The sequence below is a fragment of the Drosophila bipectinata genome, chromosome XL (genome assembly GCF_030179905.1).
Source record: "Drosophila bipectinata strain 14024-0381.07 chromosome XL, DbipHiC1v2, whole genome shotgun sequence".
Taxonomy (NCBI): Eukaryota; Metazoa; Arthropoda; class Insecta; order Diptera; family Drosophilidae; genus Drosophila; species Drosophila bipectinata.
In genome coordinates, this window is record NC_091734.1 from 15,193,856 (window position 1) to 15,338,034 (window position 144,179).

General features: G+C 38.4%; 4 protein-coding genes, 4 long non-coding RNA genes, 1 other non-coding gene and 2 pseudogenes across 14 annotated transcripts; 8 read left to right on the forward strand and 3 right to left on the reverse strand.

Annotated features, from left to right (window-relative positions):
- The first annotated feature begins 467 nt into the window (after nt 1–467).
- Nucleotides 468–2,729, forward strand: LOC108133706 (probable ATP-dependent RNA helicase DDX43). Its single transcript, XM_043209956.2, has one exon. It carries the CDS (start codon nt 597–599, stop codon nt 2,622–2,624), a length of 2,028 nt encoding a protein of 675 aa, XP_043065891.1. The 5' UTR covers nt 468–596; the 3' UTR covers nt 2,625–2,729.
- Nucleotides 2,730–4,909: 2,180 nt separating this feature from the next.
- Nucleotides 4,910–6,920, reverse strand: LOC138926008 (uncharacterized). 2 transcript variants are annotated; one of them, XR_011442295.1, is made up of 3 exons: nt 6,773–6,917; nt 6,058–6,242; nt 4,910–5,576 (listed from the first exon to the last, which is right to left on the reverse strand). It is a non-coding gene; the product is annotated as an uncharacterized lncRNA (long non-coding RNA). The 2 variants fall into 2 exon arrangements; XR_011442294.1 differs by having other exon boundaries at nt 4,915–5,576; nt 6,058–6,700; nt 6,773–6,920.
- A 3,323-nt stretch (nt 6,921–10,243) lies between these two features.
- Nucleotides 10,244–11,059, reverse strand: LOC108131650 (uncharacterized; annotated as a pseudogene).
- A 6,082-nt stretch (nt 11,060–17,141) lies between these two features.
- LOC108131658 (probable ATP-dependent RNA helicase DDX43 pseudogene) lies at nt 17,142–19,444 on the forward strand (annotated as a pseudogene).
- A 12,227-nt stretch (nt 19,445–31,671) lies between these two features.
- Nep3 (Neprilysin 3) lies at nt 31,672–40,550 on the reverse strand. Of its 4 annotated transcripts, none has more exons than XM_043209952.2 (9): nt 40,183–40,550; nt 36,597–36,713; nt 35,860–36,022; nt 35,679–35,799; nt 35,312–35,626; nt 34,757–35,251; nt 33,697–34,526; nt 32,449–32,591; nt 31,672–32,304 (listed from the first exon to the last, which is right to left on the reverse strand). In XM_043209952.2, exons 2-9 carry the CDS (start codon nt 36,711–36,713, stop codon nt 32,128–32,130), a joined length of 2,361 nt encoding a protein of 786 aa, XP_043065887.1. In that variant the 5' UTR covers nt 40,183–40,550; the 3' UTR covers nt 31,672–32,127. The 4 variants fall into 4 exon arrangements, with proteins under 4 accessions (XP_043065887.1, XP_043065886.1, XP_043065885.1 ...); XM_043209951.2 differs by having other exon boundaries at nt 40,088–40,550; XM_043209950.2 differs by lacking the exon at nt 40,183–40,550 and adding an exon at nt 37,063–37,233.
- A 3,388-nt stretch (nt 40,551–43,938) lies between these two features.
- LOC108125591 (collagen alpha-1(XXI) chain) lies at nt 43,939–45,310 on the forward strand. Of its 2 annotated transcripts, none has more exons than XM_017241851.3 (2): nt 43,939–44,059; nt 44,801–45,310. In XM_017241851.3, exons 1-2 carry the CDS (start codon nt 43,990–43,992, stop codon nt 45,187–45,189), a joined length of 459 nt encoding a protein of 152 aa, XP_017097340.1. In that variant the 5' UTR covers nt 43,939–43,989; the 3' UTR covers nt 45,190–45,310. The 2 variants fall into 2 exon arrangements, with proteins under 2 accessions (XP_017097340.1, XP_070133923.1); XM_070277822.1 differs by lacking the exon at nt 43,939–44,059 and adding an exon at nt 44,103–44,268.
- Nucleotides 45,311–48,176: 2,866 nt separating this feature from the next.
- On the forward strand, nt 48,177–52,131 carry LOC108125584 (probable ATP-dependent RNA helicase DDX43). The gene is made up of 2 exons (XM_043209960.2): nt 48,177–49,620; nt 51,257–52,131. Exons 1-2 carry the CDS (start codon nt 48,200–48,202, stop codon nt 52,065–52,067), a joined length of 2,232 nt encoding a protein of 743 aa, XP_043065895.2. The 5' UTR covers nt 48,177–48,199; the 3' UTR covers nt 52,068–52,131.
- Nucleotides 52,132–56,683: 4,552 nt separating this feature from the next.
- LOC138926197 (uncharacterized) lies at nt 56,684–59,950 on the forward strand. Its single transcript, XR_011442588.1, has 4 exons — nt 56,684–56,698; nt 57,953–58,105; nt 58,178–58,820; nt 59,346–59,950. It is a non-coding gene; the product is annotated as an uncharacterized lncRNA (long non-coding RNA).
- An 8,333-nt stretch (nt 59,951–68,283) lies between these two features.
- Nucleotides 68,284–71,772, forward strand: LOC108127913 (uncharacterized). The gene is made up of 4 exons (XR_011442583.1): nt 68,284–68,298; nt 69,698–69,850; nt 69,921–70,563; nt 71,089–71,772. It is a non-coding gene; the product is annotated as an uncharacterized lncRNA (long non-coding RNA).
- A 6,906-nt stretch (nt 71,773–78,678) lies between these two features.
- On the forward strand, nt 78,679–80,699 carry LOC138926706 (uncharacterized). Its single transcript, XR_011443319.1, has 3 exons — nt 78,679–78,829; nt 78,902–79,544; nt 80,068–80,699. It is a non-coding gene; the product is annotated as an uncharacterized lncRNA (long non-coding RNA).
- Nucleotides 80,700–131,813: 51,114 nt separating this feature from the next.
- LOC122321069 (U5 spliceosomal RNA) lies at nt 131,814–131,930 on the forward strand. Its single transcript, XR_006245973.1, has one exon. It is a non-coding gene; the product is annotated as a U5 spliceosomal RNA (small nuclear RNA).
- Nucleotides 131,931–144,179: the final 12,249 nt, after the last annotated feature.

The following is a 144,179-nucleotide window of genomic DNA, read 5'->3' on the forward strand; positions in this document are numbered from 1 at the left end:
TGCCCCGGAATATCCCTACTTAGAACTAGGTGGCATTACTGGGGCCTTCCATCTCCATCAGGTCCGAAGCCCGATTAAGTCTATCGGCTACAACATAAGTTACTTCCTGTTGGTAATGGTGGAAGAATTATTTGGCCTCCCCGTTTGAACGGGCTAACGCCGCAGCCAAAGCATGAAATCTCATTTCGAGGGATCAAAAAGGGGCTAGTTATCAAGAAAAAAATAATTATATGTATATTAATTTTGGCTCGCTTTAAGAACAAAGTTTTCGATACGTAGTTGTCGATTGGTTCATTTGCAAAGAATCGATAAATATCGTTGAACTTTAAAATACTTACAAATAAAAGCTTATCAGTTTGCTGACCTATATCAGATTTATTAGAAAAAACATTAATAGTGATTCATCGAAGAACAACTTGATTGTGCCGATTGTTTGGAAACATCGATAGTATCGATGTGTCACTAAATTTTCCTGCACCCCTGGTCGCAAATAGCGTTGTCAAAGTTGTCAAAGGAACTGCAAACTCAGAATTTCCCACGTGCGTCTTGTTAGTCAAACGAATTTCATTAAAATAATACGTTGCTTTGAATCTGCCATGAGCGACCTCGATTGGGACGATCCGAACTATGTTGAAGGGCCCGTAAAGCCCCGAGATTCTGCCCAGATGAATAAAAAGTATGAAAGAAGCGTGCGGCGTGATGCTGAGCCGCGTAGCTATCAAGATGGAGGCAGAACATATGGGAAGAGCCACCGTGGTGATTACGGCGGAAGTGGAGCACGTCGTAGCAACTTCGAGTTAAATGACTTCAGTGAGACGCTCTCTATTGCCCCTGAAATGATTGGAAAGGTTATCGGACGGGCCGGCGAAAACATCAAACGGATTCAGAATGATTTCAATGTCCGTGTCAAGGTGGACACGGATGACCCAGCGGTTAAAATCAACGGAAGGCTCCAAAGCAATGTAAGCGATGCAATGAATTTTGTACGAAAACAAGTCTCCGATTCCGGAAGGGGTCGTGATCGTGATGATGGCGGTCGTCGCGATGGCGGATCTAGAAAGCCTTTCGGTGGAAATAATTATGATTTTGCACCTCCGCCCAAGGTGGACACACCCCAACCTGGTGATCTTACGGGCCTTATTGACTGGGATGCTCTAAACAAAGCTTCGGAAAAAGCTGCTGCAGCTCGTTGGGCAAAGTATCCTCCTCTTACTAAGGACTTTTACGAGGAATCACCCGAAGTGGCTAATTTAAGCGCATCCAAGGCAGAAAAAATACGGAAGCAGAACAACGGGACTACGGTGTCGCATGTTTTTGGGGCAAAAGATGGGGAAACTTTGGCTCCTATACCCAATCCAGTTTGGAAGTTTGAGCAATGCTTCGCAAAGTACCCGGACCTGCTGGACAAGATCATGAAACAGGGATTCTCCAAACCATCGCCCATTCAGGCTCAAGCATGGCCCATTCTCCTAAAAGGTCACGATATGATTGGGATTGCCCAAACAGGAACTGGCAAGACTTTGGCATTCCTGCTACCCGGGATGATACACACTGAGTATCAAAGTATTCCAAGGGAACAGAGGGGTGGCCCCAACGTCCTTATCCTGGCCCCTACTCGAGAGCTGGCTCTACAGATCGAAATGGAGGTCAAGAAATACCCGTTCCGTGGCATGACATCAGTGTGTATTTACGGCGGAGGCGATCGCCGCAAGCAAATCTCGGTCGTGGAACGCGGAGCTGAGATCATCATCTGCACTCCGGGACGGCTGAATGACCTGGTTCAGGCGAAAGTGATCGATTTAAGCAGCATCACGTACTTGGTGCTGGACGAAGCCGATCGTATGCTGGATATGGGCTTCGAGCCGCAGATCCGTCAGGTACTGCTGGACATCCGGCCGGATCGGCAGACAATCATGACCTCGGCAACATGGCCACCTGGTGTGCGTCGGCTTTCCCAGAGCTACATGAAGAATCCTATCCAGCTGTGTGTCGGTTCATTGGACTTGGCGGCCACCCATTCGGTGAAGCAAATGATTGAACTGCTCGAGGACGATGACGAAAAACTAAAAGCAATCAAGTCCTTTGTGAAGAATATGAGTAAAACGGATAAAATAATCGTTTTCTGCGGGCGGAAGGCTCGCGCCGACGACTTGTCCAGTGATCTGACATTGGATGGCTTTTACACTCAGTGCATTCATGGAAACCGGGACCAAAGCGATCGTGAGCAAGCCATTGCCGACATTAAGTCCGGTGTTGTCCGCATTCTCGTTGCCACCGATGTGGCTTCGCGAGGCTTGGACATTGAGGACATCTCGCACGTTATTAACTATGACTTTCCGCGTAATATTGAGGAGTATGTGCATCGTGTGGGCCGAACTGGACGCGCCGGACGCAAAGGTACCTCCATTAGCTTTATTACCCGCGAAGACTGGGGTATGGCCAAGGAGCTCATCAACATCCTGAAGGAGGCAGAGCAAGAGGTTCCTGAAGAACTTTACAATATGGCCAAGCGCTTCCAGGCAATGAAGAACCGACGAGGTGACGGAGACGGAGGTTGTTCTGCCGGAGGTCGCTTTGGAGGAAATATGAGAGGCGGACGCGACTTTGACCGTTTCCAGTACTAAATACCAAATACGCTCAGGTTAAGAAAATGCTTTGAAAACTATTGGAAAATTCTGAACATTAATACTTGCAAGAGAAAAAAAATATATGAAATAAATGAATATTAATACTATATTAAAGCAAGAGAAAAAAATTAAAAGCATTTATTTTTGATAGATACTTTTAATATAAAACCAGGGCTATTTGGTGATGAAAGGCCAAATGTTTGAGTAGCCTTTATTACGCTCCATAGAGAATACCTTATAATGTCTTTCCCAATCATCTTGAATTCTATTTAATACAGAGTTGATCGCATCATTTTATGTCTATCTAACATATAAAAAGGAGCCGTGTAGGCAAGCATTCTTTGCTTCTCAATCAGCTATTTTGTTTTCCCAAATGTTTGCATGGCTGGGTATGTGCTGAACTACTACTTTTGATAGTCTAGTACAATTTTATATTTTGGTATATATATTCGGTCAATATAATTGTTGGAGCTGTTATTTTTGGTTGATAGCGCCAAGGCTATCCATCAATATGTTTATTTTTAAAGAGCAGTTGGAAATCGCAAAATCAATTGCTCTTTCCAAAGCTTTAGTGGTCATAGACGACAGCTTTTTGTTAGTATAGAAACTATCAACTGTATTTGAAACCAAACCGTTCGTGTAGAAAATTTCCATGTTCATATAATTCATCCATGTTCAATTTTTCATAAGGTAAAGTAAAAATAATGACTTCATTAGCTTGATTTTTGAAAACGGAGATACCTTTAAAAAAAATCGTGTCTAAAGATCATTTTTGATGGAAAGTAAAAATAGGGTTGATAAGAGCAATATGATTAAAAATGTTTTTTTATTTAGTATAGATTCTACTAAAACTTGTGTTAGTTTATGAGTATGAAAGAGGTAAGAGTGAAGCAGTTGGAACTCTGTACGCGAAGGATTTGGCTAACTCTTTAGCTGTGGTAAATTCAATTCTGTAAATGGGTGGGAGTTCAGCAGCGAGATGAAAAATAATTTTAACTCGAGTTGATTTAAAAAGAAAATGGGAAAAATTTGCTTGGGAATTTATGATATACAGGCATACCCAAACCTAGGTCTAATAACGTCTTTATAGGGGAAGGGATTTACTGGGATGACCTCCGAAGAGACAACCATCACGCATTTGGAGAAACATATTTGTTTGGTTTGGTTTCAAAATCGTTTTTTTAATGTGTGGAACAGAAGAGTTTTTAACACTTATAATTCTACCCAAATAGTTGACGTTATTCACATTATTTAAGGTGATATTATTAAACTGAACATTTAAATGTCTTCTTCTAGGGTTGAAATTAATAGTGGCTGATTAGAAGAATAAAGAAATTAACTTTCTGCTCGAAGAATCAGACAACGATAAATTCTTATCATAACAGACTTAAAAAAAATCGTCCGCGTATTGGAAATAAGTACTATAATCGTTTCTTAGATTATGAAGTTCAAGTGTGTAAAGGTTTAACTGAATTGGGTTAAGACAGCTTCCCTGACTAACCTTGCCTTGCCCATAGTAAGAATTCTTTTTTATTTTTTATTCTTTTTTAATGTTATTATACCCTTGTAGAGGGGATTATTTATTTATTATTAATTTATTATTAATTTTATTTTTATTATTTTATTTATTTATTTAATTTATTTATTATTAATTATTAATTTATAAATAAAAAAATTAATAATTAATAATAAATAAATATAATAATAAATTAATAATAAATTAATAATAAATAAATAATCCCCTCTACAAGGGTATAATAACATTTGAGATAGCTTAGGTTGGAGATATGTTGATATTATGTTAATTTTTTTTCCTAGAGGATATTTCAATAATAGAGCGTCAAAATCGTATCCTAAGATGATTTCTTTAAACTCTATTGTTTTGTGTGTTAGAATGGCCACACCACCGTATGACTGTGAGGTGTTGTGTGAAAGCATTGCATAACTTTTAGGGATAGTATAAATATTGCTTTTCATTAGGTGTGTCTCTTAATTATCAGAGTCTAAAGTTCTGAAGTTTATAAAAATTTCCAAAAATCTTCAAAAAAAAAATTTCCTTGACGCTTGTATGAGCACTCCCGGCCATTTCATAGCTTCCAAGGAATGGGACGAAATGATTCAGTTTTTTCCAGGTGGGCTAGGATTTAAGGTAACCTAAAAAGATAATCATTTGTGTATGGAGTGAATTGCTTCCTCGCGAAAACTATTTCGCGACAAAACAAATTAGCCTGTGGATGGTGCCCTAGATTACAGTAGTAAAAAGCCCCGACTTGAGATTGGACTGTATTTACAGATTCTTTATTATATTATTTTAAACATGCAATTATCAAGTATATATTATGTGATTGCTTAATTCAAATTTATGTTTCCAGTCAAAAGTTTTATGTACTGTGATAAGTGCTTGACATTCAACATAGAATGTATCGTTATTTTGCCCAAGCTAGTTTCAATTTGACAATCTTCTTGTTTCTTGGAATCATCATTATCATCTCCACATTCCATGAACTGGTCAAAATCTCTTTCAGACTTCTCTAATATATATAAATAATTTTTAAATTGTTCAAACGATATGTATTGCATGTTGGGGCATTGTTGTCTCATTGATAGGTGATGTTTACATCGAGTATCGAACATCCAACGACGTGGAGCTAGCGACTTGATTTGAGTGTATTCTAAATTTTCTTTAATGTAAGTTGGTTCGTTGTTTGTGGTTATTACTAAGGTGCTACAAAATAATGCATCCTGAATAAGTTGTGTTAGTTTTGGTAGATTAGTAAATTCATTAAAAATTTGGCTAAAGGTGCCTGTATTGTGCCATTCCAATTTTTTAAACTTGTCCAACATTGTTGGAGACATAAAAGCAAATCGAATATTTTGTAGGATTTTAGCTGTGCTGGATCTGCGACATGGCCACAAATGATTAAGCCACATAAAAGCACTGTATAATAACTGAAACGACACAAAATAGAAGGTTTTTTTACGTCAAAGAAAAACAAGAAAGGAAAGCTAACTTCGTGCGTTTCCGAAGTTGATATACCCTTGCAGTAAAGATCGGATATATATAGCAAAAATCGGATAAAGTTGGCCGATACTCATATGAATACGAAGATTTAGTTGGCCGATCCCTATCCCGGTAATTTGTTAGGCTTGATCAGTTGACTTGAAGTACAACCCATAGAAAAGATAATCTCTCTAACTTTAGAAATACCAAAAGTTTTGGCATTTCCGATCAATGAGTTATAGACAAATGGACAGACAGACAGAGAGACGGGCATGCTCAACTCAGATGTTGGTCCTGATCAAGAATATGGGGTCGGAGAAGTCTCTCGCGTTGGACTCTTGACCAGAATTAAAATCCCCTCTGCAAGGATATAAAGTAATATACACTATATATATGAATAGAAAAAAAGAGCTTTCCTTATTAACTCACCTCCATTTCCGAGTTTACTGCCAAAGAGCTGGATGCTAGCAAATGGCACACCTGATTTTCATTAAGGCAAAGAAACTCACGACTGGATAGTATTACCAAAGTTGCTTTGGATATGCGGCTAGCCATCAATTCGTTTATCTCATTCAGTTCATAGGCGTGACGCACTTTAAACATTATATTAAATGCTGAAAAATTAGTATAGATATGACTATTTAGAACGTTCCAGGCATGCTCAAGAAGCTCAGTTATCTCCAAATATGATGCAGCTCTGAGAACTTCGGGCATATTAAGCATGGGTATTTTTCCCATTTCCGAAATCATCCATTGATAAACATTACTAAAGCCATTTGGAGACAATTGACGTGTGGAAATATTCAACATATTTTTTTCCAAATTTTTAAACATTTGTTTTGAGTAAAGTTTTAAAATGATTGCGTGGCACATGAAATAATGATCCCTTATATTTATTATAGTGTCAGTGTGTTTATTGTCTTGAATGTTTTTTACCACAACAGTGGCTGGTGAAACTTTGTGCGTCAGTAAAATTATGTTGTCTTCTTTGTTTCGTTTTACATTGATATCACCTAAACTTTTTTGCACCTTGGAAAGCAACCTACATTCGTTTTCAAATTTTGAATATGTCCTTTAGAGAAAAAAATAATAATAAGAATTTAATATCACATTAAATGAGTAGTTCGATTACTTCATAACTTACATGCGAAAGTGTCCTGGCCGTGGCTCATTGGAGAGTGTAGTTATATATGGACGACTTTTGTTCATTTTGCTGATGTTTAATATATGTTTGTATAACTTTGTTACGATGATTGTTTGAATCAGAAATTGTTTGAATTGGTTACTTTGTTATTACCTAATATATTTTTACACTCACTAAACTAAAAATATCAGGGACTGTTATCCTATTGATATGATGACATCCTTCTTATTTTTGTATGAGAATATCATAATAAAAATAATATATAAAAATAAAAAATTTTAAAAAAAGTCACAAGGTTCTAATTTCAAAAATAACAAAGTTGGTATTTTTACCAAATACCAAATACCATTTCCGATCGTTCATTTATATTGGAGCTATAAGGTTTAGGTGATCCTTATACAATTTTTTATGTATTGGTATTTTTATACCAAAATAGAATCCATAGAAAATCCCAACTTTCAAACTCTTAAAACACCAAAGTTATGGCCCTGCCGATCAACCAGTTATGTGGCAGCTATAGGATACAGTCGGCCGATCCCGGCCGTTCCGACGTGCAAAGGAAAGAAGTCGATAGCTTTTAAATTGAAAGACTAGTTGGCGTAGAAACAGACAGACGGACATGCTTACGCGATATGCTCATATTAACGGGGGTGACCTTGATCAATAAAATATATACTTTATAGGGTCGGAGATCCTCCTTCACTGCGTTGCAGCCTTTTGACCAAAATTATAATACCCTCTTCAAGGGTTTAAAAATAGATAAGCAGTGGCTTGGGGTTTTAAACAGTCGCACGTCTTTACTGGTCGGAGCTCAGAGTGAAACTCTAAATGAGTAAGTAGTCGTCTTTCATTTCTCTATAAAATGCAAAAACTGGAAAGCTGCAACATTCCAGATCTCTATTTTATTCAAGAAATTTTGGCTGTAACAAGGTAAAATTTATGTTTTATTGATGAAAAAATATGGACAAAAACATAATTTTCTGGGAAGATTCAAATTTTTGCATTCTTATGACTTTTTAAATTGTTTCTTATCAACTATTTCTTATAAGGTATAGTATTATAGTATAGTAGTATATATTAATAAACAGACATATTAAGAAACTTTTATCGACTTTGTACATGATCCAGATCAGGAATATATACTTTATAGCGTCGAAGAAGTCTTTTTTAACCTTGCACACTTTTGACCTAAAGTAAAAGGAGACTTTTGGTTCTTCTTTTCTACTACACTTCCTTCATATCCACAAAGGTTCTATTTAATTGAACTAATCTTTCCAAAAATAGATTCCAAATACAAAACTAATTTAACATACTTTGAGATGCTTCTGAGCATGCCCTAAGCTAAACAAGAGGAATGATACATAACTAAAAATGGGCGACCTGTCCGATTTAAAAATAAAATAATTGAAAAACAAGGGATTCTAGTAATTCAGTAAATATTTAAATGTATTTTAAAATTGTCTTCATGCAGTTCACCTACTACAGTAGAATCGGAGCAGCAGGACCACACATGGATCCAGCAGCAAAGCCACAGTGGGAAGCCACTCCGAAACCCCATTATTTCCCAGCCCACCGAAGGAACGTCATAGCACCTAGTTGGCCACCACACCATAACCACTGAAAAGGGATTCCCTGACGCCATGAAAAATGACCATGTTTTATATATCGAGTGGACGAACATATTTTGATTTATCATATCCCAGGCCATTAATGACCCAACTCACAGATCTTAAGAAAACCCTGGAAATAATACATGGATTGTGAATGGCTCGTTCCAGTCTCTTATCTGTAGAAACATAAGTGTTGAAATTGAATAAGTAGGCTCTGGAGTAGGAGTTTGGATATGTTTGGTATAAAAGGAGGTGCTGTCGCTTGGAGAATCAGTGTCTGCCTGCCTTTAAAGCAGTTAGGGCCTCCCTTTATTCCTCTTTCAAATGTATTTTGATTTTTTTTTATTATTATTTTGCAATTGTTATCGTGAGTAATTACCATTCCGTATTTTTTTGAATTATCTAATATCCTGTTTTAATTTTTTTTATTTACAATTTTTTTTTTTTCTTAAGAATTATTAACAAAAGTTTTAAGTCTAAATCATTGTCGGCTGGATTCTTAGTTGTGGTGTTTTTTTGGTCGAGGCTTATTTTATATTTTAATAATTCATGAAGCTTCAAAAGCAAAGATTCTTGGTATTTTCTCGTTTGTTTTGGTTTTAAAATTTAAATTATTTCCATCTGAAATATTAAAGAGAAATTGAACTATTTTATTTTATTTTATTTCTGTTCAACAGTGTACATCATTTAAAAAAAAATTTTTTTTATTACTTTAACAATGTCTTTTAAATAATAACTTTAAACAAAACAAGAAAGAAAAGCTAACTTCGGGCGGAGCCGATGTTTATATACCCTTGCAGTTAAAACCGGATATATATCGCAAACATCGGATATAGTTGGCCGATCCTTATGAGAATATGATAATATAACCCAATTTATTATAATACAAAAACCAAACCTAAAAATGTCCCAAACTTCTATCTTCAAAAACACAAAAGTTGGGTCATTTCCGATCGTTCAGTTATATGGCAGCTATAAGATATAGTCGGCCGATCCTTATGAATTTTGGCACGACGGAATGTGCCAAAAATAGCTCTCATGTCAAATTTGAACTCTCTAACTCTAAAAACACCAAAGTTATACCATTTCCGATCAATCAGTTATATGGCAGCTATAGGATATAGTCGGCCGATCCGGGCCGTTACGACTTATATACTGCGTGCAAGGGAAAGAAGGGTGTGTGCAAAGTTTCAAGACGATAGCTTCAAAACTGAGAGACTAGTTCACGTAGAAACAGACAGACAGACAGACGGACAGACGGACATGCTCATATCAACTCAGGAGGTGATCCTGATCAAGAATATATATACTTTATAGGGTCGGAGACGTCTCTTTCACTGCGTTGCACACTTTTGGACAAAATTATAATACCCTCTGCAAGGGTATAAAAATACAAATTATATGAAAATAAGTATGAACATCTTATTATGTTAGCTAAATGGCATGACTTTGCGTTTTAAGTTAGAAGGTGGGACTTTCTATGGATTATATTTTATCCTGATATTTTATAAGGATCGGCCGACTATATCCTATAGCTGCCATATAAATGAACTTTAGACGGGCGACCAACGAAAAGCCATAACTTTCATGATTGTAAGCTTTTGTAAGCAAGCGATCCGATTTATCGATGTAAATATTCGATCCGATATACATCCTACACTTCCATTTTGCTTTAAGGATTTTATTGCCGTGCCTTCCTTGCTTGAAAATTCTTTCTAAAAGGGTGTTGGTGGTGGCAGTGCTTTCAATTCCAATTGCCCATCATTTTCGATTGTAGCCAGCTTTTTGTAGTTTTTGCAAAGCAGACGCAATCGAAATTTAAGGCGATGTTTTTCAAAACCATTTTTTAATTTCTCGAACAATTAATTTTATTGGTTTGCTAGAGTGTGTACATTGAGCATGCAATGAGTTTTAAGAAACTTAACATATAAAATGTTATTTAATTTAAATGTCGAATGTCGAAGGATTTCTTCAGCATGGCGTAAACATTTGCCTGCCATCCTCAGGTACATTTAAAAAGTCCTCGATACCAATGGTTTCACTGCGTCCAGTCAGGACATCGTCCATCAAGTTACTAGAGGGAAGGAAGGGCCCCCGTCTGACGAGCAGCAAAGCGACCCATACCCATCTTCAGGGGAACGCAGAGTCCCTTGCGGTTGCGTGGTAGATGGTGCTCGTGGTAGATTATCTCCGAGTCCCGTTGACGGTGGACATGGGCCAGTTGGTTCAGGCAGATGTCGCCCGAGGTGGCTCCCACCTTGCCGGTGGCTATTAGCACCTCCGGGGTCTGCACTTCCGATGACTTTTGTTTGTATTGACGACTTCGAAGTGTTTCGAAAAAAAAAAAAAACAATTTGTGAGTTTCGGTTGATAAACGAATATTGGCGACATAGATGAAACGATTGTCTATAGACATAGACATTGGCCCCACGCTAAAGGTACGGTTTGCTGGGAATCGGTCCCTGAGCAGTGTCATAACCCTGGAGTTCATGATTGTCTTTTCCTTGTCATTTAATAACCAATACCAAATAATTAGTAGAGAAAGTATTAAATAATAACACTTTTCATAAAAAAAAACCGTCCTTTTTGGATCTGATAAACATGGAAAGGTGGAAATTAAATTATCATTTCAATTTTGTGATAAGAGAGAACAAAATTTTTCGAAGTTAAAGTTATTGTTTTGAATTAAATCAAGCCCGAAACATAAATGACAAAAAAATATATAGAATCTGAGTTTGGCTTTCCGATGCTTTGGCTATTTTATTGCGGAAAATTATTGCTTTGTCCATCGAAACTTATGTTTGGCGCAACTTTTTGTTCAGACATTAATTGCACAAATTTCTCGCCTAATGGTTTGGAGCAGCATGCGGCACTGGAGCACGGAGGCATGAAGACATGAGGGGATGGTGGCATGGGGCATGTGGCACGGGGGCTCTGGCATTGGCGAAATGAGATTTCAACCGCAAAACAGCAGCACACACAATTTTGGCTTTCGGGTCGCTGTTCTGATGTTTCTCTATGCGGGCAATAAAATAACAATCAACGCAAGCCGCGGTCTCCTTTTCGCGGGCAAGGGGATTGGGTGGGTGGGGGCGGTAGGGTATCAATTGTTGGGCTGTAAGGAGAGGGGGTGAGGAAGTACGGCGGTCAAATAACAGTGGAATACCGCAGCTCAAATTGAAATTTTGAAATTTTAATTCGATATTCCTATACTCTTTTGAAATGCTGCTAGTTTTAAATTGCAAACATTTATTTCTTATTTTAATTTTCAGACATATTTTACGTTCGAGTTTTATAATTAATAATTTTTTTTAAATATAAAGTGGTAAAAGTATATGTATACTACAGGTTTATGCTTTAAATTTAGAGAAAATGTGTACTATGGACAATTAATTAAAGAAATGGGTTTTTTCCTAAAAATAAATGTTTTTGTAAGTGTATAAAAAAAGACCTGCTTCCGCACTATGATCCGTCAACCGATCCTTTCCCGACATTTTCCGCACCAATAATAAGTATTTTCTCCGGAGGCTCTGTACCCTTTGCTGGGCAGGACTTGCAGCTTTTTGGGTTTTGCATTTCGAGCCAAAAGTTGCGCCAAGTCCTGTGCCTGGGCGGGGAACTAATAAAATAAATTAAACCGTTTAATTGAAGTAAATTGCCTATAAAATTGTTTTTCGAAAGTGGCCAAGAAACAAAGGGCCTGGGCCCTTGGCTGGGGCGATGGCTGATGTAGGCCATAATTGAGTAATAAATTCAAATATTTATTGCATCAACAAATGTACAAATTGTGTTGCCGGCTCATGGGGGTTGGAGGACTAGGAGACGGGTCCTAAAAAGTGTTAAGTGTTACCCGGGGCCTGAGGCAATTTCAATTAAGTTGCCGAACAGCAAACAAGTTGGCCAATCCTTTCCCCAAAGGCTGCCAACACAGTTTCGCACTATGCCGGCTCGCCGTAAAATGGAAAAACGCGTGGAAGCAAAAAAGCTGAGTTTTTGGGTGCAAGGGGCGTATGCGTAATATGCATAAATATTGAATGACTTTTTGGTGTGACATCAAGCGATGTGCACTCAACACTTAAGCACATATTGGTGTGTGTAGGTACTTGGCTGAAAGTAAAGTGAAAGCGTATGTAAAATACTTTCTCGCGCACAGTGAATAATTTAAAAGACACCGAACCAGACTGAGAGCGAGCCCCGAAGAAGCCCCAAGCACCCAAGCAGGATGCCAGAAAGCGGGAAAGGCAGGCTGGCAAAGCAGGGAGCCATCAAGTTGGCACCCCATCTCGGTCGACTTCATCATCCAAGCCAGGCCACTCCCCAGGCCGAAAAATGAGTTACTTTACATAACTAAGTAATTGCCAGGCTGGGACGGGCAGACGGGCTGCCTGGGAGCGACACAAACGTAAAATTATTATAAACAAACCATTCGACAGTCGTAAAAAACACGAAGGCGAAAAAAATCCACAGAAAGCAGTATATCGCATAAAAGGCTCTGGCAAATTTTCTTCATTATGCAAACATCGGCCGGCAAGCAGTATAAAATACAAAACATATTTAAATGCAATAAAGCAAAGCAGGCCGGCGGGTGACGGGCTGCCTTTTGTCTCTTTTCGCACAGGACCTTTTGAAGTGCCAACTTGGTGGGTGGTGTTTGCTTCCCTCTCCTAGGTCCTGCCAAATAGAATTAGATTGTTGAAGCAGACACGATTTTTCACTTCTTAAAAGTTAGAGTTTTCATTTTTTTACATTTTTTTGAGTGGCTTAGGTGTTGCAGTTGAGAAACCATTATGATTTGATAATAAGAGTATGACGGGCTTCGGGATCAAACTGGCAATCGATGAATGTATTTAATTAAAATATATTTTAACCTTTCAACAACTCGTGCAAAGTTATTTTCTAAATATTTTTCGCTTTGTTTTATAAAGCTTGAGTAAAATATTAACAAAATATCAACACATAGAACAATAAATTACAAAGAAAAAGAAAAATAACTCAGTAACTTTATAATTATACGAGTTTATAACACTTTGTGGTGCGTAACATATGTAAGTGTACTGCCGTCCATAGGGATTATAACAATGTACAAGCTACATATTTATAAAATTATTTCAATAAGTCAAGACTTTCCCCTTGAAGTAAAAAAATTTAAATGAAACAATGGCTAAATAAATGTGAATAGAAAATAAATAAAAGAAGGGTCTGTTCCACCTAAAACATTATTTTCGTCCCTAAATCGAAACTTTGAACAAAAATATTCAAAGTCAGTATTGAAAATAGTTCTTTCCCAAATTAAAGCCTCTCTAAAGCCTTAAATTTAAAATTAAAAAAAAAAAAAAACACCGTTTAAAATAATAAAATAAATTGAAAGGAAAATGAAAAAGGAATGGAAAATAAAATCAGTACTCTATCAACTTATTGGATTAATTGAGCCTGATCCGCTCTGCAATGCAGGGCCAGTGCCACAATATGTGGAAGCCTTTTTAAGGATCGATTCCTAAGAAGTGGAAATAAAGAAGAGGAGGAACTAAAGGGAGGCCCAAGGTGCTTGTTTGTCCTTCTGGCTGCCCATCAATCAGATTAAATTTGAAATTCCTGCTGCTCAAATAGGCAATAGGGTCCGTTGGTTGGTCGGCCCACTTAATATTTGGTCAACAGCTTCAAGTGATTTACAGAGATTACCAGGAGAGAGATGGAGATAGAGAGCGAGATAGAGATGGAGGAATGGGGGATAGAGCCATGAAAGGACTTTGGATGAAAGGAGCTTTTGTAAGCTGATTTTCCTGCCGGCAGTCCTGGCCCCAGTGCCTTTTGTCTAAATCTTATCCGTTCTCCACGGGGCCATTTCGAAGTCACCTCATTGCCCGCTGCATTATGAGTTAGTTGTGCGGCCAACTAAAACGCTATACAATTTATTATAAACGAAGGACTCGGCCACCCAGCTCTACACTACTGAGAAAATACCAAAGACTCATTAGTTAAGCTATTACATTGATACGTTTGATACTATTACGTTTTATATAAATTTTGCTATGTGGATGTACATAAGTTGTCCATCGAAATAGTTTGGCATCAAATCCTTTAAAGGAAGTTCAAAATTCTATAGCAGTATTTCCTATTTTGTTTGAAATCCATGCTATTATTAAGACCGACGAAACAGCCGACTCATTTTATCAATTTTATAAAAAACCATGAAAAACTTTCCCTTCGTTGAAATTTTTCTCGCAGTGCAACATTGAGAGGCAGGTCAGAGGGGCGTTGGGAAAAATCAGAAAAGGAAGCCAGGAGCCAGCTAAAGCTGGCCAAGTCAAGCCTAAGCTCCTGGAGCATGTCCTTCCAGCGTCTTGCGTGGCTTCCAGCTATGCCACTGCCTTAGAGCCAGTGTGAGACAGTGCCACTCCGCCACTGGTCCATTGCCGCGGCCAATGGTGCCACCTTGAACCGCCTTTCACCTTTCGCCCCAAGCCAAATGCATTCAATGCATTTCAATTGCAGGCAGAGGAACAGCACATTTTAATTTTGCGCTCTAAGTGGCTTAGCCATGACTGAATGCAATGCATTTTCGATCAGGAAATCGGATTTTCCCATTCAATTGGCTGTAATCTGAAGCTTTCCGCGATGAAGCGGCGATTGGCGATGATGCCGTGATTTCAAGCTAATTTCATGGCTAATCACGGGTATTATGATGCTTTCAAATGGACTTCGATTGGCTGGCATTGCTTCGAAGAGGCTTAGGAGTTGCTTTTTATTAATATTAGTTTCAATGAGCTTATGGTATACGTACAAGGTTAAGGAGTACAAGGTTATACTGTATGTACGTATGTAACATTGAGGAGAAATCATCTCCGACCCTATAAAATATACCTATTCTTGATCAGCATCAACAGCCAAGTGCCTATAGCTATTTCCGTCTGTCCTTATAACCGTGTGGATCTCATAGACTTTAAGAGATAGAGCTTTGGCAGTGTCATCTGCAAAAGTTGCCGTTATTAAGTTCTGACAATAAAAAGAGACCTAAACATGCCATCAGTCTGTGAGGAAATAGTAAAAATCAGTAAGAGACACCTGGAGAGGCTTGAAAATCATGACAACCACCTAGCCATCAACATCCTGGACAACAGCACAACGCCATTCAGGCTTAAAAGGCTTCACCCCATTGATCTCCCTTTCAGAGTCCCATAGCGTAATATCTCCCTAATACACCCTGAACCAAAGATAATATATGTACTTTTCCCCCTTCAATGTATCATAAAATTTAATTAATTGCTCTCATGGGCAGATGTAAATACCAAATATTCAATAAAAAAAAAAAAAAAAAAAAAAAAAAATTAAGTTCTGGTTATTTTGACTCGCAGGCATGTCATGTGTTAATAGTGTATATTGACTCTTGCTTTCTTTCTTTAGTATTGGACTCAGTGCCAACTAGAACCACTGTGAACGATCTTTGTTCCAAAAAGCTTCGCACCAAATACCAAAGTTGAGGTGGAAGATGAGTCTTCAGTTTATATAGCAGCCCATCGTGGGAAACTCTATCGCAGTCTTGCTTTATATCAAGGCACGCAGCCACAAATGAAGTGTTATAACCATCTTCGGGTCCTAAGGTACGCCTATCGGCAAGGGTCTGGCTCCGGTTACCTCATCCAGGGTCGTGGCTCCCATTTATCCAACACACACTAAAATCTGTTGGACATTATACAGCACTAAATCTCCCACGACATTCAAATTTAAATTTTCCATTTTCAACAGCCATGTAACACTTATCCTTACCCTATTCAATCACAGATCCTTTTCACTTCAGTTGACATGAAGCCTTGACATGAAGCTCCAATCCTTAGCGGAACGCTGGCCTTTTTGGCGCGTCTTCCCTTCTTTCTGACCAGCTCAATCCTCCACTACTTCCCCATTATTCCTTCATCATGATCCCGCAGTACACATCTACTCGTTACTCAATTTTTTCTCTGTTCAGTTTTATTTAAATTTAACAAATTTCCTCTTACTAAGGATCCATTCCGAAGCTTTGGTTTCGCTTTTAGACTTTTTGGACAAAACGTTAATTTGCGTTTTATACTTATTTCTCATCGGATTTTACGTCAATGGCGGGCCACGTTGAACGCACCAATTTATTGTCACAAAAATAAGGACAACAAATTTGAAAAAATGTCTTATCGCCGATCCTGCTTCCCGACCCGTTTTCCAAGATTTTTTGCCTCCTTTATATTTAATTTTTTTTACTTAAACATATTTGCTTTGGTTGTAATTTGTTTTAAGCCTATGCGCCCGCTCTACTTGACTTTCGCCTTTTGTCAAACTTTCTTGCATAGCCCCGGAACGGTCATTCCTACATAGGATATTCCTGTGCCCCGGAATATCCCTACTTAGAACTAGGTGGCATTACTGGGGCCTTCCATCTCCATCAGGCCCGAAGCCCGATTATTTCTATCGGCTACAACATAAGTTACTTCCTGTTGGTAATGGTGGAAGAATTATTTGGCCTCCCCGTTTGAACGGGCTAACGCCGCAGCCAAAGCATGAAATCTCATTTCGAGGGATCAAAAAGGGGCTAGTTATCAAGAAAAAAATAATTATATGTATATTAATTTTGGCTCGCTTTAAGAACAAAGTTTTCGATACGTAGTTGTCGATTGGTTCATTTGCAAAGAATCGATAAATATCGTTGAACTTTAAAATACTTACAAATAAAAGCTTATCAGTTTGCTGACCTATATCAGATTTATTAGAAAAAACATTAATAGTGATTCATCGAAGAACAACTTGATTGTGCCGATTGTTTGGAAACATCGATAGTATCGATGTGTCACTAAATTTTCCTGCACCCCTGGTCGCAAATAGCGTTGTCAAAGTTGTCAAAGGAACTGCAAACTCAGAATTTCCCACGTGCGTCTTGTTAGTCAAACGAATTTCATTAAAATAATACGTTGCTTTGAATCTGCCATGAGCGACCTCGATTGGGACGATCCGAACTATGTTGAAGGGCCCGTAAAGCCCCGAGATTCTGCCCAGATGAATAAAAAGTATGAAAGAAGCGTGCGGCGTGATGCTGAGCCGCGTAGCTATCAAGATGGAGGCAGAACATATGGGAAGAGCCACCGTGGTGATTACGGCGGAAGTGGAGCACGTCATAGCAACTTCGAGTTAAATGACTTCAGTGAGACGCTCTCTATTGCCCCTGAAATGATTGGAAAGGTTATCGGACGGGCCGGCGAAAACATCAAACGGATTCAGAATGATTTCAATGTCCGTGTCAAGGTGGACACGGATGACCCAGCGGTTAAAATCAACGGAAGGCTCCAAAGCAATGTAAGCGATGCAATGAATTTTGTACGAAAACAAGTCTCCGATTCCGGAAGGGGTCGTGATCGTGATGATGGCGGTCGTCGCGATGGCGGATCTAGAAAGCCTTTCGGTGGAAATAATTATGATTTTGCACCTCCGCCCAAGGTGGACACACCCCAACCTGGTGATCTTACGGGCCTCATTGACTGGGATGCTCTAAACAAAGCTTCGGAAAAAGCTGCTGCAGCTCGTTGGGCAAAGTATCCTCCTCTTACTAAGGACTTTTACGAGGAATCACCCGAAGTGGCTAATTTAAGCGCATCCAAGGCAGAAAAAATACGGAAGCAGAACAACGGGACTACGGTGTCGCATGTTTTTGGGGCAAAAGATGGGGAAACTTTGGCTCCTATACCCAATCCAGTTTGGAAGTTTGAGCAATGCTTCGCAAAGTACCCGGACCTGCTGAACGAGATCATGAAACAGGGATTCTCCAAACCATCGCCCATTCAGGCTCAAGCGTGGCCCATTCTCCTAAAAGGTCACGATATGATTGGGATAGCCCAAACGGGAACTGGCAAGACCTTGGCATTCCTGCTACCCGGGATGATACACACTGAGTATCAAAGTATTCCAAGAGGACAGAGGGGTGGCCCCAACGTCCTTATCCTGGCGCCTACTCGAGAGCTGGCTCTACAGATCGAAATGGAGGTCAAGAAATACCCGTTCCGTGGCATGACATCAGTGTGTATTTACGGCGGAGGCGATCGCCGCAAGCAAATCTCGGTCGTGGAACGCGGAGCTGAGATCATCATCTGCACTCCGGGACGGCTGAATGACCTGGTTCAGGCGAAAGTGATCGATTTAAGCAGCATCACGTACTTGGTGCTGGACGAAGCCGATCGTATGCTGGATATGGGCTTCGAGCCGCAGATCCGTCAGGTACTGCTGGACATCCGTCCGGATCGGCAGACAATCATGACCTCGGCAACATGGCCACCTGGTGTGCGTCGGCTTTCCCAGAGCTACATGAACAACCCTATCCAGCTGTGTGTCGGTTCATTGGACTTGGCGGCCACCCATTCGGTGAAGCAGATAATTAAACTGCTCGAGGACGATGACGAAAAATTAAAAGCAATCAAGTCCTTTGTGAAGAATATGAGTAAAACGGATAAAATAATCGTTTTCTGCGGGCGGAAGGCTCGCGCCGACGACTTGTCCAGTGATCTGACATTGGATGGCTTTTACACTCAGTGCATTCATGGAAACCGTGACCAAAGCGATCGTGAGCAAGCCATTGCCGACATTAGGTCCGGTGTTGTCCGCATTCTCGTTGCCACCGATGTGGCTTCGCGGGGCTTGGACATTGAGGACATCTCGCACGTTATTAACTATGACTTTCCGCGTAATATTGAGGAGTATGTGCATCGTGTGGGCCGAACTGGACGCGCCGGACGCAAAGGAACCTCCATTAGCTTTATTACCCGCGAAGACTGGGGTATGGCCAAAGAACTCATCAACATCCTGAAGGAGGCAGAGCAAGAGGTTCCTGAAGAACTTTACATTATGGCCAAGCGCTTCCAGGCAATGAAGAACCGACGAGGTGACGGGGACGGAGGTTGTTCCGACGGAGGTCGCTTTGGAGGAAATAGAAGAGGCGGACGCGACCTTGAGCGATTCCAGTACTAAATACCTAATACGCTCAGGTTAAGAAAAACCTTTGAAAACTATTGGAAAATTCTGAATATTAATACTTGCCAGAGAAAAAAAATATATGAAATAAATGAATATTAATACTATATTAAAGCAAGAGAATTAATTTAAAAGCATTTATTTTTGATAGATAGTTTTAATATAAAACCAGGGCTTTTTGGTGATGAAAGGCCAAATGTTTGAGTAGCCTTTATTACGCTCCATAGAGAATACCTTATAATGTCTTTCCCAATCATATCTATATTAAATACAGAGTTGATCGCATCATTTTATGTCCATCTAACATATAAAAAGGAGCCGTGTAGGCAAGCATTCTTTGCTTCTCAGTCAGCTATTTTGTTTTCCCAAATGTTTGCATGGCTGGGTATGTGCTGAACTACTACTTTTGATAGTCTAGTACAATTTTATATTTTGGTATATATATTCGGTCAATATAATTGTTGGAGCTGTTATTTTTAAGAGTTTGAATAGCGCCAAGGCTATCCGTCAACATGTTTATCTTTGAAGAGCAGTTGGAAATCGCAAAATCAATTGGTCTTTCCAAAGCTTTAGTGGTCATAGACGACAGCTTTTTGTTAGTATAGAAACTATCAACTGTATTTGAAACCAAACCGTTCGTGTAGAAAATTTCCATGTTCATATAATTCATCCATGTTCAATTTTTCATTAAATAAAGTAAAAATAATGACTTCATTAGCTTGATTTTTGAAAACGGAGATACCTTTAAAACAAGAAAGGAAAGCTAACTTCGGGCGGAGCCGAAGTTTATATACCCTTGCAGCTAAAACCGGATATATATCGCAAACATCGGATATAGTTGGCCGATCCTTATGAAATTTGGTAGGATGGATCAAAATATAATCTGTACCAAGTTCCAGCTTTCTATCTTCAAAAACACGAAAGTTGGGTCATTTCCGATCGTTCAGTTATATGGCAGCTATAGGATATAGTCGGCCGATCCTTATGAAATTTGGCATGTCGTATTATTTTGCCAAAAATAGATTTCCTGTAAAATTTGAACTCTCTAACTCTAAAAACACCAAAGTTATACCATTTCCGATCAATCAGTTATATGGCAGCTATAGGATATAGTCGGCCGATCCCGGCCGTTCCGACTTATATACTGCGTGCAAAGGAAAGAAGGGTGTGTGCAAAATTTCAAGACGATAGCTCTAAAACTGAGAGACTAGTTTGCGTAGAAACAGACAGACGGACAGACGGACATGCTCATATCAACTCAGGAGGTGATCCTGATCAAGAATATATATACTTTATAGGGTCGGAGATGTCTCCTTCACTGCGTTGCACACTTTTGGACAAAATTATAATACCCTCTGCAAGGGTATAAAAAATCGTGTCTAAAAATCATTTTTGATGGAAAGTAAAAATAGGGTTGATAAGAGCAATATGATTAAAAATGTTTTTTTATTAAGTATAGATTCTACTAAAACTTGTGTTAGTTTATGAGTATGAAAGAGGTAAGAGTGAAGCAGTTGGAACTCTGTACGCGAAGGATTTGGCTAACTCTTTAGCTGTGGTAAATTCAATTCTGTAAATGGGTGGGAGTTCAGCAGCGAGATGAAAAATAATTTTAACTCGAGTTGATTTAAAAAGAAAATGGGAAAAGTTTGCGTGGGAATTTATGATATACAGGCATACCCAAACCTAGGTCTAATAACGTCTTTATAGGAGAAGGGATTTACTGGGATGACCTCCGAAGAGACAACCATCAAGCATTTGGAGAAACATATTTGTTTGGTTTGGTTTCAAAATCGTTTTTTTAATGTGTGGAACAGAAGAGTTTTTAACACTTATAATTCTACCCAAATAGTTGACGTTATTCACATTATTTAAGGTGATATTATTAAACTGAACATTTAAATTTCTTCTTCTATGGTTGAAATTAATAGTGGCTGATTAGAAGAATAAAGAAATTAACTTTCTGCTCGAATTTAGTTTCAGACAACGATAAATTCTTATCATAACAGACTTAAAAAAAATCGTCCGCGTATTGGAAAAGAGTACTATAATCGTTTCTTAGATTATGAAGTTCAAGTGTGTAAAGGTTTAACTGAATTGGGTTAAGATAGCTTCCCTGACTAATCCCTTTGTCGACTGTAACCTTTGCCTTGCCCATTGTAAGAATTCTTTTATAAATAAAAAAAATTAAATAATTAATAATAAATAATTAAATTACGAATGTAATAAATGGTTTATATTATAATATCTCATAAGGATCGGCCAACCATACGATGTTTGCGATAAGCATCCGGTTTTAAGTGCAAGGGTTTCCTTTCGTGTTATTGGGTCCTTATATTTATAGTTTTTCCTTAAATATACCTTCCTCTTCGATCTAGGAAGCTCTCACTTTTATTATTATACCCGACACTTGTAGAGTAAAAGGGGTATTATAGTCGTCACATTGAAGTCGTTTCACAAATCGGAAAATTTTGTAGCGCAAGTACTGAATGCTATTTTTGAGTACTTTTAATGCAAAACTATTTCTATAGTTAATATATATCTGAGAAAGAAATTTCATCCAAATGGGCCGAATTTTGCAGGAGATATACCCATAATTATACCTTTTCCCATACAAACGGTCTAACATATTGAACACGTGGATCAAGACTATAAGAGATAGAACTATCAGATTTGGAACTTGGGATAGTAAGATATCCGCGCAGATCTAGTTTGTGTCAGCATTTTTTCACGCCCACTGGCACGCGCCCAAAACAGAAATCTGGTGTAAGTACCAGTTCTTTAATGTTCTTGGAAAATTTTTTGATGCCAAACTGTTTCAATGGCTAATCTTCATCTACAAATCAAAGTGAAGCAAAATCGGATAAGTTTTAGGGGAGTTATAGACTTTTTAGTCTGCTTCCCATCTGAATCGGTGGTACGGCCGTAGTTTTTTTATTTTTGTTTTGTCCAAGAGCAACAGTATGCAAAAACAAGAAAGGAAAGCTAACTTCGGGCGGAGCCGAAGTTTATATACCCTTGCAGTTTAAACCGGATATATATCGCAAACATCGGATATAGTTGGCCGATCCTTATGGAAATATGAATATATATTCCAATTTATTACAATACAAAATCTAAAAAAAGTCTCAAGCTTCTATCTTCAAAAACACCAAAAGTGGTATTTCTACCAAAAACCATTTCCGATCGTTCAGTTATATGGCAGCTATAAGATATAGTCGGCCGATCGTTATGAAATTTGGCATGTCGTAATGTTTTGCCAAAAATAGCACTCATGTCAAATTTGAACTCTGTAACTTTAAAAACGTCAAAGTTATACAATTTCCGATCAATCAGTTATATGGCAGCTATAGGATATAGTCGGCCGATCCGGGCCGTTCCGACTTATATACTGCGTGCAAAGGAAAGAAGGGTGTGTGCAAAGTTTCAAGACGATAGCTATAAAACTGAGAGACTAGTTCGCGTAGAAACAGACAGACGGACAGACAGACGGACAGACAGACGGACAGACAGACGGACAGACAGACGGACAGACGGACATGCTCATATCAACTCAGGAGGAGATCCTGATCAAGAATATATATACTTTACCTATAGGGTCGGAGATGTCTCCTTCACTCGTTCCACACTTTTGACCGAAATTATAATACCCTCTGCAAGGGTATAAAAATTGTTTGCTGAGAATCCATACCGTTAAAGCTTCAACTTTTAAGATAATTTAAATTGTGTGTGGAAGAGATGAGTACTGGGTATAATTTAGACGGGAAATTAGAATTGAATTAGAAATTAGAATATTTCTAATAGAAATTAGAAATATTTAGAATTGTGGAAAATTAGGGATACATTTCCGCTGTGAAGGAGACATTTTTAACACTATAAAGTGTATATATATTCTGTATCAACACCACCTTCTGAATTGATATAAGCATGTCTGTCTGTTTATACGCGTAATAGTCTCTCAGTTTTAAAGATATTATGTTGAAACTTTGCACCTTTGAACGTGCACCTTTGAGTATATATGTAAGTATGTAGTTGGAACGGCTGGGATGGGCTGACTACATACTATAGTATGCCTATAGCTGCCTTATAACTGAATGATCGGAAATGACCCAACGTTGCTATTTTTAAAGATAGAAGCTTGGGACTTCTTGTATTCTAATTTTTTGTAATTTTGTATTCTAAAAAATTAGTTTTATAATAAAATTCTCATTAAGATGGGCCAGCTATATCCGATACATGCGATATATATAGACCTTTTGGACCCTAGAAATTCTTCTGAGGATCTTAATATTCTTTATAAGGATCACCTCCTGAGTTGATATAAACATGTCCGTCTATACGTGTATTCGTCTGTCTGTCTGCTTCTTATACTAGTCTCTCATTAAACAACTATTATAAACTAAAACAATACCTTTCGTTTGGTTTAATTAGACATACAACATTTTTAATTTTTTGGCTTTATATAGTTTCCTTGCTCACGCCAAGGCAGGCAACTCGTCACATGTATATTCAATCCGACATTAATGTATTTTTCAATATAAACTATAAAATATTTAATAATAAATAATATAATAGAAATATAAAAAAAAACAGTCTCTTTGAAGACTTGGAAATTTGTTGTTAAATAAACCTACAATTATACAACTAAAACTATAAGTTTAAATATTAAAAAAACCAAAGCAGAGCCAATCAATCAATGGCCCGGTTAAAACTGCTTACGGGAGTCGAAAATTCAGCAGGACAAAAGGATTACCCCCTGAAAGTGCCCCGAACCAGAAACGGCGTGTCATCAAGTTATTAGCCAACTTTGGCACCCACTCGCCCACAAACACAGAGCACAGGCCTTGGCTTTCGAGGCAATTCATTTAAATATGTAAATTAAGGGGCAAGTAATTAAATAAATTAAATGTTTTTGAGCCATGCCACAAATGCACAAAACTCGCCCCATCCCGGCGCCCGGTTGTGTGTTGTGCCTCCTTGTGTGTCATGTGCTAATTTTTGCATGTTGATTTAAATTAACATAAATAAACGAACGAGCAAATGAATGGCTGAGTGGTTGTGGGCGTTGAGAGGTGGGCGGTGGCTGCCACAGTGGGCGTGTCCGCACACACCGGACATATGCATATTTAACAGCCCACCCACCCTCTCACACTTGCCTACATAATAAACAACGAATAATAATAATAATAATTGCATTTACACTCATTGCGACTCAATGGCCGTGCTTTGTCTGCATCTTCGTCCATTAATCATTTTAACCGCCAATGGAATCCACAAACTTTCAAAACAATTCAAGTTTAATATTTTGTTAGCATTTAGTCCACTTGGAACTTTAATTCATTCATTCAGCGAGTTAGAAAATAAATTTAATTGCATTTAATGTTCTTAGGACTAAGATCATTTCAAACAAGAAAGGAAAGCTAACTTCGGGCGGAGCCGAAGTTTATATACCCTTGCAGTTAAAACCGGATATATATCGCAAACATCGGATATAGTTGGCCGATCCTTATGGGAATAGGAAAATATAATCCAATTTATTACAATACAAAATCTAAAAAAAGTCCCAAACTTCTATCTTCAAAAATACGAAAGTTGATATTTCTACCAAGTACCATTTCCGATCGTTCAGTTATATGGCAGCTATAGGATATAGTCGGCCGATCCTAATGAAATTTGGTTGGTCGGATCAACTGACCAAATATATAATCTGTACCAAGTTCCAGCTTTCTATCTTCAAAAACACGAGTTGGGTCAAAGATGGGTCATTTCCGATCGTACAGTTATATGGCAGCTATAGGATATAGTTGGCCGATCCTTATGAAATTTGGTAGGATGGATCAAAATATAATCTGTACCAAGTTCCAGCTTTCTATCTTCAAAAACACAAAAGTTGGGTCATTTCCGATCGTTCAGTTATATGGCAGCTATAGGATATAGTCGGCCGATCCTAATGAAATTTGGTAGGTTGGATCAACTGACCAAAAATTGAGTCTGTACTAAATTCCAGCTTTCTATCTTCAAAAACACGAAAGTTGGGTCATTTCCGATCGTTCAGTTATATGGCAGCTATAGGATATAGTCGGCCGATCCTTATGAAATTTGGCATGTCGTATTATTTTGCCAAAAATAGATTTCCTGTAAAATTTGAACTCTCTAACTTCAAAAACACCAAAGTTATACCATTTCCGATCAATCAGTTATATGGCAGCTATAGGATATAGTCGGCCGATCCGGACCGTTCCGACTTATATACTGCGTGCAAAGAAAAGAAGGGTGTGTGCAAAGTTTCAAGACGATAGCTTTAAAACTGAGAGACTAGTTTGCATAGAAACAGACAGACGGACAGACAGACAGACAGACGGACAGACGGACATGCTCATATCAACTCAGGAGGTGATCCTGATCAAGAATATATATACTTTATAGGGTCGGAGATGTCTCCTTCACTGCGTTCCTTCACTTTTGACCAAAATTATAATACCCTCTGCAAGGGTATAAAAAATATTAAAGGGCAGTGGTTCTCCTTAGTCTCTGCTTAAAACATAATTCAAATAAATACAACGAACAAAAGATTTCAAATTTTACCCTAATTTAATATTTTAGTTAAATATAATAATACTTTTTTATTTTTAATTTACTTCATATTTTTTTGGTTGAAAAAATTTAAATTTTGTAATGTGTTATTTTACAAAATGTTACTCTTGTGTGGACTTTGTCACTTTTCTAATACAATATATAGAGGCCTGTATATTTGTATTGTTATACCCTTGCAGAGGGTATTATAATTTTGGTCAAAAGTGTGCAACGCAGTGAAGGAGACATCTCCGACCCTATAAAGTATATATATTCTTGATCAGGATCACCTCCTGAGTTGATATGAGCATGTCCGTCTGTCCGTCTGTCCGTCTGTCCGTCTGTCTGTCTGTCCGTTTCTACGCGAACTAGTCTCTCAGTTTTGAAGCTATCGTCTTGAAACTTTGCACACACCCTTCTTTCCTTTGCACGCAGTATATAAGTCGGAACGGCCCGGATCGGCCGACTATATCCTATAGCTGCCATATAACTGATTGATCGGAAATGGTATAACTGCGGTGTTTTTAGAGTTACAGAGTTCAAATGTCACACGAGAGCTATTTTAAGCAAACCATTACGACATGCCAAATTTCATAAGGATCGGCCGACTATATCTTATAGCTGCCATATAACTGAACGATCGGAAATGCCCCAACTTTCGTGTTTTTGAAGATAGAAAGCTGAAACTTGGTACAGATTATATTTTTGAACAGTTTATCCAACCTACCAAATTAGGATCGTTCATTAGGATCGGCCGACTATATCCTATAGATGCCATATAACTGAACGATCGGAAATGGTACTTGGTAGAAATATCAACTTTCTTATTTTTGAAGATAGAAGCTTGGGACTTTTTTTAGATTTTTTTTATGATGTATTCATAAGGATCGGCCAACTATATCCGATGTTTGCGATATATATCCGGTTTTAACTGCAAGGGTATATAAACTTCGGCTCCGCCCGAAGTTAGCTTTCCTTTCTTGTTTTTGTTCTCATTTTGGCCTTGATTGCATTAATTAGCCCCTGAAACCCAGAAAACCCCGAAACCCTGATGACATCATCTTGTGGCCAAAAAAAGCGAAGGAAAACTGTCAGTAAGTGCCTCCTATGCCTAATTGCCATTTAAGCAGCCCATCTTCAACTTTATTCGCATTTTCATAGCCAGAGTCCTTAGAGTGGTGGGAGGAGGGAGAGGGAGGGAAAGACCCCCGCACTGATAAGACGGGTCGAGGACATCCAGGAGGCTGTGCGGCAATGCCACAAGCAGGATTTATGAGTCGACATCGCTTCCACTAAGCAGATTAAATGCTTTTGGCGCACAAGTTGCCAGGCAACATCCCAGGATCAGCCGCAATGATAAAAATAGGCAAATCCGCCGAAAAAAGGACCAGGTACAACCTCTGTCTCTAACCTGTGACCTCCCCTCCCCAACCTTCATATTAACCCCCTTTATGCGTCTGTGTTTGTATCTGTGTGTGTCTGTGTCCTTATGTCGATGCTCTGTGGGCGCAAAAATGTCTGGCCAAAACTTGCTCATGACATGCGAACAAACAAGTGCCATAAATAAATTTAAATTGCGCCAAAAATCGCACGCTATTATTATTATTTATTATGTAAGCAATTTGCTGGCATTTCTCCCATATACCTGCCTTTATACACACACTCCTGGTGTGTGTCTGGGTGTGCTGGGGCTGGGCTGTGCGAAGCAACAGCGAAAAGTTTATTAGAACTTTGTCATAAAGTCAAAGTTCGACAACTTTAAGAGCCTCCGTGTTCTGGCTCAATTTCAGGCATTTTTTGTCCAGTTAGCTGCTGCTTGTCAAAGGCAAGGATTTTCTCCTAAAAGGGTTTGCACAACATTTCGCTTAAACTTTCTTCGAAAATAATTTACTTAAATTATGCTGCACCAGGCAAATTGAACTAAGGAATTTGATACTGAGGACACTAAGGACAAAACTAGGGAATGCGTTTAAAGCGTGTTTAAAACTTAATGAAACTGAAAAAGTTTATCAAATTGTTTAATTGTGAGTAAAAAAAATATTGTATTGGTGCAGATTTTTGTAAAAGATTCGCAAGAAAGAGGCAATAAGAGTTACCCGATACTCCAGTTCCAGAAACTACACTAGTTTTTGTTTTAATATACTATAATCCCATAATATTATAATATAAATTATTTATAATTATTAGTTATGGGCTAATATAAACCCATACCTAATAATTGGTTATGAATGCTAAGTATCTTAATAGTTTAGTTATTCAGTAGAAGTAGAGTAAAGATAGCTGATCCTTAAAAAGTCAAAGGTTGGATCGAAACTAAAACTTTGAGCTAGCTCGAAAATAGATGGTTTCCTAGACTTTTATGATATCTTAGAGAAACCGTTTTAGGTGACGGTTTAGGTAGGTGCCTTTACCTAGGAAGGCACTAATCTCATCAAATAATTAGCTTTCTCCAATAAACATCCATCTATCCATTCTTTCTTGAAATGTTGAAAGTATCAAGACAATATCATGCTAAATCTTCCATATGTTTCTAGGTTAAAATTTTCGATGTTATAACTGAATCTCCCCCAGGAGAGATGGCTGGTGGTTATTTTTTATGTTATCTATTATGTTATGTTTATTTTTTAACTGTAAAGAGGTTTCTTACTTCTTGTTTCTAAACTTGTTCTTAAAAGCGGCTGTAAAATTTAAAGCAATGTTTTTATACCCTTGCAGAGGGTATTATAATTTTGTCCAAAAGTGTGCAACGCAGTGAAGGAGACATCTCCGACCCTATAAAGTATATATATTTTTGATCAGGATCACCTCCTGAGTTGATATGAGCATGTCCGTCTGTCCGTCTGTCTGTTTCTACGCAAACTAGTCTCTCAGTTTTGAAGCTATCGACTTGAAACTTTGCACACACCCTTCTTTGCTTTGCACGCAGTATATAAGTCGGAACGGCCCGGATCGGCCGACTATATCCTATAGCTGCCATATAACTGATTGATCGGAAATGGTATAACTTTGACGTTTTTAAAGTTAGAGAGTTCAAATTAGACATGAGAGCAGTTTTTGGCAAAACATTACGACATGCCAAATTTCATAAGGATCGGCAGACTATATCCTATAGCTGCCATATAACTGAACGATCGGAAATGACCCAACTTTCCTGTTTTTGAAGATAGAACGGTGGAATTTAGTACAGATTCTATTTTTGGTTAGTTGATCCAACCTACCAAATTTCATTAGGATCGGCCGACTATATCCTATAGCTGCCATATAACTGAACGATCGGAAATGACCCAACTTTCGTGTTTTTGAAGATAGAAGTTTGGGACATTTTTAGGTTTTGTATTATAATAAATTGGGTTATATTATCATATTCTTATAAGGATCGGCCAACTATATCCGATGTTTGCGATATATATCCGGTTTTAACTGCAAGGGTATATAAACTTCGGCTCCGCCCGAAGTTAGCTTTCCTTTCTTGTTATAGTTTATTATAAATTGTTTTCTGCAAAAATTACTTATTACGGATTGAAAGAGTAATCCAAAAGCTCAGAAGACAAACAAACGGACTAGTATATGTACATATACCACCCCTCCTCAAACAAAAATACACAGGCTTGAATTGATTGGTAATATATACCCATTGGGAAAACATATTATATGTATGAGTATATTAGTATATGTATATTAAACCACCGCATCGTAAAGTAACAATTGAAAAGCCCTCCAAAAAAGTATAGCTTTGAAAGTCACAGTTATTGTTGATTTTATTTTCAATTTGTCGGAAATGTACTCATCCAAGCATACACTCCTGCCATAGACAATAAAAATAACTCGTTTTTAAACATTCAGTTAATGTATAAGTTAGTTTTGTATATTATTAGTTAATATATATAATATATTTTGTTTTGTTTCCGTGTTACCTTCAGCTATTACAGATATACATATAGTACACACATAGAATACAAAAGACTCGCTTGATATTTTCGAAACGAAGAATTCGAGAGAACCGAACCGAAGGGATAACCAAAGTTAAATGCATTAGTCGTACAAGTATATATGTATATTTTGTATTACTTTATAATATGGAGTCGAGAGTTGAGGAACCAAATAACCATTTTGGCTTAGTATGACAACATTATGATTATTATTTGTTTTTGTTTGTGCTCCGACTTGAGATAGATTCCACAGGTATATATATAAATGCCTGAATTACACCTTTTTGTTATACTTTTACGGGGTCTAGTTCCGTGATATACCTATTTGGTGTTTGCTCTGATGGATCTCTGATATGTTTTTCTTTCGTTCCAAAAGAAAACTCATTTAAAACTATTTTTCTAGAACCTCGATACATTTTGAGAAGTAACTTGTTTATTGGTGTGCTTTGCATTCCAGCTGTTCCTTCAACAGTAAATCAAAAATTCAACTAACACTAAAACAACAAATAGCTTAAAAAATATATATATTCCTCTCAACATATAGGTAGGTACAAAAACTTATTTAACAAAAAAAACACATGCCTTTTCAATTCATTACACTTTCTCGCTCGCGCTCTTCTGTCTCTTTTTTTTTCGCCCTCTCACTCTAAGTCGCTGTCTCTATCTCTTTCACACTGCCTAGCTATGTCCCATATCCAAAACTTCCCAGACCCAAGTCCATGTCTTCAATTTCTCAAAGAAAACCTTTTCAAAGAACAACAGTGTCAGGCACTTACATTTTTATACCCTTGCAGAGGGTATTATAATTTTGGTCAAAAGTGTGCAACGCAGTGAAGGAGACATCTCCGACCCTATAAAGTATATATATTCTTGATCAGGATCACCTCCTGAGTTGATATGAGCATGTCCGTCTGTCCGTCTGTCCGTCTGTCCGTCTGTCCGTCTGTCTGTCCGTCTGTCTGTCCGTCTGTCTGTCTGTTTCTACGCGAACTAGTCTCTCAGTTTTAAAGCTATCGTCTTGAAACTTTGCACACACCCTTCTTTCCTTTGCACGCAGTATATAAGTCGGAACGGCCCGGATCGGCCGACTATATCCTATAGCTGCCATATAACTGATTGATCGGAAATGGTATAACTTTGGTGTTTTTAGAGTTAGAGAGTTCAAATTTGACATGAGAGCTATTTTTGGCAAAATTTTGGCGACATGCCAAATTTCGTAAGGATCGGCCGACTATATCCTATAGCTTCCATATAACTGAACGATCGGAAATGACCCAACTTTCGTGTTTTTGAAGATAGAAAGCTGGAACTTGGTACAGATTATATATTTGGTCAGTTGATCTGACCTACCAAATTTCATTAGGATCGGCCGACTATATCCTATAGCTGCCATATAACTGAACGATCGGAAATGGTACTTGGTAGAAATATCAACTTTCGTATTTTTGAAGATAGAAGTTTGGGATTTTTTTTAGATTTTGTATTGTAATAAATTGGATTATATATTCCTATTCTCATAAGGATCGGCCAACTATATCCGATGTTTGCGATATATATCCGGTTTTAACTGCAAGGGTATATAAACTTCGGCTCCGCCCGAAGTTAGCTTTCCTTTCTTGTTTTAAATTTTCTTGTGCTTGGGGATGACTCTGACTCCGTTTCATGACAAATTCGGTATAGATCATAATTGTGGGGAATACAAGTACAAAAAAAAACTTAAACACAGCACAGAACCAGCTGATCACATTATTTGGCCTTGGGTCGAAGTTATAGGGACGCGATTTCTTTGGTTTCTGATTTCTTTATCTTTCTTTTTGTTTGTATCTTTATAATACAATATACATTAATAGTTCTACAAATAGCTAAGTTACAGTTATCGTTATCTATGTATATATTTATATATATATATATCGGTCAGACTCTGACTATATATGACTATTTAGCTCAGGGATCTTTAGGCCTGAGCCTGGAATTTATCGTCAGTTTCTATAAATTTCATAGGCACAGTGACTGACGGTTGGTATCTCCGTAAAATACCCAAACAAGGGGGAGAAAACAATACAAAAAGACATAAAAGGTAACTTATAAATAAAAATATACTAAAATCCCGGATTCGGGATGTACAGGACCTTGATAAAGACAGTTTTCCAGTCCAGGATGTCACTTTGGTTTTTAGATTTATCTTCTTTCTTTTGTTTCTTTTTGGCTTTAAATCTTGTTGAGATCATGTGACCTTTCGACCTTGTGACCTTGGCATCTCCCTTTACCACACCTCGCACTTGTCGGTGGGATTCATTCGCTTCCCGGCCTGGCACTGAAAGACCTCAGCGAACTCCTTCATATTCGAGAGTGTCCCGATCACGCGGAACTGCGACGGCGAGTGGGGGTCCTTTTCCATTTGCAGAAGGTTCGTTTCTTCAGTGGTGCTGGAACACCAGACCTGTAATACGAAGCAATATTAACGTTTTTTTATATTGAGTTTTTAGTATTCTTAAAATGACCTCAAACTTTTCCGAAAACACACACTAAAATAAGGATATCTCAGTGTGTTTTTTCGGTCCTTCCTCCTCTCCATCTTACTCACCTGGGCAAAGGATACGAAGAATAGCTGCGAGTGCGTAAGATTCAATCCTGGCAACTTCAAAATATCCGCCTCCTTCTCGCTCTTGGTTCGCAGGTAGGCGTGATAGGCCGCCTTGAGGCCGCCATTGTCTGCTATGTTTTCTCCTATTTTTTGAATATTTTAATAACAGAATAATATGAAGTTGTCTGTTGTACTGAATATAAAAATTGGATCATATTTAAAAAGCTATACACTGCGTATGAGTAATATTCAGAAGCTCATAATGGAATGTGGAATACTTATCATAAAGAATATGCATAACTTTTGGTATAGAATTCTTATGAGTATGATTAAGTTTAGCTCAATTATTCTTAAAAATAAATTCAAATACAAATAATTTCAGTAGACGAATTGTAACGTCGGATCATGTGTTCGAACCAACTCATTGTGAGCCGTCATTAATTGGATTCAATCACTCATATGGTGGCAGGCATTTGCTTGAGAACTGGTTCAATGACTTTAAATTATTTGATTAATACATACTCCATTAAAAAGGCATGATCTTAGTGTATGAACAAGCTGTAACGATAAGTTCTGAAGCAAACTTGGTCTCGAATTCATCCGTAATATTCGAGTATGAAAAACACAAAGTTATTTAATGCTGGTATTTGAGTAACTTATTACAAAATAGATAATGACTTTTTATGTCTTTTAATATTTTACTATAGGCTATAAAAGGTTTTATTATATCTTGAAAATGTACCAGCACTGGATAAGAGTAATTTTCAGAGTTAATTATGGAATATTGATAACGGAGCTTACTAAGAATTTTTATAACTCACACTATAAAGAGCTAACAAGCTTGATATGGTATGACTCAACCACTCTGGAGTAAAAAATACAAATAAAATTATTTGGGAGGACTCCAAACTTTCAACTAATTTTAGTATTGTCGGAGATTGTATTGCCTACTCATATGTTTGAATGAGTTTGTTGTGAGCCGTCATGAATTGGATTCAATCACTCATATAGTGGCGGGTTTTACTCGGGCATGGTACTGGCTTGATGACTTTAATCATTTGGGGAGTATTCTATTGAATTTTATGATCTTTGTATATGAACAATGAATAGGGAGATGTTTTGAATTGTAACCACACTGCATATCATAAATAATTATTTCTCATACGCACTGTAGTACTTCATACAACTGATCTGAGTCCAGTAGCGATAGTGTCCTTACAAGATAGGTGGCTATCATCCCTTACTCACCCAATGTCTGCTTGCCATTCAGGTTCCGCTTGTTCATCTTGTAGCCACTGTACTGGCGGGCTATGCACTCGGACTTCTCGTTGAAGCGCTCAATGCTCTTCGCGTCCCACCAGCGGTTGATGTTTCCGAACTTGTCGTACTCCCTTCCCTGGTCGTCGAAGGCGTGTGTCAGTTCGTGGCCCATTACCACGCCCATAGCCCCGAAGTTCAGGCTCTTGGGGTTGTTTATGTCGAAGAAGGGCGTCTGGAGGATACCAGCGGGAAACACTATTTGGTTCTTGGTCGGCGTGTAATAGGCATTCACGGTCTGGGGAGTCATGCCCCAGTTCGTCTTGTTGACCGGCTGGTCCAGACGCTTCAGGTTGCTCTTCAAGTTGTAGATCGCCACCTGGATGTTGTTCTCGAAATAGGCATTGGCCGTGATGTTCAGCTCGGCGTACTTCTTATCCAGCTCAGTGGGGTCAAGGATGTAGTCGGGAAAGCCAATCATGTCGGAGATCTCATTGGCCTTCTCGATGGCCCGTTCCCGCGTCTGTTTGTCCACCCAGGTGAGGTTCTGGAGGTTCCGCTTGAAGGCGTCCCGGATTTCACCAATCATTTGCTCGGCTGCCGGCTTGGACTCCCCATGAAAAGCCTGACGCACAAAGATGGCACCAACGGCGAATCCCACCACGTTGTTGGTGTCGGATACGCAATATCTCCAGATTTCCTCCCCGCCATCGGAGCCCATGAGGGCCTTTCGCACTCCCTTGTAGGCGTCCCGGAAGGGTTTCGATAGGCAACTGGTTAGGGTTCGAACCGCCTGCCAAATAAGATAGTTGTTGAGGGTGCTGGAAAAATAATGAAATGCTTAATAGGGATTTTATATAAGATACCAGGTACTTGCAGTCAAGATTCTCAGGTACATCATACCACATAACATACTCTTTTTACAAGTTTTCAAATAAAGTTTTTAAAATATTCGAGATTCTGGACTATAAAATACCCGGTCTGACTCTATTTCAAAAAATTTTTTAAAAATCCATAATTTTTCTGATTTATGAGTTTAAAAAGTACTTACATCTTCCCCTCATCGGTTTTTTCCATTTTCAGAATAATATCCGAAAGATTCTTTAGGAAATCAGGAGCATAGACCACGACTACCTCCTCGTCGGTTACCCGCTGTCCCACCATTTTCATGGCATCGTCGAAGTGCGCAGTCCAGTTGAGGAACGGAGCCAACTTGGCCAGCTGCCGCAGCGTCATCGAGTGGTACATGGCCTCCTCGTTTCGGCGATCCTCCTGCGGAATGGTGATGTTGGCCAGCTTCTTCTCAAAGTTGATCACGCCCACCATTTGGGCACGGGCCTCGGTTTCGTTGGCTCCCAACAGAACGCAGACTTTGGTCATGTATTCGATGTACTCGTTGAGCACTTTGCGATGGTTCTCGGTCTTGTTGTTGTAGTAGTCAGCGGTGGGAAGGGTCAGGCCTCCCTGGTCAATCTGGATAACGTGGCGGGAGGAGTTCTTGTCGTCCTCGCCAATGGCCCAGCTGAACAGGCAGTTGAAATTGTATCTGAAATAAAGGAAAAGTGGGTCAAAGGGGTGAATTCTAAAGACTCAAACCTATTCTAACCTATTGTGCAAAATCTTGAGGGTTTGACCCATTGACCAATTGGTGATATTGTAGCCGCTTTTTGTCACGTTCCAGCCTCCAATCTTGAGCAGCAAATCATTCATGGGCTTGGCCCCCAATTTCTCCATATGCTCGTCTGCATCCAGGCAGGATTCATAGTAGATTTTGGCCTTTCGCTCGGCATCTGACTTGAAACTGTCGGCCGGTTTCTCCAAAACATTACGGATTATGAGTTGATTCATCTGCTCCAGCTTGCCAAATGTTCCCCAAGTTGATTTCCCCTCAGGGATGGGATTGTTTTTGATCCACTGATTGCTTTAAGGACAAAGTTTAGCTGAGAAATCAAAATAGTTAAGCCAATAGTTACCAAGCATAGCCGTAGAAATCATCGCAGGGATCCACAGTGACATCAATGGACTTGAGAATCTCACTGGAGGCGAAAATGCAATGCTCGTTGAGGCAGGGAAGCTCGTTGCCAGAAGGACACTCTAACATAGATATTAGATGTTAATATTTTGTAATATTTTGTAATAAATTCATGAAAATACCCTTCTGGTGTGGCTGCACATGAAGGACATGCTTCTTCTGATCCCCAGTCCCTCCATCTGCGAAAAGGACAATCAGTAGAGTGAAGATCATAATGGCCATAGCAAAGGTCGTGATGAGCAGCCATTTCTCCGTCTTGTTCCTTGAACGCCAGTTCCATGTGGCCTGCAAACAAAAAAGAATATTATTCCATTATTTAACAATCAGCCGAGTAAACATAAATCTTTCCCCAGTGGCATGTGTTGTGTAAACAATTCGCAAGCAATTGCCGGCAGTTCAAACGAGTTCAAACCCGAGAGATACATAGCCGGCAGAGCGAAAGATACAATGTACAAGATGCAGAGGAAAATATCTCGCATACCTAAATCAGTAGCATCTAAAGACATTTCACACATTTTTCCCACCTCGAGTGTGACTTCTAAATATGCTTTAAAATCTTTTCAATTTATTTGTAATCCTATCCAAATGATCTAACCATCACGACTACTTATCTCTGGCATATGGAAGTGTATTCACCCCACCACATCCATTCAGTGACAGTCTTTTCACTGTCAACTGATGACCTTCAGAACAAATAAGAAAATTGTCTGCTCTGGCCTTATTTTTTAGGTCATTGCCACAAAGGCTCCAGTATCTTTTCCATAGAAACTTTTATTTATATTTTTTATTCTGAGGTCTCGTGTGGGTGGTGGGGATACTCAGTTATCCAGCTACCCAACTACCTAAATTGGATACTCACTCGTGCGGTGTGATAGCGTATCTGCATGCCAGTGTGGCCGGTCGCCTCGTTGAGTTGGATTCCGCCAATTGAGCTGGAATCGTCTTCCGTGAATTCGGTCTGCTTGTAGCGTGTCATCTGCAAGGGATTCGAAAAGATCTTTTTGAGAAATTGAAGACTTAAATATACTCCTAGGGAGACTCCAGTGCACTCGGACTTTTATTTTTGGAATCTGATAAGACCCGCACGACAAAAGAGTATCTTGTGGATACACAGACGGCATTTATAAATAAACATTGACTTAACCCTAGGATGTTTTGGTTTTCAAAAAAGAGATAAATTCTGATGGAAATATTTGAGTAAACAAAACCAAATTTGCATCTCAAGCTTTACAGCAATTGTTGTAACTTGATGGAAAAAAGATAATGTACGATATCACTGATCTGTTATTGTTCATTTTTATCTCTATTTGTTATGCCAGTCCTACCGTATGGCAATCGTCGAGCCACATTGTTATTTTATTATTTTTTGTGCCTTAGCACTATCAAACCACGAGATACCGATACAAAATATTTACTTTTCGGCTTTTCGGCTAAAAAACGAGCTAAAAACGCGACCGAAATTATTTCGTGTTCAGCCCATGACCGACGGAAAGCGAATGAACGAGGAACGATTCTGCATCGCCCTGCCGGGGCACCATCCACTGTACAGTGGAGCAACACACAAAAAATGCTTATCATAATACAAATGAATAAGGACTTTTTATAAAATAAAAATAAGAATAGCAATTAATATCGAAATAGAAAAATGTATCTAGAGAAAATATCGAAGCATAGGGTAATACCAGGTATGTTTTCAAATACAAAAACAGTATTGATCTTATTTCAAATATTATAATTAGACTTTTTGATATTTAAAGTATAAATAAACTATAAATATTACTAAAAATAAGACTTTGTTTTGAAATGTAGACTTTGTTTTAAAAAAGAAAGTTTAAAAAAAACCGAAAAACTTCTAACTAAATAGGTCTAAAAAAATACTGTTTAATAAATAAATTAAATCCAATTATATCTATATACATAGATATGGATTTATATATAGGATAGGTAATTATACTATACGTATGTTTAGTAGATACCTTCTGCATAAAATTCAACATGAAATTCAACATAAGCTCTCTTTTTCGTTCAATTACTTTCGAAATTAGCCCACTGTAGTGTAGCGTCTACGTTTATATGGAATAGTTTTGCATTGTATACAAATAGATTGACTATAAGCTGTGTGAGTGCGAGATATAGATACGATATGCTGAAGGAGGGGGCGAAAATGGAGGAACATATAAAGGCAAATATAAATGAAGAAGAAAAGTAACAAAAAAGGAATGTATTCAATTAGCGCAAAGCAATTTACATTGATTAGATGCCCCGCATGAGTTATTTTTTGCTTAGCTCGAGTTTTCCGATCCTAAATATTTGCAAATATTTCTATAAAGAGAAATAAATTCTTATCGGTCTTATCGGAAATAAATAAACAAAAAATTGTTTTAGAGCTATTTCTGAGAAAATCGTTCCGCTCACAAGATTGTCAAAACTTTGCGATGCTTTCAAGACGTTTTTTTATGCTTTGCTTTGCTTTTTAAGACTGCTTTGTTTGTTTGAATTTTGTTTACACTGTAGTGTTACACACTAAAATTTATAAATTTAATATAAATTATAAAATAACATTTTACATAAAGGTACCTATGTATATACTTTATTTTTTATACTTTACACATACAAAGTATATAAATATTTTCGGAACATTTTAGTAAAATAAAAAGAGTATGCTAGTTCGTAAATGTTAATTAATAGTGTCCTGTGTTTACCACCAATTTCCCTAAGATGAAGTCAAGAATAAGTTATATGGCAGATTTCGAAAATGGTTGTCTATATTTATATGTTTATATAAAATTTTATATAATATAATAATATTATAATATGAATTTTCCTAGTTATTTGGTAAATGATTCATACTGATAAAACATCAACATCATGGCTCCATACAAGCCCAACCACTGTGCCGTCTGGGGAATTTTTGGTCAACATATGGAGAGCAATGGATAGGCTTTAGTTTTATGAGCAGAGAGAATATTAAAAGGTTTTTAATGAGGCTTCTAAATGTGGAACCAAAAAAATTAAAACTAATGAAAATATATTTAAGAAATATGTATGAATATTTATTTATAAATATAAAATTTTAAAAATAAAATAACAGATATATAGATAATATTTGGTCTATGTGTCTATGTCTAAGCAAAGTCTATGTAAAAGTAATCCTAATTAATTAAGTTAATCTTTCCTTCCCTCCTGCAGATCCGCCATAGGCACTACTCACTGTACCCTATTTGCGATGTATTGGCTTACAATTCGTCAGCATTCCATTTATCACCATCAATGCCACCAAAATGGCCAATCCGATCCACGGGGCGCAAAGGCTCAATTTTTTGGGGGGGTTTTGGGGGGCTCTGGGTTTTGCAGCTGAAGTGAAAACTGTTGCGCAGTTTGTTTCGGAATTTTCTTTTTTGCGCCTTATTTTCGATATTAATTTCGGGTTGCGTCCTTTGTGCCGGTCTATTTATTTTGCTTTTGCCAAAAGCGATTTCCAGCTGAATGTAAACACACACCCACGCCACACCATCTGCCCACTATCCCACAGACACCGAATGACATTTCGCGGATTGTTGAATGCAAACAGACGTTCAATTGGAACATAGGCATGGGTTTGGACTTCATAAGTACATCAGTAAGGGAGTACATACGAAAGGGTCTAATTTTTGCCTTAACATGGAAAGCGAAAGTCTTTGGCTTCAGGTTTAAAGATCATGGAAGGTTGGTTGGAAAAGTTTCTTAAAGCTTAAAAATATTAAAAGCAGTACTTCTGGGGTAAAAAATATAAAGAATAAAAAAGGAAATACTTGGGGAGCAAGAAATAAAGTTTTACTTTTAAAACACACAATAAAGTACAATTTTTACAAACTTTAAACAACTCTTTGTAGAGCTTAAAAATAAAATCTAAAATGACTTAAATTTTATCTGACAAATAAATATACAATCATTCCTTAAGCAAGCAGGACAAGAAGGAATTCTCAAGGCAATGTTGCCTCATAATGCAACCCCTGTTGACAGACGAAACCAATTACCCACTAACTTGGCCAGTGTACATAATATACAAAAAAAGTATAACATACATATGTTGTCAATCAAGTATCGGCGGGAGGTCCTCCAACTTAATTTATAGTTCTAGACACTTGCAATTTATGTATACCAAGGGCCATAACAAATGGGGGGGCGTTAGGTGGCGGGCGGGCGTAGTGGGAGTGGTTGCTATGTTGCATTTACACATGGAAAAAATTTTGACTCAATTCTGGGGGCTCGCATAGCTGGTATTGTTGATATCACACATACACGCAACGCACAACGGCCAACACACACAAGGGGCACACAAACATGGAGAGAGACATGCTCTTGGCCTACCTTTGCGCTCATTTTCTTTGTGCGCCCAAAAGAATGCAATGCTATTTTTCCAACTGCCTGCGACCGCTTTCCGTTTCCGCTTCAGTTTCCGTTACCTTTCAATCTCCTGCTTCCGTCGAATAGTTTCACTTTTAATTTATTTTCTTTTCGTCTTTGGTAATTTCTTCTCTTAGCTGGTCGCACTTGCTGTCACTGCTTTGTTTCGTTCTGCATTTTGTTAACAGAAGTGGTGGACAAACAAACCGTTTGGTTGGGACCAGCTCTTTAGCTGGCTTCCTCTTTTTATTTCTGATTCAAGTTCTCAGACGGAGATTCGGATAGGTTTACCGAACGGAGCCACTGAGACGGGGACCAGTTCCAGCATCAGTGGCAATCGCACTCCAACTAGCTTTTCCTCTCCCATCTGCGAGTTCCCCGGGTGGTTGGACCAAAAATCATAACACACTACACTCGTAGTAGAGCTCCAAGAACACACAAACACACACGAACACACTCTCGAAGAGAGCAATAAACTGAGCGTGATAGGGGGGCTAGACAATCGAGCCCTTAGTTGATGTATTCCTTGGGGGTGGCAATTCCAGGGTTGACATTGCTCGGCACTTCAGGCCCTTCTGCGCAGGACTCTTTTGATTAGGTGGCAGCACTGTACTAATCGCCATGTTGCCAGAGTGGTAGTAGCTTAAAATCTATGCGAATTTTTATCGGTTTTGCATGGAAGTTATTCAAATAATCTAACTTCTGGCGGTCTTTAGTGTTGAGGCCCGACTATGGTGCATTTTAATAATTCATATAAGCGTATAACAAAGAGCTTTTAATGTTATTATTACCCATTTTGGTTCAATGTTTTTATTTATATATAAGGAATATTCAAAATATGTTGGAAAAATAACTAGTTTTTTAATGGAATTAGATACTGTAGTACTAAAGCGCTTGACCCATTTAACCATTCCAATGGAAAACAAATTTAAACAAAAATCTAATTATCATAAATTGTTTATTTTATTTAAAAATATTAAAATTTTAAATATTTATTGATTTTTTTTTATTCGATTGAGAAAAACAACTACGATTTGGAGAAAAACGCTTGTAAAGTCCGCTTAACCGGTATATTTCACAGAACGATCCTTTTAGGAAGATTTTCTTAAAAGGTTAAATTTAAATATTCTTTTAAATGTATACATACATAAAAACTATAAATATATGAAAAACAATTTGTTTTTTCTAGACTTAAATAGTCTATCAGTATATCTGTCGGGTCAGGCAGCAGCCGCTGTATAAGTTATAGTTTATTTACATATTAAGCTAACGTATGGATATATCGCCTTAGTTGGTTGCAAGCCGACTCTTTATCGGCCGCTCGACTTCAACGGGCCTATTTTTGAGAGAGCTCGCAATCACTATGTCGGGCCCCCCTCTTCGCTATCGAGAGCTTTAGCTTCGCGTATGTCTAGTCGGACCGCACTCTCTGTCCATATTATTAGTCACTGCTTAGCACCATAAACTGGATGATCACAATTGTTGACCCCAGTTTTATCTGCCTGCAAAATAAATAAATTATAACGAGCAATGGTTAAATTCTGCTTTTTTGTTTCTCTGCATTGAAAAGTATTAATGACCAAACAATATCAATAAAATATTTCTTCATAAAATATCTATATTATCCATACAATAAAATCAACAGTCATGGGAGACTGTGTTCCATATGCCCTTTTCGTACTTGTTCATATCTCAATTAAGCTTTTTCCCAAGAGAGGTGGCTCGCTCCTCCTTTTTCTCGGTCGCCTCCTAGTTCAGTTGAGTCTCAAATGTACTTGGTATGCTAGAAATCATAGCTCTTCGTGCTTCAATAATGTATTCTAAGCTTCCAACCCTTGGACCTGAAATAGAAAAAAAGTTGAAAAACACTCTGCATAAAAATTGGGAGATCCTCGCTAATTAAGCTTTAGCAGGCATCAGACGCAGACGATTCCATAGCCTCGGTGGCGCAGTTGGCAGCGCGTAAGTCTCATAATCTTAAGGTCGTCAGTTCACTCGTGCACTTTTGAATTATTTTTTTATTTTGTATATCTTGGATTCCGCGAGACATGTGTAATTTTATAAGACGGAATTATGTAGCTTCATTAATAATTTAATAAAAAAAAAAGGTTCCGTAAGCATTCAATACAATTCCTTAAAAGTTTCTTTAGCTTATTAAGTCACATATTGTCTAAAGCGACAATGAACTCCCAATTTTTCCAAACACTTTTGTCTTATCAACTACTTTTGTCTTTTTTCGAAACTGAAACACTCCCAGTTTTCTTTATTTTTTTTTTAAGCATAGAGGTGACATATTTTTTCGCCCAACCTTATCAAAAACAAGACTCTGAACGTTTCGCTTCAAAGGTTTGGAAAAAGTCCTACAAATAAAGGCACCAAACCTAAATATACATAAATGAAAAATGCACTACACTATTTAAAACTATTTTGCTCATGCAAATGCAAAATAAAAATAGAAAATGTTCGAGACATTCCGCGGGTATTACCATATCACTCGACCTACATTCAAATTACGTCACAAAGTAGTTGCTGGGCCGAAAATAATGCGAGAAAGTAAATAGTTTGCACTGACCCAGTGTTTGTGTTTTGGAGCTTCTCTTAGCCAGTTTTCTGTGCCAACTTTTAGGCCACAATGATCACTCATTGTGCGGCTATCTGAAAGGTGTTAACCGATTGGAAAACATCGTCTGTGTAAGAGAGAAAATAAGACTTGAATGCAATTCGGATGATCTTCAAAGAAGAGCTTGAAAACTAAGTTGAAACAACCCCTTAACCCTTGGATGACCCTGGTGCCGTGTCGTGCTTTTTCATTAATGAGTTAACTCAAATTAATGTGTTCTTTGGCGGAACAAAAAATTAAAACAAAACGCTACTAGAAAAAATCACGTCAAGATTCTCACGTCGCGAGCTAAACGCTTAACCGCATCAATATTACACATTGCAACAATTTGCGTGTTCTGTATTTGAAAATAAATTATACAGTCGCAATTCTACAGGATTTCATCAAAAATGAGAGCACCAGTGACTTTGGAATACCCTTTCTTCTTTAGTTAATATAAAATTGTTGGTCTGTTTTTTGAGAGTTTTTAAAGATTTAAAGGATAATTTTTTGCTTTCTAGCTAAAGGCTTTATATATTAAATGATTAATTTGCTATGTATGCTACAAAAAATATAGATTTTGTTTTGATTTGTTTCATCTGTATATTGAGAATGGAATATTTGGCAATAACGTTGAGTATAACAATCGTACAAAGTATTATATAACTTAGCTAGTGTGAAAACAACGGAATAATTAAAAAAAAAGATTAAATTATGACAAATTTTTTAATTTTTTTTCGTATAAGTATAATCTTTGTTAAACAAGAAAGATTTTTTTTACTTCCATGCCCTTTCTCACATTAAAGAATAGATTGATATTTACTACTTTATCTCATTATGAGAGTAATATATAATAAATTCGGAATTTTCCACTGAAGCCTTAACTATAAATAATTCAAATAAAATTTAAATTTCAATACAAATTTTAATAACTTTTGTATATAAACTATTTTTTAAATAAATGCCCTTAGATTACTATTTAAACTTCAAAAACAAAAGACTTCCTGAAACATGTGTACCCGTTTTAACTTTCTGGCAAATCTTTCAAATTAAACGAGTAAACAATTAAACTCAACAACAAAAATAACAAATGACTCGGTGTTTACCACCAATAACAACAGCAACAAAAACAACAACAATTATAACACTTTTCAGCAATGGTTGTTGTTGGCAGTTAGCTGGGCCTGGGAACAAAAAAAACCAGTTTAAAACCGTAGCCGGCAATACCGCTTCGGTTTAGTTGAAGTCGAGCGGTAGAGCGGTAAACATGTCGAGTTCGAATTGGTATCTGGGCGGCAGCCTCTTGATTTGCCTGATAATCGCCAAATTCAGTGCGGGTGAGTGTAAAATCGGTTTCGAAATCGAAAACACGCGCTGAAAATAACACAGATTACGTGCAATTGCTTGGGAAAAGCTTACATAACGCTCGGGTGGGAAGTTCTCAAGCAAACTGGAAGCAAGCTGCAACGGATTACATAAAAAAGTCGGCTTAAACTAGAAGCCGATTTAAAATACAAACAAAAACACAAAAGGAAGCCCTGCAACAGTGGCAAGACAAACCATGATAATGTTGTAAACAACACCTTACATTAAGAACCTTGTTTGAACTTTTAAGCAAAACTAAAACTATGGCTATCAAAAAAATTCTCGAGTTCTTTTCTTTTTTTTATGTTTACTTTATAGAGTGCTTTTAAAAATCTCTATTACAATGTGGATTCCAAAATATAAAATAAAACCTTTTCAAGAACTCTAAATATTTAAGATCATGGAAGATCATATTCTGAGAAAATACTCTATATAAAGAATATCTATTAATTTATTGATTTATGAGTTTTCTAAAGTACTATACAGAATTCTTGAAATGATAACGTGTGTTACAATAGAGAATACAACAAAGAAAACTGAATATTCTTCTTAAATATAAAAAATAATATTTTTTAACTGAAAAGCAAATAAAAGAAACTCGAAAACAGAAATTTATAGAATTGGTTTGAGTTCCTTAGGAATTTTCCTCTTCTTATTTAATTTTTAATTATCAAATTAATTTTTATAATATAAATATATTTATTTTGAAACAGTTGTTGGACAAGCGGGAACAGTGCACTGGAATAATGGAAACACGGCCGGAGTAGGAGCCTGGTCAAATGCCCAGTCCGGCGGAATGCAGCCCCCGGGTAGCCTTGGCAGCCACGACCCGCAGTACAGTTACGGCTACGCTGGCATCGATTCCCGGGGAAGCTATGGCGGAGCGGGCGGCAACGGAGCCTACTACGTAGGCGGCACGGACGAGCACGGACGTCCGTTCTCCTATGGTGGCCAGGGCCAGCAGGGCTACATGGGTGTCAGGGATCCCAACTACCCGGGCGGAGTCTACGGGTATCGAAACACGGCAACAGGAATGGGTGGCACAGCCCTCTCAGTGACCTTGGCCTTGACCCTCGGTTTCTTGGCAGCGAGGAGACTTTGATGCGGTTCTATCGCGGGAAATTGTTTTTTTTTTTTTTGTAGCTCTTACTACTAAGCTTAATTTATGTAAATTACCTAAATATGTGTGAACTTTTTATTAAAACAGAAAAAACAACTGAAAATCTTAACAATGTATTTTTTTTCTTTTTGATCGACTTGAAATTGCGGCTTGAAATCTCATCATTAGAGGGGATTTTGATTAGTTTGTTATTGAAGTTACAAGGGCCATGATCGTTTTTTCTTATCTTATTTCAGTAATAACAACAATCATACATAGTATTACATACATGTTAAACAATTTTAAGGTACATTAAAAGAACCCAGTTTATTTTAAAACTGCTCTTAAAAATAATTTATTCAATTACTCCAAATTAAGTCTAATAATGAATAGTGTTTTTTTAAAAATGGAATTCCAGATTTTTGTATAATTTCCATCTAGTTTTGATTTAGTTTTATTATTTACCATATTATATTTACTGGTTTAATTATATAAATTCAATCACGTCATATTTTTTTGGCATTTTTCTACAATTCTCTACCTACTTTTAACAAAAATGTTCTCGAATTTCTTTTTTAAGAACAACCTAATCTTGTAAACCCAAAATTAGCATAATTAGCAGCATGTGAGTTTTTAAAATCCAATTAATGACTCGCTTGCAGCTGCGCAGTTAGATGACTAACAGTGATGACTTGTACCTTACCCCGCCCTCACACAATTGGATATGTTTAACCGAGGCAGCCACGCCCACCTAATTGGGCCTCTTCCTCCTACTGAAAAAAACACCCAAGAAACGAAAACGAAAATAAACAAATTTGAACAAACACCTGTTAATAAGAGCGAGTGTCAAAATAAGTGAGTCACAGTGGGACACCGAAAGATGAGATCACGGAAGACTGCACCCCGGGGAGAGGAACAAGCCAACCTAGAATTAGTATATGTTGTGAATACGTGAATAATACCCATCCAGATAAGTGAGACATGCACAGGGAGGCACTAATTAGCCAGAGGGTTTGAGAACACTTGTGACTCTTAGGTCGTTTGAGTTTCCTTCAGATCGAAAGCCAGGCACACGATTAATTTAATGGCCTTTGTTCAACCTGCTTACATGTCAATGTCAAAGTTGAGAATACTTTGTCATTTACGTGATGGCGATGAACGTCTGATTGCGGGGGAAGACCCTCGACGAGAATGGTAATACATTCCGAGCTTATTCCAACACTCGTCCAACAAAATAACAGTCATTGTCGGTGTGAATTCGTATCATTACTGCTGATACCCTTCAAATTGGATTCATTGGGCTTTTAAACTAGTAAAAATTATTCAAACCGTGTCAAACAGTTGCAATTAAAATAAAATTGGATGTTTTTAACATACCAATTCTAAAATAAAAAAGGGTGACTATACGATACATGATAACTCTTTAGGATAACTTTAGGCCTACAATTCTTGATATCGATCTCTATTATATTCGAGAATGTAAAATAAAAGGCTTTTCTCTATATAGTTGTTTTTAGTCACAAAAGTCCCGATTTGCATATTATTTAATCAAAGCCGGCCTTTATAATATCATACAATTAATTATATTATTTACACAATTTTGAATACATTAAATAGATAAAAATAGATAAAATCCTTTTGAAATTTTTAATAAAAAGTTTAGCAAGTGAAAGTGAGTTTGTACACGAACTTTCACGGTGAGGTGCATGACCCAAGCCAACAAAAGAAATGGCGGCGCAGCTTTTCTCCGTCTCCGCCGTTATTTTCACGTTACTTTCACGCACAATTGAATTAATTAAACAAATTTACGTCCTCATGGTATTTCGACTTTTCGGCCGCTTTGTTTACGTTCTTGTGGGGTCCGCCAGGCTCTACATAGAATGTTTTTCTGCACTCTTTCCCTCATGGGACCCTATTTAAAATTCACAGAAATATTAATACCACTGCCCCGGGTTCATTTTAGGCTCAGACCTAAAACCTATCTAACAATATGTCTCTTGGCCAAAGCTTGTTCGCAGAAGAATGCTTGTGTACAATATCCCCAACCTGGGCCAGTAATAAATCGACAATAGCGTCTCCCTTTTGCAATCTAAAACAAGACACTAGGTAAACAGCGCAGGGGTAACTTAACATCCTTACGTGCACAAACTGCACGCAACACCGAAAAATTACAGCGATCGTCTGTGGGTAGGTGAGCTCACTTCGTGGGTACGGGGTTACTATACATGTACTTGGGACACGACACTGTTTTAAACTTCCTTTTGGGTGTGCGGTCCAATTGGAAAAGAATTTAAGAACCGACGCTCGAAGAAAATTTCCCAGCTGCATTTGCGCCCACGCTTAACAACACTCTTTTTTGAATGTTAATAATATCGATATAAAAACAAAAAAGGAAAGCTAACTTTGGGCGGAAACTTTCGCAACTTTTGTGTTTTTGAAGATATATGGTTGAAACTTCGTCCAAATTATATTTATGGTCAGTTGATCCCACCAAATTTCATAACGATCGGCCGACTATATCTTATAGCTGACATACAACTGAATGATCGGAAGTGCTATTTGGTATTTGGTAAAAATACCAACTTTAGTATTTCCAAGATAAAAGCTTGGGCCTTTAGTTACAATTTGTATTGTAATAAGTTGGATTTACTATGATATTCTCATAAGGATCGGCCAACAATTACCTTTGTTTGCGATATGTAACAGGTTTTAACTGTTTTAAGGTTTTTCAAGTTAGCTTTCCTTTTTTTCTTATATTAAGTTACTTCCTGTTGGTAACTGTGGAAGAATTATTTGGCCTCCCCGTTTGAATCTTATTTCATGGAACCAATAACGCACCTTGTTTAAAAAAACAAAAATATTTTAAATCTTATTAATTTTGGCTCGCTTTAAAATCAAAATGCTTGATACGTTGGTCTCCTTTGCAAAGAAGCGATCAATCAATCAATCAAATACTTAGATATAAAAGCTTATCAGTTTGCTGTCACCTATATCAGATGAATTAGAAAAAACAATGATTGGTCCCAACATCGAAGAAAACCTCGACTGTGCCGATTGTTTGGAAAAATCGATAGTATCGGTCTCGCTATCGGTCACCCCTGGTCTCAAAAAGCGTTGTCAAAGTTGTCAAAGGAACTGCAAACTCAGAATTTCCCACGTGCGTCTTGTTAGTCTAACGAATTTCATTAAAATAATACGTTGCTTTGAATCTGCAATGAGCGACCTCGATTGGGACGATCCGAACTATGTTGAAGGACCCGTAAAGCCCCGAGATTCTGCCCAGATGAATAAAAAGTATGAAAGAAGCATGCGGCGTGATAATGAGCCTCGTAGATATCAAGATGCAGGCAGACAATTCTACGGGAAGAGCCACCGTGGTGATTACGGCGGAAGTGGAGCACGTCGTAGCAACTTCGAGTTAAATGACTTCAGTGAGACGCTCTCTATTGCCCCCGAAATGATTGGAAAGGTTATCGGACGGGCCGGCGACAACATCAAACGGATACAGAATGATTTCAATGTCCGCGTCAAGGTGGACACGGATGACCTAGTGGTTAAAGTCTACGGAAGGCTCCAAAGGAACGTTAGCGATGCAATGAATGTGGTACGAAAACAAGTCTCCGATTCCGGAAGGGGTCGTGATCGTGATGATGGCGGTCGTCGCGATGGCGGATCTAGAAAGCCTTTCGTTGGAAATAATTATGATTTTGCACCTCCGCCCAAGGTGGACACACCCCAACCTGGTGATCTTACGGGCCTCATTGACTGGGATGCTCTAAACAAAGCTTCGGAAAAAGCTGCTGCAGCTCGTTGGGCAAAGTGTCCTCCTCTAACTAAGGACTTTTACGAGGAATCACCCGAAGTGGCTAATTTAAGCCCATCCAAGGCAGAAAAAATACGGAAGCAGAACAACGGGACTACGGTGTCGCATGTTTTTGGGGCAAAAGATGGGGAAACTTTGGCTCCTATACCCAATCCAGTTTGGAAGTTTGAGCAATGCTTCGCAAAGTACCCGGACCTGCTGAACGAGATCATGAAACAGGGATTCTCCAAACCATCGCCCATTCAGGCTCAAGCGTGGCCCATTCTCCTAAAAGGTCACGATATGATTGGGATAGCCCAAACGGGAACTGGCAAGACCTTGGCATTCCTGCTACCCGGGATGATACACACTGAGTATCAAAGTATTCCAAGAGGACAGAGGGGTGGCCCCAACGTCCTTATCCTGGCGCCTACTCGAGAGCTGGCTCTACAGATCGAAATGGAGGTCAAGAAATACCCGTTCCGTGGCATGACATCAGTGTGTATTTACGGCGGAGGCGATCGCCGCAAGCAAATCTCGGTCGTGGAACGCGGAGCTGAGATCATCATCTGCACTCCGGGACGGCTGAATGACCTGGTTCAGGCGAAAGTGATCGATTTAAGCAGCATCACGTACAGTGGCGAGCAAAATTGAGTGTATGTTCACGACTCAGACTTTCGTCACCCATAAATTCATATTCACACAACCAAATCCAAAAATTTTTTTTGTTTTCTATTAATTATTTAATTCCTAATAAATTCTAAGCAAAAACAATGATGATAAAGATGAAATCGAGGAGAGATAAATAAAAAACGAAAAAAACCCACATAAACTCAATTTTGCACGTTTCAAAGAGTTTTAATTTCCAAAATAATATTAATATTTTGTCCAAAGAAATTTATTTGATACGACTTCCTGTACGCGGCCAGGCATGTTATCTACCAAAATTTCTCATATATCTTTAGGAAAGCGTATCCATTCAGCTACAACACGCTCCCAAAGGTTGCCCCTGTTTGATGGACCTGTTTCGTACTGCATGAGCCGTCTTTTCATGATTGACCAAAGATTTTCAATCGGATTGAGGTCGGGACTTTGTTCCGGGGTTTCATTTAATTTCTAAGGTTCCCTTCCAAGCCATTCCTTAACAATTTTCGAAGAGTGCTTCGGATCCCTATCTTATTGAAAAACCATTTCTTTTTCGGAATAAGCACATTTTTCAATAAAAAATGTCTGAAATGAGAAGTACCAAGCTCCTAACACTAAAGGATGCTTCTTTGGCTATAATCAAGAATGTTAGCGAATGGACTGCTAGAAAAACGCTGCGACACATCGGATATATTGCAAGTGTGAAACAAAAACAAACCTGCATTATCCGATAAAAATATTACAGCGCGATTGAAATTTGCAAGGGCACACAAAAATTGGACCGTTGACGATTCAACGTGTTATCTGGTCTGACGAGTCTAAATTTTACCCTTTTCAGTCTGACAGAAAGCAATATTGCTGGCGTAGACCCGGAGATCGAATCCAAAGACACCATGTAAAAGAAACTGTAAGACATGGGGGTGGTGGTATTATAGTTTGGGGATGCTTCACATGGTGGCATGTTGGCCCTCTACAATTAATAGAAGGTATTAGAAAGAGGACTACCTAAAAAACTTGCAGACCAATCTTCCCAATTTTATTGAAAAATGTGCTTATTCCGAAAAAGAAATGGTTTTTCAATAAGATAGGGATCCGAAGCACTCTTCGAAAATTGTTAAGGAATGGCTTGGAAGGGAACCTTAGAAATTAAATGAAACCCCGGAACAAAGTCCCGACCTCAATCCGATTGAAAATCTTTGGTCAATCATGAAAAGACGGCTCATGCAGTACGAAACAGGTCCATCGAACAGGGGCAACCTTTGGGAGCGTGTTGTAGCTGAATGGATACGCTTTCCTAAAGATATATGAGAAATTTTGGTAGATAACATGCCTGGCCGCGTACAGGAAGTCGTATCAAATAAATTTCTTTGGACAAAATATTAATATTATTTTGGAAATTAAAACTCTTTGAAACGTGCAAAATTTAGTTTATGTGGGTTTTTTTCGTTTTTTATTTATCTCTCCTCGATTTCATCTTTATCATCATTGTTTTTGCTTAGAATTTATTAGGAATTAAATAATTAATAGAAAACAAAAAAAATTTTTGGATTTGGTTGTGTGAATATGAATTTATGGGTGACGAAAGTCTGAGTCGTGAACATACGCTCAATTTTGCTCGCCACTGTACTTGGTGCTGGACGAAGCCGATCGTATGCTGGATATGGGCTTCGAGCCGCAGATCCGTCAGGTACTGCTGGACATCCGTCCGGATCGGCAGACAATCATGACCTCGGCAACATGGCCACCTGGTGTGCGTCGGCTTTCCCAGAGCTACATGAAGAATCCTATCCAGCTGTGTGTCGGTTCATTGGACTTGGCGGCCACCCATTCGGTGAAGCAAATAATTGAACTGCTCGAGGACGATGACGAAAAACTAAAAGCAATCAAGTCCTTTGTGAAGAATATGAGTAAAACGGATAAAATAATCGTTTTCTGCGGGCGGAAGGCTCGCGCCGACGACTTGTCCAGTGATCTGACATTGGATGGCTTTTACACTCAGTGCATTCATGGAAACCGGGACCAAAGCGATCGTGAGCAAGCCATTGCCGACATTAAGTCCGGTGTTGTCCGCATTCTCGTTGCCACCGATGTGGCTTCGCGAGGCTTGGACATTGAGGACATCTCGCACGTTATTAACTATGACTTTCCGCGTAATATTGAGGAGTATGTGCATCGTGTGGGCCGAACTGGACGCGCCGGACGCAAAGGTACCTCCATTAGCTTTATTACCCGCGAAGACTGGGGTATGGCCAAGGAGCTCATCAACATCCTGAAGGAGGCAGAGCAAGAGGTTCCTGAAGAACTTTACAATATGGCCAAGCGCTTCCAGGCAATGAAGAACCGACGAGGTGACGGGGACGGAGGTTGTTCCGACGGAGGTCGCTTTGGAGGAAATAGAAGAGGCGGACGCGACTTTGACCGATTCCAGTACTAAATACCTAATACGCTCAGGTTAAGAAAAACCTTTGAAAACTATTGGAAAATTCTGAATATTAATACTTGCCAGAGAAAAAAAATATATGAAATAAATGAATATTAATACTATATTAAAGCAAGAGAAAAAAATTAAAAGCATTTATTTTTGATAGATAGTTTTAATATAAAACCAGGGCTATTTGGTGATGAAAGGCCAAATGTTTGAGTAGCCTTTATTACGCTCCATAGAGAATACCTTATAATGTCTTTCCCAATCATCTTGAATTCTATTTAATACAGAGTTGATCGCATCATTTTATGTCCATCTAACATATAACAAGAAAGGAAAGCTAACTTCGGGCAGAGCCGAAGTTTATATACCCTTGCAGTTAAAACCGGATATATATCGCAAACATCGGATATAGTGGCCGATCCCTATGGGAATAGGAATATATAATCCAATTTATTACAATACAAAATCTAAAAAAAGTCCCAAACTTCTATCTTCAAAAATACGAAAGTTGATATTTCTACCAAATACCATTTCCGATCGTTCAGTTATATGGCAGCTATGGGATATAGTCGGCCGATCCTAATGAAATTTGGTAGGTTGGATCAACTGACCAAGAATTAAATCTGTACTAAGTTCCAGCTTTCTATCTTCAAAAACACGAAAGTTGGGTCATTTCCGATCGTTCAGTTATATGGCAGCTATAGGATATAGTCGGCCGATCCTTATGAAATTTGGCATGTCGTATTATTTTGCCAAAAATAGCTCTCATGTCAAATTTGAACTCTCTAACTCTAAAAACACCAAAGGTATACCATTTCCGATCAATCAGTTATATGGCAGCTATAGGATATAGTCGGCCGATCCGGGCCGTTCCGACTTATATACTGCGTGCAAAGGAAAGAAGGGTGTGTGCAAAGTTTCAAGTCGATAGCTTTAAAACTGAGAGACTAGTTCGCGTAGAAACAGACAGACAGACGGACAGACGGACAGACGGACATGCTCATATCAACTCAGGAGGTGATCCTGATCAAGAATATATATACTTTATAGGGTCGGAGATGTCTCCTTCACTGCGTTGCACACTTTTGACCAAAATTATAATACCCTCTGCAAGGGTATAAAAAGGAGCCGTGTAGGCAAGCATTCTTTGCTTTTCAATCAGCTATTTTGTTTTCCCAAATGTTTGCATGGCTGGGTATGTGCTAAACTACTACTTTTGATAGTCTAGTACAATTTTATATTTTGGTATATATATTCGGTCAATATAATTGTTGGAGCTGTTATTTTTAAGAGTTTGAATAGCGCCAAGGCTATCCGTCAACATGTTTATCGTTGAAAAGCAGTTGGAAATCGCAAAATCAATTGCTCTTTCCAAAGCTTTAGTGGTCATAGACGACAGCTTTTTGTTAGTATAGAAACTATCAACTGTATTTGAAACCAAACCGTTCGTGTAGAAAATTTCCATGTTCATATAATTTATCCATGTTCAATTTTTCATTAAATAAAGTAAAAATAATGACTTCATTAGCTTGATTTTTGAAAACGGAGATACCTTTAAAAAAAATTGTGTCTAAAGATCATTTTTGATGGAAAGTAAAAATAGGGTTGATAAGAGCAATATGATTAAAAATGTTTTTTTATTTAGTATAGATTCTAAGAAAACTTGTGTTAGTTTATGAGTATGAAAGAGGTAAGAGTGAAGCAGTTGGAACTCTGTACGCGAAGGATTTGGCTAACTCTTTAGCTGTGGTAAATTCAATTCTGTAAATGGGTGGGAGTTCAGCAGCGAGATGAAAAATAATTTTAACTCGAGTTGATTTAAAAAGAAAATGGGAAAAGTTTGCGTGGGAATTTATGATATACAGGCATACCCAAACCTAGGTCTAATAACGTCTTTATAGGAGAAGGGATTTACTGGGATGACCTCCGAAGAGACAACCATCAAGCATTTGGAGAAACATATTTGTTTGGTTTGGTTTCAAAATCGTTTTTTTAATGTGTGGAACAGAAGAGTTTTTAACACTTATAATTCTACCCAAATAGTTGACGTTATTCACATTATTTAAGGTGATATTATTAAACTGAACATTTAAATGTCTTCTTCTAAGGTTGAAATTAATAGTGGCTGATTAGAAGAATAAAGAAATTAACTTTCTGCTCGAATTTAGTTTCAGACAACGATAAATTCTTATCATAACAGACTTAAAAAAAATCGTCCGCGTATTGGAAAAGAGTACTATAATCGTTTCTTAGATTATGAAGTTCAAGTGTGTAAAGGTTTAACTGAATTGGGTTAAGATAGCTTCCCTGACTAACCCCTTTATCGACTGAAACCTCTGCCTTGCCCATAGTTAGAATTTTTTTATTAAGTTTGGGAGCGATTAAAACGAAATTTACTTATTTTCTACCTAAGATAGGAATTTGTGCAGCGTCAAAAGCTTTGTTTAGGCCAAGTATTGCTGCTGTTACGTGGAAGCCACAAACTTTTAAATTAGCTATGGTGTTGATTCAATCAATATGAAATGCATTGATGCAATGGATCAATATCCATTAGGCCGTAGAATGGTTTCTCCTAAAAGCATAGAACCTTGGAGGGAGAATATCATGTCTATTTATGTGATTCTCCATACTCAACTTAATTAAATCCTTTAAGTATTTGAAAATTACACTTAAAAGGCAATTACGTTTGTAATTACCTTAAAGTCAATGTTTTTCTTTGGTACAGGAACAAATTTTATTCTACGCCAAATGTGTAGAGTAACGGTTTAGGGGACATGCTCATATCAACTTAGGTGGTGATCCTGATCAAGAATATGTAAACTTTCTAGGGTCGGAGATGTCTCCTTCACTGCGTTGCACACTTGGACAAAATTATAATACCTCTGCAAGGGTATAAAAAAGATTATGTAGATACATATAAAACCTCTTGACGAGGTAAAACCCCGGTGCGAAGTCCACAAGCCACGGCCAAAATATCTGATATCCGTTTTTGGGACGAACAAATTTAATATTGATAAGATACGAACTATCCTTCAACGACACGTGTATGCTTTTTATTTAGTTTTCCTTCCACGTACCCAAGCTTCTGTCATCAAAAATATCAAAGCTGGGTCATTTTATATCGTTTATTTATATGACAGCTATATAGTAGCCGATCCTTTAACGATATTCTCAGCATCAAATTTGTGTTTCATACTTTTGCGCTTGGGCAAAAAAAACAACTACAGCCTCCCTACTAATACCTACGGCCATACTACCTATTCAGTAGGGCAGCAAACCGAAATGTCTATACCTCTCCTAAAAATTATCCGATTTGACTGCTTTTGATTTTTAAGTGTACATAGATTAGCCGTTCGAGCAGTTTGGCATCTAAACATTTTCTAAAAACATTAACGAACTGGCGCTACAACCAGATCTCTATTTTTGGGGGAGGGAGTTGGCGTGGCAAAATTTTGACACCAACTTGATCTGCGCTTAAGATCCCAAGTACCAAGTCTAAAAATTCTACCTCATAGTCTTATACCCTACGCGTTCAGAATTTTTAAATACAATCCCTTGAACCAAATAAAGAACATAAGCTTCTCTAGGGAGACTATTAAAAACATAGAGACCAAGACCCATCATCTAAAAGAACGCTTAGATTCAATAGCTCCCAAAGTTAGTTAGAAAGTAGAGGGAGCTAAAAACGGTTTAGGCTCATGATGAAAATCATTTCGGGTGACATGGACGCGTCGAACACAGACAAAATAAGATCTAAATTCCACAAAATACACAAGTTGGGCACTTCTGTGACAGATTTGACTGAGATTGCAGATTTAAACTGACAGATTAAATCTACAAGGTAAAATAAATAACGAATGCATTATTCGTTTTAAAAATATTACAAAGCACATTAACGAAGATCGAAAGATTATATGTAAATTATAAGAAAGTTTATAGAAAATGTCCCTGTTTCGGTTACTTACATTAACCGCAACCGGGACCTTTTCTATAAACTCTCCCAAGAACAGAAGGAGATTCATCTTCTTTAATTTTTAAATCGTATTAACTTTAATAAGAGTGTACTAACCAATAATATTAAAAACATAGCGGAGAGCAATCTCCTCATCAAACTAAAATTCATTTTTAATACGAAAGAAATAGAATATACTCGAATTTTTATAATGAAACAGAACTTTGAGTTAGAAAACGATATCAAATTATATAAAATATTTAAACACTGAAACAATAGCCAACGAGCCAAAATAATTTTCTTAATCCAAAAACCCACAATTAATACTAATATATGCCACCTATAAACAAAATTAGATTACGTAAAAGATAAGAGTCAAAAAATTGCGAAAGTGTACCTATGCCACGGGGAAGATACTTCGGATCCCAAGTCTCAAAATAAATGCGTGGCGGAAATCTTATCAGGAACACCAGCGACATTCGGGGCAAAGGAAACCGACCAGGAGTAACGGATCTGGCAATCAGAGGGCGTAAGCATCGTCCTAATCAACATCCTAATAATTTCTTCGTGTGCTGAAAAATTCAACTTCACCGGTACAGGCCTATTAGAAATAAAAGACTGTCCCACTACTATCAACGTTATTATGTACAGAGGCAATATTGGTGAATTCAACGAACTCTTGAACGTAACTTTAGAATAAAAAAAATTTTACGATAATGAACGAGATTAGCGAGACAGCGATCGAAGACCGCCTTTACATACTATTGGTAAGGAATAGCCACAATGGCAATAATCTCAATCCTGATCAGGAGAAAAAACAACCAACAACACTTTTTACCCCTGAAACAACACTGCAACTCGTGTCGACCATGCCTTCACTCTGGCCGTCACTTCACTCTAGGAGGGGAGGAGTTACCGACGACGTCACTAGCCAGTGAAGTCACGGTCACCTATTGCCACTGCACATCGTGTCTACACCTCGATGACACCCAATACGGTCAGCGCCCGGTCGTATGCTGACTAGGAGGATCATCGCAAGCACAAGTATCCGGCCCATTGCTGAGCTAGGCACTTTTGCAGCCTATACACATTCATTCTTTGTCTTACTTTAAACTTCTTTGTAAAACCTTTCGGGAGAATATACTCAGATCATCATTAGAATCCAAAGGCATTGGTCTCAATATAATTCAAATCGTAAAATACTTACACCACTAAAACACCTTCAAAATCACTCCACTCCCTCCATTTGGTAACTCGCGCCTAAAAGTTCTGTCTACAAATACAGCTTATAATATTTTGTTCTTAATCTTGAAGAATAATAAGTGGTGAAAATAAATATAGCCGAACTTTGTTTGTCATTCAGGATTGATTCGTTTCTTGCCATTCAAAACACTTGGAAATCCTCAAGGTATTTATAAGATGTTTATATTTATTATACCCTTGCAGAGGGTATTATAATTTTGTCCAAAAGTGTGCAACGCAGGAAAGGAGACATCTCCGACCCTATAAAGTATATATATTCTTGATCAGGATCACCTCCTGAGTTGATATGAGCATGTCCGTCTGTCTGTTTCTACGCGAACTAGTCTCTCAGTTTTAAAGCTATCGGCTTGAAACTTTGCACACACCATTCTTTTCTTTGCACGCAGTATATAAGTCGGATCGGCCCGGATCGGCCGACTATATCTTATAGCTGCCATATAACTGAACGATCGGAAATGACCCAACTTTCGTGTTTTTGAAGATAGAAGCTTGGGACTTTTTTTTAGATTTTTCATCGTAATTAATTGGTTTTATTGTGATGTAATCATAAGGTTCGGCCAACTTCATCCGATGTTTGCGATATATATCCGGTTTTAACTGCAAGGGTATATAAACTTCGGCTCCGCCCGAAGCTTTCCTTTCTTGTTTTAGTTTAGTGTATGTAAAAATATTTTAGGTAATAACAAAGTAACCAATTCAAACAATTTCTGATTCAAACAATCATCGTAACAAAGTTAGACATACATATATGAAATATCAGCAAAATGCACAAAAGTCGTCCATATTTGACTACACTCTCCAATGAGCCACGGCCAGGACACTTTCGCATGTAAGTTATGAAGTAATCGAACTACTCATTTAATGTGATATTAAATTCTTATTATTATTTTTTTCTCTAAAGGACTAATTCAAAATTTGAAAACGAATGTAGGTTGCTTTCCAAGGTGCAAAAAAGTTTAGGTGATATCAATGTAAAACGAAACAAAGAAGACAACATAATTTTACTGACGCACAAAGTTTCACCAGCCACTGTTGTGGTAAAAAACATTCAAGACAATAAACACACTGACACTATAATAAATATAAGGGATCATTATTTCATGTGCCACGCAATCATTTTAAAACTTTACTCAAAACAAATGTTTAAAAATTTGGAAAAAAATATGTTGAATATTTCCACACGTCAATTGTCTCCAAATGGCTTTAGTAATGTTTATCAATGGATGATTTCGGAAATGGGAAAAATACCCATGCTTAATATGCCCGAAGTTCTCAGAGCTGCATCATATTTGGAAATAACTGAGCTTCTTGAGCATGCCTGGAACGTTCTAAATAGTCATATCTATACTAATTTTTCAGCATTTAATATAATGTTTGAAGAGCGCCACGCCTATGAACTGGATGAAATTAACGAATTGATGGCTAGCCGCATATCCAAAGCAACTTTGGTAATACTATCCAGTCGTGAGTTTCTTTGCCTCAATGAAAATCAGGTGTGCCATTTGCTAGCATCCAGCTCTTTGGCAGTAAACTCAGAAATGGAGGTGAGTTAATTAGAAGGAAAAGGAAGTAACAAAAAAGTATACCATTTTATTTTTAAAACTCTTTTTATTTATTTATATATATAGTTTATATTACTTTATATCCTTGCAGAGGGGATTCTAATTCTGGTCAAAAGTCCAACGCAGTATATGAGACTTCTCCGACCCCATATACTTGATCAGGACCAACATCTGAGTTGAGCATGCCCGTCTCTCTGTCTGTCTGTCCATTTGTCTATAACTCATTGATCGGAAATGCCAAAACTTTGGTATTTCTAAAGTTAGAGAGATTATCTTTTCTATGGGTTGTACTTCAAGTCAACTGATCAAGCCTAACAAATTACCGGGATAGGGATCGGCCAACTAAATCTTCGTATTCGTATGAGTATCGGCCAACTTTATCCGATTTTTGCTATTTATATCCGATCTTTACTGCAAGGGTATATCAACTTCGGAAACGCACGAAGTTAGCTTTCCTTTCTTGTTTTTCTTTGACGTAAAAAAACCTTCTATTTTGTGTCGTTTCAGTTATTATACAGTGCTTTTATGTGGCTTAATCATTTGTGGCCATGTCGCAGATCCAGCACAGCTAAAATCCTACAAAATATTCGATTTGCTTTTATGTCTCCAACAATGTTGGACAAGTTTAAAAAATTGGAATGCCACAATACAGGCACCTTTAGCAAAATTTTTAATGAATTTACTAATCTACCAAAACTAACACAGCTTATTCAGGATGCATTATTTTGTAGCACCTTAGTAATAACCACAAACAACGAACCAACTTACATTAAAGAAAATTTAGAATACACTCAAATCAAGTCGCTAGCTCCACGTCGTTGGATGTTCGATACTCGATGTGAACATCACCTATCAATGAGACAACAATGCCCCAATATGCAATACATATCGTTTGAACAATTTAAAAATTATTTATATATATTAGAGAAGTCTGAAAGAGATTTTGACCAGTTCATGGAATGTGGAGATGATAATGAAGATTCCAAGAAACAAGAAGATTGTCAAATTGAAACTAGCTTGGGCAAAATAACGATACATTCTATGTTGAATGTCAAGCACTTATCACAGTACATAAAACTTTTGACTGGAAAAATAAATTTGAATTAAGCAATCACATAATATATACTTGATAATTGCATGTTTAAAATAATATAATAAAGAATCTGTAAATACAGTCGCATACCAATCTCAAGTCGGGGCTTTTTACTGCTGTAATCTAGGGTACCATCCACAGGCTAATTTGTTTTGTCGTGAAATGGTGTACGCGAGGAAGCTATTCACTCCATACACAAATGATTATGTTTTTAGGTTACCATAAATCCTAGTCCACCTGGAAACCACTGAATCATTTCGTCCCATTCCTTGGAAGCTATGAAATGACCGGGAGTGCTCATACAAGCGTCAAGGACATTTTTTGTTGAAGATTTTTGGAAATTTTAAGGAACTTCAGACTCTGATAAATAAAGACAACCCCCCAATAATAACCTTACAAGAGACACACCTAATGCAAAGCAATATTTATGCTATCCCTAAAAGTTATGCAATGCTTTGACTCGGCACCTCACAGTCATACGGTGGTGTGGCAATTCTAATACACAAAACAATAGAGTTTAAAGAAATCATCTTAGGATTCGACTTTGACGCTCTATTATTGAAATATGCTCTAGGAAAAAAATTAACATTATATCAACATACCTCCAACCTAAAGCTATCTTAAATGTTAGTAGTCTTCATTTCGTACTCAGTCCACCTAAAAATAAACCTAAAGCGATCACCTACCGATCGTAACCAACCTGTTAATAAAAACCCCAATAAGCCCAAATAAAATAATACTTAGCAGTGCACATCTGCGCATTCCAATGGCCTTCCCAACAGTTACCTAAAGGACGCCCTGGTGGAACAAAACTCTTCAAACCTTCTGCAAATCAAAAAAACAAGCATGGAAGTTATTTAAAAGAAATATTACCAAAGAGAACAAAATAGATTTCAGGAGAAAGAATGCCCTTTTTCGACGTGAGTTAAAAACAGTGTACCCTTTGCCATAGCAGAAAGCGACACCTATGCGCCGCATTAGGCAGGAAGGTGCGCCATCTGTGGGAGATAATGGGTTATATAGAATGAGGAGGCGCCTGGAATAATTAAATCCAGGAGTTCGCCATTTGTGGACTCCAGGAGGCTGCCCGCCTTAAATCCCGCGTCGGTCTGGCTAGAGAGATTTGGGGAGAGCATTCCCTAACCAGCCTTACATAAGAGCAGACGGTTATATCAACTAATGGAAGATAAAAAAAAAAGAAAACCCAATCTTTGCAAGTCTTTTGTTTGTTGGATTCGAGATTCGAGTCCTAGTGTCAGCTTCGTAAAACCTGAGTGAGTGTGGAAATGAAAAAAAGCAAATAATTAGAGGGCAGTTTTTTATGGTGCGTTTATGTTGGGTCTGTTACTAGGTGGCCGGCCAGAGCGGAAACACCAGCAGACACATTGGAGGCCGAAAAGAAAAAGGAGGACTCCGGGCGTTCCGGTGGGACCGACGGCGCAGATCAGCATCTCCGGGCATATAGCAGCGACCAGCACTTCCGATCGGGTACCGCCCGCGAGTTCGCTGTGAGACAAACGAGCGAACGGACAAGAGGGAAGATTGGTGTTTAGTTCATCGCGACGAGGGGCTCCGAGCGGGAGTAAACCGGCGGTTGCACCGGCGACAAGGCCATCGAAGACAAGGAGAATCGGTCCATATATTTTTTTTGTGTTGTTCAGTGATGGTTGGTGGAAAATTCTACTAACCATGGTGCGTCAGAAGTCATAAGTATTTGACGACCAAGTTCTTCCCCAGTCCAATAGAGTGAGGTATATGCTTAGCCCCACCAGCAAAAAGATAAGAGAAATGTGCCCTTATTGTTTTGGTCCCCGACACCACAGCGAAAATTTTTAAACTAGCAAAGGATAAATTTATTTAAAACAAAAAGAAAAAAATAAATAATAATAATAATACTTTTAAGTTTTGTAGGAAAAACAAAGAGGAAAAATTTTGGTTGATGCTAAACTTTTGCTAAATAATTTTTAAACATTAGGTAAACATTTAAAACATGCCTTATTAAATTTTATGTAAAATAAGTAGGTTTATAAAGAAAATTCTTATTTGTGAAGTGTCCCCCACTTCCCCTTTCATCACCGACGAAAGCGCTTTCGACGAGGGATGCTAAAGAGGCAAATCGTGAGTAAACCTATTTTATGTATTATTTTATTTTATGGCATGATCTCCCGAATATAAAATCGTATATATATTTATTCAATCAGAAGACCAAAATTTAGTTTCCCCTTTTTTTCCTAAAATTTTTTTTGTTGTTTTAATTCGTTAATGTTAATTTGCTCTAAATGTCTTTTTAATTTTAATTTAATTTTCTGAATTAGTCTGATAAATAGGTGTAAGTTTCGAATTTACATTGACCGTCGTCATTTGAGTTATGCGTTCGAGGATAGTTTGTAAGATGTTCATTATTAGTCTAGTCCAATAAATAATTATAATGTTCTAAATTCGGTATTTTAGCCGCAGCGGCAGTTTAATGTGTAGGAGAAGCCAAAAGACAAAGGGGTCACTCGCATGGAGCGGGGCTGAGTGACCTAAGGTAGGGTGGGCAAATATGAGTCGCCCCTAAAACACCTGGGTGACTCCGGGTTAGCCGAGGAAGGATAGCAGCTCCCTAGCCATAGGGGGATTTCGGGACTCATTACCGGAGCATGTCTTGTCGCGAGCACGCAATTTAAAATCAAGATCCATACTTGTGATGGGCACCGCTGGGAACTGTCAAATAACACGCCCCTTGCCGACGAGCCGAAGCCGGATATCATAGCGTGCGCTGGCTCCCAGCCGCAACACCAGCCCTTCCCCATAATTGGTTACTACTGTAGCAATCGTTACAACGGTTACAAAATAAGCCATTCGAAACTCTTGACATTCAAAACTCAAAACAATCCTCTTGAAAACCTAACCGATCAACAAGATATTGCTAATGTGTTCTACCCAATCTGGTCGACCGACTCTCATCACGACAAGTTTTCTAACGAATTTCATACATGTAAAAATAATATTCTAAATAACTCATTATAACCTCCTCCAAGTAAGAAAGCTGCTCCAATAGAAGAAAACATAACCTTCCTTGAATTTTTTTCCGCCCTGGCTTCTTTAAAAGGGAAAACTCCGGGCTTAGAAAGAATCAACTATCCAATGGTTAAAGCCTTACCTACGACCATAAAATACAGACTTATTGAACTTTACAACAAAATACTACATATTCATATACCACAACAATATAAAATTAGTATAATTTTACCCCTCCTCAAACCGGAAAAAGATAGGACAGATCTAGCTTCATATCGCCCAATCTCCCTCAATTACTGTCTCGCTAGGTTACTAGACAAAATATTCACAAAAAGCTATGGTGGCTTGTGAGCTCACATAAACTCTTACACAACAGCCAAACTGGATTTTGGAAGGGCAACTCGATAGTGGATAGTCTGTTGTTTACTGACTATCTTATTAGCGAGGCCCTTAATACAAAAAACCACCTATAAATTCTTTCCCTCGATTTCTGCAAGGCATTTGACAAAATTGGTATACACGCAGACAGATGCGACTGACAGACTGTCTCAACGCCCGCAGTATCTTTTGCTATGGATGAGGGGCCTCGATGTCAAAATGCAACCCGTCGGAAAACCAGAGAGGGGATGCAACAAGCAACGTGAAGGCGTCGTATCCAAGACAATAAAAAACGATAATAGTACTCAGACAGAACTTACGATAAGTCTGTCTCCGCTCAAGAAGGAGCACAAACTTTACGAAACATTACCAGATAGATTCATTCAGTTCAAGACCTATCATATTCGCGAGGCAAATTATGGGGAAGCAAGAGAACGGATCCTAGGGAACGTCAACTCTTGTGAGAGAGAGACTGGACGTTCGAAAATAAAAATACAGAGATTTTGGAGGGAAGTTCAGACGTGTCGGCAGTAGTTAGTCTCGACGATAATTTTGAACTCAGATAACACGCTTTATACAGGGATTAAAATAGAGAAGAACCGATACCTAGCGTTACTGGACTCAGGCGCGTCCACAAGTTGCATAGGGGGCAAAGCAGCTATTGAATTGGCAAAGACGACGCATTATGCTAACGAAGCATTATGCAACGTCACGGCAAAAATTAGAACGGAGATCTATCGGAATCTTAGAAAGTCGATCGAGTCGATTTTGTAATCCTAGATCTTAAGAAAGACGTCTAGTTAGGGATAGGTTTCTGGCGACAATTCGGATTACTAGATGCAATTGTGGGACAAGAGCAATTAGTTCCCTAAACTCACGCGCTTTCGAGCAGAAACAAGAGCAGATGCTAGATTTAGTCATAACACAGTTGCCCTCCTATGAAAAAAAACGGTTTAGGGAGAACACCGGTGTTGGAACTTAGCATTGATGTTGGTGATGCAAAGCCTGTCAAGCAGCGACATTGGCCGATCTCACCAGCAAAAGATGAAATGATGTTTAAAGAAGTAGAGAACATGTTGGCATTAGGAATAATAGAGGATTCCAAGAGTTGATGGAGTAGCAATTGCGTTCTTGTTAGAAAGGGACCCAAGGTTCGATTTAGATTCCAGGGAAGTAAACAAACTCACGATCAAGGATGCGTATCCACTACCTCATGTGGATAGCATACTTAGTCGATTGCCACCAGCTAGGTACATTACGGGACTAGATATGAAACACGCGTTCTGGCAAATACCAATGGAAGAGAAGTCACAGTTCACAGTCTTCACTATTCCCAACAGACCATTGTATCAGTACAAAGTAATGCCTTTTGGTCTTTGCGGCTCAAACTCTGTGCAGGTTAATGGACATAGTTATACCACCAACCGTGCGCACGAGAGTATTCGTATACTTAGACGATTTTCTAGTTTTGTCAGAAGATTTCGAGTCACATCTGAAACTACTCGAAGAAATCGCAAGCCATTTGCGAAAGCCAAACCTGACAATTAATATAGCCAAGTCGAAGTTTTGCATGACTGAGATTAGATATTTAGGATATGTCATTGGGCACGGCCAATTGAAAGTCGACCCAGAAAAGGTCAGTTTTCCAGTTCCCAACTCCGCGAAACAGCTGAGATGATTTCTCCGATTGTCAGGGTGGTACAGGCGGTTTGGGGACAACTACGCTACAATCGCGACCCCACTGACAGACCTTCTTAAAAAGAACAAGAAACTCGAGTGGAATAAGTAAATAAAGCAGATGTTGACGTCGTCACCAATTCTGCGGATGCCTGACTTCCAGAAACAGTTCGTTTTTTTAAGTGTACGGGCTAGGATGTGTGTTGGCGCAAAGGAATGAAGACGGCGTAATTGCCTATAGCATACATGTCAGAAAAATTGTCGAAGGCCCAACACAACTATTCCGTTACGGAATGTTGGAATGTTTAGCAGTTATAAAAGAAATAGAGAAGTTTAGAGCCTATATTGAATTTTTATATATCCTATGTTGGATTTCCAAGTCGTCACTGATCATGCCGCACTGCGATGGCTTTTGAAGCAGAAAGACTTAAGAGATCGTTTGGAAAGGTGGGCTTTGAAGTTACGCGGACTCAAATTGAAAATAGAACACCGCAAGGGCTCACAGAACATCGTAGCAGATGCATTGTCGCGTCGCGAAGAAGGAACAATAGATGAGCTAATGGATGGTCCACTATCCTATTATTGACTTAGATTCCGAAGAGTTCAATTCAGCGCAATACAACAGTTACGAGAACAGATGAGAGCCAATCAAGACAGGTTACCGGATTTTAAAATTGTCGACTAGTTTGTTTACAGAAGCATCAAGCGGAGATGAAGTGCACGAACAATAAGCGTGGAAACTGTACGTTCCAGTCAACTTAGTTGACGATGTGATATCGCGAGGTCACAATCCTCCCGATTCGGCTCACATTGGCATGGCCAAGATGATCGAGAAGCTAAAGCTATATTTATACTGGCCAGGGATGGTAACTCAAATTCGTAGCTACGTCTCTGAGTGCCCCGTTTGTAAAACGTGCAAGAGTGCAAACACCATACTGAGACCACCGTTAGGGAAACCCACAGTATCGGAAAGACCGTTCCAGAAACTTAATATCGACTTGCTAGGACCTTACCCTAGGTCTAAGAAGGGAGGAAATTTCATTTCCTACACCCTTTGCGTAAGTTTACCGCCGATAGGATCTATGACTACCTAGATAGACAAGTGTTTTATACATTTGGTGTTCCGGAGTCAATTTTAACAGATAACGGATCCCAATTCAAGTCAGGTCAATTTAAAGCATTTTTAACTCGGTTTGGAGTCAAGCACATATTCACGGCTACCTATCCACCGCAAGCTAAGGCGAGCGAACGTGTAAACCGATCTATACTAGCAGCAATTAGGGCGTACATAGATAGCGATCATACAAACTGGGATTCAAACATCGACCAGATAAGTGCATTTTTAAAGTCGAGTGTGCATCGGAGTACGGGATTTTCGTCGTGTTTCCGAGATTACGAGCTACTCAAGATATTAAATGCTTTAACGGACGATGTAGCGTTGAAAACACCGGACTTATTATTGTTGGCTCGAAAGAAAGCGAAAGAAAGAATCAATCAGTGTCATGAAGCAAACGCCAAAATTTACAATTTACGTAAATAAAACGTAAGTAAATAATGTGGCAAAGAAGTTCAGCAGTAAGCTAGCACCAGTGTTTATCAAAGCAACGATTTTTGATTTATAGTTTTGATATTCTCTTATGGCGCAAACGCGTATGAAGTTTATTTTCAATTTAATATTGAAGAGAGAACTTATTATAATGGAATAGACAGTTATGATTTGGGTCTGTTGCTTTTGTGATGCGGTTTTCAGTTACCTCCGAAGTCGTTTGAATCGGTAGAGAACATTTTTACAAGGGATACCCAATAGAACCATATCGAGGTATCAAGAAAGGTTACTTACATTAACCGCAACTGGGACATTTTCTATAAACTCATTTCTACAGGGTGACAATAAATAACCCGGACAAACATTTTTGATCATAACTTTTTAAGGAACTGTATTTGAGAAAAAATGCAGATACACAACTATTAAATAGGTATTGTGTTAACTTATATTCAGCTGGTTTCGTAGTGGCTTCCTTGGGCTGCGATGCAGAGCCCTAAACGTTTCTGGAAATTTAGCGCAATGGGCCGCAGGAGGTTCTTCCGATAATCGATCCCATTCTCGGAGCAATGATTGCTTCAGCGCCTCCAAACTTATGTGGCATTAAGCACATGCCCTGGGCTCCAAAATAGACCACACACTATAGTCCATCGGATTAAGATCTGGCGAGTAAGGTGACCATTCACTGCATGTGATAAAGTCCGGGAAATTGGTTTTGCACCAGTCCTGAGTCAATTTGGCTCTATGGGCTGACGCTGAATCCTGTTGAAACGTCCACTCCGTATCACCGAAGTGCTGCTGGCCCCAAGGAAGCACAACAGTTTCCAAAACGTCCCGGCGGTACACTTCCTTATTGATTTTGACCCCTTGATCGATGAAAACAAGGGGTGTTTTGCCAGTGGCGCATATTCCTCCCCAAACCATTAAAGACTGCTCAAATTGACGGCGCTCGATTATTGCATAGGTACCTGGAGCTTTAGCAGACCAAAATGTATATATATTTGTATTAGAAAAGTACAAGCTATCGATAAATGCATTTTTTTAAGGTCAGCATCATAATACATTTATAATAGATTGCTTCAAAAATTGTCCGGGTTATTTATTGTCACCCTGTATAAACCCAAAAACAGATTCATCTTCTTTAATTTTTTAATTGTATTAACTTTAATAAGAGTGTACTAACCAATAATATTAAAAACATAGCGGAGAGCAATCTCCTCATCAAACTAAAATTCATTTTTAATACGAAAGAAATAGAATATACTCGAATTTTTATAAAGAAACAGAACTTTGAGTTAGAAAACGATATCAAATTATATAAAATATTTAACACTGAAACAATAGCCAACGAGCCAAAATAATTTTCTTAATCCAAAAACCCACAATTAATACTAATATATGCCACCTATAAACAAAATTAGATTACGTAAAAGAAAAGGTTAAACAAATTGCGATAGTGTACCTATGCCACGGGGAAGATACTTCGGATCCCAAGTCTCAAAATAAATCAAAGTCCTGATAAGACTTTGGCGGAAATCTTATCAGGAACACCAGCGACATTCGGGGCAAAGGAAACCGACCAGGAGTAACGGATCTGGCAATCAGAGGGCGTAAGCATCGTCCTAATCAACATCCTAATAATTTCTTCGTGTGCTGAAAAATTCAACTTCACCGGTACAGGCCTATTAGAAATAAAAGACTGTCCCACTACTATCAACGTTATTATGTACAGAGGCAATATTGGTGAATTCAACGAACTCTTGAACGTAACTTTAGAATAAAAAAAATTTTACGATAATGAACGAGATTAGCGAGACAGCGATCGAAGACCGCCTTTACATACTATTGGTAAGGAATAGCCACAATGGCAATAATCTCAATCCTGATCAGGAGAAAAAACAACCAACAACACTTTTTACCCCTGAAACAACACTGCAACTCGTGTCGACCATGCCTTCACTCTGGCCGTCACTTCACTCTAGGAGGGGAGGAGTTACCGACGACGTCACTAGCCAGTGAAGTCACGGTCACCTATTGCCACTGCACATCGTGTCTACACCTCGATGACACCCAATACGGTCAGCGCTCGGTCGTATGCTGACTAGGAGGATCATCGCAAGCACAAGTATCCGGCCCATTGCTGAGCTAGGCACTTTTGCAGCCTATACACATTCATTCTTTGTCTTACTTTAAACTTCTTTGTAAAACCTTTCGGGAGAATATACTCAGATCATCATTAGAATCCAAAGGCAATGGTCTTAATTTAATTCAAATCGTAAAATACTTACACCACTAAAACACCTTCAAAATCAATCCACTCCCTCCATTTGGTAACTCGCGCCTAAAAGTTCTGTCTACAAATACAGCTTATAATGTATTGTTCTTAATCTTGAAGAATAATAAGTGGTGAAAATAAATATAGCCGAACTTTGTTTGTCATTCAGGATTGATTCGTTTCTTGCCATTCAAAACACTTGGAAATCCTCAAGGTATTTATAAGATGTTTATATTTATTATACCCTTGCAGAGGGTATTATAATTTTGTCCAAAAGTGTGCAACGCAGGAAAGGAGACATCTCCGACCCTATAAAGTATATATATTCTTGATCAGGATCACCTCCTGAGTTGATATGAGCATGTCCGTCTGTCTGTTTCTACGCGAACTAGTCTCTCAGTTTTAAAGCTATCGGCTTGAAACTTTGCACACACCATTCTTTTCTTTGCACGCAGTATATAAGTCGGATCGGCCCGGATCGGCCGACTATATCTTATAGCTGCCATATAACTGATTGATCGGAAATGGTATAACTTTGGTGTTTTTAAAGTTAGAGAGTTTAAATTTGACACGAGCCAAGCTACTCTTGGCAACACATTACGACATGCCAAATTTCATAAGGATCGGCCGACTATATCTTATAGCTGCCATATAACTGAACGATCGGAAATGACCCAACTTTCGTGTTTTTGAAGATAGAAGCTTGGGACTTTTTTTTAGATTTTTCATCGTAATTAATTGGTTTTATTGTGATGTAATCATAAGGTTCGGCCAACTTCATCCGATGTTTGCGATATATATCCGGTTTTAACTGCAAGGGTATATAAACTTCGGCTCCGCCCGAAGCTTTCCTTTCTTGTTTTAGTTTAGTGTATGTAAAAATATTTTAGGTAATAACAAAGTAACCAATTCAAACAATTTCTGATTCAAACAATCATCGTAACAAAGTTAGACATACATATATGAAATATCAGCAAAATGCACAAAAGTCGTCCATATTTAACTACACTCTCCAATGAGCCACGGCCAGGACACTTTCGCATGTAAGTTATGAAGTAATCGAACTACTCATTTAATGTGATATTAAATTCTTATTATTATTTTTTTCTAAAGGACTTATTCAAAATTTGAAAACGAATGTAGGTTGCTTTCCAAGGTGCAAAAAAGTTTAGGTGATATCAATGTAAAACGAAACAAAGAAGACAACATAATTTTACTGACGCACAAAGTTTCACCAGCCACTGTTGTGGTAAAAAACATTCAAGACAATAAACACACTGACACTATAATAAATATAAGGGATCATTATTTCATGTGCCACGCAATCATTTTAAAACTTTACTCAAAACAAATGTTTAAAAATTTGGAAAAAAATATTTTGAATATTTCCACACGTCAATTGTCTCCAAATGGCTTTAGTAATGTTTATCAATGGATGATTTCGGAAATGGGAAAAATACCCATGCTTAATATGCCCGAAGTTCTCAGAGCTGCATCATATTTGGAAATAACTGAGCTTCTTGAGCATGCCTGGAACGTTCTAAATAGTCATATCTATACTAATTTTTCAGCATTTAATATAATGTTTGAAGAGCGCCACGCCTATGAACTGGATGAAATTAACGAATTGATGGCTAGCCGCATATCCAAAGCAACTTTGGTAATACTATCCAGTCGTGAGTTTCTTTGCCTCAATGAAAATCAGGTGTGCCATTTGCTAGCATCCAGCTCTTTGGCAGTAAACTCAGAAATGGAGGTGAGTTAATTAGAAGGAAAAGGAAGTAACAAAAAAGTATACCATTTTATTTTTAAAACTCTTTTTATTTATTTATATATATAGTTTATATTACTTTATATCCTTGCAGAGGGGATTCTAATTCTGGTCAAAAGTCCAACGCAGTATATGAGACTTCTCCGACCCCATATACTTGATCAGGACCAACATCTGAGTTGAGCATGCCCGTCTCTCTGTCTGTCTGTCCATTTGTCTATAACTCATTGATCGGAAATGCCAAAACTTTGGTATTTCTAAAGTTAGAGAGATTATCTTTTCTATGGGTTGTACTTCAAGTCAACTGATCAAGCCTAACAAATTACCGGGATAGGGATCGGCCAACTAAATCTTCGTATTCGTATGAGTATCGGCCAACTTTATCCGATTTTTGCTATATATATCCGATCTTTACTGCAAGGGTATATCAACTTCGGAAACGCACGAAGTTAGCTTTCCTTTCTTGTTTTTCTTTGACGTAAAAAAACCTTCTATTTTGTGTCGTTTCAGTTATTATACAGTGCTTTTATGTGGCTTAATCATTTGTGGCCATGTCGCAGATCCAGCACAGCTAAAATCCTACAAAATATTCGATTTGCTTTTATGTCTCCAACAATGTTGGACAAGTTTAAAAAATTGGAATGCCACAATACAGGCACCTTTAGCAAAATTTTTAATGAATTTACTAATCTACCAAAACTAACACAGCTTATTCAGGATGCATTATTTTGTAGCACCTTAGTAATAACCACAAACAACGAACCAACTTACATTAAAGAAAATTTAGAATACACTCAAATCAAGTCGCTAGCTCCACGTCGTTGGATGTTCGATACTCGATGTGAACATCACCTATCAATGAGACAACAATGCCCCAACATGCAATACATATCGTTTGAACAATTTAAAAATTATTTATATATATTAGAGAAGTCTGAAAGAGATTTTGACCAGTTCATGGAATGTGGAGATGATAATGAAGATTCCAAGAAACAAGAAGATTGTCAAATTGAAACTAGCTTGGGCAAAATAACGATACATTCTATGTTGAATGTCAAGCATTTATCACAGTACATAAAACTTTTGACTGGAAACATAAATTTTAATAAAGCAATCACATAATATATACTTGATAATTGCATGTTTAAAATAATATAATAAAGAATCTGTAAATACAGTCGCATACTATCTCAAGTCTATCTCAATCATCTCCGGGCATATAGCAGCGACCAGCACTTCCGATCGGGTACCGCCCGCGAGTTCGCTGTGAGACAAACGAGCGAACGGACAAGAGGGAAGATTGGTGTTTAGTTCATCGCGACGAGGGGCTCCGAGCGGGAGTAAACCGGCGGTTGCACCGGCGACAAGGCCATCGAAGACAAGGAGAATCGGTCCATATATTTTTTTTGTGTTGTTCAGTGATGGTTGGTGGAAAATTCTACTAACCATGGTGCGTCAGAAGTCATAAGTATTTGACGACCAAGTTCTTCCCCAGTCCAATAGAGTGAGGTATATGCTTAGCCCCACCAGCAAAAAGATAAGAGAAATGTGCCCTTATTGTTTTGGTCCCCGACACCACGGCGAAAATTTTTAAACTAGCAAAGGATAAATTTATTTAAAACAAAAAGAAAAAAATTAATAATAACAATAATACTTTTAAGTTTTGTGGGAAAAACAAAAAGGAAAAATTTTGGTTGATGTTAAACTTTTGCTAAATAATTTTTAAACATTAGGTAAACATTTAAAACATGCCTTATTAAATTTTATGTAAAATAAGTAGGTTTATAAAGAAAATTCTTATTTGTGAAGTGTCCCCCACTTCCCCTTTCATCACCGACGAAAGCGCTTTCGACGAGGGATGCTAAAGAGGCAAATCGTGAGTAAACCTATTTTATGTATTATTTTATTTTATGGCATGATCTCCCGAATATAAAATCGTATATATATTTATTCAATCAGAAGACCAAAATTTAGTTTCCCCTTTTTTCCTAAAATTTTTTTTGTTGTTTTAATTCGTTAATGTTAATTTGCCCTAAATGTCTTTTTAAATGTCCGTCGTCATTTGAGTTATGCGTTCGAGGATAGTTTGTAAGATGTTCATTATTAGTCTAGTCCAATAAATAATTATAATGTTCTAAATTCGGTATTTTAGCCGCAGCGGCAGTTTAAGGATGTAGGAGAAGCCAAAAGACAAAGGGGTCACTCGCATGGAGCGGGGCTGAGTGACCTAAGGTAGGGTGGGCAAATATGAGTCGCCCCTAAAACACCTGGGTGACTCCGGGTTAGCCGAGGAAGGATAGCAGCTCCCTAGCCATAGGGGGATTTCGGGACTCATTACCGGAGCATGTCTTGTCGCGAGCACGCAATTTAAAATCAAGATCCATACTTGTGATGGGCACCGCTGGGAACTGGCAAATAACACCCCCTTACCGACGAGCCGAAGCCGGATATCATAGCGTGCGCTGGCTCCCAGCCGCAACACCAGCCCTTCCCCATAATTGGTTACTACTGTAGCAATCGTTACAACGGTTACAAAATAAGCCATTCAAAACTCTTGACATTCAAAACTCAAAACAATCCTCTTGAAAACCTAACCGATCAACAAGATATTGCTAATGTGTTCTACCCAATCTGGTCGACCGACTCTCATCACGACAAGTTTTCTAACGAATTTCATACATGTAAAAATAATATTCTAAATAACTCATTATAACCTCCTCCAAGTAAGAAAGCTGCTCCAATAGAAGAAAACATAACCTTCCTTGAATTTTTTTCCGCCCTGGCTACTTTAAAAGGGAAAACTCCGGGCTTAGAAAGAATCAACTATCCAATGGTTAAAGCCTTACCTACGACCATAAAATACAGACTTATTGAACTTTACAACAAAATACTACATATTCATATACCACAACAATATAAAATTAGTATAATTTTACCCCTCCTCAAACCGGAAAAAGATAGGACAGATCTAGCTTCATATCGCCCAATCTCCCTCAATTACTGTCTCGCTAGGTTACTAGACAAAATATTCACAAAAAGCTATGGTGGCTTGTGAGCTCACATAAACTCTTACACAACAGCCAAACTGGATTTTGGAAGGGAAAATCGATAGTGGATAGTCTGTTGTTTACTGACTATCTTATTAGAGAGGCCCTTAATACAAAAAACCACCTATAAATTGTTTCCCTCGATTTCTGCAAGGCATTTGACAAAATTGGTATACACGCAGACAGATGCGACTGACAGACTGTCTCAACGCCCGCAGTATCTTTTGCTATGGATGAGGGGCCTCGATGTCAAAATGCAACCCGTCGGAAAACCAGAGAGGGGATGCAACGAGCAACGTGAAGGCGTCGCATCCAAGACAATAGAAAACGATAATAGTACTCAGACAGAACTTACGATAAGTCTGTCTCCGCTCAAGAAGGAGCACAAACTTTACGAAACATTACAGGATAGATCCATTCAGTTCAAGACCTATCATATTCGCGAGGCAAATTATGGGGAAGCAAGAGAACGGATCCTAGGGAACGTCAACTCTTGTGAGAGAGAGACTGGACGGTCGAAAAGAAAAATACAGAGATTTTGGAGGGAAGTTCAGACGTGTCGGCAGTAGTTAGTCTCGGCGATAATTTTGAACTCAGATAACACGCTTTATACAGGGAGTGAAATAGAGAAGAACCGATACCTAGCGTTACTGGACTCAGGCGCGTCCATAAGTTGCATAGGGGGCAAAGCAGCTATTGAATTGGCAAAGACGACGCATTATGCTAACGACGCATTATGCAACGTCACGGCAAAAATTAGAACGAAGATCTATCGGAATCTTAGAAAGTCGATCGAGTCGATTCTGTAATTCTAGATCTTAAGAAAGACGTCTAGTTAGGCATAGATTTCTGGCGACAATTCGGATTACTAGATCAAATTGTGGGACTAGAGCAATTAGTATCGGAAATTGAGTAAGACAGAGAGGAGTCAAAACGTGAAGTTCCTTAAACTCACGCGCTTTCGACTAAACAAGAGCAGAGCTAGATTTAGTCATAACACAGTTGCCCTCCTATGAAAAAAAACGGTTTAGGGAGAACACCGGTGTTGGAACTTAGCATTGATGTTGGTGATGCAAAGCCTGTCAAGCAGCGACATTGGCCGATCTCACCAGCAAAAGATGAAATGATGTTTAAAGAAGTAGAGAACATGTTGGCATTAGGAATAATAGAGGATTCCAAGAGTTGATGGAGTAGCAATTGCGTTCTTGTTAGAAAGGGACCCAAGGTTCGATTTAGATTCCAGGGAAGTAAACAAACTCACGATCAAGGATGCGTATCCACTACCTCATGTGGATAGCATACTTAGTCGATTGCCACCAGCTAGGTACATTACGGGACTAGATATGAAACACGCGTTCTGGCAAATACCAATGGAAGAGAAGTCACAGTTCACAGTCTTCACTATTCCCAACAGACCATTGTATCAGTACAAAGTAATGCCTTTTGGTCTTTGCGGCTCAAACTCTGTGCAGGTTAATGGACATAGTTATACCACCAACCGTGCGCACGAGAGTATTCGTATACTTAGACGATTTTCTAGTTTTGTCAGAAGATTTCGAGTCACATCTGAAACTACTCGAAGAAATCGCAAGCCATTTGCGAAAGCCAAACCTGACAATTAATATAGCCAAGTCGAAGTTTTGCATGACTGAGATTAGATATTTAGGATATGTCATTGGGCACGGCCAATTGAAAGTCGACCCAGAAAAGGTCAGTTTTCCAGTTCCCAACTCCGCGAAACAGCTGAGATGATTTCTCCGAGTGGAATAAGTAAATAAAGCAGATGTTGACGTCGTCACCAATTCTGCGGATGCCTGACTTCCAGAAACAGTTCGTTTTTTTAAGTGTACGGGCTAGGATGTGTGTTGGCGCAAAGGAATGAAGACGGCGTAATTGCCTATAGCATACATGTCAGAAAAATTGTCGAAGGCCCAACACAACTATTCCGTTACGGAATGTTGAAATGTTTAGCAGTTATAAAAGAAATAGAGAAGTTTAGAGCCTATATTGAATTTTTATATATCCTATGTTGGATTTCCAAGTCGTCACTGATCATGCCGCACTGCGATGGCTTTTGAAGCAGAAAGACTTAAGAGATCGTTTGGAAAGGTGGGCTTTGAAGTTACGCGGACTCAAATTGAAAATAGAACACCGCAAGGGCTCACAGAACATCGTAGCAGATGCATTGTCGCGTCGCGAAGAAGGAACAATAGATGAGCTAATGGATGGTCCACTATCCTATTATTGACTTAGATTCCGAAGAGTTCAATTCAGCGCAATACAACAGTTACGAGAACAGATCAGAGCCAATCAAGACAGGTTACCGGATTTTAAAATTGTCGACCAGTTTGTTTACAAAATGACAGAAGCATCAAGCGGAGATGAAGTGCACGAACAATAAGCGTGGAAACTGTACGTTCCAGTCAACTTAGTTGACGATGTGATATCGCGAGGTCACAATCCTCCCGATTCGGCTCACATTGGCATGGCCAAGATGATCGAGAAGCTAAAGCGATATTTATACTGGCCAGGGATGGTAACTCAAATTCGTAGCTACGTCTCTGAGTGCCCCGTTTGTAAAACGAGCAAGAGTGCAAACACCATACTGAGACCACCGTTAGGGAAACCCACAGTATCGGAAAGACCGTCTCTTGCTAGGACCTTACCCTAGGTCTAAGAAGGGAGGAAATTTCATTTCCTACACCCTTTGCGTAAGTTTACCGCCGATAGGATCTATGACTACCTAGATAGACAAGTGTTTTATACATTTGGTGTTCCGGAGTCAATTTTAACAGATAACGGATCCCAATTCAAGTCAGGTCAATTTAAAGCATTTTTAACTCGGTTTGGAGTCAAGCACATATTCACGGCTACCTATCCACCGCAAGCTAAGGCGAGCGAACGTGTAAACCGATCTATACTAGCAGCAATTAGGGCGTACATAGATAGCGATCATACAAACTGGGATTCAAACATCGACCAGATAAGTGCATTTTTAAAGTCGAGTGTGCATCGGAGTACGGGATTTTCGTCGTGTTTCCGAGATTACGAGCTACTCCAGATATTAAATGCTTTAACGGACGATGTAGCGTTGAAAACACCGGACTTATTATTGTTGGCTCGAAAGAAAGCGAAAGAAAGAATCAATCAGTGTCATGAAGCAAACGCCAAAATTTACAATTTACGTAAATAAAACGTAAGTAAATAATGTGGCAAAGAAGTTCAGCAGTAAGCTAGCACCAGTGTTTATCAAAGCAACGATTTTTGATTTATAGTTTTGATATTCTCTTATGGCGCAAACGCGTATGAAGTTTATTTTCAATTTAATATTGAAGAGAGAACTTATTATAATGGAATAGACAGTTATGATTTGGGTCTGTTGCTTTTGTGATGCGGTTTTCAGTTACCTCCGAAGTCGTTTGAATCGGTAGAGAACATTTTTACAAGGGATACCCAATAGAACCATATCGAGGTATCAAGAAAGGTTACTTACATTAACCGCAACTGGGACATTTTCTATAAACTCATTTCTACAGGGTGACAATAAATAACCCGGACAAACATTTTTGATCATAACTTAAAAGACTGTCCCACTACTATCAACGTTATTATGTACAGAGGCAATATTGGTGAATTCAACGAACTCTTGAACGTAACTTTAGAATAAAAAAAATTTTACGATAATGAACGAGATTAGCGAGACAGCGATCGAAGACCGCCTTTACATACTATTGGTAAGGAATAGCCACAATGGCAATAATCTCAATCCTGATCAGGAGAAAAAACAACCAACAACACTTTTTACCCCTGAAACAACACTGCAACTCGTGTCGACCATGCCTTCACTCTGGCCGTCACTTCACTCTAGGAGGGGAGGAGTTACCGACGACGTCACTAGCCAGTGAAGTCACGGTGACCTATTGCCACTGCACATCGTGTCTACACCTCGATGACACCCAATACGGTCAGCGCTCGGTCGTATGCTGACTAGGAGGATCATCGCAAGCACAAGTATCCGGCCCATTGCTGAGCTAGGCACTTTTGCAGCCTATACACATTCATTCTTTGTCTTACTTTAAACTTCTTTGTAAAACCTTTCGGGAGAATATACTCAGATCATCATTAGAATCCAAAGGCAATGGTCTTAATTTAATTCAAATCGTAAAATACTTACACCACTAAAACACCTTCAAAATCAATCCACTCCCTCCATTTGGTAACTCGCGCCTAAAAGTTCTGTCTACAAATACAGCTTATAATGTATTGTTCTTAATCTTGAAGAATAATAAGTGGTGAAAATAAATATAGCCGAACTTTGTTTGTCATTCAGGATTGATTCGTTTCTTGCCATTCAAAACACTTGGAAATCCTCAAGGTATTTATAAGATGTTTATATTTATTATACCCTTGCAGAGCGTATTATAATTTTGTCCAAAAGTGTGCAACGCAGGAAAGGAGACATCTCCGACCCTATAAAGTATATATATTCTTGATCAGGATCACCTCCTGAGTTGATATGAGCATGTCCGTCTGTCTGTTTCTACGCGAACTAGTCTCTCAGTTTTAAAGCTATCGACTTTAAACTTTGCACACACCATTCTTTTCTTTGCACGCAGTATATAAGTCGGAACGGCCCGGATCGGCCGACTATATCTTATAGCTGCCATATAACTGATTGATCGGAAATGGTATAACTTTGGTGTTTTTAAAGTTAGAGAGTTTAAATTTGACACGAGCCAAGCTACTCTTGGCAACACATTACGACATGCCAAATTTCATAAGGATCGGCCGACTATATCTTATAGCTGCCATATAACTGAACGATCGGAAATGACCCAACTTTCGTGTTTTTGAAGATAGAAGCTTGGGACTTTTTTTTAGATTTTTCATCGTAATTAATTGGTTTTATTGTGATGTAATCATAAGGTTCGGCCAACTTCATCCGATGTTTGCGATATATATCCGGTTTTAACTGCAAGGGTATATAAACTTCGGCTCCGCCCGAAGCTTTCCTTTCTTGTTTTAGTTTAGTGTATGTAAAAATATTTTAGGTAATAACAAAGTAACCAATTCAAACAATTTCTGATTCAAACAATCATCGTAACAAAGTTAGACATACATATATGAAATATCAGCAAAATGCACAAAAGTCGTCCATATTTGACTACACTCTCCAATGAGCCACGGCCAGGACACTTTCGCATGTAAGTTATGAAGTAATCGAACTACTCATTTAATGTGATATTAAATTCTTATTATTATTTTTTTCTCTAAAGGACTAATTCAAAATTTGAAAACGAATGTAGGTTGCTTTCCAAGGTGCAAAAAAGTTTAGGTGATATCAATGTAAAACGAAACAAAGAAGACAACATAATTTTACTGACGCACAAAGTTTCACCAGCCACTGTTGTGGTAAAAAACATTCAAGCCAATAGACACACTGACACTATAATAAATATAAGGGATCATTATTTCATGTGCCACGCAATCATTTTAAAACTTTACTCAAAACAAATGTTTAAAAATTTGGAAAAAAATATTTTGAATATTTCCACACGTCAATTGTCTCCAAATGGCTTTAGTAATGTTTATCAATGGATGATTTCGGAAATGGGAAAAATACCCATGCTTAATATGCCCGAAGTTCTCAGAGCTGCATCATATTTGGAAATAACTGAGCTTCTTGAGCATGCCTGGAACGTTCTAAATAGTCATATCTATACTAATTTTTCAGCATTTAATATAATGTTTGAAGAGCGCCACGCCTATGAACTGGATGAAATTAACGAATTGATGGCTAGCCGCATATCCAAAGCAACTTTGGTAATACTATCCAGTCGTGAGTTTCTTTGCCTCAATGAAAATCAGGTGTGCCATTTGCTAGCATCCAGCTCTTTGGCAGTAAACTCAGAAATGGAGGTGAGTTAATTAGAAGGAAAAGGAAGTAACAAAAAAGTATACCATTTTATTTTTAAAACTCTTTTTATTTATTTATATATATAGTTTATATTACTTTATATCCTTGCAGAGGGGATTCTAATTCTGGTCAAAAGTCCAACGCAGTATATGAGACTTCTCCGACCCCATATTCTTGATCAGGACCAACTCCTGAGTTGATCGTGTCCGTCTCTCTGTCTGTCTGTCCATTTGTCTATAACTCATTGATCGGAAATGCCAAAACTTTGGTATTTCTAAAGTTAGAGAGATTATCTTTTCTATGGGTTGTACTTCAAGTCAACTGATCTAACAAATTACCGGGATAGGGATCGGCCAACTAAATCTTCGTATTCATATGAGTATCGGCCAACTTTATCCGATTTTTGCTATATATATCCGATCTTTACTGCAAGGGTATATCAACTTCGGATACACACGAAGTTAGCTTTCCTTTCTTGTTTTTCTTTGAAGGAAAAAAAAAACCTTCTATTTTGTGTCGTTTCAGTTATTATACAGTTCTTTTATGTGGCTTAATCATTTGTGGCCATGTCGCAGATCCAGCACAGCTAAAATCCTACAAAATATTCGATTTGCTTTTATGTCTCCAACAATGTTGGACAAGTTTAAAAAATTGGAATGCCACAATACAGGCACCTTTAGCAAAATTTTTAATGAATTTACTAATCTACCAAAACTAACACAGCTTATTCAGGATGCATTATTTTGTAGCACCTTAGTAATAACCACAAACAACGAACCAACTTACATTAAAGAAAATTTAGAATACACTCAAATCAAGTCGCTAGCTCCACGTCGTTGGATGTTCGATACTCGATGTGAACATCACCTAACAATGAGACAACAATGCCCCAACATGCAATACATATCGTTTGAACAATTTAAAAATTATTTATATATATTAGAGAAGTCTGAAAGAGATTTTGACCAGTTCATGGAATGTGGAGATGATAATGATGATTCCAAGAAACAAGAAGATTGTCAAATTGAAACTAGCTTGGGCAAAATAACGATACATTCTATGTTGAATGTCAAGCATTTATCACAGTACATACAACTTTTGACTGGAAACATAAATTTGAATAAAGCAATCACATAATATATACCTGATAATTGCATGTTTAAAATAATATAATAAAGAATCTGCAAATACAGTCGCATACCATCTCAAGTCGGGGCTTTTTACTGCTGTAATCTAGGGTACCATCCACAGGCTAATTTGTTTTGTCGTGAAATGGTGTACGCGAGGATGCTATTCACTCCATACACAAATGATTATGTTTTTAGGTTACCATAAATCCTAGTCCACCTGGAAACCAATGAATCATTTCGTCCCATTCCTTGGAAGCTATGAAATGACCGGTAGTGCTCATACAAGCGTCAAGGACATTTTTTGTTGAAGATTTTTGGAAATTTTAAGGAACTTCAGACTTTGATAAATAAAGACAGCCCGCCAATAATAACCTTACAAGAGACACACCTAATGCAAAGCAATATTTATGCTATCCCTAAAAGTTATGCAATGCTTTGACTCGACACCTCACAGTCATACGGTGGTGTGGCAATTCTAATACACAAAACAATAGAGTTTAAACATTAAAGAAATCATCTTAGGATTCGACTTTGACGCTCTATTATTGAAATATGCTCTAGGAAAAAAATTAACATAATATCAACATACCTCCAACCTAAAGCTATCTTAAATGTTAGAAGTCTTCATTCCGTACTCAGTCCACCTAATAATAAACCTACATTGATTACTGGCGACTTTAACGCCTGGCACCAATGCTGGGGCTCTCCAAAAAATAATAAAACATGTACCATATTAAGAAAATTTATCACAGATTCGAACTACATAATACTTAAGGAAAAAAGCCCCACCCATCTCAAAACGCATAATTCTCTTACTCACATCGACCTTACTTTCTGCTCAGCTGAACTTCAGCTGTTTACGCCCTTCACTCCAATCCATACGTCCCTAAGGTATATCCTCTGAACCTTGCAGAAGATCTTGCAACTTGGTTCTGTTTGAACTACAAGCACCACCCACATATTGCAGGTTTTGTTTGTGATACCGTACCAAAAATTAGCCGAAATCATTACAAGACAACTTACAACTTAGTGCATATACTCCAAGTGGCCCTAACTACTCCAAGTGGCCGTCCTCAAAATTCTTGGACCACTCCTTTGCCAGCAAATGATGACCTTCTATTATTAATGAAACAGAGTGTGTCCTCTGTAGGAGATTTGGGTAAGAAACTGGATTCCTTCATCACTCTCTTACACACAGTTATTGCTGGCCCCAAGCTGCCTTTAGCTATCACTGATAATTAACGCTCAACGCACACAATTATTCATCACTCAATTTCCTTTTTTTTTTAAATAACACTAGTTCTCCACTAAGACTTGCATACTGGAAATTATCCCAATAAACCATTTTCAATAAACTCTGGATATCTTATAATGTGAATCTTAGTAACATTTTTATAACATTTACCTTCTGTATGCCTATGACTCAATTACAGAATTATGGAATTAATTCCTTATAAAACTGAATGGATCTAACAATGCTACATCTGCTGCTACTTAATTGATTACAAATTACTTATATGAATGTCTTATGAATACTTATGCTGATGATCTAAACCTTATTGCTGGCTCTCTTAGTTTCTTCCTTTTAATCCATGAAACTCCCACATATAAGCATCTATGCGTGTCACATACACATGTCAACTATACTCACTCTCTCTCTAAAGACTCGCTCTTTGTACTCGTTTACATCTCTCTAATGCGTAGTTTATTGCCTTCATTAAGCTACAACTCTACTTTTTAATTTTGGCTTTGCCTTCCATTCGCTCGCAAACCTCAACAGAATTCAGTCGCAAAAAATTCAAAGTACAGTACTTTCACGATCTAGAAATGGATACTTCTATAGACCAGGAGGCTTTTATTGCGCCAATTATTGTGTATAATGTCGCATCCATGGAAGACATTAGAAGCCTTCTAAATCCTCGTCCCCCAGTGAATCGGCAGCACGCAATCACTCGCCTAAACCGTGACAGAATCAAAGTAAGCTGCAACACCAAGGAAGAACACTCACGTGTTTTATCAAAACTCTACAATGCCGGCCTACAGGCCCATTCATTCTTTCACCACACAAACAATAATCGTCGATTCATAATCCGTGGGCTTCGCCACGACACCCCTATCTCTCACATCCAAAGAGAGTTTGGAAAATTAAATTTTACTATCTGCTTCATCAAGAACCTGAAATCCTATCGAGACCGCACACCAATGGATATATGGAACGGGTCAACACCTTTCTCGCTATCAACAAACTTGGAAATAGGCGTATCTCTATCGAACGCCAGAGGCAGCGTGATGAACCTAATATGTGCCATCGATGCCAAAGATTTTGGGCATACCAAAAACTACTGCCTCCACGACTACGCGTGCTTGAAATGTGCCGGCCCCCACCGCTCAACAAACTGCGATCGCCCAAGATCAGAAATCCCTAAATGTGTTAACTGCGGCGGTCCACATGTTGCCAGTTTTAGGGGCTGTAAGGCATTTAAAGAAGCCCGGGATTGCTATTTGGCTAATCGTCCGCTGCCCCACTGAATGACTTCCAAGGACCCACTAACTCCTTGCCTCGTCCTTGCCTTGCCTCCTTGCGACTCCAACCTACACTCTCGTCGATCTCTGTCGCCACCAACAACGTCTCGTCGTGCGATTGAGTCATCAAAGTCACCTCGCTGTATGCCCTTAGCACACACTGGCTCCTCGCCCCAGTGCCGCGACTCCGGCTCATCGACTACTCAATCCATATCACCACCAACAACATCAAGCCGAGAGCTTAAATCGTCAAAGTCATCTCGCTGGGTACAAATACTTGCCCAAGCAGGCTTCAGCTACTCCCCACCTCAGTGCTGCGAAACCAGCTCATCTCCTCGCCGAGCCCTGTCTCCACCTACAACATCAAGTTGTATGCTTGAATCATCAAAGAAACCTTGCCGATCGCTTATGCTAGCCCATACTGGCCCTGGCTACTCCTCGCCCCGGCGCCGTGACTCCAGCTCACCCATCCGTCAATCACAGTCTCCACCAACTACATCTCGCCGTGCACTTGAATTATCCAAGCCACCTCGCCGAACGCCCTCGACAGCCAAGCCTGACTCCAGCTGCTCCTTACCACAGCGTCATGTCTCCAGTCCATCCTCTTGTCTACCTGAGTCTCCACCTAGGACATCTTGCCGAGCGCTTAAGCTGTTAAAGCCTTCTCGCCGGACGCCTGCGTCGGCCCAACTTGACTCCAGCTACTCCTCTGATGACGCTTTTGTATACCAGATTGAAGGTTTTAATAATTCGGCCATGTCTTTTGGAGCATCTACCTCGGAAGACTCATCAATGGAAGAGGACCTACTCGGCGCTGTCCAGCGTAGTAACCGTACCATCAAAAAACTGTCTAGAAAAATAGACTCTCTAATCCATCTGGTCAAGACATTCACCTTGGATCCACTTTAACTTTGTTTATTCGTAAAAACATAAATACATATTCAATACATTATATGCTGACGATTTTAAGCTTATTATTAAACTAGACAAAACCAAAAATAAATATATTTTTTAAGATCAACTGGTCAACGACATTTTAAATTGGTGCTGATATTCAGGCGCCAGTCTTTTCCGTTCAAAATGTAAGCAAATATATTTGCAACAAACACCACTGTTTGCAATGCAATGTATGCAATGTCCTTTGGATATTTTCAACTCCCCAATGTGAACCAAATAAAAATTCTTGAAATCATATTTATTAACAAACACAAATGGAACTCACACGTTGAGTATTTAGGTACCTCTCTTCAAAAGCGACTTAATTTCATAAAATGTCTTTCAAACCAAAAAATAATATTATTGTATAATAATAATATATGAGAAATTCTCCAGAAAGGTCAACCCCAGCCAAAAAATGCAAAGTTCCTAAAAGTATGTTTTTTTCCATATTCGTGCCATGCATTTGTTAAATGTAACTAATGTAAGCCAATTTTATGTTTATTCATAACACATTTTGAAATATTTCAATGCAAAGTAGACCAAGTGCGAAAGTTCTGCTTTGGGCGTTTCTAATGCTCGTTTTGTTTTGAATAATTTTCTTAAAGAGAGTCACTGAGCATTGATATTCGCTTTTCTAAATCTCCATTTATATTCAAAGAATATGAAAAATATGTAAAAATCACGATGCGATTACTAATAAGGGCGAATTTCCTATGAGCTAATGACAAATGTCTTTACGAATGTCGCGTTCGACTGTGAAAAAGAATATTTATCAGTGCATCCAAGGTTTTTGTCAAAGAAGCACCAAATATCGTGCCCAAACGTAGATTTTGGCGCTAAAAAGAATTTAAAAACAAGAAAGGAAAGCTAACTTCGGGCGGAGCCGAAGTTTATATACCCTTGCAGTTAAAACCGGATATATATCGCAAACATCGGATGTAGTTGGCCGATCCTTATGGGAATAGGAATATATACTCCAATTTATTACAATACAAAATCTAAAAAAAGTCCCAAGCTTCTATCTTCAAACATACGAAAGTTGATATTTCTACCAAAAACTATTTCCGATCGTTCAGTTATATGGCAGCTATAGGATATAGTCGGCCGATCCTAATGAAATTTGGTAGGTTGGATCAACTGACCAAAAATAGAGTCTGTACTAAATTCCAGCTTTCTATCTTCAAAAACACGAAAGTTGGGTCATTTCCGATCGTTCAGTTATATGACAGCTATAGGATATAGTCGGCCGATCCTTATGAAATTTGGCATGTCGTATTATTTTGCCAAAAATTGCTCTCACCTAAAATTTGAACTCTCTAACTCTAAAAATACCAAAGTTATACCATTTCCGATCAATCAGTTATATGGCAGCTATAGGATATAGTCGGCCGATCCGGGCCGTTCCGACTTATATACTGCGTGCAAAGGAAAGAAGGGTGTGTGCAAAGTTTCAAGACGATAGCTTTAAAACTGAGAGACTAGTTTGCGTAGAAACAGACAGACGGACAGACAGACAGACGGACAGACGGACAGACGGACAGACGGTGTGGGGTCCCAAGGAAAATCATTTAGTTTAGTCGCAACGGCAGTCGGAAATGCTTTAACCCAAAGGTAGGGTGCCGAATTCAACAACAGGGAGCGCGATATGGACGCCTCGCTCCAACTTGGAGATGTACGAAACTAACCCTCTCTTTCTGGCGCGCTCAATGTGAGAGAACTGGGGGCCAGATATAAGGATCAGGAAAGGTTCCGTTACTGGAAGTTTTGGAGATTTTCACGGTCACGTAGCATCGAATGTTAGCCTAGAACTTGTCGGTCATTTGAATTTGCGATCGAAAGGGAACAGACGCATCGAAATAATATCTGTAGAATAATCAGTAAAAAATTATAAGAAATCGCAGCCACGTGCCCAAGTAGTTGGCCTATTTTTCTTTGAACAAAGACCAAAGCTATAGTTATTGTTATAAGTTATAAACTATAGCAAAGACCAGAAGTAGTGGACAAATAGCTAAAAGGTAAATATAAGGGACAGATAGTGAACAGTTAAGTGAGACATACATATTTGTGTTACAGTGAAGACCCGCGGAGTGATCACCACCGGCCGGTTAGCCTCGCGCAAGTCGCGTGGCGCGTTCGCGCTATTCCTATCCTTGCCGCGGTGTGGCAAGTGGCCACTGACAATACAAAGGCAACCGGTCGGTAGGAGGAAGCGGCGAAAGGTGGAATATAAGAAAAATAAGGATAGAGGGATAGAGATCACGTGGATGAGGAGCCGAGCACACGTGCCAACTAACCCCAATCTGGTGACGTAATAGCCGCTATGTGGGACAGCCAATTTTAAGCCGGCTCATCCGTGTGCATCGGCGTAGCCCAAACGGCTAAACCACGCCTTAATATTATTGCCCCGACCTCGTACCGCTATTCCACATTTCCCACAATGACTTAGATCCAGCACTGATCCCAGCACTGACCAAGCACTCACTAGGATGAGAGAAGTTTAAAACGTTTTGTTAATTTGGAATTTAGTATTAAGAATTTAAGAGCCATTTATCTAGGTTAATTTCTATTTCTATTTAGTATCTACATATATGTAACTGCACATGCACCACACAGCCACCCCATTCCATTACTTATAACACGAGAAGCGACACTTTTACAGGAATCTGCATCTTCGATGGGCCCAACGAACCTGCATCGCCGGAAACGAGCGTAAGTCCGTAAAAACAAACCTAAATGTTTAGCTCCATATAAATATATATTTATAAGTGAATGCGGTGACTATCGGTGTGGCAGATAGGATAATTAACGTAAGATGAAGCTGAAATGATTTTTGAATTTTACCCTTTTGTTTTGAATTTCGATTTATAATTTCAATATTATGTTATGGCGGTCATGAATATGAAGTTTATTTTGAATTTAATATTAAATAGAGAACTTATTACTATGGAATAGACGGTTATTTTTTTGGGTCTGTAGCTTTGTGATGCGGTTTTCAGCCACCTCCGAAGTCGTTTGAATCTGTAGAGAACATTTGTACAAGGGATACCCCATAGATCAATATCGAGGTATCAAGGTAGGGAGGGTAAAGAAAGGGGAGCAAACAACACCTTAGCCACCCTGATCAAACGGCAGTTTCTCTGTTCCTGAATGCAACCCTACGTCTGTCCGTTTCCAACAGGTCCCATTACAACTATTTTTCCGATCATTAACGAACAGTGAAGTGCACTTAAATAATTATTAGAGTAGAGTGGTGTTATTTAGGAGACAAGGAAGAACCCCCCCCGTTCCGACGAGCTTAGAACCGAGCAACGCTAGAAGTGCACGACTCCGAAATCTCCTATACACCGTGGGCAAAGACTACCGTCGATCCCAGGGTGAACACCGACCGTAACGGTTACTAACTGTACACTACATATAATAATATGGCGCCCAACGTGTGGGGCCCGAGGACATAAATATTATTTATTATATAACATAAAATTTGTGAAACAGTTACTTAGTTTCGCGCCCGAAGTGGACGTTGAAGCTAGGTTACTAGGCCCCGGAAGTGAGTTGCGAGACTCACTTAGTTGCTCTATTTTTTTTTTAAAGCTTTTAAGAATTTAGATTCAGACAGAATTCAGGAGCACGTTGAGAGCGTGACAGAAAGATCTGAAAGTTCGCGCATTGGAATTTCGACCGCGATTCGAGTACGTACGGATCGGGACGACCACGTGAACATCAGATACTGAAACGGCCTTCTTAGCATGTGAATGAGAATCAACTGAAGAATTTATTGTGGAATTGATGAGGTGGTTCAGGAAACCGTATCTAGGAATCGCGGCCTTATTTCGAGGTAAACGGAATGGCCGACCAGAACGAACCGACACTTCATACCCGATGAGTTGTTGCAGTCCAGTAGTGAGAGTATGGGACATTTGTTTGTGGAGTTACATCTTTCGGAGTTACTTCGATCGAATGGTACCGGAACAAAGAAGACATACTTAAGCTGCTAATTCAACATTGTTGTTTATAATTTTTATTAATGTAGGGTTCAGGGAATCATCAGTAGGAGATACTTTAGACCTCAGTCCAAGGCACAGACCCATATGAAAGGAAATAGTAAGTTAGTTATTCAAGAACAGAATGTCAGTTAGACACAGCAACTCAAATCTGGCAGCAGCTGCTGCAGACGAAGACATGACGGAGTGTGGGATATGTAAGAGGCCCATACTAGCAAAAGAGCTTAAAGCAACTACGCGGTGCGGTCATACGTTCCATAATCAGTGCATACGAGAATGCTTGACGCAAACGTGCCAGTGTCCTTTGTGTCACACCGAATGCACGGCTAATCAACTTTCTCTGTCGCGCAACAATTTGTTGGCAGAACTATCAGCTGCAGAATACGTAGTCGATACGGCACCATCAGGCAGTAACAACATTGTAGTAGAGGTAGATCCAAATCGAAGCAGTGATCCTGCTAGGACAAGGTCACGCAGAGGCAGACCAGTAGTACCAAGAAGAGGAGCTATGCAGCGCACAGGTATGACGCTCAGGTCGAACCGACAACAAAACGAGACGGAACGCCGGGAGCAGAGCCTTGGCACGGAGTCAGCTGTAGATACGTCGAGATCGGATAGTATTGAAGAAATAAGCAAAATAGTCCAAGCCGCCATGCAAGCACAGCAGCAGATACTTAAGCAAGACCTCACGCAATTTATTCAGTTGCAATTTGAAAACATGCAAATAGGGAACCAACCCTCAAATACTAGTAGACACAGGTCTGAGAACCAAACTCAGTTCGACAGTGAACACCCAGCAGTATTGACCAATGAGAACAGCCACCAATACGGTCAACAGTTAGGCAGATCCTATTCGGCATTCCAGCCCGCAAAAGTACCAAACATCATCCAGAGTTGGCACATTAAGTTCGACGGTACGAAGGAGGGATTGCAAGCCGAAGAATTTCTTTACCGAGTTGAAGCATTAGCTAAGCAGAATCTCAGCGGAGATAAACAGCTCTTGTGTGATCATTTACACCTATTCTTTATAGGCAAAGCAGGGGAATGGTTCTGGAATTTCCATCGTTCCTACCAACATTTCGAGTGGAGGGACTTTTGCAGAGAATTTAGGAATAAGTTCAGGGAAAGTGATTCGGATATGGATATCTGGGAGTTGATTAACAGTAGGCGACAGGCAGAAAAAGAACCTTTCGAAGAATACCAATTCCAAGTAGAGAAGCTCGTAGCCCGATTAAATACCCCGATTACAGAAGAGTCCTTGGTAAAGCTTCTTATCAGACACGCTAAGCCATCACTTCGCTATGAGCTTATGCATTTGCACGTGCCCACCTTAACTCAATTAAGGTCGGAGATCCGCACACATGAGCAGTTTTGTAGACAGATGCGACCTCAAGCAGGGAGAAACAGCTTTCATCAGAGACCCATAGTTTCGCAATTGGAACCAGACGTTGATAATGAAGATTTCAGTGAAGTGGCGGCAATTCAACGAAAGCAGTTGAAGTGTTGGAACTGCGACAAGCCCGGACATCGCTTTGACGACTGTCTTGATGCCCGCAGTATCTTTTGCTATGGATGCGGGGCAAAAGACACTTACAAGCCCCGGTGTCAGAAATGCAACCCGCCGGAAAACCAGAGAGGGGATGCGACGATCAACGTGAAGTCGTCGCATCCAAGACAATAAAGAACGATAATAGTACTCAAACAGAACTTACGATAAGTCTGTCTCCGCTCAAGAAGGAGCACAAACTTAACGAAACATTACCGGATAGATCAATACAGTTCAAGCCCTATCATATTCGCGAAGCAAATTATAAGGCAGCAAGAGAACGGATCCTAGGGAACGTCAACTCTTGTGAGAGAGAGACTGGACGTTCAAAAAGAAGAATACAGAGATTTTGGAGGGAAGTTCAGATATGTCGACAGAAGTTAGTCTCAGCGATAATTTTGAACTCAGATAACAGGCTCTATACAGAGATTGAAATAGAGAAGAACCGATACCTAGCGTTACTGGACTCAGGCGCGTCCATAAGTTGCATAGGTGGGAAAGCAGCTATTGAAACGACGAAGAATTTGAAAGTGCGCAAGTGCTCAGGTAGGATTAAAACAGCCAACGACGCAGTATGCAACGTCACGGGAAAAATCAAGACGGAGATAGTGTATCGGGATCTTAGAAAGCCGATTGAATTTTTTGTAATCCCAGATCTCAAGCAAGACGTCTATTTAGGCATAGATTTCTGGCGAGAATTCGGATTATTAGATAAAATTGGGGGACAAGAGCAATTAGTATCGGAAATTGCGGAAGACAGAGAGGAGTCAGAGTGTGAAGTTCCCAAAACACACGCGCTTTCGTCTAAACAAAGACAGATGCTAGATTTAGTCATAGCAAAGTTACCGTCCTATGAAAGAAACGGTTTAGGGAGAACACCTTTGTTGGAACATAGCATTGATGTGGGTGACGCAAAGCCTGTCAAGCAGCGACATTGGCCGATCTCACCAGCAAAAGAGGAAATGATGTTTAAAGAAGTAGAGAACATGTTGGCATTAGGAATAATAGAGGAATCCAAGAGTCCATGGAGCAGCAATTGCGTTCTTGTTAGAAAGGGACCCAAGGTTCGCTTATGTTTAGATTCTAGGGAAGTGAACAAACTCACGATCAAGGATGCGTATCCACTACCTCATGTGGATGGCATACTTAGTCGCTTGCCACCAGCTCGCTACATTACGGGACTAGATATGAAACACGCGTTCTGGCAAATACCATTGGAAGAGAAGTCACGGCAGTACACAGCCTTCACTATTCCAAACAGACCATTGTATCAGTACAAAGTAATGCCATTTGGTCTTTGCAACGCGGCTCAAACTCTGTGCAGATTAATGGACATAGTTATACCACCAACCCTGCGCACGAGAGTATTTGTATACTTAGACGATTTACTAGTTTTGTCAGAAGATTTCGAGTCACATTTAAAATTGCTCGAAGAAATCGCAAGCCATCTGCGAAAGGCAAACCTGACAATTAATATAGCCAAATCGAAGTTTTGCATGACTGAGATTAGATATTTAGGGTATGTCATTGGGCACGGCCAATTGAAAGTCGACCCAGAAAAGGTCAGTGCGGTCGAGAACTTTCCAGTTCCCAACTCCGCGAAACAGCTGAAACGATTCCTCGGTTTATCAGGGTGGTACCGGCGGTTTGTGGACAACTACGCCACTATAGCGACCCCACTGACAGACCTTCTTAAAAAGAACAAGAAATTCGAATGGAATAAGGAAGCCGACGAGGCATTCGAGACGCTAAAGCAGATGTTGACGTCGTCACCAATTCTGCGGACGCCTGACTTCCAGAAACAGTTCCTTTTGTTATGCGACGCCAGCCTGTACGGACTAGGATGTGTGTTGGCGCAAAAGAATGAAGACGGTGTAGAATTGCCTATAGCATACATGTCTGAAAAATTGTCAAAGGCCCAACGCAACTATTCCGTTACGGAACTAGAATGTTTAGCGGTTATAAAGGGAATAGAGAAGTTTAGAGCCTATATTGAAGGGCAGGACTTCCAAGTCGTCACGGATCATGCCGCACTTAAGTGGCTTTTGAAGCAGAAAGACTTGAGGGGTCGTTTGGAAAGATGGGCAATGAAGTTACGCGGACTCAAATTGAAAATAGAGCACCGCAAGGGCTCACAGAACATCGTGGCAGATGCATTGTCGCGTAGAGAAGAAGGAACAATAGATGAGATAATTGATAGTGGACCTATTATTGACTTAGATTCCAAAGAGTTTAATTCAGCGCAATACAAAGAGTTACGAGAACAGATCAGAGCTAATCAAGACAGATTACCGGATTTTAAAATAGTCGACCAGTTTGTTTACAAAAAGACAGAAGCATCAAGCGGAGATGAAGTGCAAGAACAACAAGCGTGGAAACTGTACGTTCCAGTCAACTTAGTTGACGATGTGATATCGCGAGGTCACAATCCTCCCGATTCGGCTCACATTGGCATGGCCAAGATGATCGAGAAGCTAAAGCGATATTTATACTGGCCAGGGATGGTGACTCAAATTCGCAGCTACGTCTCTGAGTGCCCGGTTTGTAAAACGAGCAAGAGTGCGAACACCATACTGAGACCACCGTTAGGGAAACCCATAGTATCGGAAAGACCGTTTCAGAAACTTTACATCGACTTGCTAGGACCTTACCCTAGGTCTAAGAAGGGAAATATAGGATTGTTGATCATATTGGATCATAATACTAAATTTCATTTCCTACAGCCTTTGCGGAAGTTTACCGCCGATAGGATCTGTGACTACCTAGAGAGACAAGTGTTTTATACATTCGGTGTTCCGGAGTCAATTTTATCAGATAACGGATCCCAATTCAAGTCAGGTCAATTTAAAGCATTTTTAACTCGGTTTGGAGTCAAACACATATGCACAGCGATCTATTCGCCACAAGCTAACGCGAGCGAACGTGTAAACCGATCTATACTAGCAGCAATAAGGGCGTACATAGATAGCGATCATACTAACTGGGATTCAAATATCGAGCAGATAAGTGCATCCTTAAGGGCGAGTGTGCATCGGAGTACGGGCTTTTCGCCGTATTTCCTATGTTTTGGTCAGAACATGATTGTAGACGGACGAGATTATGAATTACTCAGGAAGTTAAATGCTTTAACGGACGATGTAGCGTTAAAAACTCCGGACGTATTATTGTTGGCTCGAAAGAAAGCGAAAGAGAGAATCAATCAGTGTCATGAAGCCAATGCTAAAATTTACAATTTACGCAGCCGCTCCATAAAGTTGAAGGAAGGAGATACAGTGTATGCACGTAGCTTCGCGCAAAGCAATGCGTCGAAGAAGTTCAGCAGTAAGCTAGCACCAGTGTTTATCAAATCAACGATTAAGAAGAAGATAAGCCCGATTTATTACGAATTAGTTAGCGACATGGAGAAATCCCTAGGCGTGTACCATCTGAAAGATATCAAAACATAAAAGATAATAAGGCAGATAGTAACCTACAGGACCCTTCTTCAGTTAACGCACCCTTCGACGAGCTTCGGCTTTATTAACTGTGGTTGTGGGGTCCCAAGGAAAATCATTTAGTTTAGTCGCAACGGCAGTCGGAAATGCTTTAACCCAAAGGTAGGGTGCCGAATTCAACAACAGGGAGCGCGATATGGACGCCTCGCTCCAACTTGGAGATGTACGAAACTAACCCTCTCTTTCTGGCGCGCTCAATGTGAGAGAACTGGGGGCCAGATATAAGGATCAGGAAAGGTTCCGTTACTGGAAGTTTTGGAGATTTTCACGGTCACGTAGCATCGAATGTTAGCCTAGAACTTGTCGGTCATTTGAATTTGCGATCGAAAGGGAACAGACGCATCGAAATAATATCTGTAGAATAATCAGTAAAAAATTATAAGAAATCGCAGCCACGTGCCCAAGTAGTTGGCCTATTTTTCTTTGAACAAAGACCAAAGCTATAGTTATTGTTATAAGTTATAAACTATAGCAAAGACCAGAAGTAGTGGACAAATAGCTAAAAGGTAAATATAAGGGACAGATAGTGAACAGTTAAGTGAGACATACATATTTGTGTTACAGTGAAGACCCGCGGAGTGATCACCACCGGCCGGTTAGCCTCGCGCAAGTCGCGTGGCGCGTTCGCGCTATTCCTATCCTTGCCGCGGTGTGGCAAGTGGCCACTGACAATACAAAGGCAACCGGTCGGTAGGAGGAAGCGGCGAAAGGTGGAATATAAGAAAAATAAGGATAGAGGGATAGAGATCACGTGGATGAGGAGCCGAGCACACGTGCCAACTAACCCCAATCTGGTGACGTAATAGCCGCTATGTGGGACAGCCAATTTTAAGCCGGCTCATCCGTGTGCATCGGCGTAGCCCAAACGGCTAAACCACGCCTTAATATTATTGCCCCGACCTCGTACCGCTATTCCACATTTCCCACAATGACTTAGATCCAGCACTGATCCCAGCACTGACCAAGCACTCACTAGGATGAGAGAAGTTTAAAACGTTTTGTTAATTTGGAATTTAGTATTAAGAATTTAAGAGCCATTTATCTAGGTTAATTTCTATTTCTATTTAGTATCTACATATATGTAACTGCACATGCACCACACAGCCACCCCATTCCATTACTTATAACACGAGAAGCGACACTTTTACAGGAATCTGCATCTTCGATGGGCCCAACGAACCTGCATCGCCGGAAACGAGCGTAAGTCCGTAAAAACAAACCTAAATGTTTAGCTCCATATAAATATATATTTATAAGTGAATGCGGTGACTATCGGTGTGGCAGATAGGATAATTAACGTAAGATGAAGCTGAAATGATTTTTGAATTTTACCCTTTTGTTTTGAATTTCGATTTATAATTTCAATATTATGTTATGGCGGTCATGAATATGAAGTTTATTTTGAATTTAATATTAAATAGAGAACTTATTACTATGGAATAGACGGTTATTTTTTTGGGTCTGTAGCTTTGTGATGCGGTTTTCAGCCACCTCCGAAGTCGTTTGAATCTGTAGAGAACATTTGTACAAGGGATACCCCATAGATCAATATCGAGGTATCAAGGTAGGGAGGGTAAAGAAAGGGGAGCAAACAACACCTTAGCCACCCTGATCAAACGGCAGTTTCTCTGTTCCTGAATGCAACCCTACGTCTGTCCGTTTCCAACAGGTCCCATTACAACTATTTTTCCGATCATTAACGAACAGTGAAGTGCACTTAAATAATTATTAGAGTAGAGTGGTGTTATTTAGGAGACAAGGAAGAACCCCCCCCGTTCCGACGAGCTTAGAACCGAGCAACGCTAGAAGTGCACGACTCCGAAATCTCCTATACACCGTGGGCAAAGACTACCGTCGATCCCAGGGTGAACACCGACCGTAACGGTTACTAACTGTACACTACAACGGACATGCTCATATCAACTCAGGAGGTGATCCTGATCAAGAATATATATACTTTATAGGGTCGGAGATGTCTCCTTCACTGCGTTGCACACTTTTGGACAAAATTATAATACCCTCTGCAAGGGTATAACAAGAAAGGAAAGCTAACTTCGGGGGGATAGCCGAAGTTGATATACCCTTGCAGTTAAAACCGTATATATATCGCAAACATCGGATATAGTTGGCCGATCCTTATGAGAATAAAATAATATAACCCACTTTATTATAATATAAAATCTAAAAAAAAGTCCCAAACTTCTATCTTCAAAAATACCAAAGTTGGTATTTCTACCAAAAACTATTTCCGATCGTTCAGTTATATGGCAGCTATAGGATATAGTCGGCCGATCCTAATGAAATTTGGTAGGTTGGATCAACTGACCAAATATATAATCTGTACTAAGTTTCAGCTCTCTATCTTCAAAAACACGAAAGTTGGGTCATTTCCGATCGTTCAGTTATATGGCAGCTATAGGATATAGTCGGCCGATCCTTATGAAATTTGGCATTTGTTGGCCAAATTTGTCGTAATGTTTTGCCAAAAATAGCACTCATGTCAAATTTGAACTCTCTAACTTTAAAAACATTAAAGTTATACCATTTCCGATCAATCAGTTATATGGCAGCTATAGGATATAGTCGGCCGATCCGGGCCGTTCCGACTTATATACTGCGTGCAAAGGAAAGAAGGGTGTGTGCAAAGTTTCAAGACGATAGCTTTAAAACTGAGAGACTAGTTTGCGTAGAAACAGACAGACGGACAGACAGACAGACGGACAGACGGACAGACGGACAGACGGACAGACGGACATGCTCATATCAACTCAGGAGGTGATCCTGATCAAGAATATATATACTTTATAGGGTCGGAGATGTCTCCTTCACTGCGTTGCACACTTTTGGACAAAATTATAATACCCTCTGCAAGGGTATAACAAGAAAGGAAAGCTAACTTCGGGGGGATAGCCGAAGTTGATATACCCTTGCAGTTAAAACCGTATATATATCGCAAACATCGGATATAGTTGGCCGATCCTTATGAGAATAAAATAATATAACCCACTTTATTATAATATAAAATCTAAAAAAAAGTCCCAAACTTCTATCTTCAAAAATACCAAAGTTGGTATTTCTACCAAAAACTATTTCCGATCGTTCAGTTATATGGCAGCTATAGGATATAGTCGGCCGATCCTAATGAAATTTGGTAGGTTGGATCAACTGACCAAATATATAATCTGTACTAAGTTTCAGCTCTCTATCTTCAAAAACACGAAAGTTGGGTCATTTCCGATCGTTCAGTTATATGGCAGCTATAGGATATAGTCGGCCGATCCTTATGAAATTTGGCATTTGTTGGCCAAATTTGTCGTAATGTTTTGCCAAAAATAGCACTCATGTCAAATTTGAACTCTCTAACTTTAAAAACATTAAAGTTATACCATTTCCGATCAATCAGTTATATGGCAGCTATAGGATATAGTCGGCCGATCCGGGCCGTTCCGACTTATATACTGCGTGCAAAGGAAAGAAGGGTGTGTGCAAAGTTTCAAGACGATAGCTTCAAAACTGAGAGTCTAGTTCGCGTAGAAACAGACAGACAGACGGACAGACAGACGGACAGACGGACATGCTCATATCAACTCAGGAGGTGATCCTGATCAAGAATATATATACTTTATAGGGTCGGAGATGTCTCCTTCACTGCGTTGCACACTTTTGGACAAAATTATAATACCCTCTGCAAGGGTATAAAAATACCAAAGTTGGTATTTCTACCAAAAACCATTTCCGATCGTTCTGTTATATGGCAGCTATAAGATATAGTCGACCGATCGTTATGAAATTTGGTAAGTCGGATTAACTGACCAAAAATATAATCTGTACCAAGTTCCAGCTCTATCTTCAAAAACATGAAAGTTGGGTCATTTTCGATAGTTAATGGCATTTTGCCTTTTTTCCTTCTCCGCTATTAACCGATAACAGTTCTTACATCTTTTTCTGTTCAGTCTTTGAGGTCCATCTTCTTCAAAATATGTGCGAATGGTTTTGCCGGCTTCTGTACTTTCAAATTTACGGGCACCAAAATTAGAATAGATGCTCCATGCATTTACTAACATTGTGCCACAGATTAATTCAATAATTATCTTTTTGTACCATTTAAGAGTTTTTCTGAGGCTACTGTAATAAGATGACATTTGAGCGGAAAGATCGACACCTCTTTTGGCTTTATTGTAGCTTATAATACAATCAGGCTTTTTTACTGTTTTGTGTCCTCTAGTAGTGACTTCAATTAGAGAGCACTTATGGTTCTTACAAGTTGTCAACTTCATTACTGGCCTCCTATCAGCCCATTTCATAAATTGTATCTTTTCTTTTTGTTATTATTATTATTATATCGCCTTTTCTTTGTTTTATTTTCACAATATGTGGCAAAAGTACTCTATTTGCTCGGAGCGTCCCACAAAAAAGTTTTTTTTGCCAGAGCTCTTTTACTAAGGGTACACTAGTATAATAATTGTCAGCGTACAAAATTCTTCCTTCATGTAAAAGGATGCGACTGCATTTTGGGTTTCGGCCTTTTTCCACAATAAATGTTTATTTTATAAGTATATCCTTCTGTAAGACATAGCTTATAAAGCTTTATGCCAAATTTATGACGTTTATTTGGTATATATTGCCGAAATAATAATCGACCACGCCAAGGAACATACTTTCGTCTATTGTAAGTTCTTTGCCAGATTCCGCAACTTGTTCAAAATTTATATTTATCATTCGTAATAGTGTGCTGATTTTGGATAATTGGTCACCGGAATCTACTTGCACATTATCACAAAAATGCCAATATTGCAGATTGTCAAAAAACCGATCTCGTTGCATAGCACTTTTTACACGATCATTAGAGTACATGGGATCATTTGACCAATATAAACGCATTTCGGGTAACTTCACAATACCCATTAACAACAATATACCTAAGAACACATACATTTCATCTTGAGTTACTGGTATCCATTCCTTTTTGTGTTTTCTAGAAGAATCTGATGATAGCGTTTGAGCCACACTGTGTTCATAAAATTTGTTTGTTTCTAATACCATAAGGCCAATTATATCATCACTTAGAAATAATTTATAGATCGAAAACAGATTTTCATAATCTATTTCTCCATGTACAATAAGTTCTTCATTATATTCTTTAAAAGCGCAGAATCTGTTATAACACGACTCCAATCTTGTGGTCTTCTGAATCCTCATTTTCCGACTCCGATGATGAATATATTCAACGAATTTTTCTTCGCGAATTTTGTATATAGTCATCGTCTGAACTCATAATTCCGATGGTAAATAAAAATAACGGAAAATAATCAGAAATTTTTTATTAGAATACATTTTTAAAAGTGAGCGTGGTTTTCTATTTATTAAATTATTTAACACATCATAATTTCGCACAATAACTCACATTCTTCAGTCAATCCACTATTACAAAAACTAATGCGCCATAGAAAAATTCCGTCAAACGAAAAATGTCGTTTCTCGTGCACACGATGTATACAAACAAGGAAAAAATGCGCCGGGTAGAACGCGTTAAAATCTAAGCGGCTACAATTACTTACAAGAAGGTGACTTTGAAATCATTGATCATTATTGTAGTAAATGGGCAAGCGGAACGGAGCAGCATTAGGACCAGGCCATCTACTTACTACTTACTTACCTTATTACTTACTTGTTATTACTTTGTTACTAACTTTATTAGAGTAAAGAGTTAAGAAAAGAGAAGAAAAGAAATATTTTCTTATTAAGACAATAAAAGAGTTATTTTCTTCCATGGGAGGTACGGTTCAACACATACATCTCCAGAGAACGGAGTCCGATGAGAACCAGAAGGCTAGTGATGAAAAGAAACGTGTCCACCGAGAAACTAGCGTAAATAATAAAGCTAGAGGAGGGCTTCGGAAACCACGAGAGGACTTTTATCCGGTTAGTGTTGTACGACATTCGGTATACTTGTGGCCCTCTATCCCCCAAATAATCGACATACAGCGTAATCCGTGAATGCAATGAATATCGTTGGGAGTTGATTTGGGGTCCACGACAGAAAAAAGCTCCTTAGAGTTCGTGCGCACTGAGAATACCTTGACGACCCTCGGGAGCTTGAGGGGGTCGCTCCTCTTGACCCTTAAGAGGAGGGGAAGCATAAAGCCGTCTTTATGTTAATCATTGATAAGATCGGGGCGTTATGCAATACTTTCCCTTAATGTTTTGCGACTCGCTAACCGTCTTGTCCACACTGATCTTAGTTGCCCATATCGATCCTGTTTCGATATCTTTCTAGTCCGTCTAGGAATTGGGGTTCCGTTGTTGAAATATTCTTACACTGGTGGAAAAACTCCATTCCCAATGACCGCAGCTTCATAAGTCGTTGGTAGTCTGCCATTTTAGGTCCTTCACTGTCCTCGGAGTTGAATATACGTCCGTAAAAGTTTAGTTCCTTGAGCTGCTGGTAGTCGGTCAATCCTGGGACGTCCACCGCCCCCAGCAACGACCATCCTTACTACGGTCCGACCAGTCAACGTTTTTGGCTAATATGGTGGTGAACGATAGAGATTTGTAGATTTGGTGTTAGCTTATGCTTATGTTTTTAGAAGCAGAAGCTTTTAGAATTTGTGGAAACTGAAAAAGTTACCTCTCTTTTCAATCCAATACTTGTATTGCTTATCACCTGAATGCATAGAGTACTTAGCGACAAGTTATGTTTTACCCGAATATTACTATGAATGACAGATTAAGTGTATCCAGATTCTGCCCAAGCCCATATTTATGCAAAACAGAATTGAATCGCACATCCTGTAAGCTTCAGTACAATTGTCGACGCCCGCGTAATCGAATAATCTTATTTTAAAAATATTTCAGCATGAATATTCAACCACTTCAAGAAGTTTCTTGCTAACAACTGATATCAATTCTCAATAATTAGATGACTGAAAATGTTTCCACTATTACTAAGATGAGTGCAGTTATCATTTGATTTAGAAGCCTACAAAAAGTCCAATCGACTCCTAACAAGCTTACTTATGATCAAATGTATTGTCATTGTGTTTTTTTATGATTTGGTTATATTTACATATACAGTTCATATAGCCAGTAACGGGTAGCTTATGGAGTCGCAGTGTTTCTGCTGGAAGGGCCGCACAAGAAGATATCTGACGGATAATCCTATTATTAAACTAAGCATAGAAATATGAATATGAGTGGAACGACTCGGCAGTTGATGTGGATAAAGAATAGAGATGATTGGAGAGATGATTCTTGCTTCTCTATGTTAAATACATTCACACGACTACAATATACCCTTGCAAATAGCGGGTATAAATAGAAAAATGTAAAACCATTCTGATTCGTCCCTGAAGTTCCTGAAGTGATGCGCAGCGAGACCAGAATTACAGTTTTGGAACAGCTACTGAAGTAGTAAAGCAGCAGTGGCTATATCGAGTCGGTGGATGATAAAGGTACATATATACATATATTTATTTAATACGGTAGAATAAGAATTTTTTTTAATGGAGCAGAATAACGTCTTAATTTGACAATGGGCTACCAAAGTATTTAAACATAAATTAAGCTCCGTTTTGAAATCCGACGAACAAAACTTGTTTGATAAGGCTACGCTCTAATTTAGTTTAGAATTTCAAATTCCGAAATTAATGACATCTTGATTGATTGGGAACTGGAAAACATTCCATAAATTTACCAATTTCTTGACAAATGATTGTCATAATTCGAGTTTAACAGGATGCTAGAGGTGAATCGGATCTCAAGAAGTTAAACGGCCACATACGTGAATAAATTTAAACGCGGACCTCCGAAAGAAATAAGTATGGTAACAGCAGTAAAATTAGGTCTTGCGGGGCCCCTCATCATCGGAATAGTCCTCGGGCTCCGTACTGGGAAGAACATTGATGCCCTTTAGCTTTCGGACAAGTAGCTTGTAGACGTGACTGGATATGGAGCGCCTTAGCGAGCGGACCACCTTTATGGGATGGGCGCACAAAATGATGCCGTTGGTGAAGTGGGTCAGCCCCTCTTCCACTTGGTTCTGCCTAATCAGCGCCACGCCCGCATTCATCTGGGCGAAGAAGTACTCCTCGAGCGCTTCCTTGTTGTTGGCGCACGGCACTACCGTGGCGTTCTTCATGCGATTCTGGCGGCGGCGTTCGTGTACTCGCTTCTTGTAGTCGGGAGCCGACAGTCGCTTTCGATCAAAGTAGATGCAGTAGCCTATGAATAAGGCTACACCCATGCCGAGGGTAAGGTTGACGAAACGTGGTAGTGCCATCTCAGGATTCAAATTTGGATGCAAACGGAAATATTTGTAAAACGTTTCCTTTCTGCGTGCAGTTTATTGAAAGTGTAAAAGTTAAATGAAAAAGTCACTTGTACCCCTAGCCTTTTTCAATGAATTGTCATACCCGGCAGACCTGATGAGTCCTAAATTATAATTCAAAACGAGCACTTCCCAAACGAAGCAAAGAAACCTAACTTTGGCCACACGAAAGTAATATGCGTATCTTTACAGCTTCATGGTAGATTGTATTACTAAGATATACCACAGATTTCGCCTTTACACCGCTGAACAAACGTCAGGGTTTTAGCTATTTTCAATAGAGTTGGAACATCTGGAAACTGTAAAGATACACATATAACCTTCGTGAGGGCCCAAAGTTAGGTTTCTCAACTTGCATTTGATTTATTTTAGGAGAGACAATTAAAAGCAATTTTCAAAAAATTAAAAAAATTTGGATATAGTTAGCCGATCATTATGAGAATATTATAATATAACTTATTTGTTACAATCAAATATTAAAAAAAAGTTCCAAACTTCTATTTTCAAAAAATCCAGAGTTTGTATTTTTACTTAATACCAAGTACCATTTACGATCGTTTTGTTATATGGAAGCTATAGGATATAGTCAGCCGATCCTTACGATAGATCGTATTATTTTTGCGTCGAGGAAGATGAAGATTATGTAGATTTTTGGAAATTATCTCACATTCTCGAATTTTTTCGGGAAAAAAGATGAATAGACCTGAAGTCAGTATCTCCTGCTTCTTTCCTACATAAAATTTCTGGCTCTTTCCTCTATTAAAAATCTTGCCTACATTCGCAACGCATCTTTGACCCTATAAAGTATATACATACATATACTCTATTTCAGGATCACCTCCTGAGTTATGTACCTCCTGATATATCCATGTCCGTCGGGCTCTTTCTACGCGAACTGGCCTCTCAGTTTTAAAGCTATCGACTTCCTTACTTTGCACGCAGTGTATAAGTCGGAATGGCCGGGATCGGCCGACTATATCCTATTTTTTTTTCGCGGTCTTTCAAAATTTTGGAAATGGTTTTTGCATGCTCTAATTGGCATCAGCTAGCATTCCTGTGTTCATCATAAAGCTTAGAAGCCCAGACGACCGAGGGGCTCGAGAAACGAGTCATTAAGCTATATATTAAGCGATTTGTTATTTATTAAGCTAAGAGGAGGTAGTAAGGAAATTTGGCTGGCTATCTACATCCCCATTGATTAGGTTATGTAGGAAAACTACTCCCAGCATTGTCCTGCGACTGGTTATGCTTGATAAGTTTATAAGTAAGAGTCTACAATTATAAGATAGAAGATTAAGATTTTCATCCCAGTTAAGACCTCTCGGTAAAAAGTTAAGCCAAACAAATGAATATGGCTTTATAATTTAAATTAAATATTAAAATTAATATAATTAAATTGTAGGAGTCGTTAAATTCTGTTGACCACCTTTTAATGAAACCAAGGACTCCTTTAGCCTTATTAACCATTGTGGAAATGTGGTTGGCGAATTTCAGTTTAGGGTCAAATAGGACGCCGAGATCATTAACCTGAGTTTATTTCTCTAAGGCAATCCTATAAAGAGTATGAAGTATTAAATCATTTGCTCAACACCATTTTTGAACATCTTCAAGATCAGACTGAAGACTGCATTAGGCAGAGATGAATTTGTATTGAAGAAAAAGCTTCACATCATCTGCATATGTATGCACATAAGAACTAGAGAGTTCGTTAAAGGCAAGTCATTTATAATAAATAATAACGGGCCAAGATGACTTACTTGAGGGACGCCGGATGTAGCACAGACCAAGCGGGAATGCATATTTTTTAAATGAGACTCTTCCATCTTCCATCTAAGTAGCTGGAGATCCACGTTAAGAGGTCTGTAGAGAATCCCAGCATATTCAGTTTACTCAACAAGAGTGAGTGATTTACTGAATCAACTGCTTTGCTAGAGTCTGTGTAAATAACATCGGATTGAAATCCCTTTCGAAAGCCATCTATTATAAAGGATGTCGTGGTGGTGGAGCGAAGCTTAAGGATGTAGTCTCATGTGCCGGCCTACTTTTTAGAGGTTATTTCAAAAAAATTTTTTTGTAATAAAAAATAATGCGATCGTTTCAATTTTCAAATATGTTTTTATAAGCATCATAAACTACTTCAAAATATTTTTATTTATTTAATTTATTCTTGTGTAGTTTAATACACTTTATAGCATGCCAAAGTATGCATATAAAAAAAAAAGATAGGTCCCTGGCGCAGGTGATTTCGACTGCTAGAGTCATCCGAAACAAAAAATTAGAATAGATTATTGTTTTGTAAGCTAATGGCTCTGTCCCGTACTAGAATGAAATATTTTCGTCAATAAACAACAAAATGGCGAACTCACAAAACAAAAAATTAAAAAAATGTATCTTAAATTAATGATAAAACAAGAAAGGAAAGCTAACTTCGGGCGGAGCCGAAGTTTATATACCCTTGCAGTTAAAACTGGATATATATCGCAAACATCAGATATAGTTGGCCGATCCTTATGATTACATCATAATAAAACCAATTAATTACAATAAAAAATCTAAAAAAAAGTCCCAAGCTTTTATCTTCAAAAATACGAAAGTTGATATTTCTACCAAATACCATTTCCAATCGTTCAGTTATATGGCAGCTATAGGATATAGTCGGCCGATCCTAATGAAATTTCGTAGGTCGGATTAACTGACCAAAGATATAATCTGTAGCAAATTTCAGCGTTCTATCTTCAAAAACACGAAAGTTGGGTCATTTCCGATCAATCAGTTATATGGCAGCTATACGATATAGTCGGCCGATCCTAATGAAATTTCGTAGGTCGGATTAACTGACCAAAGATATAATCTGTTGCAAATTCCAGCTTTCTATCTTCAAAAACACGAAAGTTGGGTCATTTCCGATCAATCAGTTATATGGCAGCTATTGGATATAGTCGGCCGATCCTTATGAAATTTGACATGTCGTTTTATTTTGCCAAAAATAGCTCTCATGTCAAATTTGAACTCTCTAACTCTCAAAACACCAAAGTTATACCAGTTCCGATCAATCAGTTATATGGCAGCTATAGGATATAGTCGGCCGATCCCGGCCGTTCCGACTTATATACTGCGTGCAAAGGAAAGAAGGGTGTGTGCAAAGTTTCAAGACGATAGCTTCAAAACTGAGAGACTAGTTCGCGTAGAAACGGACAGACAGACAGACGGACAGACAGACGGACAGACAGACGGACAGACGGACAGACGGACATGCTCATATCAACTCAGGAGGTGATCCTGATCAAGAATATATATACTTTATAGGGTCGGAGATGTCTCCTTCACTGCGTTGCACACTTTTGGACAAAATTATAATACCCTCTGCAAGGGTATAAAAAAACTAATCATTAAAAATAAATGATTCTAGTACGGGACAGAGGTGTTACTTTTTAGAACAACATATCCAAATTTCAGCTAGATCGGTACCATAGAATTTTGTGAATCACCTGCGCCGCACACAAAAATGTCGTTTCGAGAAAAACGCGTTTAAAGTTTAGACGCTACCGAGAAACTCATACTTTTCGGTGTAGGCGCGCTCTCGATTATGGGCTGTATCTCTGTCATTATTTGATATTTTTATTTAAAACTTTAACAGTACATTCATAATAAACAATACTATCAAAATATAAAAAAAAAAAAATTGATTTTTTCAACCTCACACATGAGACTACATCCTTAATAGAGCCATGCTGACATGGAGAGTTGATCGAAGAGCAAATGTGTTGCAAATGAGGAGTAATTCATTTTTCAAATAGCTTTGGAATTGCTGACAATTTAGAGATGCCTCTGTAGTTGGCAGAATCGGACTTTTTCCCTTTTTTTTTTTTAAATCGAGGTTTCCAAAGATAAGTAGAAAAGTCTTAGAAGGGGTTTGCACAGAGCCCTGGCACAGTATTTTAGCACACAGCCTTGTACTCCGTCGGGGCCTAGCGAATATACGGGTTTGACCTTTAGAAGATAAAAAAATAAGCTAATCTCGGAGAAAAACGGTTTGCTGATTGATAAGATAAGATAAGATCTTTGCTGATAAGATTTGCTGATTGAGTGTTGCATGCGTAAGGCTGATCTGTCAATTTAGACGGAGAATAAGTTCGAAAAAATTTAAGTTTAGATCGGCCATGACCTGATCAGAGGTCGCGGATGAATTTTCAAACGTAAGCAGAGGTGGAAAAGATACTTGGATCCTTTGGATCCTGAGTAAATTGTATCCGGCAGCGGCGAATACATATATAAATATATATAAAATTTATATAAGATTCTTATGTAAAATTATATATAAAATTTGACCGAGCTAATAGATATCTTGAAAATTTATACTACTGTAGGTTTTCTTATATCTTATCAAGAGCCTATTTTTAGTATTTTTCAGGTTCGTGAGGCACCTTATAAACCAAGGAGGATTTTATTAACCCTTTCATTAACCCTCTAGTGCCCAAATTTTCTTTTACAAAAAAAAAATTATTTTTGGATTCACTATGTATCAAAAGTGAATGTTTGTTTCAGAAAAATATTTATTTTTGCTCGGATCGAGATTTAGATGACTATATCCTTGGACCGCCTCTAGGCTTTGGGAAGATATGCCAACAAAAAACGACGAAACGAGGTATTGATATTCTTTTGGGAAGCGTACAAATTTGTTTGCTCGGTGATATGTTCAATTATAGAATCATTAAAAAAAAATTGAAAAAACTTGAATGGCGATGCAGATTTTTAAGGTCTGCAAGGTCAGGCTCATTAAATGATATTGCTGATTTATCCATGACTAGGTTCGTTTGGCGCTACAACATCTTTTTGAAAAGCGGTGCTTTTGGGTCGATACTCCAAACAGATCCACATTCAGCTATTGTGCTTTCTTTAACATGAGCAGTATTATGCTTAGCCGGCGCTTTACGTTTGCGTTTTTGTGCTTGAGGTGAATTGGACGCAATCGAACTTGAGGGTGACACCCATTTTGCAAAAGTAGTAGGACTTGCCCTTGAAGTTACACAAACCTCTCTAGCCAACATAGAATCCGACATATGTAGCACTTTTTCAATCGCTTTTTCATCTTCCTCATTAAAAGGAAGTGCTGCCTCGCAAACATCATTAGTCAAATCGTCCTCCAATTCTTCTCCATCCGTGTCAATGTCAAAATCAATAGAATTTAACAACTTTTCAATCTCCACGTCGAAAGCGGATAGCTTATTCACTTGTCGCCGTTCCATGTCTACTGAAGCAATTATTTGTACTTAAATAATTCGTAGGTTGTTTCCCATTCAAACTTAGCTTATCAATTTTTTTCGCGAATTGTCCCAAGACCGTTTCTAGACGGGATATAAAAGCAATAAAAATAAAGCAATATAAAAGCAATAAAAAGCTAACGAAAACTTATTTTTAGTGTGGGTTTCGTTTTTTGCGTCCTTTAGTATATCAGCAACTCGGTAAAATTTTTCAGCATCAAACTATTAATAATATTTTTTAAAAATATTTAAATTTTGCACTTCTTACAAAATAATTATTTCGTCCGAGTTGCACAAATTTACTGCTTCAAATAAATACAGAAGCTTGCGCAAGCTCTAGTATGTATTCCAAACGCAACCAACTTATTTTTAGGACTTCCCCAAATTAGAAAAAAATGCAAAAAAGAATCAAAAGAAATGAAAAGAATAAAATAACGGTATTTTTAACATTTCCTGTCTAGAGGCGGTCTTGGGCACTAGAGCATTAAGATCGGTGCATGCCAGAATATTGGACCAGTCATATGTATCGATAAGGCTATTAAGTTTGTGAAAATCAGTTTAATGGAAACAGCGAATTTTATTTGCATCAGATCGATATCAGGAATGGTTTCGATTGAGACCTCCAGCGTGGGGTGATATGGATCCTCTGGGGTTGAAAGGGGGAAAGTGGTACCATCAGGATCAGATACAAAACATAAGTCTAACACCCGACCTAACGATTTTCTAACATGGTTAATTTGCCATAGGGACATGTCCAACATGGCCGCGGTGATCTCATGGTGCGTGATAAGTGATAAAGATGGTAAGTTATCGACATTAAACCACTTTAGTTCTGGGATATTAAAGTCACCCAGAGCTTCAACCTGGTAACGATGGGTCATAAGACGGATTGAATAAATGATTAGATTAAAACGGACAAATGATGCCAATATTTGGGCGGTTTGGACGAAGGCTGTAAAAATGAACATGTAATGTATAAAGATTTCGCGGACAAAATGATTTTAATGAAAACCAATTCTATCAATTCACCAAACTCTTGTGGTTTCACCTCTTCAGAAACCAGTTGGGAGTCTACCGAAATGAGGATTCCGACCCCCTTCGCTGAAGTCGATCGCATCTAAAAGTGGTGTTCTTACTTGGAAAAACATCGGAGCTAAAGATCTTCAAACGTTTAATGTTTATTCTGATTTTCGCCAATTGATCCAACCTACCATTTTCAAAAGGATCGGCAGTCTATATCCAATATTTTCATTATAACTAGAGGATCTTAAATGACCCAACTTTGGTATTTTTATACCCTTGCAGAGGGTATTATAATTTTGTCCAAAAGTGTGCAACGCAGTGAAGGAGACATCTCCGACCCTATAAAGTATATATATTCTTGATCAGGATCACCTCCTGAGTTGATATGAGCATGTCCGTCTGTCCGTCTGTCTGTCCGTCTGTCTGTCCGTCTGTCTGTCCGTCTGTCTGTTTCTACGCAAACTAGTCTCTCAGTTTTAAAGCTATCGTCTTGAAACTTTGCACACACCCTTCTTTCCTTTGCACGCAGTATATAAGTCGGAACGGCCGGGATCGGCCGACTATATCCTATAGCTGCCATATAACTGATTGATCGGAAATGGTATAACTTTGGTGTTTTTAGAGTTAGAGAGTTCAAATTTGACATGAGAGCTATTTTTGGCAAAATAATACGACATGCCAAATTTCATAAGGATCGGCCGACTATATCCTATAGCTGCCATATAACTCAACGATCGGAAATGACCCAACTTTCGTGTTTTTGAAGATAGAAAGCTGGAATTTAGTACAGACTCTATTTTTGGTTAGTTGATCCAACCTACCAAATTTCATTAGGATCGGCCGACTATATCCTATAGCTGCCATATAACTGAACGATCGGAAATGGTATTTGGTAGAAATATCAACTTTCGTATTTTTGAAGATAGAAGTTTGGGACTTTTTTTAGATTTTGTATTGTAATAAATTGGATTATATATTCCTATTCTCATAAGGATCGGCCAACTATATCCGATGTTTGCGATATATATCCGGTTTTAACTGCAAGGGTATATAAACTTCGGCTCCGCCCGAAGTTAGCTTTGCTTTCTTGTTGAAGATAGAAGTTTGGGACTTTTTTTAGATTTTTTATTTTAGTTAATTAGTTTTATTATGATGTAATCATAAGGATCAGCCAACTATATCCGATGTTTGCGATATATATCCGGTTTTAACTGCAAGGGTATGTAAACTTCGGCTCCGCCCGAAGTTAGCTTTCCTTTCTTGTTTTTTTATTAAAAAATACGTGAATCTTTTACCAGAGCGTTAAAACTTTCCTCAGTTTGAGGATTAATTAGAGTGACTGTTTGGATGCAAATGTTAGATCAATTGATTCTTTATGATTTATCATTATAAGGTTGGGTCGTTTCCCTTATGTGGTGAGCGTTGGAGTTGCATCCTATTAGAAGGACCATGTTGAGCTGCCAACGTTTCTACTTTCGCGGATTCGATTCTTTTCAATTCAATTTTAAAAAAGATCAATTAAATTGATTTTAAAATCGGTATAGTTTTATAAAAAAAAAAAAACAAAATGAGTTAAAAAATTTTTGGATAAGTAGTTGGGATGATTTATTTATTTTAGTGGTAAAGTGGTTTGTTACTTATAGCTCCTCATCCGTATCGTCTGGCAGCGGGACAAATTTTTCCCAAGTTATTTTCGAATCCTGGATCGCAGAGGATGCATCCTTCTGACCGGTCTGGGCGATACGTCCACGGAAGCTCATCTTGCAATTGCCACATTGTAAGATCACTGACGAATGATTGGAGTTGCACGGAAACCTGACCTTGTTAATGGCCTGGCCTTCGTTAATACCCGGTGCCTTTGGTACTTCTTTATTCTGTGTACGACGGGCTCTTCTGTCCTGGAACCATTTGTCTAACTGTCTTTTCACTTCCCCCGGAGTCTGGGCCGTCAAGTACCCGTACATGGAATTCAAACGCGCGTTGATATCCTCTGGCTCAGTGCCCATAATATTGGGCATTTTTTTCTTAGCCTTGTTGGAATTATTGAACATTTTCGTCGGATGAATTTTATAAAATTAGAACCTTATAGCTTGGATTCTGGGTGGCGAATGGATAAATTACTAAGTTTTCAAGCAGGGACCGTAATTGTTATACTTTTTAAAATAAAAATTATAAAATAAAAATTATTTATTGATTTTTATGAAAAAAATTGAAATATAACTCTTATTTTCAATTTTTATAATAATAATTAAAAATAAGAATTATTTTTCAATTTTTATAAAAAAAATAAAAATAAAAATTATGATTCAATTTTTATTAAAAAAATTGAAAATAAGTGTTACGATTCAATTTTTATTATAAAAATTGAAAATAACAAGAAAGAAAAGCTAACTTCGGGCGGAGCCGAAGTTTATATACCCTTGCAGTTAAAACCGGATATATATCGCAAACATCGGATATAGTTGGCCGATCCTTATGATTACATCATAATAAAACCAATTTACTAAAATACAAAATCTAAAATAAGTCCCAAACTTCTATCTTCAAAAATACGAAAGTTGATATTTCTACCAAGTACCATTTCCGATCGTTCAGTTATATGGCAGCTATAGGATATACCGATCGACCGATCCTAATGAAATTTGGTAGGTCGGATCAACTGGCCAATAATAGAATCTGTATTAAGTTTCAGCTTTCTATCTTCAAAAACACGAAAGTTAGGTCATTCCCGATCGTTCAGTTATATGGCAGCTATAAGATATAGTCGGCCGATCCTTATGAAATTTGGCATGTCACAATAATTTGCCAAAAATAACTCTCATGTCAAATTTGAACTCTCTAACTCTAAAAACACCAAAGTTATACCATTTCCGATCAATCAGTTATATGGCAGCTATAGGATATAGTCGGCCGATCCGGGCCGTTCCGACTTATATACTGCGTGCAAAGAAAAGAAGGGTGTGTGCAAAGTTTCAAGACGATAGCTTCAAAACTGAGAGACTAGTTCGCGTAGAAACGGACAGACAGACAGACAGACAGACGGACAGACGGACAGACGGACATGCTCATATCAACTCAGGAGGTGATCCTGATCAAGAATATATATACTTTATAGGGTCGGAGATGTCTCCTTCACTGCGTTGCACACTTTTGGACAAAATTATAATACCCTCTGCAAGGGTATAAAAATTGAATGCGAATAACTTCTGAACCGAGTGGACTATTAAAAAACCGCTTACATTTTAATGATCTGTGGCGCAGTACCTTTCAAATGATGTATCGAATGTCCTTAAAGGACATAATCAAGGATTCCTTAATAATTCAATTTATTTAGTTATATTTCTAGTGTGGGTCAACAGGGGTATATTGGGAATCAATATCCAATACTATTGAGACCACCGCATTGAAGTAAAGACGCTTGGAGTGATTGCGCTCCATGAAGCATGAAAATTGAAAATGTGCTGAACGAGTTTTTAATAAAAAAGGAGCAAGTCTACACTGTCACTTCAGACAATGGCAAGAATGTTATTAAAGCGATCGATTTCATGAACAAAGAATTGAATTCTGAATTTTGTGACGAGTTTGACGATGACGACCTTATTAAAGATATTCGCGTTCACTCTATACATTCGATTAGATGTGCCGCCCATTCCATGCAATTAGCTGTTCATGACCTGCTAAAAGAGAGGAGTCGGAGATTCCTTGTCGATAGCGCACGATCCATAGGTCTATAGGTAAATCGATCTATAGGTAAACAAATTAAATGCATAACATTACATTTAAAAATTACAATACTATTTTAAAATTATGAATACATCCCCAACCTCTACTGGATGTGCCAACAAGGTGGATCTCAACTAGGGTTGTTGGTTTTTGAAAAAATATCGTATTGATGATATTTGCTGTGAAAAAAATATCAATCGATAATATTCAGAAATATCACCAAAAAAATCGATATATCGAGTATTTTCGATATTTTTTATAGTCAGCTAAATTTGAAAAAAGGGTTATTTTTAAATTTAAAAAAAGGTTTTAATATGTGTTTTCATCCGCCATGAACTGCAAATAAGACATATTTCTTTATTTAAAAAGTGAATTGAAAAAACAACAAATATTTATACCCACTCTCAAGCAACTTTTATTTAAGATCTTTGAAATAAAAAATAACAAAATTATTAAGGACATTGTATTCAAATTTATTTATAAAAAAAACTTAATACAAAAAAAAAAGTTTCATGGAATTTATGGAATATGTACTTAATAATGCTAATTACTTAATTCTCTTATTTAATGCTCTTAATTACTCTTAATTACAAAATAAATCTTTCTTCAATGATTTAAAAAAAACTCTTTCGGTTATATGCTGGTCTGTCATTCGACTACGGGAGTCACAGACAATACATTTAATGGCAGAAGCCAACCGTTCAGATGGAACCAAACTTCCAGGCGTGATAAGAAAACTTAAAGCAACCTTCGCTAGCATCGGCATCGTTAAAATTTGTGAGTTCCAGAATTCCAACGGATTTGTCTCCCAACTACAAAATGGCATACTCAAGTAAACCTGCATTTCCTTTCTTTCGCAACTAATATCGGAGAACACCAACTCAAAAATATTATTATCGACTATTTTTGCCCAAAAAATATCACGATAATAATATTTTTTTAGGAGAAAATATATCGATATATCGATATTTTGATATATTTCCGACATCCCTAATCTCAACGTACACTATGTTGAAAAACGTATGCGTATATAAGGAGTTTTCAAAAGAAAACCTAAGTGAAACATTGCAGTTAACGGAATCAAATTGGGAGGAAACTCCTCGAGTTGGGCGCAATCAGCCACGTTCTCGAAGCTTTCCCAAGTGTTGTTGCTTGCATCGTAGCCGAGCCATTTAACAAAGAAAACCGGCTTGTATTGAACCACCTCGACGACTTCAATGCGCTCGACAACGTATTCGCCCTTTGGCGGCTTCTTCACCACCAGTCCCTGGTTGTTTTTCGATCTCTTAGCGCTCGCAGTTGAAATGTGGACCCCACTGCTACGACGACGCTTCAGACCAGTAGAGGATCCCTTGTCGGCTGGGTGTGTGATGTCTTGGTCTTCGCATCCAATGGCACTGCCATAGCCGCTGCTGTGGCTCGGACTGAGAGAGGTTTGACTGCTGCTTCGGCGATTGGTCCTTTTGTCGGCGTGAGCTTGAGGTGCTGGCATGGAACAGAGACGGCGCAGGCGGCTGTGTCGTCGTCTCTCGGCCAGGTGCCGCAGACGTGATAGCTGCTGGATTTCATACTGCTGGCGGTGGTGCTTGGATTGCAATAGTTTTTGAATTTTCTTTTCGCTTAAGCGTTCTGCAAATGACAATTTTTTGTTATGTTCGGATCGCGGATTTTGGGCAATTGGTTGTGTGTGGTTTTTGTGGACGCGTCGCAAACGAAGTAAACGAAAAAACCCGGCCGAAAATGGGAAAAAGAAGAAAAAGATGTGCAATTAATTAAATTGCTGGATTATCAATTGTATCAATCAAAATAAATAACGATTTCAAGACTAAGAATACAGAAAGAGGAGATCTTAATCTTAATACAAGACTTTTAGTTGTTTTGGCTTGGTGATGAGTTGGTGGCACTAGAACCTATTTTTATAGCCACTGAAAAATTGCAAAGCAAACCATTATATTTCGGCGATTTTTATAAGCTTTGGCTTGAAACGAATTTAGTACAAAAACAAGAAAGGAAAGCTAACTTCGGGCGGAGCCGAAGTTTATATACCCTTGCAGTTAAAACCGGATATATATCGCAAACATCGGATATAGTTGGCCGATCCTTATGGGAATAGGAAAATATAATCCAATTTATTACAATACAAAATCTAAAAAAAGTCCCAAACTTCTATCTTCAAAAATACGAAAGTTGATATTTCTACCAAGTACCATTTCCGATCGTTCAGTTATATGGCAGCTATAGGATATAGTCGGCCGATCCTAATGAAATTTGGTAGGTCGGATCAACTGACCAAATATATAATCTGTACCAAGTTCCAGCTTTCTATCTTCAAAAACACGAGTTGGGTCAAAGATGGGTCATTTCCGATCGTTCAGTTATATGGCAGCTATAGGATATAGTATAATATAAAATTGAATCGTAACACTTATTTTCAATTTTTATACCCTTGCAGAGGGTATTATAATTTTGGTCAAAAGTGTGCAACGCAGTGAAGGAGACATCTCCGACCCTATAAAGTATATATATTCTTGATCAGGATCACCTCCTGAGTTGATATGAGCATGTCTGTCTGTCCGTCTGTCTGTCCGTCTGTCTGTTTCTACGCAAACTAGTCTCTCAGTTTTAAAGCTATCGTCTTGAAACTTTGCACACACCCTTCTTTCCTTTGCACGCAGTATATAAGTCGGAACGGCCCGGATCGGCCGACTATATCCTATAGCTGCCATATAACTGATTGATCGGAAATGGTATAACTTTGGTGTTTTTAGAGTTAGAGAGTTCAAATTTGACATGAGAGCTATTTTTGGCAAAATAATACGACATGCCAAATTTCGTAAGGATCGGCCGACTATATCCTATAGTTTCCATATAACTGAACGATCGGAAATGACCCAACTTTCGTGTTTTTGAAGATAGAAAGCTGGAATTTAATACAGATTCTATTTTTGGTCAATTGATCCAACCTAATTTCATTAGGATCGGCCGACTATATCCCATAGCTGCCATATAACTGAACGATCGGAAATGGTATTTGGTAGAAATATCAACTTTCGTATTTTTGAAGATAGAAGTTTGGGACTTTTTTTAGATTTTGTACTGTAATAAATTGGATTATATATTCGTATTCCCATAAGGATCGGCAAACTATATCCGATGTTTGCGATATATGTCCGGTTTTAACTGCAAGGGTATATAAACTTCGGCTCCGCCCGAAGTTAGCTTTCCTTTCTTGTTTTTACTTTATTTTTGGGAAGCAGTTTTACCCATAATTGTGGTTTAAAGTAAAGATCCTATCGCAAGATGTGCTTGACAAGATAAACCTTGAGAGTTCATCATTACGACATAAGAAGCACAAAACATAAGTCTAAAAACCGACTTAATGAATTTCTAACATGGTTAATTTGACCTAGGGACATGTCAGACATGCTCGCGGTGAAGTTATGGTGCGTGATAAGTGATAAAGATGGTGAGTTATCGACATTGGACCACTTTAATTCGGGGGTATTAAAGTCACCCAGAGCTACAACCTGGTAACGATGGGTCATAAGACGGATTGAATAAATGATTAGATTAAAACGGACAAATGATGCCAATATGTGGGCGGTTTGGACGAAGGCTGTATGAATGAACATGTAATGTATAAAGATTTCGCGGACAAAATCATTGTAATGCAAATGTCACCAAACTCTTGGGGTTTCACCTCTTCAGAAGCAAGAGTAGAGTCTACCGAAATGAGGACTCCACCCCCCCTTCGCTGAGGTCGATCCCGTCTAAAAGTGGTGTACTTACTTGGAAAAACTTCGGAGCTAAAGATCTCCGGCTTTAGCCAAGTTTCTGTAAAGGCTATAATATGGGATGCAAAGAGATAACTATTAGAATATAGTTTAGAGAGTTTGCTATTCTGATAGGTAAGTGTTAGAGACGATACTAGTTTTTTGGGTTAGTGGACAAAGAAGAGGTGGAAGCTTGGTCAGTGGTTCTTATATTGGGTAGTTTAACTCCCACTGGTTTTAAAACTTTTTTCTTTACAGTATTGGGCTGATGTTCTTGGACGGAAATGTACGAAATGTTTTCTGGCCAAAAACTGGGTGAAGAAACCGGCATGAACATCAGCGCGGGCACACGAATCTTGAAAGAAGACGTGCACCTTATGTATTTACATTTAAATTTAGCTATGTCCTCCGCCTTTATATCGGCTTTTGTTTTGGCTTTGATTTAAGCCGAGATTTCCATTTCTGAATTATCGGCAAGCCGAGAAAAAAATATATGTTTCGATGGAGGAATCACCTGAAAGTGTTTTGTGAGAGTTTACATTGATGTGATATTGAGAAAATTAAGAATTTATACTATTAAAATAAAGGAAAATTATACATAATTTCAAATAGAGTGGGAGTCGATACGAATTTGGCGGTTCGCCTTGGAAGGGGTTGCGCAATTCAGTGTTGCCGAAAGTGTTCACACACACATGCTCGCAGGCAAGGGTATTGTTTTCTCACTGAATAGCACTGATGTAACTACGTATTTTTCCTACTCAAGCTCACAAAAAATAAAATGTAAATATGAAAACTCGCACTCTTATATATTGCTGGCTGTTCGCTAAAGCGAAGAACGCATCTGAGCTGCAGCTGCAAGAGTTATTTCTTATTGTGACTGTTCTTCTACACCTTCATCCTCCCTTCTGCATGTTTATTCTGGGGCTTCGCTCTTACTGGGCTGCTCTTCAGGAGTAGAGTCCAATTAATTCCATGGGGGTTGATAGGGCGGTTCTACTACTTCAACCTTGTCCCACGTCCGATCCTAGGCCAAATTCCAAACGGAAAGCCTATCAGGCTGCACCTGGTCAGAATCGTCGTAATTCTGTGCCACCTGACAAGGGATTGGTCATGTTGGATATTGGCTCTATTTAAATATTGCCTCACCTTATAAATTTCTTCCCCCAACACGATCAAAATCATTATTGTTTTTATTTCAGGCCTATCTGCCTTCACTGCACAAGGTCTGTATGGGTTTTTCCTTCTTTATGCACTTCCCGCACACGTGTCTTGGCAAAATTCGGTTCCCATCTATTGAGTGGATACAGTAAAGGACAGAAATATTGGCCTGACTAGGAATTTGTTTTCATCTTGGAATAAGGTGCACACTACAAATGGCATCCGAAACTGAGGCAGTGAACCCGGCACACTTGGCGCGTACGACGTTTTCACATAGCCAGCAATGGTAGGCTGAGATGGGGAGATTGTCTTGTTACAAGACGGACGAGTTTAAATTCCATTTTAAACATTAAGAGTATACAAAAATATATACCAATATATACCATATACCATATATACTTGTAAAGTGATGGCTGTTTCGAGTGGTCTCGCAGGTTTATTCTTGAGTGGATATGTTGGATATAGTTTTACATTTATTCGATTGAGTCTTAACTTATGCGACTTTTACTCTTCGCCTCTAGCTTAAAACTAACTTTTACTCGCTGGATCAGTAACTAGTCTCGCCCTGGTATTTCTGGTGATGGTCACTGTGCTAGACGGATGGTCACATCGCCCAACAGTTGATTCGTGATCAGCTGCTTACATTCGGCCTTTCCTGATAAATTCTCAGCGTCCTCGCGAGAATCGTAGAATGCGTCGTCCTTCCAGTCCTCGTCGTCATCTTGGTCGTCCTCTGGAAGTTCACACCAGCGCTTCATCTTATCGGATGCATAAACCGACTTGTAGTGGCGCTGCTTTCGTTGAGCATGGGGGATATCTTCAACTAGATATCTGTCGTTGGGCAAAACCTTGTTGACAATAAAAGGTCCTTTATAGCGAGGTTCCAACTTTCTGGAGGTTCCCGTGCTACTCGGCTCGTTCTCCACCAACACAATATCTCCAAGCTTATAGGGTGTTGGCTTCGCGTGTTTTGCATCATAACGTCTCTTGGCTGCAGCTCTTTGATTGTTGACCCTAGTGGCAGCGTCTGCTCTTAGCTTCTCCATATCGACATCAGTCATCGGGTTCTGCACTGGACTCTGGATTACGCTCGTCAACGTATTCTTCAGGATATCTCGGGGCTCGTATCCAAAAAGAAGCTGAAATGGGGAACATTTTGTTGTGCTATTTACCATGGTATTAATGCTCCACTGGATGGATCGCAGCATTTCGTCCCATCGCTTTTCGTTGCTGTTCGAAGGCAGTAGCATGGACAAAATAATCCTATTTGTTCGTTCTGCATGGCCGTTTGCTCTCGGTGTCCTTACAGCGTTAAGGATATGCTTTACATTGTTTTCCTTGCAGTATTTTTCGAAGTCTTTCGAAGTGAAGGCGGTACCTCGATCTGTGATGATTCGTCCCGGCATTCCTAAGTAGCTCGTGACGTCTTGCAGGATATCTATAACATGCTTTGTTGCAGTACTCTTTGTTGCTCGTACGATTGTAAACTTTGTAAAGGCATCAACGATGACCAGAATATGTTCATTCCTCTTAGAACTTTTTGGAAACGGTCCTAGGTGATCCATGTGTATTGTAGAAAATGGGATGGGTTTGATGTCATCGTAGTGATATTCTCCTTCCTGGCATCCACCTGGTATTTTATTATAAGCGCATCCTATGCATGACTTTATGTAGCTCTTGACGAAATTTCGCATTCGGGGAAACCAAAACAAATTTAGAATGCGTTTTATTGTTTTCTCTGTGCTCATATGTCCAGACTTGTCGTGGCATTCATGAAGTATGTGGTATCTTAGTTGTTTTGGCACAACCCACAGCAACTTGTTGTCGTATTTTCGAAATAGGCGATCTTGCTCAATCACATACTCGTCGTTTTCAGTTTTCTTCGCGCTTTTCATCTCAGTTACAATGTTTCGAATCCTTTCATCTTGTAATTGTATTGCGAATAACCAGTCAGCTTCGTCTATAAGGGTTTTGGCAATCTTCAGACATGCCGTCTCAATGTCATGGGGGTTCTCATAAGGTGCTCGACTCAAAGCATCTGCGTGGCACATTAGTATTCCAGCTCGATGTACAATCTCGATATCATATTCTTGAATTCTTAACCACCATCGTGCAATTCGGGGTATAAGTTCCTTTTTATCCATTGATGATTTCAAGGCATTACAATCGGTAACGACTCGAACATTCTTTCCATAAACGTAGTACTTGAACCGCTCCAAGGATTTAACGACAGCTAGAGCTTCCAGCTCGTAACTATGATAGTTCTTTTCGGCCTTTGATGTTGCTCGACTGAAATAGGCGATTGGCTTTAATTGACCCGCTTCATTTTGCATTAGTACCGCGGCCAAACCAACAGCACTGGCATCCGTGTGTAATTCATGTTCAGCATCTAGGCGATAGCTTGTGATAACTGGACTCGATGTCAGACTTCTCTTCAATTCGATGAATGCATCCTCTTGACGCTGCTCCCATTGGAATGATTGTGCTTTTCGCAATAGCATACGTAAGGGCTCTGATATTATGGCATATCCGGCGACAAATTTTCGGAAATAACCAGTGAGTCCCAAAAATTGGCGTACTTCAGTAACATTAGTTGGTGTTGGAAACATGGAAATGGCTTGCATCTTTACTTCTCCCGGGCTGATTCCTTCGGCGTGTATTTTATGTCCTAAGAACGTAATAGACTGCTCGTACAATTTACATTTGTCCAGATTTAGAGTTAGTCCGCAATCTCGCAATACAGTAAGGACTCTTTCAAGCTTTTCATACATTTCCTCGAAAGAATTGCTACCAATTAGGATGTCATCCATGTAGTGGATCATGTCTCCTTTCTGCACGCGCATTTGTAGTTCTGCCATGAGACGATTGAAAATGGCTGGGGCATTCTTCAACCCAAACGGGAGTCGCTTAAACTCGTACAGTCCATCAGTGGTGATGAAGGCGGTAAATTTTCTGCTCTCGGGGGCTACTTCAATTTGGTAATAGCCGCTATTTAAATCCAGTGAGGTAAAATACTTAAATTGCTTTGCCTCCTGAAGGCGTTCTTCGATATTAGGAACAGGAAAATTCTCCATCTTTAGCAGCTTATTGAGGCGTCGGTAATCAACACACAGTCGATCACTACCGTTCGGCTTCTTGATGAGTACCACCGGGCTGGCATACTCTGACGTAGATGGCTGGATAATATCCTGCTGCAACAACTCATCCAACATCTTGGCGACAACTTCCTTCTTCGGCTCGGGAATTCGGTAAGGTGGTTGAGAAACTACCTGGTTGCTCTCGACAGCTATCTTGGCTTGGACGATGTTTGTTTTTCCTAATCCTTGCAGTCCTGTGGAGAAAACATCCTCGAACTTGTTTAACAGCAGACGCATTTGGTTTCTTTCCTGATCATTGCTCATACTAGCGAGAAGCTTAAGGGTACCACTTTCGCTGGTGATGGTTTCTGGTTGTAGTACAGCTCGCTTGACTTCGGCGTCGCCTGGCCCAAACTTAAGGGATAACTGGGCGCTTAAAATGACATCCTGTCCCAACAAAAGGTCTTCTTGCAAAAGGTCGTCGTCAGCTATGTATAGATTCGCTACAATAGTTTTTCCTTCGACGTCCATCTGTATAACCATTTTTTCGGTAAGAATACATGATCCTCCACATATGCCGCTTATCTTCATACAGCAGTTATGCCGATCTGTATTTAATCCTTTGGCAACCGACTGTCGCACAATACTAGCCTGGCTACCAGTATCAATGAAGGCGTTATAGTTTTTCGAATTGATTTGTACGATTCTGGTGAACAACTTGTCCTGATTTAATGCTCCTAAACGCATCACCCTTGCAGCTTGGCAACTCTCTGTGATTGCGTGAAAAGTGTTGCATTTGTTACAGCGAAGCTTCTGCTCCTTACTCGGGCACGAATTGGCGAAGTGTCCCAACTCGCCACACTTGAAACACGTCTTAGCATCCTTCGATTTGGCTGGCTTGGTGTCACCATCTTGCTTTGTCTCTATATTGGTGAATTTCGGTACGAACTCCTTTTTGTTTGTTAGGGCTCGGCCTCTGTTTACAAAATAAGATTCGGCTGCTTCTCTAAGTTGCTTCATTGTTGAAAATTGTATAGCTGCAATGCTGTTTTGTAACTCTCGGTGCTGCAAACCTGCGCGAACATATCTAATAACCGCTGCTTCGCTCAAATTGTACCGCACTCCTAGGGCTGACATTCGGAAACAGTACTCCTTCACTGTCTCTTTGGCTCGTCTGGTTGCATTGGCCATGTTGAAATGGACTTCCGCTTCATCCGGACTTGTTCCAAACTCGTCCCTCATAGCTTGCGCGAAGTCTCCCCATGTTGTATGTACTACCGGCGATGAATCGAACCACAACTTGGCTGGTCCCTTGATCCTTGTATAAATTGCTAGTAATAAAAATTTCTCGTCCCAACGATACGCGCCAACCACTTTGTCGACACGATCGATGAACTGGTGCACCGATATGGCGTTCTCGTCTCCTGGATCAAATTCTGGCAAAGTGTCCGCAATTTCTTTTACCGACGCATGTCGTACGTTGTTTGCTGCTTGAAGAGTAGGAATATCTTCACCTCTGACATTCCGACTAACTTCCTCTGCGCGTTGCTGGCTACTAGCTCCTGTATCTGCATCTGCATTCTGCCTCTGCATGCTCATCAACTGCGACATCATATTCTTCAGCTCGGTCATCTCATTTTGCAGTTGTGAAATGGCTGCCGCTTGTGACGTCATCGATTCCTCTCGTTGACTCATGTTTCCACTGGATGGTATCTCCACCTCTTCCGAATCCTCAAACTCCACTAGTCGCTGCACTAACTCTGCTCTGGTTCCCGCAGCTGCAAGATTTCGTTCTCTCAACAAAAATCTCAACTGGTCTACCTTGAGTTCAGCTATCTTGACCATTTTTTCCGTGTTGCTTCTCAAACTTTTTATTCGTTACTGCCAATTTCACCACGACGCCCATATACACACGATCCCTTTGTATGTATACTGTCTGGTTTTTTCTTAACTTTGAATCCGTCTGCCACGCACAAGTAACGAGTAATCTCTGGGACTGCTTCCCATTACCAACTTTCCACGCCGACGATTCTGCTTTTTTTTGTTTTTCGAAATTTTCCGACTATCTCTCCGATTTTCGCATATCCAACACAAGAGTATCCCACTTCTGAACTGTAAAGTGATGGCTGTTTCGAGTGGTCTCGCAGGTTTATTCTTGAGTGGATATGTTGGATATAGTTTTACATTTATTCGATTGAGTCTTAACTTATGCGACTTTTACTCTTCGCCTCTAGCTTAAAACTAACTTTTACTCGCTGGATCAGTAACTAGTCTCGCCCTGGTATTTCTGGTGATGGTCACTGTGCTAGACGGATGGTCACATCGCCCAACAGTTGATTCGTGATCAGCTGCTTACATACTACTATATATATAGTATATAAATATTGAACCACTGTGCCAAATAGGAGCCCAAGCAGGAGCTTTGAGAGAGAGTTAAGGAAAATTGCACCAATAAAGATAGGACCTCTATTGCACACGTAAGAAAAAAAACAAAAGAAGAGGTTAAAGCAGAGCTGAGCTATGCTTGGAATTCTAATGAAATAAATGATTAATTCGCCTCCATATATACCACAGCACACGCAAAGCGATACGGTTTAAGTTAAAATTTAAGTTTCTCAAAATTCGATTCTTAAGTATCTATGAAATCACCGGTTTACGGCAATTATTTTCAAAAACGCAGTGCGTACAAAAGAAACAAGACCGTTAGATTAAGAGGAAGTGAGAGAAGTCCCGAGAGAAGTATAGCTGCCATATAACTGATTGATCGGCCAAGCTATAACTTTGGTGTTAGTTGGTGGATTTTCTATGGAAATATTTCTTTTCTTTTTCTTGGCAAAAACATACCTATACATAACCACCAATTTTTGTAGTACTGTTTTTTATAACAAATTTAAACTTCTGTGGAGGAAAACTTTGTGAAGGTCACCTCGGCCAGCAAAAAGCGAATATTTGTGATAAACTATGGTTCGTCTAGTGTATAAATTATCCATGTTCAGCTGCCACAACGTGCCCCTGTTAAATTAAGCGATATTTTTAGCAATCATGTCCGCCTGTAAAAAAGTATGGCATGGGCAAGCAGACGCCACAAACAAGAGTTCTGCAGTGTTTGATCACATTTTCAGCGATATAGTTGATAAATCCAAATGATCCGAGACGGACTTGACATCTATAGAATGTACCATTACAAATTTTTGCACAACTCTTTCTAAAAGATGGAAAAAATCGAATAGATGTAAGGAGCGTTTTGAGAGGACGAACTCGGGTAACCGAAAATTTGGTTCTTTTGGATGAGCATGGTACGGATATTATATAACAGATTCACGGGGCGGATACTATAGAAAATTTACCACTTCCGATCGGAATGATGTCAGAAGAAGCCTTAGAAGCCCGAAACAATGATTTAAGAAATCTTCGCTTGAGCCATACGCTCAAGCGTTTTAAAATGATCATTTTTTTTAAAGATATTCCACATCTGACGCTAAATTACCCAAATCGGCCCTTGTGCGTCGTTGGATGTTCGATACTCGGTGCAAATAAGCCACTAATGTCCCAATATGCAATAAATAAAGAAAGATATAAAAAAAAAATTAAAAATAAATAAATAAAAAGAGGAATTAGATGAGGTCCTAACTGCTTTGAAGGCAGGCAGAAACTGATTCTCGAAAGGAAAGAACCTTCTTTTATACCAAATATAATCCATGATACAATTATAAATTATACAATTGTATAATTGTATCATGATATAACCAAACTCCTACTCCATAGCCTACTTATTCAATTTCAACACTTATGTTTCTGCTGCTGGTTCTATGTGTGGTCCTGCTGCTCCGGTTTTAAAATACATTTAAATATTTATTGAATTACTAGAATCCCTTGTTTTTCAATTATTTTATTTTTAAATCGGACAGGTCGCCCATTTTTAGTTATGTATCATTCCTCTTGTCTAGCTTGAGGCATGCTCAGAAGCATCTCAAAGTATGTTAAATTAGTTTATATTTGGAATCTATTTTTGGAAAGATTAGTTCAATTAAATAGAACCTTTGTGGATATGAAGGAAGTGTAGTAGAAAAGAAGAACCAAAAGTCTCCTTTTACTTTAGGTCAAAAGTGTGAAAAAGGTTAAAAAAGACTTCTTCGACGCTATAAAGTATATATTCCTGATCTGGATCATGTACAAAGTCGATAAAAGTTTCTTAATATGTCTGTTTATTAATATATACTACTATACTATAATACTATACCTTATAAGAAATAGTTGATAAGAAACAATTTAAAAAGTCATAAGAATGCAAAAATTTGAATCTTCCCAGAAAATTATGTTTTTGTCCATATTTTTTCATCAATAAAACATAAATTTTACCTTGTTACAGCCAAAATTTCTTGAATAAAATAGAGATCTGGAATGTTGCAGCTTTCCAGTTTTTGCATTTTATAGAGAAATGAAAGACGACTACTTACTCATTTAGAGTTTCACTCTGAGCTCCGACCAGTAAAGACGTGCGACTGTTTAAAACCCCAAGCCACTGCTTATCTATTTTTAAACCCTTGAAGAGGGTATTATAATTTTGGTCAAAAGGCTGCAACGCAGTGAAGGAGGATCTCCGACCCTATAAAGTATATATTTTATTGATCAAGGTCACCCCCGTTAATATGAGCATATATATCTTAAATTAAAATATAAAAGTACCACCTAAAGTAAATAAATAGCTAAAAATTAGAGATATTTTAAAAACGTCCCTTTAGGAAATTTATAGCCAACTTATTACTACATCCATATATACTTTTATATTATATTTAACATTTATTGTATTCAACTTTTATTTACCCTATTGTTACTATTTTTACTACTTAGTCGCTATTGAGAAAACAACTGAATTTAAAGGAAAATTTTTACGTTAATTAGAGAATACTGTATTATTATTTAGGAATGAAAATTTAATTAAAAATGAATTGTTAAAACTTTAAGCAGAACCAGCTGATGTTTCTTCAGTCCTAGGGTGTAACAAGGGATCATCGGAGTTGTACTCTAGCGGAGATGGTCATAGGTAGGGTAGGGCTTCTAGCGAACACAACAACACCAGTGTCTCGCAAACTCTAATTTCTCACTTCCTATGTTCTTGCCTTCTTCTGTCCGTCTGGAATTGTGACCTTAGTTCTTCCGGTTTTTATAGCTCCTTTTATAACATTTTTGTTGTCGCAAGTACGCTAAATTCTATTCTACTTAATAAATATGTGTGGCTAGTGTTAGATTCTACATATACGCAAGACCACTATCCCCAAAGCCGACGAGCTAGAGCCGGATAATAAAGCGTGCCCCGCAATTGTAGAATCTAGATGTACGTCCAACCACTGCTACCCGTTACACGCTACAACCATTAGATCCAAACAAATCAAACTTTGTCTCATTGGACCAAACAACATTTTTCCAGCTCTGGCGGGTCTCTTGGTTTTTGGCAAAGCAGAGTCGCCTTTCGATATGCCTCTTGATCATAAAAGAAACTCTCCTTTTTGCGTTCCTTTTTTTGACTTCCTCATAAGGGTCGTGTCAAATTTTGTAGAAGTTTCTCGCTTCTACCACGTATCTCTTGAGTATCTGTATAGTGGATAGTAGAAAACACTTTTCTTTTAAGCATTCCAATAGTATGGCAATTTGTCCCTTGGATTGGCCTTCTGCTTTTAATTTAAGAATTAAATTCCCCTCTACTGCGGTGCAATGTGCTCCTCGACCCATTTTTATGATTTTGCTGTAACTTGCTGCCATATAACTGAACGTTGGTCAGTTGATCCAACCTACCAAACTTCATAACTATCGGCCGACTATATCTTTTAGCTGCCATATAACTGATCGATCGGAAATGGTTTTTTGGTAGAAATACCAACTTTGGTATGTTTGAAGATACAAGTTTGGGACTTTTTTTAGATTTTGTATTGTAATAAATTGGATTATATATTCATATTCCCATAAGGATCGGCCAACTATATCCGATGTTTGCGATATATATCCGGTTTTAACTGCAAGGGTATATAAACATCGGCTCCGCCCGAAGTTAGCTTTTCTTTCTTGTTTTGTTTAAAGTTATTATTTAAAAGACATTGTTAAAGTAATAAAAAAAATTTTTTTTTAAATGATGTACACTGTTGAACAGAAATAAAATAAAATAAAATAGTTCAATTTCTCTTTAATATTTCAGATGGAAATAATTTAAATTTTAAAACCAAAACAAACGAGAAAATACCAAGAATCTTTGCTTTTGAAGCTTCATGAATTATTAAAATATAAAATAAGCCTCGACCAAAAAAACACCACAACTAAGAATCCAGCCGACAATGATTTAGACTTAAAACTTTTGTTAATAATTCTTAAGAAAAAAAAAAAAATTGTAAATAAAAAAAATTAAAACAGGATATTAGATAATTCAAAAAAATACGGAATGGTAATTACTCACGATAACAATTGCAAAATAATAATAAAAAAAAATCAAAATACATTTAAAAGAGGAATAAAGGGAGGCCCTAACTGCTTTGAAGGCAGGCAGACACTGATTCTCCAAGCGACAGCACCTCCTTTTATACCAAACATATCCAAACTCCTACTCCAGAGCCTACTTATTCAATTTCAACACTTATGTTTCTACAGATAAGAGACTGGAACGAGCCATTCACAATCCATGTATTATTTCCAGGGTTTTCTTAAGATCTGTGAGTTGGGTCATTAATGGCCTGGGATATGATAAATCAAAATATGTTCGTCCACTCGATATATAAAACATGGTCATTTTTCAGGGCGTCAGGGAATCCCTTTTCAGTGGTTATGGTGTGGTGGCCAACTAGGTGCTATGACGTTCCTTCGGTGGGCTGGGAAATAATGGGGTTTCGGAGTGGCTTCCCACTGTGGCTTTGCTGCTGGATCCATGTGTGGTCCTGCTGCTCCGATTCTACTGTAGTAGGTGAACTGCATGAAGACAATTTTAAAATACATTTAAATATTTACTGAATTACTAGAATCCCTTGTTTTTCAATTATTTTATTTTTAAATCGGACAGGTCGCCCATTTTTAGTTATGTATCATTCCTCTTGTTTAGCTTAGGGCATGCTCAGAAGCATCTCAAAGTATGTTAAATTAGTTTTGTATTTGGAATCTATTTTTGGAAAGATTAGTTCAATTAAATAGAACCTTTGTGGATATGAAGGAAGTGTAGTAGAAAAGAAGAACCAAAAGTCTCCTTTTACTTTAGGTCAAAAGTGTGAAAAAGGTTAAAAAAGACTTCTTCGACGCTATAAAGTATATATTCCTGATCTGGATCATGTACAAAGTCGATAAAAGTTTCTTAATATGTCTGTTTATTAATATATACTACTACACTATACTACTATACCTTATTAGAAATAGTTTTTAAGAAACAATTTAAAAAGTCATAAGAATGCAAAAATTTGAATCTTTATAGAAAATCATGTTTTTGTCCATACTTTTTATACCCTTGCAGAGGGTATTATAATTTTGTCCAGAAGTGTGCAACGCAGTGAAGGAGACATCTCCGACTCTATAAAGTATATATATTCTTGATCAGGATCACCTCCTGAGTTGATATGAGCATGTCCGTCTGTCCGTCTGTCTGTTTTTCCGTTTCTACGCGAACTAGTCTCTCAGTTTAAAGCTATCGTCTTGAAACTTTGCACACACCCTTCTTTCCTTTGCACGCAGTATAAACTAAATATACTAAAGTAAAGAAAAGTACGTATGTATCTGAGAAGATCCCTCTGTGTGGTGTTTTTTTTTAGTCCATCAGCTCGAGGATGTGGTCAGTGTACGATGAATGTGATGAAGCATATTGTTGTCCGTCCGAGAGAAAGTTATGACTAGGAACTGAAAAGGGATAAATAAAAGTTTGTTTTTTTTAATATTTAGAATTAAGTAAAGTAAATCGGGAGAAGCAGCACAAAAGATTTGGGGAAAAATCTCACAGGTCTGAAGAAACTTTTTCAGGTAGGAAAATAAGGAGTGTGGAATTTCTGCGGAATGGAAGTACCGAGATCACGAGTCCGGCAGTGACCAGGTCGCAAGCCCAACAGGAAATCCAATCAACGGCCGGACTGGAGAAGGTATCGCCGACAGAAGAGCTGAATGAGCAGCACAATTTGCACATCAAGCCATGGCCTCCTCCATTGAAGCTGAAGAAGCAAGAGGCTATGAACAAGGATGCAGTAGCAGAGGGGCGGTACCGAAGGGCCAGCCGGAGTAAACTTCAGAGATTCGGTCAGCAGTGAATACGGCACTGTATCAAGCGCAACAGACGTATGAGGCGGGGAGGTACTCTAAATTCAACGCATTTAAAGAGCAAATACAGGCCGACATGATGCTGTTTATGAATCGTTTATGAATGGTTATGATTGAACAGCAAACAATACAACAGCAACAGTAGCCGGCGGACTCTCATCCAGTGAAGCCTCCGGAATGACAGTTTCAACAGCCGCCTCCGTGTTAGCCGGCGGCGGCGTTGTCAGATCGACGATGGCAGGGGCCTCCATCAGCACCACCAACAGCACAAAAGGCGCATCACGCCCAGAAGCAAGGACTCGATGAGACAGGGCTTACCATTGCCGGGAGACTACTCAAAGCCACCACCTAATATCCACAGCAAACCGGATCAGTCGAGGCCAGCGTAAGCGGCTGGAAGGAACGGCATTATCAACAGTCCGGGCAAGCACTATCACTGGAGATGGATGCGGAATATACGCGGCAAGGAATTAAGCCGAGTCGGTGGGGCAATCTTGATGGTCAGGCCAGGTTCGAATGGAAGTGGAACCCCTCTGCAAATGGGGCTTGACGTTTGATGGCAGTTCCGGAAGCATGCCGGTCTCTGAGTTTTGGTTCCGACTGGATCAACTGCAGAGGTCGTATCGCATTCCGTGGAGCGAAGTGCTGAGGGAGTACCATGGGTTAGTGGAAGGTCCAGCCAGAGAATGGTATTGGATGTATATACGTACCAACGCAGAAATTCCAAACCCATCGATCAAACTTTGAGCGGGAGAGGAAGCAAAGTTGAGTTGATCGTATCATATTATTTCCATCTAACATATGAAAAGGAGCCGTGTAGGGAAGCATTTGCTTCTCTACCAGCCATTTCGTTTTGATTGGCTCCAAATGTTTGATTGGCGGGTATGTGGTGAACTCCTACTTTTGATAGCCTAGTACAATTTTCTATTTTGGTAGATATATTCTAAGCAATATAATGATTGGAGCTGTTATTTTGAAAAGTGTGCATACCTCAAAGGCTGTCCGTCAATATGTCTATATTTGAAACGCAGTTAGAAATCGCAAAATCAATTGCTCTTTACAAAGCTTTCCAAAGTTTAGTGGTCATAGACGACAGCTTTTTGTTAGTTTAGAAACTATCAACTGTATTTGAAACGGAACCGTCCGTGAAGGAAATTAGCATGTTTATGTATGTTATTGAAAGAATTCAATTTTTCATTAATTAAAGTAAAAATAATGAATTCATTAGCTTGATTTTTGTTAACGGAGATACCTTTAAAAAAAATTGTGTCTAAAGATAATTTGTGATGGAAAGTAATAATAGGTTTGATAGGATCAATATGATTAAACATGTTTTTATATTTAGTATAGATTCTACTAAAACTTGTGTTAGTTTATGAGTATGAAAGAGGTAAAAATGAAGCAGTTGGAAATCTGTACGCGAAGGATTTGGCTAACTCTTTAGCTGTGGAAAACTCCATTCTTTAAATGGAGTTCCATAGAAACTATGTCATTTGAATTTGAATACTAATTTACTAATACTAATTTAATGTACTAATTTAAACAAAAAATAAATATGAATTATAAGTTTCTGGTTCAAACCCAGCGCCAGAAGACCCTCAACGAAATCTCCTCGACTTTAAAACCACTTGAACAAAATTTTAATGTTGAAGGAGTCGTGGCCATACAGGAGAATATAGTGATTTGGAATAAATCTTTTCAATTAATACGATGGCTTTATGTTACTGTTGAGAGAGCCGCTTGGTCAAAAGAAAGCGACGCAGCTAAGCTGAGCACACACTTGAAAGTGACCTGTGTCACAAAAAGAAATGGCGATGCAGCCTGTCTCCGTTACACGAAAACCTTCCTGGAGGTCTCCACTTTCCACTAAAAGTGGAACTAAAAAGTTTATATTTTTCATAATTACTGGATATTTTGGGATCGTTACATTTTAGTTGGAGTCCGCCAGGCTTTACATGGAATTTTTAGCACAATTTTTAGCCTGGGGAACTATCTGGAAATTAAAATATCACAAAAAGTCTAACTGCACTGGGTCATTTTAGGCTTAGAGATCTACCTAATGATATGTCCCAACAAAGGCTGCATGAGAGAACGTTCCGTCTTAGCCACCAGTTAGCTTGCTCTCAGAAAAGTGAGGTTGTGCACGAACTCTAGTGGCAATATCTCCGACCTGGGCTAATAATGGCCAATAGTATTTAATAATAAGTCCTGAAAAATAGCGTCTACCTTCTGCAAATTAAACGAATGGGCTTATGCGCACACACGGCATCACAGAACTTTTAAGTCCGGCCCGCAAAATTTCACCGATCGTCTGTCGGTGGGTGATGCTCACTTCATGAGTACGTTTAAGGAAATGTTTTAGGAAAATGTACCGGCGGCTCGGAAAAATGGCAACTGCATTAAGAGCTGCATTTGCGCCCACGCTTAACAGCACTCCTTCTCGGCTGTTTATACTATCGATAGTAAAAAAAAAATAGTAACTATTAGTAAATAGTAACTAAAATAGTACATAGTAAAATTAAGTCGGATACATCATTCAGCTTTGGTTGGGTTGCTTGAATTTGGGATAATGTAAGCAAAACCGTCTTCGGTCCCCGCTACAGAATTAATGATATTTATGGCTGCTTAGCGAATAATTAACGAAATTTAGCGAAATATTAGCGAATAAGGAACAGGTCTGAGGAACTCAAACATAGGTCTAATAAAGGCTTTATAGAGAAGAAGGGATTTACTGGGATGAACTTCGAAGTGACAACCACCAAGAATTTGGAGAAACATATTTGTTTGGTTTGTTTTCGAAATCTTTTTTTTTATTGAGTGGTACAGAGGAATTGTTAGCACTTAAAGTTCTACCCAAGTAGTTGACGCTATCTAAATTATTTAAAGTTATGTTATTACACTGAACATTTAAATGTCTTCTTCTATGGTTAAAATTAATAGTGGCTGAATAGTGGTAAGATTGATTAAATTACACATTTCCATAAAGAAATAAACTTTCTGCTGGAATTTAGGTGCAGCCAACAAAAAATCTTTATCATACCAGATTCAAAAAAAATCGTCCGCGTATTAGAAAATAGTACTGTCTTAATCGTTTCTTAGATTAAGAAGTTTAAGTCCCTGACTGACTGTAACCTCTGTCTTGCATAAAGCAAGAATTCTTTTATTAAGATAAAAAAAGATTAAGAATTAAGATTCTTTTATTCCTTTATATACGGGAGCGTTTAAAACCTAAATTTACTTATTTTTATACCGTAGCAGAGAGTATTATAATTTTGTGCAACGCAGTGACGGAGACCTCTCCGACCCTATAAAGTATACATATTCTTAATCAGGATCACCTCCTGAGTTGATATGAGCATGTCCGTCTGTCTGTCTGTTTCTACGCAGCTAGTGGCGCTGCTGCATCCAACATATAGCGAAGTTCGCTGGATGCCTCTTTTAAGATGCACGGCGACTTTGCTATATGTTGCACCTTGGCTTTTGTGTATGGTAGTAGCCTCAGCGGGAGCAATTTTGAATTGTTTTCGGTCAACAGAGGCATGCTCCAATCTTCCACATTGAAAAAATCGAGAGGCTTTTACCATTAGAGTCCATTCGGGATCAGAACTGTTCCGAACTTTTAATCTGGCGATAGCGACAACCGTGGGTTCAAAAAATTGAATTCAAAGTCGCGTCACTAAATTTGACCCATTTAATGATCAATGGTTAATTTGCCTCAGATGACCATCTTCATTTACAAGTCCGTCACTTGTGTCTATATTGAAGGTTACCATATATTTAGGATGTGCTCCGCATGTCTATAGAATCTTGTTCAGAGGTAACAATCCCAATGAATTCCCCTAACAGTACATAACTTCTAAAAAAGTCTTAAAGATTTAAAAATGTTTACCTGAGTGGGTTTGCCGTCCCTGTAGCCTAATTTAGGGTGCCTCCTATGATTGTTTTTTTTTTCAAACTATAATTCCCATAATAATTGGTTTTAGCAGATGCATAACCTAGAACCACTGGTCTGTGCTGAGAAAGGTACTCTGGTTTCTCTTCAGTTGTCGAATAAATCTTTCGCCTTTTACTAAAGATTTCCGTGGAGAGGAGCACTCTAATGAGTCTAAAATAATTTTTTTTAAGAGCCCTAAGGAATATTCCTAGGGGCCATTATAAATAAATTTAAAAACTAGAACCATTTTTTTGTTTGGTAGATAAGTAAAAATACAAAAAAACTAGTTATACCCTTGCAGAGGGTATTATAATTTTGTCCAAAAGTGTGCAACGCAGTGAAGGAGACATCTCCGACCCTATAAAGTATATATGTATATATATATTCTTGATCAGGATCACCTCCTGAGTTGATATGAGCATGTCCGTCTGTCCGTCTGTCTGTCCGTCTGTCTGTTTCTACGCGAACTAGTCTCTCAGTTTTAAAGCTATCGTCTTGAAACTTTGCACACACCCTTCTTTCCTTTGCACGCAGTATATAAGTCGGAACGGCCCGGATCGGCCGACTATATCCTATAGCTGGCATATAACTGAACGATCGGAAATGACCCAACTTTCGTTTTTTTGAAGATAGAAAGCTGAAATTTAATACAGATTCTATTTTTGGTCAGTTGATCCAACGTACCAAATTTCATAAGGATCGGCCGACTATATCCTATAGCTGCCATATAACTGAACGATCGGAAATGACCCAACTTTCGTGTTTTTGAAGATAGAAAGCTGGAACTTGGTACTTATTAAATTTTGATCCATCCTACCAAATTTCATAAGGATCGGCCAACTATATCCGATGTTTGCGATATATATCCGGTTTTAGCTGCAAGGGTATATAAACTTCGGCTCCGCCCGAAGTCAGCTTTCCTTTCTTGTTTTTATTGTCATACTCTTGCAGAGGGTATAATAATTTTGTTCAAAAGTGGGCAAAGCACTGAGAAGTCATCTTCGACCCTATAAAGTATATATATTCTTGATCAGGATCACCTCCTGAGTTGATATGAGAATGTCCGTCTGTCTGTCTGTTTCTACGCGAACTAGTCTCTCCTTTTTAAAGCTATCGACTTGAAACTTTGCACAGTCCCTTCTCTTCTTTGCACTCATCATATAAGTCGGAACGGCCCGGATCGGCCGACTATATCCTATAGCTGCCATATAACTGATTGATCGGAAATGGTATAACTTTGGTGTTTTTAGAGTTAGAGAGTTCAAATTTGACATGAGAGCTATTTTTGGCAAAACATTACGTCATGCCCAATTAGGATCGTTAGGATCGGCCGCCGATATCCTATAGCTGCCATATAACTGAACGATCGGAAATGACCCAACTTTCGTGTTTTTGAAGATAGAAAGCTGGAATTTAATACTGATTCTATTTTTGGTCAGTTGACCCAACCTATCAAATTTCATTAGGATCGGCCGACTATATCCCATAGCTGCCATATAACTGAACGATCGGAAATGGTATTTGGTAGAACTTTGGTATTTTTGAAGATAGAAGTTTGCGACTTCTTTTTGGAACAACTATATCCGATATTTGCGATATATATCCGGTTTTAACTTGAAGGGTATATCAACTTCGGCTCCGCCCGAAGTTAGGTTTCCTTTCTTGTTTTATTTAAATTTGGGTTTTCCTTATTTATTTTACAAAAAGCGAAAAAAGCGATTTTTTTAACTAAGCGAAAGTGTTGATTTATGCGTATTAAAATGCAACAAACACAAAAACTCGTCAATATACAAAATTTAATATTTACCTGTTTATAGATATAAATTATAAATTATAAATCTACTATAAATTTTTATTTTTATTTATATTTTGGATGAGAAACTGCAAAATAGTTCTGAGTGACCGACACTTGTTATATAAACAAGAAAGGAAACCTTACTTTGGTCGGAGCCGAAGTTGATATACCCTTGCAGTTAAAACCGGTTATATATCGCAAGCATCGGATATAGTTGGCCGATCCTAATGAAATTTGGTAGGTTAGATGAACTGACCAAAACTAGAATCTGTACCAAGTTCCAAGCTTTCTATCTTCAAAAACACAAAAGTTGGGTCAATTCCGATCCATCAGTTATATGGCAGCTATAGGATATAGTCGGCTGATCCTTATGAAATTTGGTAGGTTGGATCAACTGAACTGAAAAATAAAATATGTATTAAATTCCAGCTTTCTATTTTTAAAAACACGAAAGTTGGGTCATTTCCGATCGTTCAGTTATATGGCAGCTATAGGATATAGTCGGCTGATCCTTATGAAATTTGGCACGTCGTTATGTTTTGCCAAAGATAGCTTTCATGTCAAATTTCTCAAACTCTCTAAGTCTAAAAACACCAAAGTTATACCATTTCCGATCAATCAGTTATATGGCAGCTATAGGATATAGTCGGCCGATCCCGGCCGTTCCGACTTATATACTGCGTGCAAAGAAAAGAAGGGTGTGTGCAAAGTTTCAAGTCGATAGCTTTAAAACTGAGAGACTAGTTCGCGTAGAAACAGACAGACGGACAGACGGACATGCTCATATCAACTCAGAAGGTGATCCTGATCAAGAATATATATACTTTATAGGGTCGGAGTTGTCTCCTTCCCTGCGTTGCACACTTTTGGACAAAATTATAATACCCTCTGCAAGGGTATAAAATCGAAAGTTGCTGAACTGCATCAAAGAGATTTTAGACGCACGTTGAAAAATAATTTAATTTAAACTGTATGATGCACATGTGCATCACCACCATGTGAAGGGTTAAGAACTAAAACATCTAAGAATTATGTAAAATATTCTTTGGGCTTGCACAGGTACTTGCCAAAGTGGACTTTGATCTTATAGACGTACTAACTCGGTCCACGGAGCGCTTTTTCGACAACTTTCAACAACGTGGCTCTGACGGATTTACTCAAGTTTTTGGACATTCCAAAAGCAGCTTTTCCAGTTGGAGCACATAATAAATCTTTAAATCGTTGGATCACTGTTCCCACTCTTCTTCAGGGTTATTGGGAGGCAGGTGCATCCGCATCAGGTCGGACAGAAGTTCAGTTTCTTCATTTATCCATAGATAGAAGAGCATTAAATGCTCTCGGAAATAATCGGAAGGTGAGAGCTTATGCTAAAGCGAACCCACCTTAAAATCAGGGGATGCCTGCGTTTCTTAACGCAACAAGACCCATCCATCGCACAGTAGGCCGGATTGCCAAATAAGCGGCATAAAATCGAAAATTTTATTTAAATAAATCTTAATTTTTTTTAAACTTATCAATATTAAATTCCCTGTATAATAAGTATAAGAAAGTATTTTTGGTTGAAATGCAACCTTTCAATTTTTATTTAGCTTCAAAGTCAAGTGATTGAACAGCTGATTTTTGTGATTAAGTTGGCGGGAAACTTTTGTTGACTTTGTGCGCTTGACAATCACACACGAAAAAAGAATTTAACATTATTTAAAATGAATTTTAAACCTCGAGGTAAGAAAATTGAGTTAAATGAAAGCATTTTGTGTAAAATTATTTTATGTGTATTATATGTGTATTGTTTTGTGTTGTCCAAAAAGAAAAAACCTAACCTTTATGTTCGTCTTCTGTGGAGAAAAATAAAGTCTTCTGCGTATTTCTGCAATGTGTAATGTATCTTTAAGAAAAGTAGAAACTATTTAGAAAAATATAAAAAAAATCTCATTTGCGGCTTTTTGCGGCTTTTTCGATGATGACATTTTCAAGATGTGCATGAGTTCTGTCATGCAACCTTGCTAGACGTATGAACTGACAGCGCTCGCGACTCTAATGCGCTTGCTGAATGGATATTTGGCCAGATTAATGAGGGTAGACTGACAGTCGACCAGAAGGGCGAACTTTAAAAAAAAATTAAAAGCTTTGAAATTTATATAAAATCAAATCTGCAAAAGTGTAGCCGTAATATGCGAACGTTCAAAAAAAAAACATTCAGAGTGGCTATCAAAGTCTTTAAAAATAGTTTTGGATAACCAAGCGGATATTCCAAATTTAACAAAGGGAAGACCAAAGCTATCTTATGAGGAAGGAGGAACGCGTCTTTGCCAAAGCACAATGTTTTAACACTTAGTATACATATGTAAGCATAAAATCTTAATGTATATCCTTTTATTCCTATTTAAGCAAAAATGAAATCCATGTTTATTATAAATAATAAAAATCAGTATAATATGTAAGAAAATAATAAATATAAGTATAAAAAACGAAATCTAACTTCAGATCACGTATACGTTATGTAGTCTTCCATGGGCAGTTAAGGTAGGCGTGGCCAAACTTACTAAAAACATTGCTTAAACATTTATAGTGGTGTATTCTTAAAATATGCTAAGTTTTTGCTCGATATATACAATTTTCGATTTTATGCCACTTATTTGGCAATCCGGCCTACTGTGCATCGATCGGATTAACCGAGCTGGAGCTGGAAAGAGCTGCCGCTTCTTCCTCGCTTATAGCCCTATTGTCCAATAGAAGGGGAAGGATCACTAAAAGTTCATTTCACTTAGTTTCAGCAGCGGAAAGAATTATGAAAAACGTTGGCAACCCAAATTATCACATCACAGCTACAACTTTTTTTTCTTAGCCTCGCAATGAGCTGGTGCAGACCGTAAGCCTTAAAGGATGTGGTAGCCATCACAATATTGCACAAGTCTACCAAAAAATGACTCATCCTGCGTATTACCAGCAGTAACCGCTTCTGACTTTTTGCGTAAAGCAATTGAAATGGAATTTGTAAAATTTATACTTGTATAAAACTTTAGGAACAACAGCGCAGCGACGGTCGTAAATTTGGATTTGAGATCTGGTTTTTTTAGCATAGGTTGTATTTCCTTTAAATATTTCCCCGCAAGAAATAGTTACTCTGCGTCTTCGTCAAGCGTTTAGCTTATTGGGCGACGGCCTTCACCCGGTGCCAATGCAATGCGCTGAATTGCAGTATCATTATTTTCCAATAATGTTTAATGGCCTCCTGGATTTAAAATATCTTTGAGCTCTGCAGCATTTTGAAGTGGTGTAGCTGGGGAAGAAGTTGCTCTAGAAGCTTTACTTCTTCTCGATCAAATTCGCTCGCAATAAAAGGAATTTTATTAATTCCTTGAAGTTCTGTTAGCCACGATTCGTTTAGTGAAATATTGTGCTTTCTGTAGAGCTCGGTATTCACTAAGTACCGTACAGATTTAAGGAGCCGAGCGGGTCGAATAGTCTTGGATGACTTGGATGATATGAATAGAGTCGAAAGAGCGAGGAAGAAGTCAAATATCAGGAACTAAAATTGGACCGTTCACTACTGCCCCTCTGATTCCGAATTTCCTTTAATAGCCGAGGGAAATAATCCTCATAAGAGGGATTCTCGGTTACACAAGGCGTTCTTCGAGGCAGGTGAGTCAATCTAAGCACTCTGGGATTTCTGGGAAGTCTAGCTCATTAGAAAGGTACAGTGATGGGAATTTGCCAAGAGGTGTGGCACGACGAAAAGTGTGACAAAAGATATATTTGCCGGACTGACTGATAAATTTCCTTGACAAATAAAAAACGTTGCCAATGTTTAGGAGAGGAAATTTAAAGGAGATAGATTGGGTGTATAGTAATAGAAAAAATAATAAAAACGCATTTTCACTTTGGGCGTAATTTTAATTTTAATTAGGAACGTGGTAATGAGTTAAAATTTTAATTTTTTAATTTTTCATTGATAAATTTACATATAAATCTACACATTTATACATAAATCTAAACTAGAAAACAGAAATGCATTTAACTTTATTCATTTAGCTCAAAAATTATACTCAAGTTAAATTGTACGTTTTTCACCTTGAAATAAAAATAGAAACGAAGTGACTACTCTTTATCTTAATTGACTAGATTATCAAAATTTACTATGAAATATTTTCAGTTTTAATATTCAGTTGCGTTACCATGGTTTTTCAAAACTGCAGCACACTTACGAGTCATAGACAAATTGCTGGCTAAATGGAGCTCCACTCTTCCTGGACTTTCTCCCACAAATGCTCCATATTTTTTGGTTGAAACTTAAACGTTTTTTTAGGATGACCCACAAATGCTCAATAGGGTTTAAATCGGGTGACTGAGCTGGCCAATCCATAACGTCGACTTTCTTGTCCTGGAAAAATTTTTTCGCAACTGCATAAATTCCCCATAGCATTATATTGTCACCACCCCGTTTGATCTCTTTTTGGAGAATTTGGGATCGAATGCTGAGTTTCCTGGCGTCTAACATGGGGTCTGCCATGTACTGGCGACTCAAGCATTAAATCAATTTTGATATTTAAAATTTTTTTTTTAAATTGATTTTTGGCGCCATAATTTTCTAAATAACCGATTGAATAGGTGGGGATGCCATCTATTAAGTGGCACCGTTCAGCGGCCCAGGCTTGCACTGGAAAGCTCTTACATGCCATCATGGCGAAAGACTTAGCCGGCTTGGATTTCCGCTTGGGACTTTAAAGTTTTTTTCGATCTAACCGGCGAGGCAGACAGACGTCTCCAAGTAAGTCTCTTGCTTTGGGCAAGCCAGTTAACCCCTTACTTAGGAACACCTTGGTACAATTTTTTTGACCAGAAGCACCAGCCAAATCAAAGCCGCCTGGCCATCCGCCTGAATCACGGACAGGAACCGCCGAAAAGGATTTCTTTCGAGTTTTTGCCCAAACTGGGGAACAGCCTCTGTCTCCGGGAAGATCCCCACGTGGATCAACGGACCAGCATCCCGTCTAAGGCGGATCAACGGTTCAGCCGCCTTTCCGACTTGGATCGCAGTCATCTGTCCCTGAGAGCACCCTCGACACGTGGACTGGCGAATCCGGGAATTTTACGCCCAAAGGGGAGCCCATCGATCGTCGAAAGAAGCGACCCCCAAGTGCCGTGCCGTCCCGCTGAGCACCTTGCCTTCTATCCCAATTGGGAATCGGCTACTTCGCGAGTCAACCGCCGAAGTTGGAGACAAATTGGAGAAAAGGGGAAAAATGCTCGAAAAGTTTTAAAAAACGTACTCTAAGAAAAATGTAAAGTGAAAAATTAAGAAATAAAAATAAGCTATGGGTCGAATTAAATAAAAACAAGAAAGGAAAGCTAACTTCGGGCGGAGCCGAAGTTTATATACCCTTGCAGTTAAAACCGGATATATATCGCAAACATCGGATATAGTTGGCCGATCCTTATGGGAATAGGAATATATAATCCAATTTATTACAATACAAAATCTAAAAAAAGTCCAAAACTTCTATCTTAAAAAATACGAAAGTTGGTATTTCTACCAAAAACCATTTCCGATCGTTCAGTTCTATGGCAGCTATAGGATATAGTCGGCCGATTCTAATGAAATTTGGCAGGTTGGATTAGCTGACCAAAAATAGAATATGTACTAAGTTTCAGCTTTCTATCTTCAAAAACACGAAAGTTGGGTCATTTCCGATCGTTCAGTTATATGCCAGCTATAGGATATAGTCGGCCGATCCGGGCCGTTCCGACTTATATACTGCGTGCAAAGGAAAGAAGGGTGTGTGCAAAGTTTCAAGACGATAGCTTTAAAACTGAGAGACTAGTTCGCGTAGAAACAGACAGACGGACAGACAGACGGACAGACGGACAGACGGACATGCTCATATCAACTCAGGAGGTTATCCTGATCAAGAATATATATACTTTATAGGGTCGGAAATGTCTCCTTCACTGCGTTGCACACTTTTGGACAAAATTATAATACCCTCTGCAAGGGTATAATGTGCTAAATAATCAAACAAAAGCAAAAAGTCGTTTAAGTTTAAAACAAAGTAATAAAAATAACAATGTGTTAGTTCCGAAAAGCAAATGTCGTGCAATTGGTGAGAATTGGTCTTTTTCCGGGATAACTTCCGGTCTTGAGACAAGCCCCAAGTTCTGTTCCAGCGAACCTGCGCCGGGAGATCGATCTTTCGCTGAGGAGAGCACATAAGTTTGGCACCTTTTTATTTTCTTATCGCCATATACCAGAATACCGAAAACGGTAAACACCTGCACTTTCATAATCAGTGCATTTTGTACCACACTGAGAGAATTTTCGGAACTAAAACATTGAACAAAAGAAATATAAATAATGGAAATATATATCTTAAATTAAAATATAAAAGTACCACCTAAAGTAAATAAATAGCTAAAAATTAGAGATATTTTAAAAACGCCCCTTTAGGAAATTTATAGCCAACTTTTACTACATCCATATATACCTTTATATTATATTTAACATTTATTATATTCAACTTTTATTAACCCTATTTTTACAATTGTTACTACTTAGTCGCTATTGAGAAAACTGAATTTAAAGGAAGATGTTTACGTTAATTAGAGAATTCTGTATTATTATTTAGGAATGAAAATTAAAATTTAATTAAAAATGAATTGTTGAAACTTTAAACTGAACCAGCTGATGTTTCTTCAGTCCTAGGGTGTAACAAGGGATCATCGGAGTTGTACTCTAGCGGAGATGGTCATAGGTAGGGTAGGGCTTCTAGCGAACACAACAACACCAGTGCACTATGGGGTTTTTGACCTGTATTTGTGGCATTAATTAATAACTCGGTCAGTTTTGGAGATATCGACATGATACTTTACCAATCGTTATTATTTGATCCTAAGCACATATAGTATAAAAATCGTTCGAATCAGGAAACTATATCCTATAGCTCCCATAGGAACGATTTGGTAAAAGTAAAGATAAATTAATGAAATTTAAGGAGCTGATATTTGTTGCTATTCCAATACGATATAGCAATTTTGAACCAAATCGGACAACGCTTTCCCTGGGAACTGTCAGTTTAAAATACCGGATTTCAGTGTTCTTCCATACAAATGCATATAAAAGTTGAAAAGAAAAATTCCTTCATACAGTAGTATTAATCTTATTATTCTTTTTTTTTCATTTTTTATAATATATCAATATTATCTAAAAAAACAAGCTGGAATCGTTAAATTCGTCATCTTCGAGACAAACATTATTTTCGTATTCGTACGAAAGCATCTCAATTACCTCAATTGGAAGTAAAAGACTTTAGTTTTTTATGCATCTCGATAAATTAAGGACGAAATAATTGGATCTGATGTATCCATAGCTCTGTTGAACACATCAGCGATGGAATGTAATTGGTAGTGTTTTCTTGAATGGTGACGCCTGTCTGATTTATACAGCTTGTTTCAGTACTCAGACGCTTCTTTTCCAAAACAGCCGACTGAAAGCACCGTATTTTTCATTACTTCCATTAAAAACTTTTTTTTTTCAAAACGGCATTATCCACATTGTTATTTGCATGGCGTTAAAAAAAAACATTGTACAGCCATTTGATGCTCAGCCCGACCCCTTTCCCTGTTCCAAGCAGCGACCAAGTCGGCTTTTGGAGAAAGTGAGGTTATCTAAGAAAAATTCAAATTGCACCAATAGTGGAGAAAAGTGCACAATAAGACTAACAGCCTTTGCTCAGTATTGACAACGCTACAACATACACTTGGACGCATTGAAAACTTTTTATTCCTTCTATTTCAAAACTCTTCCCAAAGTTGAAATTTGTTTCCCAAAATTCAGCTTAAGGTGCATCTATAAAATGACAAAATTTTAGTATAGACACGCACAATTTAAACAGTTAATACATTTAACATGTAGTACAAACCTGTGAAATTAGTGTCCAGTACTATTTTTCTTTTTAAATGGAGTTTTAAACAAATAATCTAATTTCACATATCACTATGTGAAAATTGCAAACTGAGCGCACGTGCTTTCGGATGCAACAGCTGAATTTGCAGCTGTTATGCTAGCATATGGTGCTAATAATTAATATTTTGAGTATGAGGCATAATAGTTTGATGTTTTCTTAATACATTCCCATTAATTTTTTTTAAATCAGAGAACTTTCAAAAAATGATTAAATGCCACATAAAGTGGTCAAAAACCCCATAGTGCAGTGTCTCGCAAACTCTAATTTCTCACTTTCTATGTTCTTGCCTTCTTCTGTCCGTCTGGAATTGTGACCTTAGTTCTTCCGGTTTTTATAGCTCCTTTTATAACATTTTTGTTGTCGCAAGCACGCTAAATTCTATTCTACTTAATAAATATGTGTGGCTAGTGTTAGATTTTACATATACGCAAGACCACTATCCCCAAAGCCGACGAGCTAGAGCCGGATAATAAAGCGTGCCCCGCAATTGTAGAATCTAGATGTACGTCCAACCACTGCTACCCGTTACACGCTACAACCATCAGATCCAAACAAATCAAACTTTGTCTCATTGGACCAAACAACATTTTTCCAGCTCTGGCGGGTCTCTTGGTTTTTGGCAAAGCAGAGTCGCCTTTCGATATGCCTCTTGATCATAAAAGAAACTCCTTTTTGCGTTCCTTTTTTTGACTTCCTCATAAGGGTCGTGTCAAATTTTGTAGAAGTGGCTCGCTTCTACCACGTATCTCTTGAGTATCTGTATAGTGGATAGTAGAAAACACTTTTCTTTTAAGCATTCCAATAGTATGGCAATTTGTCCCTTGGATTGGCCTTCTGCTTTTAATTTAAGAATTAAATTCCCCTCTACTGCGGTGCAATGTGCTCCTCGGCCCATTTTTATGATTTTGCTGTAACTTGCTGCCATATAACTGAACGTTGGTCAGTTGATCCAACCTACCAAATTTCATAACTATCGGCCGACTATATCTTATAGCTGCCATATAACTGATCGATCGGAAATGGTTTTTGGTAGAAATACCAACTTTGGTATGTTTGAAGATACAAGTTTGGGACTTTTTTTAGATTTTGTATTGTAATAAATTGGATTATATATTCATATTCCCATAAGGATCGGCCAACTATATCCGATGTTTGCGATATATATCCGGTTTTAACTGCAAGGGTATATAAACTTCGGCTCCGCCCGAAGTTACCTTTCCTTTCTTGTTTTATCAGAGTGTTCGTTCTTCGTAGGTTATGAACAGTGTAGAACAGTGTTCTTCGTAGGTTATGAAACTGATTTCATCAGTGAAACTGTCTTAATTCAATTCAGAAAGACTTCATCTAACGTCAAAAAATGGAAAACTTCGGCTATGTACCTGCTTTGAGTCGGTCAGCTCAGAGGCTCATAACTTTTAAACTATTACGTATTTCGATTTATCCTTTTAGTATGATATTCTAGACCAGTGGTGGGCAAACTCTCATTTTACATAGCACGCGAGTATAGGGTAGGAAATTCTGCCGCAGCGCTGCCGGCACACTGACAGTGTGAGCACTCTCAAATTTTTTTTAGAAGCTCTCTCATTTGCTCTCATTTTGATTCATTTGACAGCCCAAACTAAAAAATAAAAATTTTTCCACTGAGAAAATTTCCAAAATTATCTCAGAAATTGGATTGGAAAAACTTTCCTTCATGGAGAATATAGATAGGGCAGCGTAGTTTTTTATTTTTTTAAGAAATGTTGCTAGCAAAGCTTTTTTTAAAATAAAATACTCAATTTTAGTGCCCATTCCAACTTTTGAATTAACGAAAAATGAAATAAAAAAATACGTTTTTTCGCTCAGTGAATTCTCTGCTCTCATTGTTTTTCTCTGCTACGCATACACTAAAATTTTAAAAATGTGTTAGTTTTGCCCCCCACTGTTCTAGACACTTGTAGCTATCGAAAAATGCAAAACATTTTTTGACAAAACTAACCAGAATAGACCCTTAAGAAAATGTTGCTCAAATAGGAAATAGGAATAATATATTATATATTGTTACTATAGTTACTATGAAATCTGAGGGATAATGGCTGACTTTATATAATATATAAATAAACCCAGTGGTCAACTTGTTCCTTACATAGAAAGCACTTAATATAACATTAGCTCTTACCTTAGTTTCATTAATGTAGATTTAATTAAATTACTGATTTAAGCAAATAATAAGCAACTAAAATGTGAATTAAAATGGCTGGTTCAAACCGAGTGGCAGAAGGCCCTCAAAAGAAAACTTTTCGAATTTAGAGCCACTCAAACAAAATTTAAATAATAGATTCTTTCTCTTATAATGGGGAGTCGTGGCCACTCAGGATAGAAATAGTGATTTTGATTAAATTGAAACTACTAATTGCTGCATGTAGCTGTAGAGCGAGTGGACTGACTCGGAGACTTTGGAAAACTTTCTTGAGTCTATAATTGCTCTAAAACTTAAGATTTTTTCCGCATCTCTCGATCGTTTGGGTCTATATACGCATTCTTTAGTTGCGGTCCGCCGGGCTTTCTACAAATTTCCAGCACTCTTCCGCTTGGGGCACTATCTAACGATATGTCCCAACAAAGGATACCCGGGAGAACGAGAGAACGTTTGTTTGAATGAATTCCGATGCGCGAAATTTCAGATACTTTCTGTCAGGCTCTCAACGTGCTCCTGAATG

Bases quoted from the DNA above. Each gene is read 5' to 3' on its own strand.
- LOC108133706 (XM_043209956.2), top strand. From the start codon at position 597: ATGAGCGACCTCGATTGGGACGATCCGAACTATGTTGAAGGGCCCGTA.
- Nep3 (XM_043209950.2), bottom strand. From the start codon at position 37,086: ATGTGGCTCGACGATTGCCATACG. The intron at 36,714-37,062 runs GTAGGACTGGCA...AATCCCTTGCAG, and splicing joins GGCTCGACGATTGCCATACG to ATGACACGCTACAAGCAGAC. The intron at 34,527-34,756 runs GTAAGTACTTTT...TTATTTTTCCAG, and splicing joins AAAACCGATGAGGGGAAGAT to CACCCTCAACAACTATCTTA.
- LOC108125591 (XM_017241851.3), top strand. From the start codon at position 43,990: ATGTCGAGTTCGAATTGGTATCTGGGCGGCAGCCTCTTGATTTGCCTG. The intron at 44,060-44,800 runs GTGAGTGTAAAA...ATTTTGAAACAG, and splicing joins AATCGCCAAATTCAGTGCGG to TTGTTGGACAAGCGGGAACA.
- LOC108125584 (XM_043209960.2), top strand. From the start codon at position 48,200: ATGATTGGTCCCAACATCGAAGAAAACCTCGACTGTGCCGATTGTTTG. The intron at 49,621-51,256 runs GTACAGTGGCGA...TTGCTCGCCACT, and splicing joins ATCGATTTAAGCAGCATCAC to GTACTTGGTGCTGGACGAAG.